General features: G+C 36.4%; 2 long non-coding RNA genes across 2 annotated transcripts; both read right to left on the bottom strand.

Annotated features, from left to right (window-relative positions):
* Positions 1-48,440: 48,440 nt before the first annotated feature.
* LOC128013974 (uncharacterized) lies at positions 48,441-109,035 on the bottom strand. Its single transcript, XR_008183470.1, has 3 exons — positions 108,965-109,035; positions 101,722-103,269; positions 48,441-48,936 (listed from the first exon to the last, which is right to left on the bottom strand). It is a non-coding gene; the product is annotated as an uncharacterized LOC128013974 (long non-coding RNA).
* Positions 58,402-65,665, bottom strand: LOC128013973 (uncharacterized). The gene is made up of 2 exons (XR_008183469.1): positions 64,629-65,665; positions 58,402-59,171 (listed from the first exon to the last, which is right to left on the bottom strand). It is a non-coding gene; the product is annotated as an uncharacterized LOC128013973 (long non-coding RNA).
* Positions 109,036-144,179: the final 35,144 nt, after the last annotated feature.

Raw genomic sequence — 144,179 nt, 5'->3', positions numbered from 1 at the left:
CCAAAGGCCTCTATTACACCAGAGAATTCGCTAACCATAGGTCTATCTGGACAGCAAACATGAATATTAAAGTCACCAAGTATAAGGAGACGATCATACAGTGACAAAAAATGAGAAAGAAAGTCAGAGAATTCAGTTATAAAGTCTTTGTCAGGCTTAGGGGGCCTATAGATCAGTACACAAACCAATGGTGACATAACAGATTCTACAAATACACATTGCAGTTCGAAAGTGGAAAAAGTCCCTGCAAACAGTGCCCGTAATTTAAAATTGTTCCTAAAAACAAGAGCCACACCGCCGCCTCTTCCGACGCACCTCGGCGTGCTAATAAATGAACAATTAGTTGGGCAAAGTTCACTAAAAGCAGACGACTGGCCAACTCCAGCGCTAATCCATGTCTCGGTTAAAAACAGAAAATCCAGATTGTGATGGGAAAAAAAGTCATTCAAAATAAAAGTCTTGTTAGACACTGACCTGCTATTGACCAGGGCCACTTTTGCATTTAAAAAGGCCACAGACTGGGGGCAGCGAGAGTATTCCAAAGAGCGGATGTTCAGCGAGTTCACCCCACCGCTGCGGACACGCAATCTAGGTTTAGCAGAGCTAACGGACATTAGGGGTTGATGATGCGGGGTAATGTGTACGTGACAAGAGTACCTCGAATCCCACGAACGTCGAGCCAGGTAGAGATCCTTCCGACCTAGGATGGCTTCAGAGAGCTGGCAAAGACCTGACTGTACAGGAGAACCACTCGCTCCTCTCCTGATCTTCACCCGGACGCCTCCACGTTTGCCTCGGCGCCTCCGACGCTTCCTCCGGTTAGAGATACAGCAAGGTAGCCGAATGACGCACTCAGCGATGGGGTAAATCAGCGGAGGGTGACATCCGTCATAAAGAACAGGGGTCACCAGTGCGTTTCTGAGATCCAGCAAAGTATTCCGATCATATGACCTTGTAGCAACAACGGGACAGTACCGACATAGCGTGAGTGACAACATAAACAAACATAGAAGTTGACGGAGCTGACGGCAAGCCGACCAACACACTGGCGCCATCTTGCTTCCAACTAGTGACAGGTGCTGCCATAAATGTTGGTAAGCATGTAAACTTCAGGTTTGTTGATATTACATCATCACAGTTCAATGACACATCCTTTTCTCTTTCAGATGCAAACATCAGGGAACAAACTCAGAGGAAATACAGGAATCATGGAGATCAAGGATCTGAACGGGTTTTCTGGAGACAGTAGAACAAGGACACAGAGGTTAGTGTTTCACAGATAGGTATGCGTTACGACTCTCAATGCAGTAGATGTTTTCCGTGGACAGTGAATCATGGTCTGTTACTGTTGGAGGCTTGACGATGAACTTCATAAAGATCTTCAACTTGTACCACAAACTTAGTAAGGCAATAAGAAGCACACTTTAAATCCCTTAGTTGCAGTTTTGGCAAGCAGGTGAATCTGTAGCCTTGATCCAAGGCGACTTACAAGTGTTACAGGGGAATACAAAGCAAGAGTACATTTACATTTACATTTAGCAGACGCTTTTTGTCCAAAGCGACTTACATTTGAGGACTACAGCAAGCGAGTCAATGTGAACAGGTAAAAACAACGCAAGAGGTGCTCAAAATACAAAGTTCAGGCATTGCTCAGAGTAGCATAAACCAGACAAGGGAGGAATAAAGGAAAGTGTTTTTTTTTTTTTTTAAGGAAAGTGCTTACGGAAGAGATGAGTTTTCAGTTGTCGTTTGAATGATGTCAGGGATTCTGCATTCCGGATGAGGGTGGGGAGGTCATTCCACCAGCTGGGAACAGTGAATGAGAATGATCTGGAGAGTGATTTTGAGGCTCTCTGAGATGGAACCACGAGTCGTCTCGCATTGGCCGATCGTAGGCTTCTGGTAGGGATGTAGACTCGTAGGAGCGAGTGAAAGTAGGAGGGAGCTGAGCCTGTGGTAGATCTGTAAGCCAGCATCAATACCTTGAATTTGATGCGAGCTGCAAGTGGTAGCCAGTGCAAAGAGATGAACAGAGGAGTGACGTGGGCCTTTTTGGGCTCGTTGAAGACAAGTCGGGCTGCAGCATTCTGGATCATTTGTAGAGGTTTAGTTGCACATGATGGAAGTCCAGCCAGAAGAGCGTTGCAGTAGTCAAGCCTTGAAATAACCAGAGCCTGGACGAGGAGTTGTGTTGCATTCTCAGTTAGGAAAGGTCTTATCTTCCTGATGTTGTGTAGTGCAAATCTGCATGATCGAGTGGTCTTTGTAATATGGTCTGTGAAGGTCAGCTGGTCATCAAATATTACTCCAAGATTTCTGACTGATCTGGATGGTGTGATTGCTGATGAATCTAGCTGGATAGTGAAGTCGTGCTGTAGAGACGGATTGGCAGGGAGGACGAGAAGCTCAGTCTTTGCCAGGTTGCGCTGCAGGTGATGATCCTTCATCCATGCCGAGATGTCAGCTAGGTGATCATCTGGCTGAAATGAGAGATAGAGCTGTGTGTCGTCAGCATTGCATTAGAAGGAGAAACCATGTGCCTGTATGATGGGTCCCAGTGATGTGGTGTAGATGGAGAAGAGGAGGGGTCCAAGAACTGAGCCCTGAGGAACCCCTCTGGTCAGTTGATGTGTTTTGGATACCTCGCCACTCCATGCTACCCTGAAGGACCTACCTGTGAGATAGGACTCAAACCAGTGGAGGGAGGTTCCTGTGATACCCAGAGATGAGAGGTTGGACAGAAGGATCTGATGATTCACAGTGTCAAAGGCGCCAGATAGATCCAGGAGAATGAGAACTGATGATTTGGAAGCAGCTTTTGCGATCCGCAGGGATTCTGTGACCGACAGTAATGCGGTCTCGGTTGAATGCCCTTTCTTGAAGCCAGATTGGTTGACATCCAGCAGGTTGTTCTGAGATAGGAAAGATGATAGTTGGTTGAAAGCAACTCGTTCCAGTGTTTTCGCAATGAATGATAGGAGAGAGACTGGTCTGTAGTTCTCTAAAAGTGACGTGTTTAATGTTGGTTTTTTAAGCAGTGGAGTTACTCGAGCCTGCTTGAATGCTGTAGGGAAAATGCCAGTAGTGAGGGATGAGTTGATGATGTGTGTGAGCGCTGGTAGAAGTGTGGGAGAGATAGCTTGTAGAAGATGTGAGGGGATGGGGTCAAGGGGACAGGTGGTAGGATGGCTGGAGAGGAGAAGTTTAGATACTTCTTCCTCGGTTAGTGGAGAGAAGGAGGAGAGCAGGTTTTGGGCTGTGGGAGAGGTTGGTCTGGGTTCCTGTGTGTGTGGAGCTGAGAACTGACTGCTGATAGTTGTTGTTTTGATGGTGAAGAAGTTAGCAAAGTCGTTGGCAGTTAAAGAGGAGGTGGGTGGTGGAGCAGGAGGACAGAGGAGAGAGTTGAATGTCTTGAAGAGTGTTCGTGTGTTGGAGGTGCTGTTGATCTTGTTGTGAACGTATGAAGATTTGGCGGCATGAACATAACCAGTAAAGGAGGAGAGCAGAGATTTATACATACTCAAGTCCTATTTATTTTAGAAAAGCCTGTCACTGTCACACCCCTAACTCTTCAAGATCTCAAGAGTTTAAATGAAAATCCAGAGCTTCCTACTCATATTTTCATCATTGTGGTGGCGTTCATGTGCGTTCAAGTAAATACGTTCTTTATGAGATGACTTGAATGCACCAATAGCTCTAGCTTATAGGGACAATCCATACAAACACTCTTTGCTAAAAGACATTACAGACTGTCACTGTGAGAAGTTCTTGTATCAACACTAAAGGCCTAACATACTGTTAAATAAAATTCTGTAGAGAAGGGTTAGAGTTAGGGTTAACCGTAACCCTTAATTTCTAACCCAGACCTGGTTTCACAGACAGGGTTTAGATTAAGCCAGGATTAGGCCTTAGTTCAATTTGGGCATTTAATTTGCTTTTAATGTGCTAAATGTGCCTTTACTGCTTTGCATCTTGAGACAAAACAGTGGCGCTGACATATTTTACGATATGTTGTCTGTATATGCCAATGTTAGCAAACAAGTGTTGTGTTGGACAAAGAATTAACCCTAAACCGACAGGTTGTGTAACAGTGCCACAGAGGGAGAAAAAGCAAGATGACATTATTAGGCATGTGTAAAGGAAAGGTCAATAATTTATTAAAGTGCAAAAGGGTCATTATGGGTCACATGAATGTAACTCTAATGTCACCATGATACCAATCCATTAGCTTTTCATACAGGTCTATACAGAATTGTATATGAATATGCAGTGTTTGCTCTGTTTAATAAATAATCTGTTTGCTCTGTTAAATTGCTGTTTAGCAGAGCAGTGATAAATATAGCTTGTTATATATGGTATATAAGTTACCAAAAGTTTAATTTATAATCATGCACTGCAGTAAAAACACAATTTAACCAAATGCTTAAATATAACAGCCATCCTACAAATACAACTAAAATATATTTGTTCCTATTTTTCACTTTTAAAACATAATCTTTTCCTGTAATTGCAATGCTACCACAGTATTGGCTGTCTCTCCGAGTTGTTTTGAGCATGATTGGTTATTCTGACTGTCATCAGGGAATCTGCCAATGACAGCCATCCGCGCCTTTTACAGTCATGTTTGATATATGTCTGTTGGAGTCGGTTGGAGTGAGTGGGTGTGTGCGCGCGCTGCTGCTGCGCGGGAGTCGGATTCTACGTTACTTCGGTTAGGGTTAGGGTTTAAAACATGGATTATTTTACATCGGACTGCTACATTTTTATTTTGAACGAGTTGTGGGATGTAAATGAAGAAAAAACAAGGTATGGACAACGAGTATCAGACGCAATCTGCAGAAGGTAAATAACTTTTTATTTTATATAAAAAACTGGGTATAATACATCAACATATTGTGTGTTAAATTGAGAATCAAAACGCGATTAGAGCATTATCGATGTTAGTACATATTTCAATGTATTAATGTTACTGTGTTGCTAGCATTGTCAGCTAACGTTAACTTAAATCTTAGCATGAGCTTTACAATGAGTGAACTAAGAAATGTGTCTTTTCATACTGAGAGGAACTCAAACCACACTCCTTAACTCTAGAAGAATATGGAAAATAGACTTTTGAATCTATTGTTGATCGTGGGATATAATTTAGGCCTAGTTACCGATTAGTCGTCAAAATATGTTTTGGAAAATTTCATATGCTTTTGCAAATGTCTCTGTTATTAAGTAAATAGCTAATATTGCTGAATCTGTGTGTGTATTTCCCTCATGATCCAGGAATTTTGGGATTACAAATTATCCAGCCACGATCAGATCACGTCACACTTCAGATGCGGTGAGTATTGTTGTTATAGTAAAATAACGTTACACGTGAAATAGAGTCAGAACATGTAAACTCTGCTCAAATGCACACTGGTATAAACCCTCTAGACAACATTTTACCATTCACAGGCATAAATGTCATTTAAAAATGAAAGTATTTTCAAACCTGTATGACTGACTTCTGTGAAACACAAGAATGTTTGGAATAAAACAACATAGGAACCCATTATGGACAAAAAACAAAGAAGGCATTTCTCAAGAATTAAGGTGCTAGATTAATTAAGGATCTAGTTAAAAAAATCGTTACGTTTTGGAATAACATGAGGGTGATTAAATAATGAGAGAAATATAAGTTTTGGATGAGCTGTTCTTTTAAGGAATTTTTATGTTCCCAGGGTCCTTTTGCTAACTTTAAAAAGTAATATATTTTGCTTTTACTACAAATTGTTCAGTTAACTACACCAAAATATATGATATACCGTTCAAAAGTTTTAGGTCAGTAGATTTTTTAATGTTTTTAAAAGAAGTATCTTCTGCTCACCAAGGCTGAATTTATTTGATTAAAAATACAAACAAAAACAGTAATATTGTGAAATATTATTCAAGTTTAAAACTGCTGTTTTCCATTTTTATATATTTTAAACTGTAATTTATTCCTGTGACCAAAGCTGAATTTGTAGCATCATTACTCCAGTCTTCAGCATCACATGATCCTTCAGAAATCATTCTAATATGATGATTTGATGATCAAGAAACATTCATTATTATTATCAATGTTGAAAACAGTTATTTACATTTTTATTTCATGATGATATGATGAATAGAAAGTTCAAAAGAACAGCATTTATCTGAAATCTAAAGCTTTTGTAACATTAAACACTACCGTTTAAAAGTTTGGGGTCAGTAAGAATTTTAATTTTATTTTTGGGGGAAAGAAATTAAATAAATCAATACTTTTATTCATCAAGGATGAGTTAAACTGATCAAAAGTTACAGTAAAGACATTTATAATGTTAGAAAATATTCTACTTGAAATAAATACTGTTCTTTTGAACTTTCTATTCATCAAATAATTTTGAAAAAAAAATTGTACACAACTGTTTTCAACATTGATAATAATCATAAATGTTTCTTGATCATCAAATCATCATATTAGAATGATTTATGAAGGATCATGTGACACTGAAGACTGGAGTAATGATGCTGAAAATACAGCTTTGATCACAGGAATAAATTACAGTTTAAAATATATTAAAATGGAAAAAAGCTGTTTTAAACTGGAATAATGTTTCACAATATTACTGTTTTTGTTTGTATTTTTAATCAAATAAATGCAGCCTTGGTGAGCAGAAGATACTTTTTTAAAAAACATTAAACAATCAACTGACCTAAAACTTGAACGGTAGTGTAGCTTGTGCTTGTCTTGGACAGATGAGCATTTTGGCCTGTAGTGTGTAGCTGCCTGTTTTTTTTTGTATTGTTTTTTTTTTTTTTTTTCAAGTAATTTTTACATTCCCTTTTCAACAGTAATAACTGCTTATGATAAAACTTTTTAACTTCTTTTTTATTTATTTGTATTTTTTAGATCAAGCATTGGAACAATGTTTCCAGAGCAGAACATGCACCAACAGAGAAACAAGTCCGTACTAGTAAGTATCAACTGTAGTATATAAAACAGTAGACAATTTTAAAGGCACAATGCACTAAAAAATTAAATTTATCTCTTTTTCTCCCTCATGCCATCCCAGATATATCGGACTTTCTTTCCAAAGAGATTTTTTTTTTAATTATCCATTATTGTAAGTCAATAATAATGCAAGTGACACAGCCAGCCAGCTGTGTTGTTCACACAAGAAGTTTTCTGCACTTATCATGTGAGCTTTACGATGCTCTTGGATTATTGTCAGGATGTAGGCCTATGTATGGACTTTTTCGACCTTCAGCATTTTGGTGTCTATTCACTAGCATTATTCGCCACACGAACACAAGAGATGGATAATTTTAAGTCTATATTATTTTTTCTAAAATTTGTGTTGATCTGAAGAAAGAAAATCATATACCTTTCGGACAGCATAAGGGAGAGTAAATGAGGGGAGAATCCCTTTACTCTGCCTTTAGCTACTATTTATAAAACTTGCATGTGATTTAATAAATGTAACATTAAACTAAACAGCGGGGTCAAACTCCGCTCCTGGGGCACTGGGCAAATTCCAAACTGTGTTTTTGCACCCTTGACTTAAGTGAAGGGAATGCCATTTGTAGGGGTGTTCCAACAAAAAGCAAACAATTGAAGGGTCACAAAGGGCCCTTCCACAAATGCGTTAGCAAAGGTTACATGATATGGTAAATTAACTGAAGTAATTTTATCTTATAGTAATTTTATTTTATATTTATTATGGTAATGTGACCTAGGATGGCAAGTCCCCGTGATTCATTTTAAAACAAAATCTGGTGGAAGAGTTCAATTTAACATGGAACAATTTGAGTTAGTTTTTTGGCTTAGCTATATTATACATTTTCATCGTACATTTCATTAAGTTTAAATAAGTTCCATAGGTAAAACATTTATTAATAGATATGTTAAATGTAACTACCTGCAGGGTTAGTTACATTTATTAATATTGTTCGTTTTATTATGTAATACAAATTGGCATTTTTAGGTGTTTACCTTGCAATGATACCTCTAGAAAAGAATGTCTATTGTTGTGAATCTACTTGTTCCTTCTTTTGGTGATGTGCATTTTTCTATCAGACAAAAGTTTTAGATACCAGACGAAACAGAAGACAAACAGACAATTTAAATAAAAATGTATTAAGCTTGTTTAAAGGAAACATAAATAATTGAAATCATCATCCTTTTTGAGAGAATCATAGTGTGTCCTTTTTTTCTTCCCAGGTGCACCAAGGGTCCAGCTGATTACTGGAAGTTTGCAGGATTGCCCTTTATTTGCTGCGTCTGTCACATCTGGTACACTTTTGTTGTATGTTTTCATTTTTATTAAGAGCTGTTTGAGAAGAATTGGTTTATAATGTTCATTTACATCTGAATACTACAAATTTAAATTATTTAATGTTTAGAATCAATAGTGGTGTGAAATATTGTAGTTGTATCAGTTTTGTGTTCAGTATGTTTAGAATATTTCACCTTAATCCTAAAGTTTGAGAATTTGATATACCACTTTAACTTAGGTGTCACGGAGGCTCCCAAGCTAGAAACTATCCCCTCGCTTCATTAGGCCCTTCAAGATCCTTCGGCAGATCACTCCGGTCTCGTTTCGTCTGGCTCTCCCAGCACATTATAAAATCTCACCCAGATCGTCCTGCTCCAAGACCCTGTTGTAGACCCCGTCGTCGTCCAGGTTCTCGCTTCCGGAGCCGCTCGCAGGGAGGGGGCTCTGTCACGGAGCACGGACCTGTCACTGAGCGCGCGCCTTCACCTCTCTCCGGTCTCACACGCTCCTTGTCACCTGAATTCTAGAACTGCAATTCCCATCATTCCCCTCTGCTATCATTAGTTCCCAGCCCTGTCTGGTTGTCTATTCAGTATCATTACATCCACCTGTTTATCATTATCCACCCTTTATTTGGACTGCCATGTTCTTTGTTCTTTGTGAAGTGTTGTTTTGCCACGCTGCATGTTGCTACGTGTTTCCTTGGTGTTTTATGTCAGTGATTCCTTGTTTCGTTACCTGCTTTAATCACACACCAACAACAGCTGGTCAAGTTAACAAATCTCACCGAGGAACTTGTGAAGTCCGTTCATGCCCTCACTCTACAGAGCGCGAATGCTAATTCAGCTCAAGCTCCCGCTGCACCTGCGCACATCACATCAAGCGTGAGTACAGCTTCAAGCAATCACAAATTATCTCTACCTGAGAAGTTTAATGGCTCACCGGCTGCCTGTAGAGGATTTCTGTTGCAGTGTGAATTATTCATCAGCCAGCAACCCCAGCTGTATCCCAATGACGCGTCCCGCGTTTCATTCATCTGCTCATTACTCACCGGGAGGGAGTTGGAGTGGGGGACGGCTCTCTGGTCTGGTGGTCATCACACCCTCCTATTACGTGTTTATGTCTCAATTCAGAGAGGTGTTTGAACATCCTGTGGGCGGCAAGTAACCAGGAGAACTGCTTCTCGCATTAAGTCAAGGAAATTCCACTGCGGCTGATTACACGCTTTCCTTCCGCACCCTGGCAGCACAGACAGGCTGGACAGAGGAACCTCTTAAACTGCTGTATCGAAGGGGCCTGAAAACTAATCTGCAAGGGGAACTGGCTTGTCGCGACGATGGGATGTCCCTCGGAGAACTAATGGAGCTGGCCATTCGTCTCGACAATCTCATTCGCTCTCGACGCACGCCTTTTTCATCCAGTCTGTTCGCTCATCCATCCTCCGGCACGGAGTACGAGCCCATGCAGGTCGGCTTCACACATCTCACTACGGAGGAACGCAGAATAAATTATGCCTGTACTGTGGCCAGGCCGGTCATCAGAGAGCTTCATGTCCTGTGAGATCCAGATCCAGTGATACTTCTGCGGTGAGTCCTTTGATTAATTCTCCCAGCTCTCTAACCCTCAAAGTTTCATTTTATTTTAATGGAGATAATTGTGAAACAAGAGCTTTAATTGACTCTGGTGCCGCTGGTAATTTTATCGATTTGGAGTTTGCCTTGTCTAAAAATATCTCTCTCATTCCTTATGAGTCTCATGTGGCAGTAGCCACTCTGGATGGACGCACCCTGGGGACAGGGGAGGTATACTACATCACGCAGCCTCTCACTCTCAACTTCAGATCTCGTCACATGGAGAGAATTCAGTTGTACACGATCAACTCACCCCTTCATCCAGTGATTCTTGGATGGCCATGGCTGGAGAGACACAACCCTCAAATTTCCTGGAGCGACGGGAGAATCACTAAATGGTCCCCTTTCTGTCACGACCACTGCTTGCCTGCTCTCCATGGTCCTGAATCTAGCCACAGTTCCCCTGAGATAGTGAATATGCAAGGAATTCCTGCTGTATATCATGATCTTGCCCAGGCATTCAGCGAGAGAGAGGCTTCACTTTTACCCCCGCACCGGCCCAGCGACTGCGCTATTGATCTTCTACCTGGAGCCGTTCCCCCGCACGGCCGTGTGTATCCACTTTCACAACCGGAGACTGAGGCTATGAAATTGTATATCGAGGAACAGCTTGCTAAGGGATTAATCACCTCCTCCACATCTCTGGCATCCGCGGGGTTTTTCTTCGTCAAAAAGAAGGACGGGAGTCTTCGGCCCTGCATCGATTTCCGTGGTCTCAATGAGGTAACTGTGAAGTATCATTATCCCCTGCCTTTAGTCCCTGCAGCCCTGGAGATGCTTCGCTCAGCTCGTTACTTCACCAAACTGGATTTGAGGAACGCCTATAACCTCATTCGCATACGGAGGGGTGAGGAGTGGAAGACGGCCTTTTCTATGACCACAGGCCACTATGAATATCGGGTTATGCCGTTCGGGCTGTCTAATAGTCCTTCTGTATTCCAGTCTTTCGTTAATGAGGTCTTCCGTGACATGCTGAATCAGAGTGTGATTGTTTATATTGATGATATTCTGATTTTTTCCAGAGACCCTCGACGATCATGTACGGGACGTGCGTGCAGTTCTTAAACGCCAAAACTCAGAAATGCGAGTTTCATCAGACTTGGATCACCTTCCTGGGATATGTCATCAGCGCTGAGGGGGTTCTCATGGATGACAGCAAGGTCAAAGTCGTGGTGGACTGGTCTCAACTGTCTTCTGTGAAAGGGATTACAGAGATTCCTGGGGTTTGCAAACTTTTATCGTAGATTTATTCATAATTTCAGTCTCATTGTGGCTCCTCTCACATCTCTTCTCCAGGGGTGGGGGGGAAGCGCTTCTGGTGGTCTCCTGAGTGCACTGCAGCGTTTAATCTGCTGAAAGAGAGATTCACTGCCGCACCCATCCTCCATCATCCAGACTCGGAGAGGGAGTTCGTCGTGGAAGTTGACGCCTCGAACACTGGAGTGGGTGCGATTCTGTCCCAACGTCACGGAAATCCTGCGAGAATGTTTCCCTGTGCCTTTTACTCCGCAAGCTAACCTCGGCGGAACGCAATTATGATGTGGGTGACCGGGAGCTTCTAGCCATGAAGGCTGCTCTGGAGGAGTGGAGGCACTGGCTGGAGGGGGCACGTCAACCTTTCACCGTCCTCACAGACCACCAAAACCTCGAATACATCAGGTCCGCCAAGCGTCTGAATGCTCGTCAGGCTCGCTTGTCACTATTTTTCTCTCGTTTCAACTTCAGGATCACGTACAGACCTGGGTCCAAGAACGGGAAGGCTGATGCCCTGTCTCGTCAGTTCGAGGATTCCAACGAAATCACCCAACCAGAATCCATCTTACCTCCCACTCTGATCGTGGCATCTGTGCAGTGGGATATCATCTTGGAGGTCACTCAGGCTCTACAAGCTCTTCCTGTACCGCCTGAGTGTCCTGTGGATCGCCTTTTCATGCCCCTCGAGCTCCGTGAGCGGGTACTTCAATGGGTTCACTGCACTCCCAGCGCCGGACATCCAGGTATCTCTGCTACGGTACAGTTAGTCTCCAACCGCTTCTGGTGGTCCACACTCCGGGCTGATGTTATCAAATTTATCCATCAATGTTCCACCTGTAACACAGTTAAATCTTCCCACCTTAAACCTGCCGGTCTCTTACAGCCACTTCCAGTTCCTCAACGCCCGTGGTCTCACATCGCTGTGGATTTCATAACGGATTTACCTCTGTCTCAGGGATCTACCACAGTTCTTTCAGTCATGGATCGCTTCTCCAAGTCCTGTCGGTTCATCCCCATTAAGGGTCTACCTACTGCCATGCAGACTGCGGAGGAGCTTCTCAATCATGGGTTTCGTCTTTTTGGCATCCCTGAGGACATTGTCTCTGACCGTGGCCCTCAGTTCACTTCCCGTGTTTGGAATGGACTCTGCTCCAAGCTCAATATCAACGTCAGCCTCACCTCCGGATACCACCCACTTTGGGGGACCTCATTCGCTTTCTGCGGACATACTGTCATGAGAACCAACAGGACTGGAGCCGATTGCTGGTTTGGGCTGAATACGTCCAAAATTCCCTGGTAAAGCCTGCCACAGGTCTAACACCTTTCCAATGTGTCCTAGGTTTCCAACTCCCTCTCTTCCCGTGGGCTGGAGAGCCGTCAGACCTCCCTGCGGTGGATACGTGGTTGCAACGCAGTGAGGCCACTTGGAATACCGCTCATGTCCATCTGCAACGTGCCATCCGCCGTTTTCGACTTCATGTGGATCAAAGGAGACGTGAGGGTCCTCAGTACAGGCCCGGACAGTGGGTGTGGCTTTCCTCCCGTGATCTACGTTTAAGGCTCCCAAGCTAGAAACTATCCCCTCGCTTCATTAGGCCCTTCAAGATCCTTCGGCAGATCACTCCGGTCTCGTTTCGTCTGGCTCTCCCAGCACATTATAAAATCTCACCCACCTTTCATATGTCTCTTTTCAGACCCGCTGCCGCTCCCAGGAGAGAGGAGGTCCAGGAGGGGGTCGGTTCCGTGCAGGCTCCCCCTATTGAGGCCGGAGGGGAGGAGGTGTACCGGGTACGAGACATCCTGGACTCCAGACGTTGCGGCGGGGTACTGCAATATCTGATTGACTGGGAGGGCTGCGGCCCTGAGGAACATTCCTGGGTCAGATCTCAGGATATCCTGGACCCTGCTGTTCTTACCACTTACCATCTCACTCACCCAGATCGTCCTGCTCCAAGACCCTGTTGTAGACCCCGTCGTCGTCCAGGTTCTCGCTTCTGGAGCCGCTCGCAGGGAGGGGGCTCTGTCACGGAGCACGCACCTGTCATTGAGCGTGCGCATTCACCTCTCTCCGGTCTCACACGCTCCTTGTCACCTGAATTCTAGAACTGCAATTCCCATCATTCCCCTCTGCTATCATTAGTTCCCATGCCCTGTCTGGTTGTCTATTCAGTATCATCACATCCACCTGTTTATCATTATCCACACTTTATCTGGACTGCCTTGTTCTTTGTTCTTTGTGAAGTGTTGTTTTGCCACGCTGCATGTTGCTACGTGTTTCCTTGGTGTTTTATGTCAGTGATTCCTTGTTTCGTTACCTGCTTCAATAAAGTTCTGCAGATGGATCCGCCTGCCTCTACTTCGTCTTTACAGAGGGCTGGGCGATATGGCTGAAAACTGTATAACGATATAATTGTTTCATATCGGTCGATATCGATAATTATTGATATTTTTCTATGACCTATTTAAAATAAGGACCAGGAGTCAGGAAATATATTAGACTACATAATTTTTTTTTATTTTAAACTTAACCTTCCTCTGATTATAATCCCCTCAGTTACAAAGGCAGAAATGTCAACACAACCGGCTACGGTTGTAAAGCAAATTTGTGGTATTACCAGTCGGGGACGACGGTCTTGCATAATTTGCAGACGACACAGCGCCGTCTCGCACACTGCCTCGTATTTAAAATTTGAACACATAATTCTCTATGAGTGTACACATCGGTGGCGCCATTCAGCGGCTGTCCATGGCACCGAGAAACTGCTCAGGACATTGTTCAGAGTCCTGCCGCGCCACAGAGCGCCATGTACATAGTGTCTCAAATCGTCTTTAATGTATACTGAAGTCACCCTGTGCTGCAATATACATTCAGTTTTACATTAATTTACAGAAATCAGTTGCTTGAATGAAAATTACTGATGTTATCGGATTTTCAGGTGATATTCTCAATTCATTCAGTTAACACTCCCTATGGTCACTGCCTACATTGCTAGGTTACCAGAGAGTGAGCGCCTTTGTTCATGCAACCAAACTTGCTTCGCAACCTCGGTTTCTTCCAACGGGGAAAAAAAATATATAGAACGTATTTTTTATTGATATCGATTACGTGTCTATCGCGATACATATCGTTATATATCGCCCAGCCCTACTTTAACTACTATAGTATATTTAAGATGTATATACTGTAATTTATCAACTGAATAATTCCATTTTATTTAGATTACATGTTTACATAATTGAAATACTAATAAATTATATGTAAACACATGCTGCAAATTAAAGTTTGAGATGATTGTAATTAGTTTTATTGTTTTTTTTACAGACTTATTTTGTCTTCCAAAATAAAACTTTTTTTTTTATTGTGAGCGCATCTTGACAATTTATTGAATGTGTTTTATCGTTATAATTTAGGAAATGCCTGTTAAATAACAATGTTTCTCAGTAGAAATTTTAGTGCCGTCACTTTATTGAAGGTGTTTGATTGTAATAATTCAGGAAATACCTATAAAATAAAAGCATTTCTCCATAGTACTATTAGTGCTGTCACTTTATTGAAGGTGTTTGATAATTATAATCTAGGAAAAATCCATAAAAGAACAGTTTTACACTGTAAAAAAAAAAAAAAACATTAAAAAGGGTCAAATGACTGGCAATATTTAACAGGAATTTACTGTAAATAGATTGAATAATGACATAAAGTAAAAGATTAAATCAATCAATATACTGGTATTAGGCTTTAAATTAGGGTATCTGAAGGTAATTATACAACATTTTCTGTGTGCTTTACATAGAAAAGTCTTTACTTTGACAAGGAGTTCTTGTAGATGGATTGGATTATCTTAAAAATATACTAAATAATACTGTATTAAAACAGAAGTTGTTTTAATTATGTAATTTCAAGGTGTTTCTGCAATAAAGTTTTTATACAGATTTATACATTTGTTTAACATTCAACATATATTTTTTTACAGCAGTTTCACTGTAAAAATACAGAAAACGTTTACGGTAAATATCCATTTTCAAAAAACAAGATTTTTTTTACTGTAATTTGACGGTAAGTGGTTGGCAACTTTGCTGCCAGACTTTTTACCGTTATTTTACGAAATTTTTTTTTACAGTGTACTTTTTTTGCTGTGAATATGCAGGTTGCATAATCTTCACTTAAAAAACCCCAAAAAGCTACCGGCTTAGTCGGGGGTTTTGAGGGTTGCTGTGATTTGGGGAAACGCTGTGTTTGTTTTGATAAGCAAAGCACAGTGATGCAGTGCAAGTGACTGCTATGATTATTGCTTCATCCGGCTTCAGCTTTTTTTTCTTTTTACTTTATATTAGATTTTTTATTTTTTCTTAAATATTTCCCAACATAAAACAAATGTCACCTTACAATAATTAATTTTGAGTTTCAGTGTTTTAAAATAAAATATCAAACAGAATGAAATTTCAATGTACCATTTGTAATTCAGTAATATGAGAGAATTGGTCAGGGGTCTGAATACTTTTGCAAGGCACTGTGTGTGTGTGTGTGTATATATATATATTGTTACGCCTGCCTGTTTGCCCCCTGCTGGCTCTGCTACACAGTGCAGACGTTAGTTGGGCAACAGGTGTATTCAATCCCCAATCAGTATTAGTATAAAGATCAGTGCACCTCCAAGTGAACTCTCTCTCTCATTTCTCCCATTCTTTTATTTAATACATATTTTGCTCATATATATATCATTTTTCTTATTGTTATTGTTAGTGTCAGATATTGTTTGTTTATTTAATAACCACACGCGCGTGTTGTTTTTCCCCTAGACGTCAGTTTATTTTGTTTGTTTAATTGTTTGACAATAAATTTGGTTTATTGTTAAAGCATTTGTTGTTGGCCTCTTTTATGTTGCGGTTTGGGAGCCAGCCGTAACATAAAAATGGGAGTCTCGTCCGGATTTTGAACATTTGTTTCTGAGGGACTCTTTTTTTTAGTCTCTTCAGGATTTCTTGTGAGAATTGGCTTTCACTCCGGTTAGACAGTGTGTTTCAGCTGGGTTGCGCGTGAGCGGCCCTTCCATCGGAACACTATTTGTTGTTTTGTTGATTTTGTTTTGCATTTTATTTTGGAGTTTTCGGAAGGAAATCCTGGGTGGGGGTACGCTTCTCGCGCAGCTGATCTCATTTGGAGAACGGTTGTTACGAGGTTCAGCGTTTCAAGTCGCCTCGAGCCCGGCAGTCCTTTGAAGACTAGCTAGGTTAGTTAGTTTCAACAGGCAGGCATATCGGAGATGTAAAAGCCAATGGAAATCCTGGTGAGTACATTTTTCTCCCTTGGTTTTGCTTAATTTGATTATAAAGAGAGCGTGTTTTCGCGTACGTGTGGTTATGTTCATTTTGCCATTTTATATAGGAAGTGGATGTTTGTGTAGACTAGTTAAATACAATTTGATTTGTTTACATGAAAATCTTGGGGACAATAGCAGCTGATGTGATTCGTAAATAAGTTTGAAACAGCTGTTGTGGCCTAGTGAGTAAGACCGATTGTTGTTTACTGTGAGTAAATTAGCACTGCATTGAGTGGTTATGCAGGGTTTTACACATTCCTATTACAAATGTGCATTGATTTGTCCTCTTTATAACACTGAAATGGTTGCAGTAACTTTAAGGTCTGTGTGATTAAGTTGAATGGTAGAAACAGGATTTTTTTTCTTGTTTAATTATTCACTTGATCTTTTATAGTGTTTCTAGTGTTATAGTGGATTGAGCTAGGTTGTTTTTCTGACACTTTTCGTTGGGAGGTTTTGTTAGAATTATTTGGGCTATTGTAGTCAATTTATTGACTAAATCTTCATTGTGTTAATCGTATGCTTGTTCAAAATGACGTCCACTGAGGAATTGAATGTAGAACTTTCTGATAAATTTCTAGATAGGTGCACCAAAGAACAACTTTTAGAAATCGCAGAGAGTCATGCACTCATTTTGAATAGTAATGATAAGAAACGCAAGGAGGATTTGTTGAGGGCTGTTAAAAGCCAGTTGATAGCCAAAGGAATTCTGGATGTAGGAGAATATCCACTTATGGAGAGAGATGGCATGTTCACAGAGAAACAAACACAGTTTGAAACTGAGAGACTATCGTTTGAAGGTACTCAAGCATTAAAAGATAGGGAATGGGAAAACCGGATTCAGTTAAAAAAATTAGAGCTTGAACAGGAGCGTGAACGTACACAATTGGAGCTGAAAAAGTTAGAGTATGCACGTGAGAGTGAACGTGAACATAGGCAGTATGAGATGAAGAAGTTAGAACTTGAATTGGAAGTTAGGAAAGCTGAAGCTTCTAAATCTGTTCAGTTTGTGCACTCTTCTTTTGATGTTGGTCGAAACATTAAGATGGTTCCTCCATTCTGTGAACGTGATGTTGACAAGTATTTTGCCCATTTTGAAAGAGTTGCTTCTTCTCTAAAATGGCCAGAAGAAGTCTGGACTTTGCTTCTGCAGTGTGTTCTGACGGGGAAAGCTCAAGAAGTGTTTTCTTCTCTTTCTGAAGAAAAGAGTGTAGATTTTCAACAAGTAAAAACAGCCATTTTGAGAGCGTATGAGTTAGTACCAGAGGCTTATCGCCAACGTTTTCGTAGCTATAAGAAACTTGAGAAACAAACGTATGTTGAATTCGCTCGCGAAAAAGATATTGCGTTTACCAGGTGGTGTCAGTCTCGGAAAGTGGAAACCTTGAACCAGTTGAGGGAGTTAATTCTTGTGGAAGAATTTAAAAACTGTGTACCAGTGTCTGTGTCTACTTATCTGAATGAACAGAAGGCCCTTACATTAGCTAATGCAGCTGTGTTGGCTGATGAATTTGTTCTTACTCACAGAGTTTCTTTTCCTGATAGAGTTTCAAGCGATCAGAGTAGAAAGTCATTTCAGAATCGGTGGACACCTCCAGTGAGTACATCAAACACTGTGTCAAGGGTGCCCCCTGTGAGTCAGAATTTTTCATCAGATAAGAAAGGTACGGTGATCTGTTTTTACTGTCACAAAGTTGGGCATAAAATCTCTGAATGTAACTCGTTAAAGAAATCTGCTAAGCCAGTTGGATTGGTTGGAATTGAACCACTGGAGAGTCATGCTTATCAACAGAACTCTGAGATTAGGAAGGGGATCTCAACACAGGTAGATGTAAGGGATAATTATACAGAGTATGCTCCATTTCTTACTAACGGCATTGTGTCTCTGCCAGGTCAAGAAGGAAAAGTTTCTGTGAGGATCCTGAGAGATACCGGAGCTTCTCAATCATTCTTATTAGAGGGAGTTCTTCCACTCTCAGGTCAGACTGCAACCGGGAGGGATGTATTGATTAGGGGAATAGAAATGACCTTTTTAAAAGTCCCCTTACATAAGGTACATCTTACATCTGATCTGGTAACTGGTGATGTTATCGTTGGAGTACGATCTTCCCTTCCTGTGCCTGGTGTTTCTTTTATCCTGGGAAATGATCTTGCTCAGGGAAATGTCTGGGGAACATCAAAACCTGTACCATCTACTGTTGTAGTCTCCTCGCCTGTGTCTGCAGATGTTCCTGATGAATGTGGTTGGAAATTTCCCCATGTGTTTCCTTCCTGTGCTGTCACCCGAGCCAGAGGAAAACAACTTAAAGCTGACCAGCTGGGTGAAGTTTCTTTACATCTTGACAGTGAGGTAACCATGGAGAAACCGTTACCTGTTCATTCTGAGGATGATGTAGATGGGGGTGCGTTTGTTCCATCAGATCAGGTTGATGATGGGACAGTCGAAGGTGAACCACTTGGTATGTCCTTGACAAAAGACATGATTTCAGATTCATCCGATTTATTTTCTGAGGAGTTTGTATCCCGGGAGAAGGGAGTATCAGAGGATCTTTTATCCTCTATTTTTCATGTCTCTCGAGAGAACTTGATTCAAGAACAGTTAGCTGATGTTACTCTTAAACCTTTGTTCTCAATGGTTTGTATCGAGAGAGATATTGAGACCCAGCTACCCTCTTGTTACTTTCTGAAAGATGGGATGTTGCTTAGACGGTGGGTCAGTGAATCTGAACCCATTACTAAAGTTTATGTGCAGGTAGTAGTCCCTCTTAAATTCAGGCAGTCTGTGGTCAGGTTAGCTCATGATAGAATGGCTGGACATATGGGAGTGAGGAAAACATACGATCGGTTGCAACGCAGGTTTTTTTGGCCTGGTTTAAAAAGAGACGTAGCAAAGTATGTTAGAACTTGTCATGTGTGTCAACTCACTGGTAAGCCAAACCAAAAAATCCCTGTGGCTCCTCTCCAATCTATTCCAGCGATCTCAAAACCATTTGAGTATTTACAAGTTGACTGCGTAGGTCCTCTACCAAGATCAAAGACCGGTCATTTGTATTTACTTACCGTTATGTGTCTGTCTACCCGGTATCCAGCTGCGTATCCTGTCAGGTCCATCACTACCAAATCTATTCTCAAAGCTTTAACTGCATTTATGTCAACATTTGGCATTCCTAGAGTTATCCAGTCTGACCAGGGCTCTAATTTTATGAGCCGTCAGTTTGCTAAAGCTTTGCGACAATTAAAAATCAGTCATAACATTTCCAGTGCCTATCACCCTCAGAGTCAAGGGGCCCTTGAAAGATTTCATCAGACCCTGAAGTCCTTGCTACGGTCATACTGTGTGGAGCTTGGGTCTGATTGGGAGGAGGGGCTGCCTTGGTTGCTTATGGGAGTTAGAGAGGTTACTCAGGAGAGCATTGGATTCAGTCCAAATGATTTGGTGTTTGGTCATGAAGTTCGTGGTCCAACTGCTGTTCTAGCTGACAACTGGATCCCTTCTGAACCCTCCAAAAATGTTTTGGATTTCGTGAGTGGTTTTCGATATCGGCTGCATGAGGCTCGAGCAATTGCTCAGAGAAAACTGGGGAAGTCACAGAGTAAGATGGAGAGGTTATTTAACAAACAAGCAGTGTCTCGTAAATTTCAGGTCGAAGACCAAGTATTAGCTTTGTTGCCACTTGCAAGTAACCCTTTTCAAGCCCGTTTTGCAGGTCCTTATCCAGTTCTTAAGTGCCTTTCTGGACAGAATTATCTCTTGAAAACCCCCGAACGACGCAAGGGAGTGCAGGTTTGCCATATAAATCTTTTAAAGCCTTACTTTCCTCCTGCATCTTCGGTGGGTTTAGTAACTACTGTGCCAGATGGTTCTTCACATTTGACTGGGGAGGGGACTTCCTCTTCAAAGAGTTCCTTTTTGAGTTGTGATGGAGATGACGGTGTTCACTTTCCTTCTCGAGGAGTTATTGAAGGACGATTGAATAATTCTGAGATGTATCTACAGTTAGCCCATCATTTACCACATCTATCGCAGTCTGAGAAGAAAGACATTCTTCAGTTGGTCGAGTCGTTTCCCAACTTGTTCTCTGATGTGCCTAGTTGTACTACAGTGATCGAACATGACATTGATGTGGGTTCTGCTTTACCGATTAAGCAGCATGCGTACAGAGTAAACCCCATAAAACGGGAATTGTTGAAGAAGGAGGTTAGTTACTTATTAGATCACAACTTGGCTGAACCCAGCTTTAGTGCTTGGAGTTCCCCTTGTCTCCTTGTTAATAAGCCTGATTGCTACCCTTTACCCCGCATAGATGATTGTGTGGATCGAGTGGGGTCTGCAAAGTTTGTGAGCAAATTTGACCTGTTAAAAGGGTACTGGCAGGTTCCACTGACTGCTAGGGCAAGAGAACTGTCTGCCTTCGTGACACCTGATGACTTCCTCCAATATCGTGTTATGCCGTTTGGGGTTCGAAATGCTCCAGCCACCTTCCAGCGCCTTGTAAACCGGGTGTTGTCTGGATTATCTGACTGTGAAGCTTATTTGGACGATGTGGTTCTGTACAGTTCATCTTGGTCGGATCACTTAGTCCAAATAAGAGAGTTATTTGTTCGTTTGACTGAGGCCTCTTTAACTTTAAATCTGGCAAAATGCGAATTTGGGAAAGCTACTGTCACCTATTTAGGTAAAATAGTAGGAAATGGACATGTCCGTCCCATTGAAGCTAAGATTGAGTCCATCTGTGCTTTTCCAGTGCCTTCAAATCGCAAAGAGTTGCGTAGGTTTCTGGGAATGGCCGGATATTATCGTGGGTTTTGCCCAAACTTTGCATCCATCGTAACACCTTTGACCGATCTTATAAGTACAAAAGTATCTTTTCATTGGACCACTGTTTCTCAACAGGCTTTTGATGGAGCCAAAGCACTGTTGGCTAGTGCTCCTGTCCTTCTTGCACCAGACTTTTCTCGACCTTTTTGTTTAGCTGTGGATGCCAGCGACACTGGAGCGGGAGCTGTTCTGTTACAGAAAAGTCAGGATGGAGTAGAACATCCAATCTGTTATTTCTCAAAAAAATTCAATGTCCACCAGCGAGTTTATTCTGTTGTGGAAAAGGAGGCGCTTGCTCTTGTTCTGGCTATCCAACACTTTGAGGTCTATCTGGGATCATCTGCTAGTCCGATTGTGGTTTATACCGACCATAATCCTTTGGTGTTTTTACACCGAATGAAAGATTGTAACCAGAGGATAATGCGGTGGAGTCTCTTCTTGCAACCATTTTCCCTTGACATTAAACACATCCGGGGCAGTGACAATGTCATTGCCGATGCCCTATCCCGAACATAAAGGTTGTATATTTTGTTGTCTCCTTATTTTTTTTTTTTTTTGTTTTTTTCCCCTCTACTTGTCTCTTTCTATCCTGTTTCCTAGGGCCCAGGAAGCAGGAATCCGGAACCAAGTGGAGTGGGATCATCGGTGGAAATTTTGATGTTTTTTTTTAGTATTCCTTAGAGGAATACTTTTGTGGGGGAGGTGTTACGCCTGCCTGTTTGCCCCCTGCTGGCTCTGCTACACAGTGCAGACGTTAGTTGGGCAACAGGTGTATTCAATCCCCAATCAGTATTAGTATAAAGATCAGTGCACCTCCAAGTGAACTCTCTCTCTCATTTCTCCCATTCTTTTATTTAATACATATTTTGCTCATATATATATCATTTTTCTTATTGTTATTGTTAGTGTCAGATATTGTTTGTTTATTTCATAACCACACGCGCGTGTTGTTTTTCCCCTAGACGTCAGTTTATTTTGTTTGTTTAATTGTTTGACAATAAATTTGGTTTATTGTTAAAGCATTTGTTGTTGGCCTCTTTTATGTTGCGGTTTGGGAGCCAGCCGTAACAATATATATATATATATATATATAATTTCCTTAGTAGCATTAAGACCCTGTACCGTTTGTTCTGGAGCTCAAATTTAAAGATTAAAAAATACAAATGTATACTGCTAAGACTGAAGCGACCGCTTAGAGCTTTTCAACTATTGCTCCATCAACTTGGATGACAAACTTTTACAAAGCACCCCGGGAAACAGTGCATTGTGTTTGTGGTAGCAGCTTCTTGAGCTTCTGGTACCGTGACGTCACTCGAAGCCTGGCATGAGAGACTTGAATGAGCTCTCCAGGCGCTGGGCATTTTCATATTTTTTAATCTTTAAATTTGAGCTCCAGAATGCAAACACACACAATAAAAACGGTACATGATCTTAACACCAATAATGAAATGGAGTGGTTAGTACTGATAATTATATTTTCATGAAATGGTAATCACAATCCCTTTAAGAAAATAATGCGATGAGAAGACAATTGGGTATGCCAACTTTAAAGCATAAATCAACTGGAAACACTAAAGAAGAAAAACAAACAAAACAATTCTTCCTTCTGGGTGGCACAAGGCACCTCCGCATTTATCTATTTGCTGGAGTGATCCAATGGGAGGGGAAGTCCTTCACTTGAACAAGGCTTTTGAATCAGTGACAGCTAGGAAGCTATCTGGAACAAAACCAACACAAACATTGTTAGGTTATCAACCATGACTTTAGTTTTCACAAGACAGATTCATCATCAATAAAGCCTGGATACCCCTACTCAGATCATGTCTGTCTTCTTTTGACAAAGCCAGTGTAAAAACAAACCTGTTTTGTTAAGTTCTGGCCCTCAACTGCGTAGCTTCTACATTTGTAAATAGAACAGTATAAAAAGGCTTAAGCATTCGATATGTGTGTCAGGCTGCTAATCTCCTGCTGCTTTTTTCATTTTTATTTTGTCATTTAGCAGATTGCAGAAATCGCACATCAACAGCAGCTGCTGCAGAGTCACTAAGAACATGACTAAATCACACCCAAAGGGCCAAGCACAAGGAAGAGAAACAAGTTGTGAAAGGTCAAACTTATAGTGAGTCAGGGACAGAGCTGTAGTTTGAAGCAGGACGGTCCTGGTTTCAAGGGCCTTTCCCCTAACATTCAACATTCAGCCTCCTTGGTCATAGCGTGTGTATTGTGCTATTCACACTTCAGCTTGAACAAGCAGGTTGCACACAACGCACAAACATAATTATACAGAAAGGAGCAACATTTACATGAAACCACCACTCCTTTAATTATTTAACTTTCATGCGGGTCACACAAGTTTTTCCAAAAAACAATCGCCTCCATAGAATGATTACATTGTCTTTCAATGACCTCTTATGTCTGCCATCTATGGAACTGGAACCTGTGTGGATTGTACAATTTGCCTTTCCTGACCCAGGTGTTGCGCTTGACATTTCTGAGGAGCTTGACATTGCTATCCATTGCTACCCTGGATATGTACTTTCACACTAGCAGGAAATTTGACCCAGGTTGCCAGTGTGAAGGCTCCTTTAATCACACCTCATTTCACCGATTGGATACGAAAGGGTCTGATTAAAACTGTTTGAAGTGTCTGCCCTGGTCGTATCAAAAGTCAACACACCGTATCATCAGCTTCAGGGGTTGATGTGGTCTGCTTCCGGTATAAAAACAAAGAAACAGTGCATCGCAACTTCAGAAACTGGGTCATTTTACAAAAGCAGTTTACAGATGACATCACCATAATTTCTTATTAAACACTTATTTGGTTTTACTGGGATTCAAAAGAAGGTGTAAATCAGAAAAAAGTCTGCAGTACATTGTCAAAATTAACTTGAATCTAGCATGAGGAGATAGAGGAGCCTTCTCTACAAAAGACAGCAGCTGAAACTGTTAATATGTCATTCAAAACGTTTAGAGCAGCTGCCATACACCCATGACCTGAACAAAAACCAGACTGCACATTCGATAATATATTGTTACTATCTCAAAAATATTTTTGGTCAAAAAATATTTCCATTACTTTAGTTACGTAGGGGTAACACAGAAATTGGCCTATAGCAACTGGGATCTGATAGGTCACCCCCTTTAAAAAGAGTCTGAACGACAGCAGATTCACAAACTTCTGGAATTTCGGCTGTTTGAATTAAAAGATTGTTTAAGTATGGCAATGGGGTTGAAATAATAGGTGCTGCTAACTTTAAGAATGCAAAGTTTTCTCAAAGCTGGATCCATTTAGGGGAATCTCGGAATGTGAGGACGTTTTCTGGAGTTTAACTGACGTTCGCTCCCGGATAGGGGATAAATACCACTGCTTTTCCCCAGCTTTTCTCCAGCTTCCAGCTTCATCAGTCTGTGTGGGGGGATCCCAACTACCTCGTCCCTACGCCCAGGTAGTCCTCCCTCCAGCCAAGCAGGTTAAGCCGAAGGAGACGACAACTTTACTCTGTATTTCATTATTCCAATAAACTTTATAGACCGGATTAAAATGTTTCCTGGGGAGGTCTTTCTCTTAGCCTCTCTTGAACTCTTTGTTTTTTTTGTACATGCTGCATATGTACCCCTCATATGTAAATCCTTAATACTTTTTTCATGTCACTTATTTCCATTGCATTTCAAACACATTTTTTTCTATTTTTCTAATTTCTACTACTCCAAAGCCGCATTACAATTTCCGATTTAGTTTTGCTGTTGTTTTCAGCTCTTGTTTTTTTGTGTGTACGACCCGTTCCCATGCTATTTTTCTGGTTCACCAATAATATATATATTTTTTTCTTTTCATGTAACTGTAGCTGTTGGATTACTCTGTCCAACGTACTCAGACAGCCTCGCTCACATTTCTGGTAGTTGTATTTTTCATACAAAGGGGAAAAAAAGGTTACGTCACGCTCATAGCAATAAAATAAATAAAAAATCTATTAGTTAAACAGTAAAAATAAATCGGATATTTGGCTTCATCATCGGAATCAACGAATTAGAGTTATAATTTCACTAGCACTTTCTTTAATGCAAACATGTAAATCAGTCCTCATCTGTTTCTTAATCTTCATCTTATGCTCTCTGCTGAGTTAAAGGCCACCGTTGAGATTAGTCAAAATAAAACACCTTGTACCTCAGCATGATTTCTGAACAAAGTGTGTCCATCTCATGCTATTCATTTATTTCAAATCCTCTGCAAAATATGAAAATATGTATTTCAAAATCACCTACATGAAGGTGCCTAAAAAGGCTGGTCTATCCCGCGTCCAGTCTTTAAGTCGTGTGTGTCTCACCCTATATATGCCGTGTGGAAACAGTGCTTTGTAACACTAGTTCCGATACGAAAATGGTTACGGTGCCAGGTCTTCTACAAAAGCAGTCTACGGTCTGTAAAATATCTACCGTAAAACATATTAAACAATATTAAAACGCCCACACCCTTAATTTACAATACTTGCCAGCAGACCCGGCGCATATTGGAGATCGGCGATTATATTGACTGTTAGACAAGAGGCATGCAAAACTTTATTAAATAACAAGCAGAAGCAGGAATTTGTATTTAAAAAAAAAAAAAAACAGAATTAGATCTACCATGATAATAATAATCATTTATTTGGGCTGCAATGATGGTAGCTTTGTCCCAGATTAATCCTGAGTGTTCCCTTCCCATTGCTTACAGTTATTAGTTTATTATGCTCAAGCTCCACATTTCCGTCACGGTGCAGTCACTCACTGTACAGCTGTCGGGAATATCCAGTATCAAGCGCGTTATATTATTACAATATTTGCCACTGGACCCGGCGCTTACTGGAGACTTTATTTGAAGTTTTAATCTATCTATCTATCTATCTATCTATCTATCTATCTATCTATCTAGACCAGTGGTCCCCAACCTGAGGCTCGCCGCCAGACCCTCCAATGCTGCCAGCGGCTTCTTCAGATATATATTTGATTTGTTTTCCCCAATCTAAAAAAAATCACGGTAATAATAATAATAATAATAATAATAATAATAGGTAATAATAAATCATACCACATAATTCTTTGTGAGCTACCTTCCTCCCCACCCATTACACAGTACCAGCAGTCTGAATGACAGGCAAGTTATGCAAGCCGGTGTCACAGGGAACTAATTCTAATTCAAATTGGAGGTTCCGTTCACCAGATGCTGGAATGCCTTTCTTGGAATGACTTTGACAATTACAATGTATTTTTTTAGTATAGTAAAATAGTATTGTTAGTATAATTGTGTGTGTACCAAACTGTATTTCAGTAGCATCTTTCCAGTCATAACTAGCTAACGTTACTGTATTAGTACAGCCTGTGTAATTTATGTTCGCTCCTTAAACTAAGATCCTGGTTAATTTTATACTTTCCCAATAGTTTTTTTTTTTTTCATAGGAAAATGTTTTATCAAATCTACATGTGGGAAAGTGTCTCAAACACACAGTAGTTTTAAAAAAATAGTGGTAAGCACGTATTATTTTGGTCTTATTTATTTTTAGCTTAATCGAAAATGTCTAATACTCTGTATGACTAGGTGAGAATAACTAACATGAGCCTGGGATCATTATATTTATACACAGTACGTGGTTCACGGTACACAAGTGTCAAAGCAACTCCCAGCTCATGCTGCTTTGTCACATTATACACCTGAAAAAACAGGTGTGTGTGTGAGAATGCTAAATATATATAGGAACTGTCACAAATGCAGTCTTGTATTTTAAACACAAATATTCAATGCTGTTTTAAATAGCAACTATACGATTTAACATCCAAACAGATTAAGTCGATGATCTATTTGAGGAGTTACATTTAACACTCAAATATGGAGGACCAGACAACAATTTTGGATTATAACTTGTGCAAAGGTTACAAGGCAATGACAAATGCTATGGAGGATAATTTGTGCCAAAATTAAAAATAAATAAGTAAAATTCGAAATAAATAATTAAATAAATAAAAAACTAAATAAATACAGTAAACTAAGAAGAACTATAAGAAATCCTGGTGCACAAACTTGTAATCTGAAATCCTAACAGCGTGAAGCAGCTCTCTAGAAAGTACACATGTCTGGATCAGAGATATATAGCTGTGGTCTGGAGGCTGTAACTGACGCCATTTTGGCTCACACAGAGTTCTTATCATGCACTAAGTAAGCGGGAATTTGGATCCAACATGGCACATACGGTCTTCAGTTTCATAACACTCAACAAATCAGCCAGACTCGAGAGGAAAAGAATCACTTCATGAGTTTTGATAGGCTGGTAACTCGACTCCTGTCTGCCATGCAGCTTGTTCACAGGGTGAATCAAAAGAACCGATTCAATGGGACTCTGATCCGATTCCCATCGTTCACCTGAGTGAGTCCTTCAAAAAGAACGATTCACATCGCTAGTGTGGAGAGGGCTCCCTTGGTAAAAATATATTGGGACTTTCCAACAGCCAATCTACTCGACACAAAATAAAGTCGTCATTTACCGACCCACATTTAACTTGAATTAAAAGCACCCTAATCTTTTCTAGGATAAGACTCATACAAGTCATATTGCACACATTTGTAACGTATGGAATATTCACAGCATTGAAACACTGCTGCCCTGACTGCACACCTCTCCGCACTACCACCAGGCAAAGTTAGTAGATCACCGACTCACTTATTGTCCCGCCCATCGAGCATGATTGACGATAGCTCAAAGATTGTGCCAAAATGAAAAGACGAAATAAATAAAGAAATAAAAAGCTAAATAAAAGACGGAATATATAAGTAAATAAATAAAAAACGAAATATGTAAAAAACTAAATAAATAGATAAATTATTAAATATATTTCAGTTTCTACTTTATGTATTTATTTTGTTTTATATTTATGTATTTATTGATATTTGTATGTATTTATTTCGTTTTGTATTTATTTATTTATGTATTTAATTATTTATTTCTAATTTTATTTATTTATTTGTTTTTTAATTTTGGCACAAATGATCCTCCATAGAATGCTGTATTAAAATGATTACAGAAACGTAACATGATACATATTCTACAGTACCATCTACCGTCAGGTATTTGTAACGCAGCTTGCCATAATCCGGAGCACAAACCCGGCTGTACAATGATTACGTAGTTCCGGAATTCAAAGTCGACTAACATCCGGTACCTGACTCGAATGCAAGGTCAACATGCGATAATGTCATGAATTAGTACACTGTTTAATATATCTAATTGCAAAGCGTTGTTTAATTGTAAACAATAGGAATGCATTCAGAATATAAATATCTACATCGGGACCTGTTATTTGCTTTAAATTTGACTCTAGTCCAATATATCCTTTAAACAAGTGGGCTTCTCTGGACAGATTGACTGTTTTGGAAATTATTTAAGGCGATCGGTTCGGTTTATCGATTGTATAACTAAAGGAATCTTTCACTTTGCCAGAAATGGAGATTTTTAAATGACGTTGATCACACAATGTGGCAGGTAGTGAGGAGAGAAATTAACTGGGATTAAAGTCGGGATGCATTACACCTGTGGAATACACTGGGATTAAAGTCAGGATGCATTACACCTGTGGAATACACTGGGATTAAAGTCGGGATGCATTACACCCGTGGAATACACTGGGATTAAAGTCAGGATGCATTACACCTGTGGAATACACTGGGATTAAAGTCGGGATGCATTACACCTGTGGAATACACTGGGATTAAAGTCAGGATGCATTACACCTGTGGAATACACTGGGATTAAAGTCGGGATGCATTACACCTGTGGAATACACTGGGATTAAAGTCAGGATGCATTACACCTGTGAAATACACTGGTTTTGAAACTTGTAATAAAGAAACAAGATTTTTTTTCTTTCTTGGTAATGGCTGTTCACACAACGACTTTCAGTCGTTCAAAACAACTCTCAAAGGGCTGAAGAGCAGAAAGTGATAAATGTACAGATTGCTGAGACTTACCCAGATAGCAATGAGTTGGCGGACCACCGGCGGGGCTGCGGAGGCAGTAGAAGTGTCAGAAAAGCGAAATCGCAAACACGTTTGCGGGCCAGTGGGTGGAGGGTCCGCGGGGCCATTGGGTGGTGGGCTTAAGGGACCAGTGGATTTTGCCACCCACTAGTCCTCATGTGTAAGGAAAAGTTCATTTCATGCCGTGTCATTTTTTTTTTTACCCCGAATGTCAGTAATATTTGTGAGAGACATGACAGCGAGGTCACTCTACTCCAAGATGTCAACCCCCCTTATGTGCATCACAACCGGCAAAACGACAAAGAATGCCAGAAGTAGGGATGGGACAGTATGAAAATTTCATACCACGATTATAGTGACCAAAATTATCGTGATTATCAATATTATCACGGTTTTGTTAAAACGAGATGAAAGTGTTCAAAAAGAACTGATGCTCACACTGAAAACATTTCAACAAGTTTTATATTTGAAAATCAACAAGCAACAAATAAAACAAGCAGCTCTATGCACTTTTTTAAGCAAGATTCTATTCTGTGGCATTCCCTTCCTTATAACAGAGACAATTTATATTGGAACTATTTTATTTAATTTATATTAAAAGGACTTTGCTTATAATGACCGTCGTCGTCAATAGCAACGCATTATAAACACAGCGCACATGTATCACGCGTTGCTCTCTCGTTTCATTCAAATACAACTTGCCGTCTTGAGTATCAATTTTTGATTGTATTGAAAATGAAATCAGAGTTATATCATTATAACACAGCGCACATTCATATCAACGGATGCGCGCTCTTGTGTCAAGCGGTGCGTTGCTCTCTCGTTTCATTCAAATACAGATTGGTGTCTTGCCTCCGTTTTTTATTGTATTTAAAATGATACACGTGTATTAAGTGTACAATGAATACATTATTATCCCTTAAATGTCACTCTTAATAGTCTTGTTTGAACTTGTTCGTTCGTCTTTGGCTTAAAACCACTGCTGCAAACTTTTCTTCGCGGAAGCTTCACGTTTGTGAAGTGAGTGAGATAATATTTCAACTCAAAACAACATTTTGTGCCCAATTATTTCCCAGACGTAGTTTTGGTATTGAGGTGAAAGTTAACTTGCCTTGCTATACAACAGTGGGTGATGGTCACACAAGACGGCAAGATTTGAAGTGCTTCCTCTGATTGCCATGACTTTTTTGTGCATGTTCTGCAGCCAGGATGATCATCCTTGATAAAGTTTCCCTCAGGATTTTTGTAAAAGCTAAAATATGACCACACCTCAGATTTGGTTGTCTCTAAAGGCTAAGCAATCTTCTGAGCACGGTCCGCCATTCCTTCTCAAATTAAAAAAACAACAACATAGCACGCCGCGCCTCAGCACCTGCATCAGACTGTTGCTGGACAGGATTTACAGTGAGTTATTAAAATCATGATAATCAAACACGGTTTTAATGATAATACAATTTTTGATGATAATACTAACCGTCAGTACATTTTATCATGGTTTATCGTAAAACCGGTAATCGTCCAATCCCTAGCCAGAAGAGACCTCTACTGTGTCACGATCGATGCTACCCAAATACCTTTTTGCGCAGGAACACATTTCACACATTTTTCGCTCATTTCATGCCTCTCTCTCATCTTCTTCTTCTTCTTCTTCTTAATGAAATCTGGAAAAACAACAACAAAAAACTCAACAAATTCTAAACAAAGGGCCAGATTAAATCAAAAGTTTGACCCACCCGCTAATAGCAACTCAGACTTTAATAGCGGTTGGTTTGATGAATGGTAGAAAGGTGACTTCTTACAAACTATCAAACTGCTATTAAGGACAGATTTATAATTTGTGATTAGCGGTCGGATTTAATTCCCTCCAAAGAGAGAATACTCCAGCGTTTATCAGCCCTGTTCCTGGCGCCCCACTGCGTCTGTTGGTTTTTACCAACGGAGTGCTTAGGTGCTTAACTGAACCTTAACCAAACTCTCAACAAATGTTTTGGTTACTGAAAACAACAAAAAAAAAACTCTAGTTAATCACTTTATTACTTCAATTACGGGTTTGTGTATTTGAGAGCTCAGTTGGAATGGACTGGGGCTCGAGGGCCAGGACTGAGGAGATTTTAGTATACTGATTACAAGGTTGTGAAGATCCAGCACTCACAAAAAATCCCTGAGCCGATGAGGAACAGCCCGCAAGGCACAAGGGCACAGACAGGCACCAACCACTGCAGGTACACTTCCCGCCTACACACTTCACCTGGGAAAAACACACACACAACATCCTAGACACATTTCTCTTACAGACGCCATAATTCCACCTACCATTCTCTCAGAATCCTATCCTTCACTATAGAATCTGCATTAACGCTTGAGAAAATAGGATATTTCTTCAATTTAAGCATGACATGCCTACAGCTTATTATACAGGCTTCAAATGCTCAATAAATTAGTTGTCTAGGAGACCGAGCGCTAATTCCACATCAATAACTTCCTTATCCTGAGAATGAAGCGTATTTAAGATTAAAATAAATTTCGCACAAGCATAAAAACCGATATACCGGTATTATTGGTCTTGGAATTGCTTTGATTTATGACTGTTCCTCTTATCTGCCATATGTATATCGATTAATACCTTCTTTCTTTTTCATTTGACTGTATAAGAAACAAAAAGAAAAAAAAACTTCTGTGTTATGCAATAGTTTTAGTTTTGCATAATTCCTGAAAAAGAAATTCACATTTCAATTGAAAGTCCCATTTACTTTTTCAAGAATCTTGGTGTGTTTGGCTCTTTAGAAATGTGAACTTGACCATAGTTACTGCGATATACTCGTGGACCAGTAGGGTGCAGTCTTCCCGCAAACCAATGCCCCAGTGCAGTACAGTGACAGAGGAACACTGTCCTGTAGGAGGCGTCTTCTGGATGAAATATTTAACAGAGGTCCTGACTCTCTGTGGTCATTAAAGATCCCATGTCACATTTCGGAAAGAGTAGGGGGGACTAACCCCGGTGTCCTGGCTAAAAACTAAGGGTGTGCAGTTTTGGAAATTTCAGTTCGGTTCGGTTATGGTTCGGTTTTACTTTTAAAAACTCGGTTGTCGGTTCAGTTTTCAGTTAAAAAAAAATCTGGTAGGAAAATATTTGTTATTTACATGTATATAGAAACATTCAGTGAGAAAACACTGGATACTATCAGTAGATCTGTAATGTAAAATGTATTATTATTTTGAGACATGTTTTATTATATTATTGGCATTTGATTTATTTTTTCCCTGAAGACATGCTTGCAGGTTGACAAAAACAACTATGGGTTATACACAGTATTCAACTTCAAACCACCTAACTTTGCACAGCTATATTATTATATAACTCATTATAGCACAGACTCTGTATTGGAATGTTTGAGACACACAGTGGGCTCTATACTCAAAGCTTTTAACACAAATTCGGCATTACCGACACTTTCAGAGAGGAATAAAATACAAAAGAAATATTTCAAAGATGCGGTGCACAGTACACCACACAGACAATGCAAAAAGCTACACAAAATGTTTCAGTAGCCTTTCATTGACCCATTTTGTGCAGAATTTCAACACTTTCGTTTTTAATCTGGGAAATTTTAATATAAGATGGGTAAATTGCTCCTGAAAGAAATGAACGCATAAACTATTGCATAACCTTTTTTAAATCGAATGTTGGCGCCTATCAGCTGTTTCACATTTGCTGACAGTGATCTGCTGTGATCAGAAGAGGAGAAGTTACAACCAGAAGGTTAATGGTGACTATTGCCATGATTGGCACTCACTTTATTGAAGCACAGCTTACAAATGCAGAAACATTTGTCAGCGCGGGTCAAATACTACAAAACGGCGGTCTTAGCCCTAGTTGAGGGAGGCACAACGCCTCCTCTTGCTTTTACAAAATCAAAAGTCCTTTGATAAAGTGTATCAAGTGTATTCCATGTTATCACTGTGAAGCTGCTTTGATACAATCTGTATTGTAAAAAGCGCTATATAAATAAAGGTGACTTGACTTGTAGCTTCCACGTCACTTTCTACAAAAATCTCCCTTTCTACATATTTCTAGCAACATTTAGACTAGTGTCCCCTCGGCTTTAGGTGCGCTGGTGAATTTTTGCGAATGACTTGTATGGAATAAAAAAAAAAAAAAAAACTGTTATAATTATAGGACAAGTTCGGTATTTTATACTTTAAGCCCTGTGTACAGATCGTATCTGATGAAATAGCACGGTTAAGATCAAAATTTGGACACATGCTCCTGTCCCGAGAATTTTAGGTTTATTAAAGGTCGCTAGTGGGCGTTCCCACTACTGGTTGCCTAGTAATGTTTGTGAGTGACAGTAGACAACAAATCCGTTTTCATGCTGCTACAAACAGATATTTTGGAAGGAAAGGTCTAAATATAAATTGAATCAGTACATATAATGCATAATATTAAACAGGCACGTGCACAGGTAGGGCTCAACCTGTGCAGAGTACATTCCCTTTTTGCCCTTACACTCCGAAGTGCCCTTTTTTTGGTGGTGTTTTTTTTTTATTTTATTTTTTTTATTTTTTTTAATCAATGCTATTGGTCACCCTTTACGCCTGTCTGTCTGTTTTACCAAATTAAAGTTCTTAAAACGAGCTTGTGTAAATCTTATTCGATCCTCAAGCTGTCAGTAAGCTGATAACTCCGCCCCCTCTATATTCATCGAATCAACTGAAGTTCCACAGCAGCCGCAAAGTAGACACCAGCTGAGCTGAACAGTTTTGCGAAGGGTAAATAAATATCTTGTTGTTTGAATAAGTACTACTAAACACTGTCTATAAAGGCTCATATTTTATTTATTTGATGTCTGACTGACTCACTGACTGAGACATGTGGGATGTCGCCTGAGAGAGAGGGCTAGCATTTGCCATCTAGTCATAGCCAATATATAGCCAACACTTAAATAGCCTGTGCATACAGTTGCATTTCATCTTTTATAAAATGCTAATTTGGCCAAATGCATTTTACCACAGGAAAAACCGAGCGCTCCGTCTATATAGCTAAAAAAACTAGTTTGTAACCTGTAGATGAAAATGTAATGTGATGCCGGCAGCGGCAGGCGCCGTCGCCGTTTTATTGACGGACAGAAAAAAAATCACATTTGCACACATTCGCTGGTCAAAAACTATATATTGATAAGTAATACAACAACATAATTTGTTTTTACCATCGGGAAATCATAATAGGTGCGCCCCCCGCTGTTTCGTACTGGAACTTACACAAAGCGACGAGCGATCCTTGTCACCTAACATATATTTCTAAGAAATTTCTTCTTTGATTCATGATTGCTGATAGACTTAATTTATTAACATTTAGGCTAATCATGTTATGATATACTCTCTGTATACTCTCTGTATAAAATGTTGTAAAACACGGTTTTACTACAGTAATGTAGTAGTAACTAAAAAAAAAAATTACAGAAGATCACTGAAATCTTTATATTTTTTCATGCAGAATGTAATTCATGATTCATTCCAAGGCTTCATTAATTTGATCCAAAATACAGCAAAATCAGTAATATTGTGTAATATTTTTACAATTTTAAATAACTGTTTTCTATTTGAATATATTTTAAAATGTAATTTATTTTTGTGATCAAAGCTGAATTTTCAGCATTACTCCAGTTCAGTACTCTTCAGTGTCACGTGATCCTTCAGAAATGCTTTTCACTGCAACTGTACTTTTCACACTATTTTTATTTATTTTTTCCTTGCTGGCTTATTTTAGGGAAAGTGTAGTGAATAAGAGACCTTCAAGAGACCAACATCCCTGGTCCACCACAGTATCAAATTTTTGCCAGATACATGGGTCACAGAAGGTTGCTGTTGTATTAGATTTAAAGAAGCCCTTAAAACCCTGTTTATCTATATCATCTAATTATCTAATATTATTATTATGGTTGTTATTAATCGTGAATAAATATAAAGCTTTTGAGACTATTATTTTGTGTTATTGAATTTGTCATGAAGATGTGACCATTTCTTCCTTTTATGCAGGCTTAATAAATAATCTTGATATAAAAGGGGGGGGGGTGCCCTTTTTCAGTTTCAGCACATGCCCCTCAAAAGGTCTGTGCACGGCCCTGATATTAAAGATGAACGAGAAACAGCGAGTGCTCTTTGCCATCGCGGCTATTTAACTGCAGAAAACGGGTAAATACCAGTATATCTGGGCTCACGAAACCATTCAGGCTCGGAGTCAGCACGCCAAATACCACTGTATGTAAACAGATATCATAAATTATCGGACAGTTTCTGGGTGCTAAAATGAGCTTCTCATTCAACTTGCCTCGGACAGAGTCAGCAGCACTGAAGAGTGACGGATCACGCGCGCTCCACTGTCTTCACTCCTATTGGTTGTCGCTCGCGAAAGTCGCTCTTCATTTGCATAAAGTTAAACAGATATCACTTTGTCGCGTCGCCAGACACGCCCCGTCCAGTCGCCAATGGCCGCGATTGCGCGTGTCGCCGGAAAACGCCAGCTATACCCATGGAAATGAATGGTAACGTGTGTAGTCGCTTGTAATGTGAATGCAGCTGAAGACAGCAATCTTCTTCTTCTTCTGTGAATATGCCCGTGGTTTGCTTGCAATTGGCAAAGGTGCATTATCGCCACCAACTGGGCTGGAGTGTCTATTATTCAAGCTCTCAACGGAAGAATCCCGGGTGTGACGCTTTTGGAAAAATAGCTCCACAGTTTTACAACTAATGGTAAAACACCTGCTGGAATGCATCTTTTTCAGCAATTTTTGAGTGAGCATACCAGTGAACACCCCTGACCACTCGGTGAGTTTCACGTCTTTGTAAACGAAAGTTTAATGTGTTTTAGGAAGGAATTTAGCAGTGCACCTATACAACCATTGTGGGGGTTGGGGGGGGGGGAAGCGAGATAAACCTAAAATTCCCGGGACAGGAGCATGTGTCCAAATTTTAATCTTAACCGTTCTATTTCATCAGATACGATCTGTAAACAGGGCTTTAGGTGTAAAATTCCGAACTTGTCCTTTAAGGCTCCAGTTCGGTGTCGTTTTCTTTTCTTTTTTTTTTTTTCTTTTTTTAATTCGGTTAACCGCATACCGCTACTAAAAACCAGACACTTACCACTGGACAAGTCATAAGACCTTTCCTTCACAGATACCGGGTTTGACACTCTGCATTTGTAGCTCCCACAGTCGGACCCCAGCAAACACAGAACGTTGTGAGGACGTCGCCAGTTAGTCGTCATTTGGTCAGCGCGACATTACTTTATGGCAACGTTGTGAGGACGTTGTGGTAAAGTTCCATTTTTTAAAATCTTGGCTAACTTTCCAGAAACGTTGAGGGCACGTACTCAAAAGACGTCGCTAGTTAGTCCCATTGGGACGTGGTCAGCTGGTCTTCAGATAACTTTTAATATTATTGCACTAGATGTATTATTATTATTAAGATACCATTTGAACAGCATATTCTTTGGGAAATATACAAAAAAATGAATCAAGCATGTTAAAATAATTATATATATATACAATTTACTTAGCAAATGGTGATAATGTTTGTTAATGAAAGAGAGTACGGGACAAAAGAGCATTTAAACCTTAAACTAGCAGGGCACGTCACTTTCTGAGTGAAGTGCGCGTGCCCGTCATTTTGTAACGGTCAACTTCCAGCGGACGGACACGGAGGAAAGGTAAGTCCTATGGGCTAGGTGCACAAGGTGGCGCCGGTGAGCTTCAGCGACGCAAGTGTATGCGTACTTATTTCCGGTCTTGCGACGCTCGCATTGACTGTAAGGGAAACTTACAAACGAAACTTGGCTAGATGTATATAATTAATGATTTTCAAATTTAACAGCCGATAGTGGTATATCAAAAACATGGGGAAACATCCTCCCTATATTTTGCGTACCTCTGTGTGGAAATTCATCAAGATACAACGCGGAGATTGCTTTATTATTCTGTTGATTATGCGGATCATCGTCAGTTCAGGTCCACAGGGATTTCTTTTTTCAAACACAAACCACTCAAATATGCAATACTTTTCATTTTCGAAGAGCTGGTTCTGTTCTGTTATGTAAGATACATGTTTCTGACTTTCAAACGACGCACAGAGATTTCTGATAAAGCATGTTTTATTAACTTTATTTGATTACTTAAATTATTACTACCTGTACAATTAAACGTAATATAATTATGGTATGTTTGCATTAAATAAAAGATCGCTGTTTGCATTCATGTGTGTTTTTATCTGTTAATTTGTTTTGTGAAAGATCTTCAGCATAAATCATTATCTGTCTATGAGTAGCCATGTATATTGTTATTGTTTTGCATTAATTATCAGATTAACAGATATTAAAATTAGTCACGTATTTTTTATTGTGTAAAATAATAAAATATGTTGTGAAAATAACGATGAAACAGACTGATGTGTGTGTACAATTGAGAAATGGATACTTCTGAAGATAAATCGCAGCCCATGTCTCACGAGGTAAATATTTAATATATAAAAAAAAATAATAATAATAATAATGCAAACATTTTCGAGAAATAAGTAATTTGTACATTTACATATTTGGTAAGATAAAATACATTATATAGCTGTGTATACACACCATGAGTTCAACTTTCATTTCGTGAACAGTAGAGAACATAAGTGTATTTAATTCATTCACCAGACCCAAACATACACAAGTTTCAAATCCACTGGCTAAGTTAACATTTGTAGTATAGTGATAATAGCAGTGTATATCTTATTTGCATATGAAGTGATATTATAAATCCTGTAAACATATAGAAGTTAATATTTGGACTTCTCCAGTTCTCTGCACTGACTTTAAGCACAACCGGAAATATCTACGCACACACTCGCAAGACCGGAAATCCAAGATGGCGGAGATATGCAACTAGCCCATAAATCTACTTTTATTCATAGATTTTAACTGATACAACGGTAAATGCCATCAAAGAGGAGTAGTGTTTTGTATTTTTGTAGGTTTTCTCTTTCAATTTAATAAATAAATGCTCTGTTTGGTTAATTAGCTCAAAAGCAGTCTCAGAGGTGGTCTAAGGTAACGTTAACTGTTAAAATCGAATATAACCTTACCTGTTTTAAATTATTTGAAATTTATCACTATAAACTATACAGTATTAACTTTCTAATTATTAAATTTTTAACCGTAGTAACGTTAATTAGTTTGTTTGAATACCTGCTGCTCGAGCTTGATGATGCTCATGCTAGCCATGCTGTGAACTTGAATATAAACCGATATAACGTTAAATATAAAGTTTAACGTTAATTAGACCGAGGCTGCCGAAATCATGTTCAGTGTAACGTTATGTGGGATTAATAATTTCCCCTTTTCTCCCTCAAGTGGCAGGCTTGTAAATTCTGTCATCTGTTCATTATTGGTGTTGATGGTGTTTTTCACATGCATGCTTTTTAATGCTAGTTTAATTCTCAAATTGATCTGATACTTTCGTTTCACAAAAAGTAAACAAATTGTTCACTTTCTTAGGGCCTGACAACCACCAGTTGAGTCCATGATTCAGTGAGTTCCTTATAAGGAAATATATTTGTTACCACCTAGTAATTTAAATGTATTATTTATTGTTTTAAAATGAACACATATATTTATCATCAGGGGAAGAGACAGTCTGGGCAGCAGCAACAAGACAACTGTTACAAGTAGAGATGGGTTTCAAGAACTGGTACTAATTTGGTTCCTGACTTGTTCAGTACTGAAAACATTTACATAAGGTACAGGATCAATAGTGCTGCTATCAGTATTCTTGTAACATTGATTCATTACCCTTTAGACACAACCACATATCCTCCAAATCATCTCTGCTTGGATGGCAGCAAGGATCCAGGATCAAGAGATCATTCATCATGGAGACTGTTCCACAGGAAGCAGTTTCTCCTGGGTGAAAAACTAAACCTGGTTGTTTCAGCATCACTCAGGCAAGACTAAATACTTTTAAATTGATTTCAGTTGGTTATGTGTTTCAGGTCATCCTGACCATTCTGCTGTCATGGATGTAAGGCCGTGCTGGAACTACATTTCTCGTGGTTGAAAGATTTGTGCAGCGGTATCCAGACATATAACGCCCCATCACACGGGGCGTCAACGCCTCTCGTTTACTTTTAAATGAAGTGACGTCAAGCATGGTGAAATTAATTCTAGAAATTAATTCTAAATAGAAGTTGAAGACTTCTCAAGCGCCAATGCAGCCGTCCTCCAGTCAGAACATCCTATGCAAATACCCAAGCGCAGACGCAAGCCAATCGAGTGCATGCAATACCAGAAAACTAATGTGATTGGCTGTCACTATGAGAAGAGACTGTAATTCTGATCCGATATCAGTGTCGTTTTTTGCAAAAAATGTTTTAAATCAATGTAGAATTTTCTATACTTCTGTGTAGGGATGTCAATTTTCAATCATTTCCATGATCGATCGTCGTTTAAATTAATGATCAAATAATCGATTAATCGTTAACCTTAATGCTGCAAAGTCTATTGCAGTAACACCCAGTCACTGGTATGACAGGATGTGCAAAAGTGTGTGTGTGTGTATATGTATGTGTGTATATATATATATATATATATATATATACATATACACACTGTAAAACTGTAAAATATATATTTTACAGCAAAGACCAAAAGTTTGGAAACACCTTCTCATTCAAAGAGTTTTCTTTATTTTCATGACTATGGAAATTGTAGAGTCACACTGAAGGCATCAAGGGCTATTTGAGCAAGAAGGAGAGTGATGGGGTGCTGCTCCAGATGACCTGGCCTCCACAGTCACCGGACCTGAACCCAATCCAGATGGTTTAGGGGTGAGCTGGACCGCAGACAGAAGGCAAAAGGGCCAACAAGTGCTAAGCATCTCTCGGGGAACTCCTTCAAGACTGTTGGAAGACCATTTCAGGTGACTACCTCTTGAAGCTCATCAAGAGAATGCCAAGAGTGTGCAAAGCAGTAATCAAAGCTAAAGAAGAACCTACAATATGACATATTTTCAGTTGTTTCACACTTTTTTGTTATGTATATAGTTCCATATATAATACCACATGTGTTAATTCATAGTTTTGATGCCTTCAGTGTGACTCTACAATTTTCATAGTCATGAAAATAAAGAAAACTCTTTGAATGAGAAGGTGTGCCAAAACTTTTGGTCTCAAACTTAAAGTCAAGGTGATGAGTAGTCTAAAGTTGGGCTCAGGTGGTTGTGCTGCGGGGTGTGTTTCCCATACATTTATTTATTTTTGGAGACTCGCCACAATTTTAAAACTGATCGATTTTCAAAAAGGCTTCGTTGAATAAACATGAGTAACGTTACGTACTGCACTTTAATAATTCCGAACATTTATATGTTTAAATATCAAAACGAGGCACAGGTGTTTTTATATCGCTGTATTTCTGAAGAAAGAAGTGCATGTTATATGCCTGATAAAGCAGCGTGTGAGCGTAGCTCTGCTTTGTTTACAGCTGTTACTGGGGAAACCTCTATTTCTCGCACTTTATGTCTATGCTTTAAAACATCTCCTGCTGGCAAAGGATGAATTTGCATTTTCATCAAGTCCGCCTGATCCACACAGAAAACATATTTTGTTTGTTATCAAAAAATATCTACTCCAGAGGGACTTGGCTGTTGTTATTGATTCTATTTGGAAGTCTACCGGTTAGGTTAGGTCCACAAAAGCGTTTGTTTATAAAAGTTTGTTTATGTTGTTGCCGTTGAAACCGTCTGTATATATATATATGTGTGTGTGTGTGTATAATGTATGTGTGTGTGTGTGTAAAATACATTTCTTTTAAATGTATAGCACAGTAATGAAGGCAGCAACATGTGGTAGATGGGACAGAACAAGAATCTTTCATTGTGCTAATGTATTATAATACGAAAGGGTATGGCTCCTATACAGCGTGCATCGCGTAAACACAACCAGTGCAGAATGATGCACTTGAAGCAACACAGAGTCACAGCGTGTAGCATTACTCACAGAAATGTTCAAAACACCAAAAGAAGAGATATTTTTGTGTATTATATGTGTGCAATATTTTGAGCCTTTTCTTTTAACAGTTTTAAATATCAGTTATTGTGCACTCTTGAAGAGAGTTTCATTGTTTTGACTGTAGTAACTAGGGCTGGGATGATATGCTAATCTGCCAATTCAATACTACCTGATACTTGTGTGCCGATTCAATATATATTTATAATTATATATATATAATTTAGCATTGTGATTATAGTTATATAACTATTGCAATTCGTGACTTATCCAAATTGTCTATAAAATGATGTTTGTTTCTGTAGATTTGAGGGAAAGATTAAAAACAAAGAGGTCTGGGAATGACTGAAGGGATCTGACAGCAGTGCGAGAAGGAAGTAATCACCAGAATGTAAGTTCTTTGAGAATGTGTGCATTATTAGGGCCCGAGCACCGATGGTGTGAGGACCCTCTTGGAATTGCTCCGTTTATTATTATTAGGGCCCGAGCACCGAGGTGCGAGGACCCTCTTGTATCTGCTTTGTTTATTATTAGGGCCCGAGCACCGATGGTGTGAGGACCCTATTGGAATTGCTCCGTTTATTAGGGCTCAAGCCCGAAGGGGCGAAGAGCCCTATTGTTCTTCTAAGGATTATTAGGGCTCAAGCCCAAAGGGGCGAAGAGCCCTATTGTTCTTCTAAGGATTATTAGGGCCCGAGCCAATGGGCACAGGGCCCTATTGTTCCCCTAAGGATTATTAGGGCTCAAGCCCGAAGGGGCGAAGAGCCCTATTGTTCCCCTAAGGATTATTCTTCTTATTAGGGCCCGAGCCAATGGGCGCAGGGCCCTATTGTTCCCCTAAGGATTATTCTTATTATTAGGGCTCAAGCCTGGAGGGCGAGAGCCCTATTGTTTTCCTTAGGATTATTAGGGCTCAAGCCTGGAGGGCGAGAGCCCTATTGTTTTCCTTAGGATTATTTGTTATTATTATTAGGGCCCGAGCCAATGGGCGCAGGGCCCTATTGTTCCCCTAAGGATTATTCTTCTTCTTATTATTTTTATTTTTTATGAACCTTCCGGGGGTTTTTGGGGGCCTTAACATACTCAAAAACTCTTGAAAATTGGCACACACATTGGAACCTGCGGCCATCAGGACGCCACAGAGGCTGGGACCCGGGTGTGGCACAGGGGCTCTACAGCGCCCCCTGGAACACAGTCAGACACCTTGAACCATAGCTCACACACACTTGCATGTATTTATATGAAACTCAGTACACTTATAGATCTCATTGAGCTGAACAACTTTTGTGCTCTATGTCATAGGCTCCGCCCAACAGGAAGTCAGCTATTCAGGGCTGTTTAAAAAAAGCATGCTCTGGAATTTGAAATACTCCTCTGAGGACTTTCAACCGTTTGCTTCGAAACTCGGTGAACATGATCTCAAGACATTGGGGATGAAAAATTGCGAGGGGATTTTTGATATCTCGAAGGGTTTGCCCGTGGCGTGGCGTTGAATTTAGGGCAAAAAATTAGAAACAGGAAATGCCTAATAACATCCACATACATTACCTGAGTTTGATCAAACTTCATCGGTTTGTTCGAAGTATGATACGATCGTATATATGTGACTATTAAGAGTCAACGTTATAGCGCCACCAACTGGCAGCAGGAAATTGAGTCATTTTCAAAATGCTTTGAATTCAGCATCTTATTTTTACTCGATTTGCTTCAAACTTCATCAGAATAATGACAAAACATGGCCGATGTAAACCTGTTGTGGGAATATTGATATCTTATATATTGTTGCCATGGCAACATGTCAAACGTGAATATTCTGTTATGGTGATTTTGAGGCAGATAACAACCTCAGATTTACATGAAACTCATAACACATATCAGTATTATTGATAGCTAGACAATGGAAAAAGCTTTTACAAGGGCGTGGAAGAGGCACTCTATAGCGCCACCTTTTGTCAAAAGTGGGGGGGTTAGTTTTAGCTACAGACACCAAACTTGGTACGTATATTGTTCTTATCAAGACGGACAACTTTCTAATTCACAGTTATCAGCTACGACCAACAGGAAGTCGGCTATTTTGATTTGAATATGGATTTTTGAAAAAAAATTGAGCTGTGATTTAATCCATACTCCTCAGAGGAAAAGTTCACTATACTCACCAAACTTTATCTACATGTTGCAAAAACATTGAGGAACTTAAATTGCAAACGGATTTTGGTCAGCTTGAACGGTTTTGTCGTGGTGATTTTTTGAAATGACAGTCAAAAAAGGAATCATTAACTGTCTTGTATTTTTAAATTGCAGCTTCCAAACACTTAAAAGCATTTTCTCATACAGAGATCAAATCATTCTGAGGAAATATGCATAGTTTCATGACTTTACGACACTGTATGATTAAAAGAAAATTAAAAAACTGTCAGACATCTCATCTCACTCTGTCCCTCTGTTTGAGGAATGTATGTGTGCTGACTGAGTGTGTGTGTGTGTGAGTGGGGGATGGGCATGAGCTGAGTGGCAGACAGACAGGGAGAGAGAGAGGGACTTAAACATCTCTTTAATCACCAGAAAAAAAAAATATTATTTTAAATTGTTTTTTTGTTGTTGTTGTTGTTGTTGCTAATTGTGCTGTTTTCATTACAGCTTAAGAAATCTCTTAGGCCTTATCCTTTTCTGACAGTTTCAGTGATTAAAATTTTTTTCTAAAAATACTTATTTGTGCTGCAAATAATAATTTTGGTCCCACTTTATATTAGGTGGCCTTAACTACTATGTACTTACATAAAAAAAATAAGTACAATGTACTTATTGTGTTCATATTGTATTTTAAAACACTTTTGCTGCTATTGAGGTGGGATAGGGGTAAGGTTAGGGAGAGGGTTGGAGGTATGGGTAAGTTTAAGGGTGGGTTAAGGTGTAAAGTATGGGTCAACAGTGTATTTATAAATGCAATTACAGAAATTAAATACAGATGTAATTACATGTAGTTTTTTTTTTTAACATAAGTACAATGTAAAAACATGTACACAATAAGTACATTGTACTAAATTATTATTTAAAATGTAAGTACATAGTAGTTAAGGCCACTTAATATAAAGTGGGTCCATAATTTCAAACTCATTTGATACTGACCTCTGACACCCTGTGATTGACATTAATCTGAATTTATATAATCTCATGGATGTAACAGTAAAACTGTTCAGCTCACAGATGACGACCAAGCTGTGATGCAAGCAGAAATATTTCACAAATGCTTATAGGTCAATAAATTTATAACAAAACACTTTTAATTACTTAAGGATTTGGTAACAAATTAAAATAATGTCTCATTTTTTAACATTGGTAAATGCATTGGTAGATACCTACAAAATACCTACCACAAAGTCTCTTGGTAGGAAATCCGAATCCCAACAGGAAGTCGGTTATTTAGAATTTTCTCTGCAAAATTGGTGTTGTTTTTGCCATTTTCTGGGGATGTACTTTAACAAACTCCTCCTGGAGATTTATTCAGATCACCACCAAACTTGGTCAGTTAAATCTAAAGGCCTTTGCGATGTTAAATTGCGAAGATCTTGAGGTTTCGTTAAAGGGCGTGTCCATGGCGACCTGACAGATTTCGATGTTTCGCCATGAAAAAGGAAGTTGCTGTAACTCAGACATACAATGTCCAATCTGCCCCAAACTTCACATGTTAGATAAGACTTCTGCCCTTAACAGAGCTACATGCCCATATTCAGTTATAGTCATAGCGCCACCTGCTGGCAACAGGAAGTGACATATTTTAGGCTGCGACAAACTACTCCTAGAAATCTTTTGACATTAATGTATTTTTTGTGGTCAGTCTAATCTTAAGGCCTGAGCAATGTTAAATTGTGGAGATCTTGAGTTTTTGTTAAAGGGCGTGTCCATGGCGCCATGACAAAATTTGACGTCTCGCCACAGCAAGAGAAGTTGTTGTAACTGAGGCATAAAATGTTCAATCTTCCCCAAACTTCACATGTTCGATAAGAGTCCTGCCCTGAACACATCTGAAGGCCAATATTCCATTATAATGATAGCGCCACCTGCTGGCAACAGGAAGATTGGCACATATATGGAATAAACATTGATATATTCTACTTATATTTATGAGTTTAAACGCATATTTCTCACCGTTCACCTATTTACTAAAGCCACTCGCTGCCGGTGAGCCCGGGTGCGAGGGCCCGTTCATCGCTGCTTGCAGCTTTAATTAGGGCTCAAGCCTGGAGGGCGAGAGCCCTATTGTTTTCCTTAGGATTATTTTTTTTTTCTTTTTTTTAGGGCTCAAGCCCAAAGGGCGAGAGGCCTATTGTTTTCCTTAGGATTATTTTTTATTATTATTATTATTATTATTATTTATTTTTTTTTTTTTTTCCAACGTCTCGGGGGCTTTTGGGGCCCTTAACATGCTTAAAAAGTCTTGAAAATTGGCACACAGATTGGAACCTGCGGCCATTAGGGCCGGGCAGAGACTGATACACGGGCGTGGCACAGGGGCTCTACAGCGCCCCCTGGAATATGGAGGGCCATATATCATACATTCTTGCTCGTAGACGTATGAAACTCGGTACACATATAAATCTCATCAATCCAAACAACTTTTGTATTGCATATCATAGGCTCCGCCCAACAGGAAGTTGGCTATTTAGGGTTTAGTATTCAAATTTTTCGTCAAAGTTGTGGGGGCTTTTGGGGTCCTTAACATACTCAAAAACTCTTGAAAATTTGCGCACACTTTGGAATCTGTGGCCTTTAGGAGCCTTCAGAGGCTGGGACCCGGGCGTGGCACAGGGGCTCTACGGCGCCCCCTGGAACACAGTCAGAAATGTTGATGTATAGCTCACACATACTTGCACATATTCATATGAAACTCAGTACACATATAGATCTCATCGTGCCGAACAACTTTCGTATTGCATGTCATAGGCTCCACCCAACAGGAAGTCAGCTATTTAGAGTTATGTAAAAAGCGCATGCTCTGGAATTTGAAATACTTGTCATAGGTTTTTTTCTCGATTGCCGCCAAACTTGGTCAACATGATCTCAAGACACTGGGGATGAAAAATTGCCAGGGGATTTTTGATATCTCGAACGGTTTGCTCGTGGCGAGGCGTTGAAATTATGGCGAGAAATGAGAAACAGGAAGTGTCTAATACCGTCCACATACATTTCCTGATTTTAATCAAACTTCATCAGATTATTCGTTGTATGATGTCGATCGCATATATGTGACTATTAGGAGTCAAAGTTATAGCGCCACCAACTGGCAGAAGGAAGTGTGTCATTTTCAAAATGATTTGAATTCAGCATCTTATTATTACTCGATTTGCTTCAAACTTCATCAGAATAATGTTAAAACACAGCCGATATAAATCTGCAAGGGGGATATTGATATCTAAAAAATTGTTGGCGTGGCAACATGTCAAACTGGAATACTTCTCAGGTGATTTTGAGGCAAATAACATACTTAGAATTTCACAAAACTCTGAACACACATCAGTATTTCTAATAGGAACTTAAATTGTGAATGGATTTTGGATAGCTTGAATGGTTTTGCCGTGGTGATTTTTTTAAATGACCTTACAAAGGGAATCATTATTGTATTTTTAAATTGCAGCTTCCAAACACGTCAAAGAATTTTTTCATACAGATGAAAAAGTCATTCTGAGGAAATATGCATAGTTTAACGACTTTACAACACTGTATGGATAACAGAAAATTAAAAAACTGTCAGACATCTCATCTCACTCTGTCCCTCTGTTTGAGTATATGTGCTTCAGACTTCCATTGTCTGAGAGAAATTGCGCCCCTACAGGTTCAATTCCCGAACTTTTACTTTCACTTTTAAATCGGTTAAAAATACAAATAAATACTTAGATTTAATTCACACTGACAAGCTAAACCAACATATCTGATTATTACCGGTTCAGGGCTCATGGATAAATTATTTCTGGCCAGAGATACGTGAGAAATAGGAGAGATGAATCACCGCTGTGATCACGAGCGTCTGGAGTAAAGAGCTCAGAAAAAACGAATTTATTCCTGTTTTAAAGCTTTTAAAAATAAATTATTACAGCGATATCACACAATCAACCAATTAGAACACACCAAGAGCTAAATTCAGATGTTTTTGAACTGTTTGTGTGAAAATGAAATATTTGTGGCTGCCTATCTGAAATCACGCCTCCGATCAGCGCGTACAGTGTCGAGCTCAAAACAAACGAATTTATTCTTGTTTAAGAGCTTTTTTAAATAAAATATTACCACAAATGCACACAATAAACCCATTGTAACACTACAAGAGCTAAATGCAGGTGTTTGTGACCTGTTTAAGTGTGCAAGACTATTTGAAAGCGCGACTGGCAGAATAACATATATCTCTTGAGCTGCAGGTTTCTGTCTTTCGTCGTACGAACGAACACATCACGGACAAGATTATTTCAAAATACATAATAGCTTGGCGAATATAAACGAAAACAGCCACGTGAACATAAACTGGATCTACTGGATTTGAATATTAAAGTGACCACATTTACCACTTGCTTCTGTCTTCAATTTTAATCTATATAAAAAAGGAAACTCATTCGACTTGGCTGCTTTTTTAATGTGTGCGTATTTATTTATTTACCTTTTTATACATTTTGTATAATTTCATAGTTTGTGTATTACAATTATAAAAACAAAAATAAATTTAGCCACTCACATAGAAATAGCTTAGGCCTTAACCTTTTTCTGTCAGTTTTAGGGATTTTTAAAAATCCTAAAAAAAACTTATTTGTGCTGCAAATAATAATTTCAAACTCATTTGATACTGACCTATGACATCCTGTGACATTATATTTATTTGAATTTACATAATCTCATAGATGTAACAGTAAATCTGTTCAGCTCACAGATCAATACTAAGCTGTAATGCAAGCAGAACTTTCACAAATGCTTATGAGTCATTTAAGGATTTGATAACACTGTAAAATAATGTCTAATTTGTTAACATTAGCAAATGCATTGATAACACTTTATAATAACTGCACTCATTTGTAAATAGTCAGTTCATGCTTCATAAAGCCTTGTCCCAATATTAATAGACAGTAGTAAGCAGTTTATAAATACAGCTATAAATAGCTTGTCCTTGGTTTATAAGCACATTTATTAAAAAGGAGAGTAAAGGGTCAGTTATCTTCCTATGAAAAATAAAAGATAAAAATAAACAAACAACAACACAGATTGATACAGAACTCAGAAATTTTATTGTGGATTTATGATAAAATCAGCCTGTAAATGAATTCATACTCCTCCTCATACTACTCCATACTCCTTTTTCAACATGATGCCAATATACTGAGATGTTAAATTGCGAATGGGTTTAGGATAGCTTAAATGGTGTTGCCATAGAGATTTATTAAAGTAACATAAAAAATACAATAGTTATTTTACTATATCTTTAAAATTTTTCATTCTAACTCTTCATAATTTTTTATATAAGTAGAAGTCCTCATTTGAAGGAAGCACAGTAAGTTTCATAGCTTTATCATTTTCAAGAGCCAGCATAAAATTAAAACTATCATAACTTATAAATCAAGCTTGCAATTCTTAGTACCTATAATGGCCACCAGAGGGAGCTATAGGATTACTTTTAAATAATTATTGGAGAAACGAGTATGATTTAAATAATTTATAGAAATCTTTCAAATAAAATAATATGTATTTTAGGAATTTTACTGATAAAATGACCCTCACTTAATTAGAATAACAAGCTGAAGTATTGTGAACTGTATATTAAGAATAATTCTTAATAGGCTTTATGGACAGATACGTTTTAAGTGACTCTTGAAGGTTCAGCACCACATCCTCTTTTACCACTGTTTAAAGAATGAATCTTACAGAACAGGTGTGAATGAATTTTGGATAGCTTGAATGGTTTTGTCGTGGTGATTTTTTGAAATAATAGTAAAAAAGGAACCAGTAAAAAAAAGTGCAGCTTCTAAACACTTCAAAAAAATGTACACATAGAAGACAAGTCATTCTGAGGAAATATGCATAGTTTCATGACTATACAACATTATATGGATGACAGAAAATTAAAAAACATACATCTGATGTCACTCTGTCCCTCTGTCACTGTGTGTGTGTGTTTGTGTGTGTTTTAAGTGAATTAGGTGTGAAACTATCAGTGAGCATTTAGTCTCCAGCGCCAACATTTTACAGAACTGCCACTTTCCTGGAGTCTCAGAATTACAATGTGTCAGGTTCTGAGAGATCTAAGATTCCAAAAAATTATTTAATTAGAATACCATGAAGTATTGTGAAATACTATATATTAAGACTTTATATATAGGCTTAATGAACAGATTAGAGTGACTCGTGAAGGACCAGCACCACCTCCTCTTGTCTGATGGTTTGAGGAATATATCTTCCAGAATCTGGGATTAAGATTTAGGAGCTCATTTTTATTCCACCTCCTTTCCTGAAAGTCTGTCTTGCAGAATTGACTAAAAATTAATCTTCACATTAATTCCTAATTCTTTTGCAATTCTTTTGTCAGTTCTTCTTGACCTGTTTTTCTCTTCCAGCTTTCCTGGACTATTGTATAGCACTCATAAATGATTAAATAAAAAATAATGGTAGTTATTAAGATTGATATGGTTTGGAATTGGTAAAATGTGCTTGGGAAAAAATCACAATAAAACAATGTTTTAATGTTTAAGTTTGGAATATTAACTGACATGAATGAATGCTATATAAATATTGTTCATGTTAACATAATGTTTATAAATGAAATCTTATTGTAAAGTGTTACTAAAGTTATATATATATATATATATATATATTGTTCTGTGAATGTGATTTTAAAGTCTAGATGATTCGGATTAACCCTTTAACTGCCATATCAAGTTCAAGTTCAAGTTCAAGTTCAATTTATTTGTATAGCGCATTTACAACAGCCTCCTGGCTGACCAAAATGCTTTAACATAAGAGCAAGAATATTACACATACATAAAAATAGACCAGACAAAAAATTTAAAACCACCCATTTCAAAATGTAGCATAACACAGTAGTCAGTACACTAAGGAAAATAAAAAAGTTTTTAGCAAAGATTTAAAAATAGACAAGGAAGGGGCCAGTCTGATCTCTAAAGGCAGGGTATTCCAGAGTCGTGGCCCAGCCACTGCAAATGCACGCTCCCCTCTACGCTCCCCTCTATCCTTTAAAACCTCACTGCCAGAGGGATATTGTGAATGCATGTGCCCGCTGGGCACAGTTTACCTGATGCCACCGGGGTGGTGATGGCATTGGTGGCTTGAGCCCGCCATCGCTGCTTGCAGCTATATTTAGGGCTCAAGCCTGTAGGGCGAGAGCCCTATTGTTTTCCTTAGGATTATTTGTTATTAGGACTCAAGCCTGGAGGGCGAGAGCCCTATTGTTTTCCTTAGGATTATTTTTTATTATTATTATTATTTTTTTCCAACGTTACGGGGGCTTTTGGGGTCCTTAACATGCTCGAAAACTCTTGAAAATTGGCACACACCTTGGAACCTGCGGCCATTAGGGCTGGGCAGAGACAGATATACGGGCGTGGCACAGGGGCTCTACAGCGCCCCCTGGAATACTGAGGGCCATATATCATACATACTTGCACGTAGACACACGAAACTCGGTACACATGTAGATCTCATCAAACCAAACAACTTTCGTACTGCATGTCATAGGCTCCGCCCAACAGGAAGTTGGTTATTTAGGGTTTAGTATTCATATTTTTCGTCAAAGTTGTGGGGGCTTTTGGGGTCCTTAACATACTCAAAAACTCTTGAAAATTTGCGCACACTTTGGAATCTGTGGCCTTTAGGAGCCTGCAGAGGCTGGGACCCGGGCGTGGCACAAGGGCTCTACGGCGCCCCCTGGATCACAGTCAGAAATGTTGATGTATAGCTCACACATACTCACACATATGCATATGAAACTCAGTACACATATAGATCTCATCGTGCCGAACAACTTTCGTATTGCATGTCATAGGCTCCGCCCAACAGGAAGTCAGCTATTTAGAGTTATGTAAAAAGCGCATGCTCTGGAATTTGAAATACTTGTCATAGGTTTTTTTGCAGATTGCCACCAAATTCGGTCAACATGATCTCAAGACATTGGGGATGAAAAATTGCCAGGGGATTTTTGATATCTCTAACGGTTTGCTCGTGGCGAGGTGTTGAAATTATGGCGAGAAATGAGAAACAGGAAGTGTCTAATACCATCCACATACATTTCCTGATTTTAATCAAACTTCATCAGATTATTCTTTGTATGATGTCGATCGCATATATGTGACTATTAGGAGTCAAAGTTATAGCGCCACCAACTGGCAGCAGGAAGTGTGTCATTTTCAAAATGCTTTGAATTCAGCATCTTATTATTACTCAATTTGCTTCAAACTTCATCAGAATAATGTTAAAACACAGCCTATATAAATCTGCTGGGGGGATATTGATATCTAAAAATATTGTTGCCGTGGCAACATGTTAAACTGGAATACTTCTCAGGTGATTTTGAGGCATATAACATGCTTAGAATTTCATCAAACTCAGAACACATATCAGTATTTATGATAACTAGACACTGGCAAAAGTTCATAAGAGGGCGTGGAAGAGGCACTCTATAGCGCCACCTTTTGTCAAAAGTGGGGGGGTTAGTTTTAGCTACAGACACCAAACTCGGTACAAAAATTGTTCTCATCAAGACGGACAACTTTCTAATTCACAGTCATCAGCTACGATCAACAGGAAGTCAGCTATTTTGATTTGAATGTGGATTTTTTTTTTACATTTAGCTGTGAATTAATGCATACTGCTCAGAGGAGAGTAACACTATACACACCAAATTTTGTCTACATGATGCCAAAACATTTTAAACAACTTAAATTGACAATAGATTTTGGATAGCTTGAACGGTTTTGTCTCTGTGATTTTTTTTAAATGACAATAAAGATGGAATTATTAATTTTCCTGCATTTTTTAATTCCAAACACTTCAAAACCTTTTTTCATACAGACAAAAAGTCATTCTGAGTAAATATGGATAGTTTCACGACTTTACAACACTGTATGGGTAACAGAAAATTAAAAAACTGTCAGACATCTCATCTCACTTCTGTCCCTCTGTTTGAGTGTATGTGCTTAGACTTCCATTGTCTGAGAGAAATTGCGCCCCTACAGGTGCAATTAACGGAGTTTTAGTTTCTCTTTTAAATCGGTTAAAATACAAATAAATACTTAGATTTAATTCACACTGACAAGCTAAACCAACATATATGATTATTACCGGGTCAGGGCTCATTAATAATTGATGTGTGGTCAGTGATACGTGAGAAACAGGAGAGATTAATCACCGCTCTGAGCAGGAGCGTGTGGAATGACGAGCTCAAAAAAAACGAGTTTATTCTTGTTTCATAGCTATTAAGAATAAAGTATTGCAGCGATATCACACAATTCACAAATTAGAACACACCAAGAGCTAAATTAAGATGTTTTTGAACTGTTTGTGTGAAAATTAAATATTTGTGGCTGCCTATCTGAAATCACCGCTCCGATCAGCGCGCACAGTGCCACAAGTTCAAAACTAACAAATTTATTCTTGTTTAAGAGCTTTTTAAAATAAAATATTGCCATAAATGCACACAATACACACATTATAACACAACAAGAGCTAAATACAGGTGTTTGTGACCCGTTTAAGTGTGCAAGACTATTTGAAAGCGCGACTGGCACAATAACATTGATCTCTCGAGCTGCAGGATTCTGCCTTTCGTCGTACGAACGAACACATCACGGACAAGATTATTTCAAAATACATAATAGCTTGGCGAATATAAACGAAAACAGCCACGTGAACATAAATTGTTGAGAAATAAATCTGAAGTGGATCTACTGGATTTGAATATTAAGTGACCGCATATACCAGCTGCTTCTGTCTTCAATTTTAATCTATATATATAAAAAAGGAGACTCATTTGTCTTGGCTGCTTTTTTAATGTAGCGTATTTATTTATTTACTTTTTTATACATTTTGTATAATTTCATAGTTTATGTATTACAATTATAAAAACAAAAATAAATTTAGCCACTCACATAGAAATATCTTAGGCCTTATCCTTTTCTGACAGTTTTAGGGATTTTAAAAAATCCTAAAAAACCTTATTTGTGCTGCAAATAATAATTTCAAACTCATTTGATACTGACCTATGACATCCTCTGACATGCTATTTATTTGAATTTACATAATGTCATGGATGTAACAGTAAATCTGTTCAGCTCACAGATGAAGACTAAGCTGTAATGCAAGCAGAACACTTATAAATCATTTAAGGATTTGATAACACTGTAAAATAATGTCTTATTTGCTAACATTAGTAAATGCATTGGTAACACTTTATAATAACTGCACTCATTAGTAAATAGTCAGTTCGTGCTTTATAAAGTCTTGTCCCAACATTAATAGTCATTAGTAAGCAGCTTATAAATACAGCTATAAATAACTTTTTCTTGGTTTATAAGGACATATTTTAAAAAGGAGAGTAAAGGGTCTGTTATCTTCCTAAGAAAAATAAAAATAAACAAACACAACACAGATTGATACAGAAATATTTATTTCAATATGCAATAAAAGGAAACTGTACACTTGAATTATATATATATATATATATATATATATATATATATATATATATATATATATATATATATATGTGTGTGTGTGTTGGTATGTGGGAAGCACAGTTTTTGAGTGCACTGTAGACTTGCTCTCCAGGTGGATTCTGGTTGTATGCAGTCCATAAGGTATGGCTTTGTGTGTACATGTGAACAAGGAGAGGACACAAGACGTTTGAGATCATTTTTAATGGAGTTCAAGTAATAAAGAAAGACATTTGTTATGCATCTACATCCGTCTGCATGGACTCTGTACGTGTTTTAAACTTGCTAACCCCTATTATCAACGGCATTGGAAAGCCAATACACACACACAGACACATGTATATATATATATCAGGGCTCCAGACTAACTTTTTACACTAGGAGCACAGTGGCCCCCAACTGAAAATTTTAGGGGCACAACCAGAAAATTTAGGGGCGCACACCGTAAATCAACATGCTAACCAAATCTACTAATTTCCACTGTATTACTAATAAATACTTTAATAATAGATGCAGAAATTACAATGTGCCGTTTCAAATTCAGTGTCACATTTTATTCTGCACTTTTGAAGATGCAACAAGGTAAACTGACAGCACCATCGCTGTCATGACAGTACAAATAGTAAACAAAATTCCATACACTCAGAATAAAAAATGTGCATAGTAAAAAAGTTTGTGTGCATGCTTTATCGTTGTTGTATGTTTCGTTAAGTTTTAAGCCATTCTTCCTTTGAAGGTCGAGCTGGCTTTTGTATTTGGTGAACAGTAGTTCTAATAATTATAGTACCTCAGCCATCTGAATTCTTACAGCCAGTCTTCTCGAAAATGGTGAGTGTGGACCAGGGCCGGCCCTGACCAATTTGCAAGATTTTACCTGGCGCCTCATGCATATATATATATATATATATATATATATATATACACACACACACACACACACACACACACACACATTACAGCAGAACTGTTTCCAACACTCATAATAAATCATCATATTAGAATGATTTCTAAAGGATCATGTGATAGACTGGATGTCACATGTGACACTGAAGAATGGAGTAATGATGCTGAAAATTCAGCTTTGCATCACAGAAATAAATGATAATTTAAAGTATAATAAATTGAAAACAAATTATTTTAAGTTGTAATAATATAACACAATATTACATTTTTTCTGTATTTTTGATCAAATAAATGCAGGCTTGATGAGCAGAAGAAACTTCTTTCAAAAACATTAAAAATAGTAATGTTTCCAAACTTTTGGCCTGTACTGTATCCCCCCAAAACTGCACAACTGTAGAGTAAAAAAAAAACAAAAAACAAAACAAAAAGTGATAATAAAAAATGCGTCTTAAAACTGATTTTACAAAATCACAGTCTGGGGACTCAGATCTCAGAACAACTGCTAACATTAAGTTTAAGGTAAAAATAACTGCCATGAAATTATAGTATCTTCTTACTCCTATGCAATAAATTGCTATTTCACTACATCTCTTTACCTCTGTCTTTATCCTCTTCTCTTCTTTTTGGCACTGTATCTATCGCAGACTATGCTCATTTATAATGTGTCATGTAAATTCGGCCTTCCGTCACAATCAGGAAACTTTCACCGTGTCTAGAACTGGCGCGAGCTGCCAGGCCCGTTTCTACGAGCTGTGTGTTAACAAAAGCAGTGCTGTATACATTGGATGCGGCGTCGGGCACGCTACACAACAAATTACCAACAACTGATCGTGCGCGCACTCTGTTTCTGACACACTTCAAGCACTCGATGGGCGGGGGAAGATTGAAGAGCCGGATTTTTTTTTTTTTTTTTTGCTTTATTTGGAAGTGTTTTGAATTAATGGTTTTTAAATAGTAGCCTATTATAAAAAAAAAATATGTAAAAAAAAAAAAAAAAAAAAAAAAAATCACTCGTTCACTCATTCTGGCGCCCTTAGCATTTGCCTATACCACGGGCCGGCCCTGGTGCGGACTTTTTTAGCCACACCAACCTCTGACTCTGAATCATCATCTGACGGTGACACTAGGCTCTGGCACTGGTACACTAGCCGCAGGTCGGAAGAACGAATCAATAGTTCGCTTGCTCATAGCTCAGACGCACGCACATATCAGGTTGTGATGATATTTGTCTCGGTTTCCTTCCCACAGATGTTTACGCCCGCTCAATTATCTCTAGGCCCCTCCCCCTCCACACATTTTAGCCACTTACAGTGGCCATTCCCTATTCTTCTCACACGCATTTGCCGCCTCACAGACAGGCATCACTCAATGAGACGCGAGTGTGTGCAAGTGTGTGTGTGTGTTTGCGTGCGTGCGTGTGCAAATCTACTGTAAAATTCAGTCGCACACTCTCAAAATTTGGTCGCAAAATGCGACCATTTGGTCGCAGTCTGGAGCCCTGTATATACTTGATAAAAAAAAAAATAAAAAAATAAAAAAAAATATATATATACTTGATAAATATATATATATATATATATATATATATATATATATATATATATATATATATATATATATATATATATATTTTTTTTTTTTTTTAATCAAGTGTACAGCTGTACAGTTTCTTTTTATCCATCTTTAAAAAATATTTCTGTGTTCTGTATCCCTCTGTGTTGTGTTTGACTTTTTAGTTTGGTAGATGAATGTTCCTTTAAATCTCATTTGTGAATGGTTTAAATGTATAAATAGTCTTTGCTTTAGATGAGCTCACAAAGGACTGTCACCATTAGGACTCCCTATGCATAGGGCCCGGGATCTTGTGCAGCGCCCCTGCTGACAACTAGAATAATGTTATAATACTTAAAGTATGAAAATACAATGATTGAACTTTATAGCTTAAGAACAAAACATTTATAGCTGTATTTATGAACTGTTTAATAATGCCTATTAAAGGAGTGCTATTATTATTTTTCAAATTTAGTTATACTGTAATGTTGTTGTTTCAGCATAAAAAAAAGTTCTGCAAAGTTACTAAGCTGAAAGTCCAATTCAAAAGGAGATATTTTATTTAACAAAAAACACTTTTTAAAAACTATAATGAACAAATTGTTTGGACTACAACAAATATTGTCCGGGATTTGTGATTTCACAAATATGGACGAATGGGATGAGAATTGGTTGAGCTGCACTATAGAAAGCAACGAGTGTGATACATATGTAGTTGACCATGAAGCCTGGAAGAGAAAAACAAAACTCCTTATATTCAGGTGTGAAGAATTATTAGGCATTTTTTCCTTTACTGATAAAATAAGCCCAAAAAAAGGTTTAACTCAGATTGAAAAATGTGTTTCTAAAGTTATATATATTGTTCTGTGAATGTGATTTCAAAGTCTAGATGATTCGGATTAACCCTTTAACTGCCGTATCCCTTAAAACCTGACTGCCAGAGTGCTATTGTGAATGCATGTGCCCGCTTGGCACAGTTTACCTGATGCCACAGGGGTGGTGTTGCACTGATGGCTTGAGCCCGCCATCGCTGCTTGCAGCTATATTTATTATTAGGGCTCAAGCCTGGAGGGCGAGAGCCCTATTGTTTTCCTTAGGATTATTTGTTATTATTATTATTTATTATTATTATTTTTCTTCAAGGTTTCGGGGGCTTTTGGGGCCCTTAACATGCTTAAAAAGTCTTGAAAATTGGCACACACATTGGAACCTGCGGCCATTAGGGCCGGGCAGAGACTGATACACGGGCGTGGCACAGGGGCTCTACAGCGCCCCCTGGAATATGGAGGGCCATATATCATACATACTTGCATGTAGACGTACGAAACTCGGTACACATATAGAACTCATCAATACAAACAACTTTCGTATTGCATATCATAGGCTCCGCCCAACAGGAAGTTGGCTATTTGGGGTTTATTATTCATATTTGTCGTCAAAGTTGTGGGGGCTTTTGGGGTCCTTAACATACTCAAAAACTCTTGAAAATTTGCACACACTTTGCAATCTGTGGCCTTTAGAAGCCTGCAGAGGCTGGGGCCCGGGCGTGGCACAGGGGCTCTACGGCGCCCCCTGGATCACAGTCAGAAATGTTGATGTATAGCTCACACATACTTGTACATATTCATATGAAACTCAGTACACATATAGATCTCATCGTGCCGAACAACTTTCGTATTGCTTGTCATAGGCTCCACCCAACAGGAAGTCAGCTATTTAGAGTTATGTAAAAAGCGCATGCTCTGGAATTTGAAATACTTGTCATAGGTTTTTTTGCCGATTGCCACCAAACTTGGTCAACGTGATCTCAAGACATTGGGGATGAAAAATTGCCAGGGGATTTTTGATATCTCAAACGGTTTGCTCGTGGCGAGGCGCTGAAATTATGGCGAGAAATGAGAAACAGGAAGTGTCTAATACCATCCACATACATTTCCTGATTTTAATCAAACTTCATCAGATTATTCATTGTATGAGGTCGATCGCATATATGTGACTATTAGGAGTCAAAGTTATAGCGCCACCAACTGGCAGCAGGAAGTGTGTCATTTTCAAAATGCTTTGATTTCAGCAACTTATTTTTACTCGATTAGCTTCAAACTTCATCAGAATAATGTTAAAACACAGCCGATATAAATCTGTTGGGGGGATATTGATATCTAAAAATATTGTTGCCGTGGCAACATGTCAAACTGGACTACTTCTCAGGTGATTTTGAGGCATATAACATGCTTAGAATTTCATCAAACTCAGAACACATATCAGTATTTATGATAACTAGACACTGGCAAAAGTTCATAAGAGGGCGTGGAAGAGGCACTCTATAGCGCCACCTTTTGTCAAAAGTGGGGGGGTTAGTTTTAGCTACAGACACCAAACTCGGTACAAAAATTTTTCTTATCAAGACGGACAACTTTCTAATTCACAGTCATCAGCTACGACCAACAGGAAGTCGGCTATTTTGATTTGAATGTGGATTGTTTTTTACATTTAGCTGTGAATTAATGCATACTGCTCAGAGGAGAGTAACACTATACACACCAAACTTGGTGTACATGTTGAAAAAACATTGAGGAACTTAAATTGTGAATGGGTTTTGGATAGCTTGGATGGTTTTGTTGTGGTGATTTTTTTTAAATGACAATAAAGATGGAATTATTAATTTTCCTGCATTTTTAAATTCCAAACACTTCAAAACCTTTTTTCATACAGAAAAAAAGTCATTCTGAGTAAATATGCATAGTTTCATGACTTTACAACACTGTATGGATAACAGAAAATTAAAAAACTGTCAGGCATCTCATATCACTCTGTCCCTCTGTTTGAGTGTGTGTGCTTAGACTTCCATTGTCTGAGAGAAAATGCGCCCCTACAGGTGCAGTTACCGGAATAAAAAAGGGAGGAGACTGTCTTTTGGTTTCACTTTTAAATCGGTTAAAATACAAATAAATACTTGGATTTAATTCACACTGACAAGCTAAACCAACATATATGATTATTATCAGCTCAGGGCTCATCAATAATGGATGTGTGGTCAGTGATATGTGAGAAACACGAGAGATGAATCACCGCTCTGAGCAGGAGCGTGTGGAATGACGAGCTCAGAAAAAAACGAGTTTATTCTTGTTTTATAGCTATTAAAAATAAATTATTGCAGCGATATCACACAATACACCAATTAGAACACACCAAGAACTAAATTAAGATGTTTTTGAACTGTTTGTGTGAAAATGAAATATTTGCAGCTGCCTATCTGAAATCACTGCCTCCGATCAGCGCGCACAGTGTCACAAGTTCAAAACAAACGAATTTATTCTTGTTTAAGAGCTTTTTAAAATAAATTATTGCCATAAATGCACACAATACATCCATTATAACATAACACGAGCTAAATATAGGTGTTTGTGACCCGTTTAAGTGTGCAAGACTATTTGAAAGCGCGACTGGCAGAATAACATTTCTCTCTCGAGCTGCAGGATTCTGCCTTTCGTCGTAAGAACGAACACATCACGGACAAGATTATTTCAAAATACACAATAGCTTGGCTAATATAAACGAAAACAGCCACGTGAACATAAACTGTTGAGAAATAAATCTGAAGTGGATCTACTGGATTTTAATATTAAGTGACCGCATATACCAGCTGCTTCTGTCTTCAATTTTAATCTATATAAAAAATTTAACTCATTCATCTTGGCTGCTTTTTTAATGTGTGTACGTATTTATTTATTATTTTGCTCTAACAAGACTTAATCTATATTTAATTAAATCAATTACATTTTATTTTAAATTTGATTTGTCCATTTCTGCATCTAAACGCCTAAAAACCTAAAACATGCTCTATTGTACTATTGTTAGCAATTTCTTTATCGTCCAATTTATCTGGTGTACACGCTTTTATTTTCATAATAAACTTGTTTGTTAGATTATACACAGTTATAGTGGTCTATAATAAATATTGACAGGTTTTATTCAAGCTGTTTAGAATGATTGCCGTAGGCTAATTTTTTAAAATGCAAATCCAAAAATAAATGAATAAATAAATAAAAAATAAAAAAACATTGGAAAAGAATAACTGTTGTACTTTTTTATACATTTTGTATAATTTCATAGTTTATGTATTATAGTTATAAGAACAAATACATTTAGCCACTCACATAGAAATCTTAGGCCTTATCCTTTTCTGACAGTTTTAGGGATTTTTACAAATCCTAAAAAACCTTATTTGTGCTGCAAATAATAATTTCAAACAAATTTGATACTGACCTCTGACATCCTGTGACATGATATTTATTTGATTTTACATAATCTCATGGATGTAACTGTAAATCAGTTCAGCTCACAGATCAAGACTAAGCTGTAATGCAAGCAAAACTTTCACAAATGCTTGTAGGTCAATAAAATCATTACAAAACACTTACAAATCATTTAAGGGATTTGATAACACTGTAAAATAATGTCTAATTTGTTAAAATTAGCAAATGCATTGAAAACACTTTATAATAACTGCACTCATTAGTAAATAGTCAGTTCATGCTTTATAAAGCCTTGTCCCAATATTAATAGTCAGTAGTAAGCAGTTTATAAATACAGCTATAAATAGCTTGTTCTTGGTTTATAAGCACATTTATTAAAAAGGAGAGTAAAGGGTCAGTTATCTTCCTATGAAAAATAAATAAAATAAAAATAAACAAACAACACAGATTGATACAGAACTCAGAAATTTTATTGTGGATTTATGATAAACTCAGCCTGTAAATGAATTCATACTCCTCCAAGAAGACACAAGTAGTTCACACCAAACTGTTTTAAAATGAAGCCATACACTGAAGATGTTAAATTTCGAATGGGTTTAGGATACCTTAAATGGTGTGGCCATAGCGATTTATTAAAGTAACATAAAAAAATACAATAGTTATTTTACTATATCTTTAAAATTTTTAATTCCAACTCTTCATAATTTTTTATATACGTAGAAGTCATCATTTGAAGGAAGCACAGTAAGTTTCATAGCTTTATCATTTTCAAGAGCCAGCATAAAATGAAAACTATCATAACTTATAAATCAAGCTTGCAATTCTTAGTACCATTAATGGCCACCAGATGGAGCTATATGATTACTTTTAAATAATTATTTTAGAAACAAGTATGATTTAAATCATTTAGAGAAATCTTTCAAATAAAAATATGTATTTTATGTATTTTACTGATAAAATGACCCTCACTTAATTAGAATAACAAGCTGAAGTATTGTGAACTGTAAATTAAGAAATAATTCTTTACAGGCTTTATGGACAGATACGTTTTGAGTGACTCTTGAAGGTTCAGCACCACATCCTCTTTTACCACTGTTTAAAGAATTAATCTTACAGAACAGGTCGGATGAATTTTGGATAGCTTGAATGGTTTTGTCGTGGTGATTTTTTGAAATAACAGCAAAAAAGTAACCAGTAAATGTCTTTTATTTTTTTAAGTGCAGCTTCTAAACACTTCAAAAAAAAAAAAAATGTACACATAGAAGACCAGTCATTCTGAGGCATATTTCCTCAGAATGACAGGTCTCATGACAATAGTTTCATGACTATACAACACTATATGGATGATAGAAAATTAAAAAACTATCATACATCTGATGTCACTCAGTCCCACTGTCACTGTGGGTAATGTGTGTGTGTGTGTGTATGTGTGTGTGTTAAGTGAATTAGGTGTGAAACTATCAGGGAGCATTTAGTCTCCAGCGCCAACATTTTACAGAACTGCCACTTTCCTGGAGTCTCCAGAATTACTCGGTGTCAGGCTCTCAGAGACTTAAGATTCCAAAAAATGATTTAATTCGAATACCATGAAGTATTGTGAAATACTATATATTAAGGCTTTATATATAGGCTTTATGAACAGATTAGAGTGACTCGTGAAGGACCAGCACCACCTCCTCTTGTCCGATAGTTTGAGGAATATATCTTCCAGAATCCAGGATTAAGATTTAGGAGCTCATTTTTATTCCACCTCCTTTCCTGAAAGTCTGTCTTGCAGAATTGACTAAAAATTAATCTTCACATTAATTCCTAATTATTTTGCAATTCTTTTTGTCAGTTCTTCTTGACCTGTTTTTCTCTTCCAGCTTTCCTGGACTATTGTATAGCACTCATAAATGGTTAAATAAAAAATAATGGTAGTTATTAAGATTGATATGGTTTTGGAATTGGTAAAATGTGCTTGGAAAAAAATCACAATAAAACAATGTTTTAATGTTTAAGTTTGGAATATTAACTGACATGAATGAATGCTATATAAATATTGTTCATGTTAACATAATGTTTATAAATGGAATCTTATTGTAAAGTGTTACTAAAGTTATATATATATATATATATATATATATTGTTCTGTGAATGTGATTTTAAAGTCTAGATGATTCGGATTAACCCTTTAACTGCCATATCCTTTAAAACCTCACTGCCAGAGGGATATTGTGGATGCATGTGCCCGCTGGGCACAGTTTACCTGATGCCACCGGGGTGGCGATGGCATTGGTGGCTTGAGCCCGCCATCGCTGCTTGCAGCTATATTTATTATTTATTCTTCTAATTTTTTTCCAAGGTTTCGGGGGCTTTTGGGGTCCTTAACATGCTTAAAAAGTCTTGAAAATTGGCACACACATTGGAACCTGCGGCCATTAGGGCCGGGCAGAGACTGATACACGGGCGTGGCACAGGGGCTCTACAGCGCCCCCTGGAATACTGAGGGCCATATATCATACATACTTGCACGTAGACACACGAAACTCGGTACACATGTAGATCTCATCAAACCAAACAACTTTCGTACTGCATGTCATAGGCTCCGCCCAACAGGAAGTTGGCTATTTACAGTTTAGTATTCATATTTTTCGTCAAAGTTGTGGGGGCTTTTGGGGTCCTTAATATACTCAAAAACTCTTGAAAATTTGCGCACACTTTGGAATCTGTGGCCTTTAGGAGCCTGCAAAAGCTGGGACCCGGGCGTGGCACAGGGGCTCTACGGCGCCCCCTGGATCACAGTCAGAAATGTTGATGTATACCTCACACATACTTGCCAATATTCATATGAAACTCAGTACACATATAGATCTCATCGTGCCGAACAACTTTCGTATTGAATATCATAGGCTCCGCCCAACAGGAAGTCAGCTATTTAGAGTTATGTAAAAAGCGCATGCTCTGGAATTTGAAATACTTGTCATAGGTTTTTTACTCGATTGCCGCCAAACTCGGTCAACATGATCTCAAGACATTGGGGATGAAAAATTGCCAGGGGATTTTTGATATCTCGAACTGTTTGCTCGTGGCGAGGCTTTGAAATTATGGCGAGAAATGAGAAACAGGAAGTGTCTAATACTATCCACATACATTTCCTAATTTTAATCAAACTTCATCAGATTATTCATTGTATGATGTCGATCGCATATATGTGACTATTAGGAGTCAAAGTTATAGCGCCACCAACTGGCAGCAGGAAGTGTGTCATTTTCAAAATGCTTTGAATTCAGCATCTTATTTTTACTCGATTTGCTTCAAACTTCATCAGAATAATGTTAAAACACAGCCAATATAAATCTGCAAGGGGGATATTGATATCTAAAAATATTGTTGCCGTGGCAACATGTCAAACTGGAATACTTCTCAGGTGATTTTGAGGCATATAACATGCTTAGAATTTCATCAAACTCAGAACACATATCAGTATTAGTGACAGCTAGACACTGGCACAATTTCATAAGAGGGCGTGGAAGAGGCACTCTATAGCGCCACCTTTTGTCAAAAGTGGGGGGGTTAGTTTTAGCTACAGACACCAAACTCAGTACAAAAATTGTTCTTATCAAGACGGACAACTTTCTAATTCACAGTCATCAGCTACGACCAACAGGAAGCCGGCTATTTTGATTTGAATGTGGATTGTTTTTTACATTTAGCTGTGAATTAATGCATACTGCTCAGAGGAGAGTAACACTATACACACCAAACTTTGTCTACATGTTGAAAAAACATTGAGGAACTTAAATTGTGAATGGGTTTTGGATAGCTTGGATGGTTTTGTCGTGGTGATTTTTTTAAATGACAGTAAAGATGGAATTATTAATTTTCCTGCATTTTTATAATTCCAAACACTTCAAAACCTTTTTTCATACAGAAAAAAAGTTATTCTGAGTAAATATGCATAGTTTCATGACTTTACAACACTGTATGGATAACAGAAAATTAAAAAACTGTCAGACATCTCATATCACTCTGTCCCTCTGTTTGAGTGTGTGTGCTTAGACTTCCATTGTCTGAGAGAAATAGCGCCCCTACAGGTGCAGTTACCGGACTAAAAAAGGGAGGAGACTGTCTTTTGGTTTCGATTTTAAATCGGTTAAAATACAAATAAATACTTGGATTTAATTCACACTGACAAGCTAAACCAACATATATGATTATTATCAGGTCAGGGCTCATTAATAATTGATGTGTGGTCAGTGATACGTGAGAAACACCAGAGAGATCACCGCTCTGAGCAGGAGCGTGTGGAATGATGAGCTCAGAAAAAAACGAGTTTATTCTTGTTTTATAGCTATTTAAAATAAAGTATTGCAGCGATATCACACAATTCACCAATTAGAGCACACCAAGAGCTAAATTAAGATGTTTTTGAACTGTTTGTGTGAAAATGAAATATTCGCGGCTGCCTATCTGAAATCACTGCCTCCGATCAGCGCGCACAGTGTCACAAGTTCAAAACTAACGAATTTATTCTTGTTTAAGAGCTTTTTAAAATAAATTATTGCCATAAATGCACACAATACATCCATTATAACACAACACGAGCTAAATGCAGGTGTTTGTGACCCGTTTAAGTGTGCAAGACTATTTGAAAGCGCGACTGGCAAAATAACATATATCTCTCGAGCTGCAGGATTCTGCCTTTCGTCGTAAGAACGAACACAGCACGGACAAGATTATTTCAAAATACATAATAGCTTGGCGAATATAAACGAAAACAGCCACGTGAACATAAACTGTTGAGTATTAAATCTGAAGTGGATCTACTGGATTTTAATATTAAGTGACCGCATATACCAGCTGCTTCTGTCTTCAATTTTAATCTATATAAAAAATTAAACTCATTCATCTTGGCTGCTTTTTTAATGTGTGTACGTAATTATTTATTATTTTGCTCTAACAAGACTTAATCTATATTTAATTAAATCAATAACATTTGATTTTACATTAGATTTTTCCATTTCTGCATCTAAACGCCTAAAAACCTAAAACATGCTCTATTATACTACCCAGATAGCAAATGACATGTGGCCCAGTTCTGGCCCACATCTCCCATATTCTTCTGGCCCACATACCGCGCGGAATGACGGCGATGACTCAACCTGAGTCTGGCTGACATATGTCAGCCACAACTGAACCAGATCTGGGCCACATCTCAGAAATGGTGTGGGTGACATCTGGGCCAGATCTGGCCCAGTTTTGTCTGACAGAAGTCAGCCACAACTGTGTCAGATCCATGCCGCATCTCACAAATGGCATGGGCGACACCTGGCCCAGATGTCAACCACGCCATTTCTGAGATGTGGCCCAGATCCGTCCCAGTTGTGGCTGACATCTGGGTTAGATATGGCCCATATTTACCCTTTCTAGACACAAAAGAATATGTAATTCATCCAGAATAAAGAAAACACTCATGTAGTCTCAACTGCTTTATTAAAATATTAAAATTTGACAAATAAATATACATACATGAATACAACTGCATGTATAGATATAAAACAAATACATTTACATTATTACAAAATACAGATAAATATTTATAAATATAGTTAAATACACATTAACATTACATTTACATTTAGCAGGCACTTTTTTCCAAATCAACTTACAAATGAGGACAATGGAAGCAATCAAAATCAACAAAAGAGCAATGATATACAGGTGCTGGTCATATAATTAGAATACCATCAAAAAGTTGATTTATTTCACTAATTCCATTCAAAAAGTGAAACTTGTATATTATATTCATTCATTACACACAGACTGATATATTTCAAACGTTTATTTCTTTTAATTTTGACGTTTATAACTGACAGCTAAGGAAAATCCCAAATTCAGACGCGGCAGAGAGGAGTGAGTATGAGAAACATTCAGATACACAGGCTGATTCAGTCTTCTGAATTGGGAGGAGCGAACATGCATTATAAACTTCTTTCAAATTAGAATCTGTTGGGGAGATAAAATGTGCAAGATAACGTATATGTACTAATAAAAACATCAAACAAAAAAAAAAGTATCTTTTACTCTCCAGTACTGAAAGCAGAACTGATAAGGGAGCCCTTGATACTGTGACACAGCTCTTTCAAATGAACATTACCTTTTTTGCAGTGGCGGTAGTTTGTATGTCCATCTATAGTTGCCATCATCTAAGGTCTTTTGAGTACTGGTATCATCTGAAGTCCTCACAAGTCCTGCAAGTCCTGTGCCTAATAACCCTGGGATGGACATTTGCAGAAACAGGAAGGCAAAGGGAGAAAGATTAGCACAGCTGCTGTTCATATCATTTCAGGCAATGTGCACTTTTTACTATTTCATCAATGGAGTACGTTGAGTACTATTTTTAATCTAGTAGTTTTTGGGGAACAGACACAGTCTATATAGAATGGACTGCATATGCCAGAGTAACATTTAATACATTTTAATAAAATTTAACTGGGAGGAACATCATAACTGTAATTTACACAACCATTCAAGAGTTTGGGGTCTGTAAGATATTTTATGCCTTTATAAAAAATCTCTTATGCTCACCACGGCTCCATTTATTGAATCAAATTACAGTAAAATAGTAACACTGTGACTATTACAATTCAAAACAACTCTTTTCTATGTGAATATTATGTTAAAATGTCATTTATTCCTTTGATCAAAGCTGAATTTTCAGCATCATTACTCCAGTCTTCAGTGACACAGCTTCAGAAATCATTCTAATATGATGATTTACTGCTCAAGAAACATTTCTGATTATGATCAATGTTAAAATACAGACGTGCTGAAATTGTTTTTTGTTGGATTCGTTGTTACATAGACTCCAAACATTTGAATGTTAGTGTTACATGCATCAAATTGTTCAAAATCATCTGTTTCAACTAGTGTTCCTGTAGCTCAACTGGTAGAGCACTGTGTTAGCAAGCAAGCAAGCGCAAGGTTGGGGGTTTGATTCCCCGGGAACACATGATATGTAAAAATTGATAGCCTGTATGCACTGTAAGTTGCGTCTGCTAAATGCATAAATAAATGCAGGTCTTTTGAACTTTGTATTCATCTGTGAATCCTGAAAAATAAAATGCATCACGGTTTCCACAAAAAAAAAAAAATGAAGCAGCACAACTGTTTCAACGCTGATAATAAGTTTCTTGAGCAGCAAATCAGCATTTCTGAGGGATCCATGTGACACTGAAGACTGGAGAAATGATGCTGAAAATACAGCTGCACATCACAGGAATAAATTAGTTTATAATGTATTCACATAGAAAACAGCTATTTTAAATTGTAATAATATATCACAATATTACTCTTTTTACATATTTTAATCAAATAATTACTACAGAGGTGAGCAGAAGATAATTATTACAAATTGTATCAACTTCAAGCTTTTGAACACTAGTGTAGTGTACATTTGAGGTTTGACTTACTGTACTAGTCTTGTGGTCAATAGCATCTTGCAGATGTTGTCTTACAGTAGGTTCACTCCGACTCTGCTGGATGCAGCAGGCCATCAGCACTGAAGAATCTAGCAATTTCTTTATCGTCCAATTTATCTGGTGTACACGCTTTTATTTTCATAATAAACTCCTTTGTTAGATTATACAGTTATAGTGGTCTATAATAAATATTGACAGGTTTTATTCAAGCTGTTTAGAATGATTGCCGTAGGCAAATTTTTAAAAATGTAAATCCCAAAAAAAAAAAAAAAAATGTAAATAAATAAAAAACATTGGAAAAGAATAACTTGTACTTTTTTATACATTTTGTATAGTTTCATAGTTTATGCATTATAGTTATAAAAACAAACAAATTTAGCCACTCACATAGAAATCTTAGGCCTTATCCTTTTCTGACAGTTTTAGGGATTTTTAAAAATCCTAAAAAACCTTATTTGTGCTGCAAATAATAATTTCAAACTAATTTGATACTGACCTCTGACATCCTGTGACATGATATTTATTTGAATTTACATAATCTCATGGATGTAACAGTAAATCTGTTCAGCTCACAGATCAAGACTAAGCTGTAATGCAAGCAAAACTTTCACAAATGCTTGTAGGTCAATAAAATCATTACAAAACACTTACAAATCATTTAAGGGATTTGATAACACTGTAAAATAATGTCTAATTTGTTAACATTAGCAAATGCATTGATAACACTTTATAATAACTGCACTCATTAGTAAATAGTCAGTTCATGCTTCATAAAGCCTTGTCCCAATATTAATAGTCAGTAGTAAGCAGTTTATAAATACAGCTATAAAAAGCTCATTTATTAAAAAGGAGAGTAAAGGGTCAGTTATCTTCCTATGAAAAATAAAAAAAATAAAAATAAACAAACAACAACACTGATTGATACAGAACTCAGAAATGTTATTGTGGATTTATGATAAACTCAGCCTGTAAATGAATTCATTCTCCTCCAAGAAGACACAAGTAGTTCACACCAAACTTTTTTAACATGAAGCCATATATTGAAGATGTTAAATTGCGAATGGGTTTAGGATACCTTAAATGGTGTGGCCATAGAGATTTATTAAAGTAACATAAAAAAATACCATAGTTATTTTACTATATCCTTAAAATTTTTAATTCCAACTCTTCATAATTTTTTATATACCTAGAAGTCATCATTTGAAGGAAGCATAGTAAGTTTCATAGCTTTATCATTTTCAAGAGACAGCATAAAATTAAAACTATCATAACATATAAATCAAGCTTGCAATTCTTAGTACCAATAATGGCCACCAGATGGAGCTATAGGATCACTTTTAAATAATTATTGTAGAAACAAGTATGATTTAAATCATTTATAGAAATCTTTCAAAGAAAAATAATATGAATTTTATGTATTTTACTGATAAAATGACCCTCACTTTATTAGAATAACAAGCTGAAGTATTGTGAACTGTATTTTAAGAATAATTCTTTATAGGCTTTATGGACAGATAAGTTTTGAGTGACTCTTGAAGGATCAGCACCACATCCTCTTTTACCACTGTTTAAAGAATGTATCTTACAGAACAGGTGCGAATGAATTTTGAATAGCTTGAATGGTTTTGTCGTGGTGATTTTTTGAAATAACAGCAAAAAAGTAACCAGTAAATGTCTTTCATTTTTTTAAGTGCAGCTTCTAAACACTTCAAAAAAAAAAAAAATGTACACATAGAAGACCAGTCATTCTGAGGCATATTTCCTCAGAATGACAGGTCTCATGACAATAGTTTCATGACTATACAACACTATATGGATGATAGAAAATTAAAAAACTATCATACATCTGATGTCACTCAGTCCCACTGTCACTGTGGGTAATGTGTGTGTGTGTGTGTATGTGTGTGTGTTAAGTGAATTAGGTGTGAAACTATCAGGGAGCATTTAGTCTCCAGCGCCAACATTTTACAGAACTGCCACTTTCCTGGAGTCTCCAGAATTACTCGGTGTCAGGCTCTCAGAGACTTAAGATTCCAAAAAATGATTTAATTCGAATACCATGAAGTATTGTGAAATACTATATATTAAGGCTTTATATATAGGCTTTATGAACAGATTAGAGTGACTCGTGAAGGACCAGCACCACCTCCTCTTGTCCGATAGTTTGAGGAATATATCTTCCAGAATCCAGGATTAAGATTTAGGAGCTCATTTTTATTCCACCTCCTTTCCTGAAAGTCTGTCTTGCAGAATTGACTAAAAATTAATCTTCACATTAATTCCTAATTATTTTGCAATTCTTTTTGTCAGTTCTTCTTGACCTGTTTTTCTCTTCCAGCTTTCCTGGACTATTGTATAGCACTCATAAATGGTTAAATAAAAAATAATGGTAGTTATTAAGATTGATATGGTTTTGGAATTGGTAAAATGTGCTTGGAAAAAAATCACAATAAAACAATGTTTTAATGTTTAAGTTTGGAATATTAACTGACATGAATGAATGCTATATAAATATTGTTCATGTTAACATAATGTTTATAAATGGAATCTTATTGTAAAGTGTTACTAAAGTTATATATATATATATATATATATATTGTTCTGTGAATGTGATTTTAAAGTCTAGATGATTCGGATTAACCCTTTAACTGCCATATCCTTTAAAACCTCACTGCCAGAGGGATATTGTGGATGCATGTGCCCGCTGGGCACAGTTTACCTGATGCCACCGGGGTGGCGATGGCATTGGTGGCTTGAGCCCGCCATCGCTGCTTGCAGCTATATTTAGGGCTCAAGCCTGGAGGGCGAGAGCCCTATTGTTTTCCTTAGGATTATTTTTTATTATTATTATTATTATTATTTTTTTCTAACGTTACGGGGGCTTTTGGGGTCCTTAACATGCTCGAAAACTCTTGAAAATTGGCACACAGATTGGAACCTGCGGCCATTAGGGTCGGGCAGAGACTGATACACGGGCGTGGCACAGGGGCTCTACAGCGCCCCCTGGAATACTGAGGGCCATATATCATACATACTTGCACGTAGACACATGAAACTCGGTACACATATAGATCTCATTAAACCAAACAACTTTCGTACTGCATGTCATAGGCTCCGCCCAACAGGAAGTTGGCTATTTAGGGTTTATTATTCATATTTTTGGTCAAAGTTGTGGGGGCTTTTGGGGTCCCTAACATACTCAAAAACTCTTGAAAATTTGCACACACTTTGGAATCTGTGCCCTTTAGGAGCCTGCAGAGGCTGGGACCCGGGCGTGGCACAGGGGCTCTACGGCGCCCCCTGGAACACAGTCATAAATGTTGATGCATAGCTCACACATACTTGCACATATTCATATGAAACTCAGTACACATATAGATCTCATTATGCCGAACAATTTTCGTATTGCATGTCATTGGGCTCCGCCCAACAGGAAGTCAGCTATTTAGAGTTATGTAAAAAGCGCATGCTCTGGAATTTGATATACTTGTCATAGGTTTTTTACTCGTTTACCACCAAACTCGGTCAACATGATCTCAAGACATTGGGGATGAAAAATTGCCAGGGGATTTTTGATATCTCGAACGGTTTGCTCGTGGCGAGACGTTGAAATTATGGCGAGAATTGAGAAACAGGAAGTGTCTAATACCATCCACATACATTTCCTGATTTCAATCAAACTTCATCAGATTATTCATTGTATGATGTCGATCACATATATGTGACTATTAGGAGTCAAAGTTATAGCGCCACCAACTGGCAGCAGGAAGTGTGTCATTTTCAAAATGCTTTGAATTCAGCATCTTATTTTTACTCGATTTGCTTCAAACTTCATCAGAATAATGTTAAAACACAGCCGATATGAATCTGCTGGGGGAAATTGGATATCTAAAAATATTGTTGCCGTGGCAACATGTCAAACTGGAATACTTCTCAGGTGATTTTGAGGCAAATAACATGCTTAGAATTTCATCAAACTCAGAACACATATCAGTATTAGTGACAGCTAGACACTGGCAAAAGTTCATAAGAGGGCGTGGAAGAGGCACTCTATAGCGCCACCTTTTGTCAAAACTGGGGGGGTTAGTTTTAGCTACAGACACCAAACTCAGTACAAAAATTGTTCTTATCAAGACGGACAACTTTCTAATTCACAGTCATCAGCTACGACCAACAGGAAGTCGGCTATTTTGATTTGAATGTGGATTGTTTTTTACATTTAGCTGTGAATTAATGCATACTGCTCAGAGGAGAGTAACACTATACACACCAAACTTGGTGTACATGTTGAAAAAACAATGAGGAACTTAAATTGTGAATGGGTTTTGGATAGCTTGGATGGTTTTGTCGTGGTGATTTTTTTAAATGACAATAAAGATTGAATTATTAATTTTCCTGCATTTTAAAATTCCAAACACTTCAAAACCTTTTTTCATACAGAAAAAAAAAGTTATTCTGAGTAAATATGCATAGTTTCATGACTTTACAACACTGTATGGATAACAGAAAATTAAAAAACTGTCAGACATCTCATATCACTCTGTCCCTCTGTTTGAGTGTGTGTGCTTAGACTTCCATTGTCTGAGAGAAATAGCGCCCCTACAGGTGCAGTTACCGGATTAAAAAAGGGAGGAGACTGTCTTTTGGTTTCACTTTTAAATCGGTTAAAATACAAATAAATACTTGGATTTAATTCACACTGACAAGCTAAACCAACATATATGATTATTACCAGGTCAGGGCTCATTAATAATTGATGTGTGGTCAGTGATACGTGAGAAACACGAGAGATGAATCACCGCTCTGAGCAAGAGCGTGTGGAATGATGAGCTCAGAAAAAACGAGTTTATTCTTGTTTTATAGCTATTAAAAATAAAGTATTGCAGCGATATCACACAATTCACCAATTAGAGCACACCAAGAGCTAAATTAAGATGTTTTTGAACTGTTTGTGTGAAAATGAAATATTCATGGCTGCCTATCTGAAATCACTGCCTCCGATCAGCGCGCACAGTGTCACAAGTTCAAAACTAACGAATTTATTCTTCTTTAAGAGCTTTTTAAAATAATTTATTGCCATAAATGCACACAATACATCCATTATAACACAACACGAGCTAAATGCAGGTGTTTGTGACCCGTTTAAGTGTGCAAGACTATTTGAAAGCGTGACTGGCAGATTAACATATATCTCTCGAGCTGCAGGATTCTGCCTTTCGTCGTAAGAACGAACACATCACGGACAAGATTATTTCAAAATACATAATAGCTTGGCGAATATAAACGAAAACAGCCACGTGAACATAAACTGTTGAGTATTAAATCTGAAGTGGATCTACTGGATTTTAATATTAAGTGACCGCATATACCAGCTGCTTCTGTCTTCAATTTTAATCTATATAAAAAATTAAACTCATTCATCTTGGCTGCTTTTTTAATGTGTGTACGTATTTATTTATTATTTTGCTCTAACAAGACTTAATCTATATTTAATTAAATCAATTACATTTGATTTTACATTTGATTTTTCCATTTCTGCATCTAAACGCCTAAAAACCTAAAACATGCTCTATTATACTATTGTTAGCGATTTCTTTATCGTCCAATTCATCTGGTGTACACGCTTTTATTTTCATAATAAACTCGTTTGTTAGATTATACACAGTTATAGTGGTCTATAATAAATATTGACAGGTTTTACTCAAGCTGTTTAGAATGATTGCCGTAGGCAAATTTTTAAAAATGTAAATCCCCAAAAAAAAAAAAAAAAATTGTAAATAAATAAAAAACATTGGAAAAGAATAACTTGTACTTTTTTATACATTTTGTATAGTTTCATAGTTTATGCATTATAGTTATAAAAACAAACAAATTTAGCCACTCACATAGAAATCTTAGGCCTTATCCTTTTCTGACAGTTTTAGGGATTTTTAAAAATCCTAAAAAACCTTATTTGTGCTGCAAATAATAATTTCAAACTAATTTGATACTGACCTCTGACATCCTGTGACATGATATTTATTTGAATTTACATAATCTCATGGATGTAACAGTAAATCTGTTCAGCTCACAGATCAAGACTAAGCTGTAATGCAAGCAGAACTTTCACAAATGCTTGTAGGTCAATAAAATCATTACAAAACACTTACAAATCATTTAAGGGATTTGATAACACTGTAAAATAATGTCTAATTTGTTAACATTAGCAAATGCATTGATAACACTTTATAATAACTGCACTCATTAGTAAATAGTCAGTTCATGCTTCATAAAGCCTTGTCCCAATATTAATAGTCAGTAGTAAGCAGTTTATAAATACAGCTATAAATAGCTTGTTCTTGGTTTATAAGCACATTTATTAAAAAGGAGAGTAAAGGGTCAGTTATCTTCCTATGAAAAATAAAAAAAAATAAAAAAAAACAAACAACAACACTGATTGATACAGAACTCAGAAATGTTATTGTGGATTTATGATAAACTCAGCCTGTAAATGAATTCATTCTCCTCCAAGAAGACACAAGTAGTTCACACCAAACTGTTTTAACATGAAGCCATATACTGAAGATGTTAAATTGCGAATGGGTTTAGGATACCTTAAATGGTGTGGCCATAGAGATTTATTAAAGTAACATAAAAAAATACCATAGTTATTTTACTATATCCTTAAAATTTTTAATTCCAACTCTTCATAATTTTTTATATACCTAGAAGTCATCATTTGAAGGAAGCACAGTAAGTTTCATAGCTTTATCATTTTCAAGAGCCAGCATAAAATTAAAACTATCATAACATATAAATCAAGCTTGCAATTCTTAGTACCAATAATGGCCACCAGATGGAGCTATAGGATCACTTTTAAATAATTATTGTAGAAACAAGTATGATTTAAATCATTTATAGAAATCTTTCAAAGAAAAATAATATGAATTTTATGTATTTTACTGATAAAATGACCCTCACTTTATTAGAATAACAAGCTGAAGTATTGTGAACCGTATTTTAAGAATAATTCTTTATAGGCTTTATGGACAGATAAGTTTTGAGTGACTCTTGAAGGTTCAGCACCACATCCTCTTTTACCACTGTTTAAAGAATGTATCTTACAGAACAGGTGCGAATGAATTTTGAATAGCTTGAATGGTTTTGTCGTGGTGATTTTTTGAAATAACAGTAAAAAAGTAACCAGTAAATGTCTTTCATTTTTTTAAGTGCAGCTTCTAAACACTTCAAAAAAATGTACACATAGAAGACAAGTCATTCTGAGGAAATATGCATAGTTTCATGACTATACAACACTATATGGATGATAGAAAATTAAAAAACTATCATACATCTGATGTCACTCTGTCCCTCTGTCACAGTGGGTAGTGTGTGTGTGTGTGTGTGTGTGTGTGTGTGTGTGTGTGTGCGTGTGTGTTTGTGTGTGTGTTAAGTGAATTAGGTGTGAAACTATCAGGGAGCTTTTAGTCTCCAGTGCCAACATTTTACAGAACTGCCACTTTCCTGGAGTCTCAGAATTACAATGTGTCAGGTTCTGAGAGATCTAAGATTCCAAAAAAATGATTTAATTAGAATACCATGAAGTATTGTGAAATACTATATATTAAGACTTTATATATATGCTTTATGAACAGATTAGAGTGACTCGTGAAGGACCAGCACCACCTACTCTTGTCCGATGGTTTGAGGAATATATCTTCCAGAAACCGGGATTAAGATTTAGGAGCTCATTTTTATTCCACCTCCTTTCCTGAAAGTCTGTCTTGCAGATTTGACTAAAAATTAATCTTCACATTAATTCCTAATTATTTTGCAATTATTTTTGTCAGTTCTTCTTGACCTGTTTTTTTTTTTCTTCTTCTTCTTTTCTGACCTCATGACCCAGTCAGCATTTTTGTACAATGGTCAAGTCTTAACTTATCCATTTCTGTATTACATTTGTGTTTGATATTTCTCATGGGTATTTCATAATTTTCGACTTTGAGTTAAAACAGTTTGAGTTAAAACTCTTTTTTAGCGCATTTCATCTGTAAAAGAAAACATGCCTAATGATTCTGCACACATGAATATAAGGAGTTTTTCTCTTCCAGCTTTCCTGGACTATTGTATAGCACTTATAAATGATTAAATAAAAAATAATGGTAGTTATTAAGATTGATATGGTTTGGAATTGGTAAAATTTGCTTGGAAAAAAATCACAATAAAACAATGTTTTAATGTTTAAGTTTGGAATATTAACTGACGTGAATTCATGCTATATAAATATTGTTCATGTTAACATAATGTTTATAAATGAAATCTTATTGTAAAGTGTTACTAAATATATATATATATGTTTGGGGAATATATATGTATATTGTTCTGTGAATGTGATTTTAAAGTCTAGATGATTCGGATTAACCCTTTAACCGCCATATCCTTTAAAACCTCACTGCCAGAGGGATATTGTGAATGCATGTGGCCGCTGGGCACAGTTTACCTGATGCCACCGGGGTGGCGATGGCATTGGTGGCTTGAGCCCGCCATCGCTGCTTGCAGCTATATTTAGGGCCCGAGCCAATGGGCGCAGGGCCCTATTGTTCCCCTAAGGATTATTCTTCTTATTATTATTTTTATTTTTTATGAACCTTCCGGGGGGTTTTGGGGGCCTTAACATACTCAAAAACTCTTGAAAATTGGCACACACATTGGAATCTGCGGCCATCAGGACGCCACAGAGGCTGGGACCCGGGCGTGGCACAGGGGCTCTACAGCGCCCCCTGGAACACAGTCAGAAACCTTGAACCATAGCTCACACACACTTGCATGTATTTATATGAAACTCAGTACACTTATAGATCTCATTGAGCTGAACAACTTTTGCGCTCTATGTCATAGGCTCCGCCCAACAGGAAGTCAGTTATTCAGGGCTGTTTAAAAAAAGCATGCTCTGGAATTTGAAATACTCCTCTGAGGCCTTTCAACCGTTTGCTTCAAAACTCGGTGAACATGATCTCAAGACATTGGGGATGAAAAATTGCGAGGGGATTTTTGATATCTCGAACGGTTTGCCCGTGGCGTGGCGTTGAATTTAGGGCAAAAAATTAGAAACAGGAAATGCCTAATAACATCCACATGCATTACCTGAGTTTGATCAAACTTCATCGGTTTGTTTGAAGTATGATACCGATCGTATATATGTGACTATTAAGAGTCAACGTTATAGCGCCACCAACTGGCAGCAGGAAATTGAGTCATTTTCAAAATGCTTTGAATTCAGCATCTTATTTTTACTTGATTTGCTTCAAACTTCATCAGAATAATGACAAAACATGGCCGATGTAAACCTGTTGTGGGAATATTGATATCTTATATATTGTTGCCATGGCAACGTGTCAAACTTGAATATTCTGTTATGGTGATTTTGAGGCAGATAACAACCTCAGATTTACATGAAACTCAAAACACATATCAGTATTATTGACAGCTAGACAATGGAAAAAGCTTTTACAAGGGCGTGGAAGAGGCACTCTATAGCGCCACCTTTTGTCAAAAGTGGGGGGAGTTAGTTTTAGCTACAGACACCAAACTCGGTACGTATATTGTTCTTATCAAGACGGACAACTTTCTAATTCACAGTTATCAGCTACGACCAACAGGAAGTCGGCTATTTTGATTTGAATATGGATTTTTGGAAAAAAAAATTAGCTGTGATTTAATCCATACTCCTCAGAGGAAAAGTTCACTATACTCACCAAACTTTATCTACATATTGCAAAAACATTGAGGAACTTAAATTGCAAACGGATTTTGGTTAGCTTGAACGGTTTTGTCGTGGTGATTTTTTGAAATGACAGTCAAAAAAGGAATCATTAACTGTCTTGTATTTTTAAATTGCAGCTTCCAAACACTTAAAAGCATTTTCTCATACAGAGATCAAATCATTCTGAGGAAATATGCATAGTTTCATGACTTTACGACACTGTATGATTAAAAGAAAATTAAAAAACTGTCAGACATCTCATCTCACTCTGTCCCTCTGTTTGAGGAATGTATGTGTGCTGACTGAGTGTGTGTGTGAGTGTGAGTGGGGGATGGGCATGAGCTGAGTGGCAGACAGACAGGGAGAGAGAGAGGGACTTAAACATCTCTTTAATCACCAGAAAAAAATATATTATTTTAAATTGTTTTTTTGTTGTTGTTGCTAATTGTGCTGTTTTCATTACAGCTTAAGAAATCTCTTAGGCCTTATCCTTTTCTGACAGTTTCAGTGATTAAAAAAAAATTCTAAAAATACTTATTTGTGCTGCAAATAATAATTTCGGTCCCACTTTATATTTGGTGGCCTTAACTACTATGTACTTACATAAAAAAATAAGAACAATGTACTTATTGTGTTCATATTGTATTGTAAAAAAACTTTTGCTGCTATTGAGGTGGGATAGGGGTAAGGTTAGGGAGAGGGTTGGAGGTATGGGTAAGTTTAAGGGTGGGTTAAGGTGTAAAGTATGGGTCAACAGTGTATTTATAAATGCAATTACAGAAATTAAATACAGATGTAATTACATGTAGTTTTTTAAAAAAAAAAATATAAGTACAATGTAAAAACATGTATGTACACAATAAGTACATTGTACTAAATTATTAATTAAAATGTAAGTACATAGTAGTTAAGGCCACTTAATATAAAGTGGGTCCATAATTTCAAACTCATTTGATACTGACCTCTGACACCCTGTGATTGACATTAATCTGAATTTATATAATCTCATGGATGTAACAGTAAAACTGTTCAGCTCACAGATGACGACCAAGCTGTGATGCAAGCAGAACTATTTCACAAATGCTTATAGGTCAATAAATTTATAACAAAACACTTTTAATTACTTAAGGATTTGGTAACAAATTAAAATAATGTCTCATTTTTAACATTAGTAAATGCATTGGTAGATACCTACCACAAAGTCTCTTGGTAGGAAATCCGAATCCCAACAGGAAGTCGGTCATTTAGAATTTTCTCTGCAAAATTGGCGTTGTTTTTGCCATTTTCTGGGGATGTACTTTAACAAACTCCTCCTGGAGATTTATTCAGATCACCACCAAACTTGGTCAGTTAAATCTAAAGGCCTTTGCGATGTTAAATCGCGAAGATCTTGAGGTTTTGTTAAAGGGCGTGTCCGTGGCGACCTGACAGATTTCGAATTTTCGCCATGAAAAAGGAAGTTGCTGTAACTCAGACATACAATGTCCAATCTGCCCCAAACTTCACATGTTAGATAAGACTTCTGCCCTTAACAGAGCTACATGCCCATATTCAGTTATAGTCATAGCGCCACCTGCTGGCAACAGGAAGTGACATGTTTTACGCTGCGACAAACTACTCCTAGAAATCTTTTGACATTAATGTATTTTTTGTGGTCAGTCTAATCTTAAGGCCTGAGCAATGTTAAATTGTGGAGATCTTGAGTTTTTGTTAAAGGGCGTGTCCATGGCGCCATGACAAAATTTGACGTCTCGCCACAGCAAGAGAAGTTGTTGTAACTGAGGCATAAAATGTTCAATCTTCCCCAAACTTCACATGTTCGATAAGAGTCCTGCCCTGAACACATCTGAAGGCCAATATTCCATTATAATTATAGCGCCACCTGCTGGCAACAGGAAGATTGGCACATATATGGAATAAACATTGATATATTCTACTTATATTTATGAGTTTAAACGCATATTTCTCACCGTTCACCTATTTACTAAAGTCACTCGCTGCCGGTGAGCCCGGGTGCGAGGGCCCGTTCATCGCTGCTTGCAGCTTTAATTAGGGCTCAAGCCCGAAGGGGCGAAGAGCCCTATTGTTCTTCTAAGGATTATTCTTCTTCTTATTATTATTTTTTTTATTTTTTATTAAACCTTCCGGGGGTTTTTGGAGGCCTTAACATGCTCAAAAACTCTTGAAAATTGGCACACACATTGGAATCTGCGGCCATCAGGACGCCACAGAGACTGGGACCCGGGCGTGGCACAGGGGCTCTACAGCGCCCCCTGGAACACAGTCAGAAATCTTGAACCATAGCTCACACACACTTTCATGTATTTATATGAAACTCAGTACACTTATAGATCTCATTGAGCCGAACAACTTTCGCACTCTATGTCATAGGCTCCGCCCAACAGGAAGTAAGCTATTTAGGGCTGTTTATAAAAAGCATGCTCTGGAATTTGATATACTTGTCATAGGTCTTTTACTTGATTGCCACCAAACTCGGTCAACATGATCTCAAGACATTGGGGATGGAAAATTGCGAGGGGATTTTTGATATCTCGAACGGTTTGCCCGTGGCGAGGCGTTGAAATTATGGCGAGAAATGAGAAACAGGAAATGTCTAATAACATCCACATACATTTCCTGAATTTGATCAAACTTCATTGGTTTGTTCGTTGTATGATACCGATCGCATATATGTGACTATTAAGAGTCAACATTATAGCGCCACCAACTGGCAGCAGGAAGTGTGTCATTTTCCAAATGCTTTGAATTCAGCATCTTATTTTTACTCTATTTACTTAAAACTTCATCAGAATAATGACAGAACATGGCCGATGTAAATCTGTTGTGGGGATATTGATATCTGATATAGTGTTGCCATGGCAACGTGTCAAACTTGAATGTTCTGTTATGGTGAGTTTGAGGCAGACAACAAGCTCAGATTTACATGAAACTCAAAACACATATCAGTATTAGTGATAGCTAGACAATGGCAAAAGCTTTTAAAAGGGCGTGAAGGAGGCACTCTATAGCGCCACCTTTTGTCAAAAGTGGGGGGGTTAGTTTTAGCTACAGACACCAAACTTGGTACATAAATTGTTCTTTTCAAGACGGACAACTTTCTAATTCACAGTCATCAGCTACGACCAACAGGAAGTCGGCTATTTTGATTTGAATATTTAAATTGAGCTCTGATTTAATGCATACTCCTCACAGGAAATGTTCACTATACTCACCAAACTTTGTCTACATGTTGAAAAAACATTGAGGAACTTAAATTGCGAACGGATTTTGGTTAGCTTGAACGGTTTTGTCGTGGTGATTTTTTGAAATGACAGTAAAAAGGATCATTAATTGTCTTGTATTTTTAAATTGCAGCTTCCAAACACTTAAAAAAAAAAAATCATACAGAGATCAAATCATTCTGAGGACATATGCATAGTTTCATGACTTTACAACACTGTATGACTAAAAGAAAAAAAAAAACTGTCAGACATCTCAACTCACTCTGTCCCTCTGTTTGAGGAATGTATGTGTGCTGACTGAGTGTGTGTGTGTGTGTGTGTGTGTCTGTGAGTGGGGGATGGGCATGAGCTGAGTGGCAGACACAATGAGAGAGAGAGAGAGAGAGAGAGAGAGAGAGACTTAATCATCTCTTTAAACACCAGAAAAAAAAAAGTATTTTAAATTGTTATTTTTTGTTGCTTTTGCTAACATTGCTGTTTTCATTACAGCTTAAGAAATCTCTTAGGCCTTATCCTTTTCTGACAGTTTCAGGAATTAAAAACAAAATTCTAAAAATACTTATTTGTGCTGCAAATAATAATTTCAATCTCATTTGATACTGACCTATTCCATCCTGTGACATGACATTTATCTTAATTTACATAATCTCATGGATGTAACAGTAAAACTGTTCAGTTCACAGATCAAGACTAAGCTGTAATGCAAGCAGAACTTTAACAAATGCTTATAAGTCATTAAAGGATTTTATTACACTGTAAAATAATGTCTAATTTGTTGCACTGGTAACACTTTATAATAACTGCACTCATTAGTAAATAGTCAGTTCATGCTTTATAAAGTCTTGTCCCAACTTAAATAGTCATTAATAAGCAGCTTATAAATACAGCTATAAATAGCTTGATCTTGGTTTATAAGCACATTTATTAAAAAGGAGAGTAAAGGGTCAGTTATCTTCCTATGAAAAATAAAAAAATGAAAATAAACAAACAACAACACAGATTGATACAGAACTCAGAAATTTTATTGTGGATTTATGATCAAATCAGCCTGTAAATGAATCATACTCCTCCAAGAAGACACAAGTAGTTCACACCAAACTTTTTCAACATGATGCCAATATACTGAAGATGTTAAATTGCGAATGGGTTTAGGATACCTTAAATGGTGTGGCCATACCGATTTATTAAAGTAACATAAAAAAATACAATAGTTATTTTACTATATCTTTAACATTCTTCATTCCAACTCTTCATAATTTTGTATATACGTAGAAGTCATCATTTGAAAGAAGCACAGCAAGTTTCATAGCTTTATCATTTTCAAGAGCCAGCTTAAAATTAAAACTATCATAACATATAAATCAAGCTTGCAATTCTTAGTACCAATAATGGCCACCAGATGGCGCTATATGATTACTTTTAAATAATTATTGTAGAAACAAGTATGATTTAAATCATTTATAGAAATCTTTCAAAGAAAAATAATATGTATTTTACTGATAAAATGACCCTCACTTAATTAGAATAATATGCTGAAGTATTGTGAAATACTGTGTATTAAGAATAATTCTTTATAGGCTTTATGGACAGATAAGTTTGGAGTGACTCTTGAAGGATCAGCACCACATCCTCTTTTACCACTGTTTAAAGAATTTATCTTACAGAACAGGTGCGAATTAATTTTGGATAGCTTGAATGGTTTTGTCATGGTGATTTTTTGAAATAACAGTAAAAAATGAACCAGTAAATGTCTTTTATTTTTTTAAGTGCAAGTTCTAAACAATTCAACAAAATGTACACATAGAAGACAAGTCATGCTGAGGAAATATGCATAGTTTCATGACTATACAACACTATATGGATGATAGAAAATTAAAAAACTACCATACATCTGATGTCACTCTGTCCCTCTGGGTAATGTGTATGTGTGTGTGTGTGTTTGTGTGTTAAGTGTGTGTGTGTGTGCTGAGTTTGTGTGAATGTGTGGGAGAGGGGATGGGCTTGGTGTCAGAGAGAGAGAGAGAGGGAGGGAGACTTAATCATCTCTTTAATCACCAGCAGAAAAAAAAGCAATTTTGTGTTGTTGTTGTTTTTTCATCATTACAGCTTAAAAAATATCTTAGGCCTCAACATCAACTGTTGCTAGCCTACTCCCAAAATTAATAGTCATTAGTAAGCATTTTATAAATACAGCTATAATTAAATTGTTCATGGTTTATATGCACATTTATTTTGAGGAGATTAAAGGCTGTAATCTTCCTAAAAAAAAATTAAAAAAAAATAAAAATAAAAAAAATAAACAAACACAGAACTCAGAAACATTTATTTCAAGATGCAATAAAAGAAAACTGTACACTATATATATATATATATATATATATATATATATATATATATATATATATATATATATATATATATATATATTTATATATATACAATTGCATAAGTTTATATTTAATTTTTTTTATCAAGTGTACAGCTAATAATAATAATAATAATAATAATAATAATGCATTTTATTTAAGGCGCCTTTCAAACCACTCAAGGTCACCGTACAACAAGTCACAACAGTAACAATATTAAAACAAAAAATAACAGCAAATAACAATGTCAGTAAAAAACCACAATAATATTAGAATAGCACAACATATTGTGGAATACTATATTAAGACTTTATATATAGGCTTTATGAACAGATAGGTTTTGAGAGATTCTTGAAGTACTAGCATCACCTCCACTTGTACGACGGTTTGAGGAATATATTTTCCAGATAGTACCGCCGCTCCCTATATGCAGAATACGCAGTCTTCGTAGGGCACCAACTCCCAGAGGGGGCACCATCCCAGTAGCTCAAAAAAAATAAAACATGCGCCATTCTCCCATCCGCTCTCGCGACCGCTCTGACATTTGCGGATGAATGTTCGTAATTGATGGATGGACATCTATGCCCGGGTAAAAGACATCAGCAATCCGGCACAGAGAAAAGAAAAATAAAGTAAAAAACAAAACAAAAACAGGCGTAACCGGATTAACCCTTTAACTGCCATATCCCTTAAAATTTGATTGCCAGAGGGTTACTGTAAATGCTTATGCCCGCTGGGCACAGTTTTCCCGATGCCACCGGGGTGGTGTTGCACTGACGGCTTGAGCCCGCCATCGCTGCTTGCAGCTATATTTATTATTTATTCTTCTAATTTTTTTCCAAGGTTTCGGGGGCTTTTGGGGTCCTTAACATGCTTAAAAAGTCTTGAAAATTGGCACACACATTGGAACCTGCGGCCATTAGGGCCGGGCAGAGACTGATACACGGGCGTGGCACAGGGGCTCTACAGCGCCCCCTGGAATACTGAGGGCCATATATCATACATACTTGCACGTAGACACACGAAACTCGGTACACATGTAGATCTCATCAAACCAAACAACTTTCGTACTGCATGTCATAGGCTCCGCCCAACAGGAAGTTGGCTATTTACAGTTTAGTATTCATATTTTTCGTCAAAGTTGTGGGGGCTTTTGGGGTCCTTAATATACTCAAAAACTCTTGAAAATTTGCGCACACTTTGGAATCTGTGGCCTTTAGGAGCCTGCAAAAGCTGGGACCCGGGCGTGGCACAGGGGCTCTACGGCGCCCCCTGGATCACAGTCAGAAATGTTGATGTATACCTCACACATACTTGCCAATATTCATATGAAACTCAGTACACATATAGATCTCATCGTGCCGAACAACTTTCGTATTGAATATCATAGGCTCCGCCCAACAGGAAGTCAGCTATTTAGAGTTATGTAAAAAGCGCATGCTCTGGAATTTGAAATACTTGTCATAGGTTTTTTACTCGATTGCCGCCAAACTCGGTCAACATGATCTCAAGACATTGGGGATGAAAAATTGCCAGGGGATTTTTGATATCTCGAACTGTTTGCTCGTGGCGAGGCTTTGAAATTATGGCGAGAAATGAGAAACAGGAAGTGTCTAATACTATCCACATACATTTCCTAATTTTAATCAAACTTCATCAGATTATTCATTGTATGATGTCGATCGCATATATGTGACTATTAGGAGTCAAAGTTATAGCGCCACCAACTGGCAGCAGGAAGTGTGTCATTTTCAAAATGCTTTGAATTCAGCATCTTATTTTTACTCGATTTGCTTCAAACTTCATCAGAATAATGTTAAAACACAGCCAATATAAATCTGCAAGGGGGATATTGATATCTAAAAATATTGTTGCCGTGGCAACATGTCAAACTGGAATACTTCTCAGGTGATTTTGAGGCATATAACATGCTTAGAATTTCATCAAACTCAGAACACATATCAGTATTAGTGACAGCTAGACACTGGCACAATTTCATAAGAGGGCGTGGAAGAGGCACTCTATAGCGCCACCTTTTGTCAAAAGTGGGGGGGTTAGTTTTAGCTACAGACACCAAACTCAGTACAAAAATTGTTCTTATCAAGACGGACAACTTTCTAATTCACAGTCATCAGCTACGACCAACAGGAAGCCGGCTATTTTGATTTGAATGTGGATTGTTTTTTACATTTAGCTGTGAATTAATGCATACTGCTCAGAGGAGAGTAACACTATACACACCAAACTTTGTCTACATGTTGAAAAAACATTGAGGAACTTAAATTGTGAATGGGTTTTGGATAGCTTGGATGGTTTTGTCGTGGTGATTTTTTTAAATGACAGTAAAGATGGAATTATTAATTTTCCTGCATTTTTATAATTCCAAACACTTCAAAACCTTTTTTCATACAGAAAAAAAGTTATTCTGAGTAAATATGCATAGTTTCATGACTTTACAACACTGTATGGATAACAGAAAATTAAAAAACTGTCAGACATCTCATATCACTCTGTCCCTCTGTTTGAGTGTGTGTGCTTAGACTTCCATTGTCTGAGAGAAATAGCGCCCCTACAGGTGCAGTTACCGGACTAAAAAAGGGAGGAGACTGTCTTTTGGTTTCGATTTTAAATCGGTTAAAATACAAATAAATACTTGGATTTAATTCACACTGACAAGCTAAACCAACATATATGATTATTATCAGGTCAGGGCTCATTAATAATTGATGTGTGGTCAGTGATACGTGAGAAACACCAGAGAGATCACCGCTCTGAGCAGGAGCGTGTGGAATGATGAGCTCAGAAAAAAACGAGTTTATTCTTGTTTTATAGCTATTTAAAATAAAGTATTGCAGCGATATCACACAATTCACCAATTAGAGCACACCAAGAGCTAAATTAAGATGTTTTTGAACTGTTTGTGTGAAAATGAAATATTCGCGGCTGCCTATCTGAAATCACTGCCTCCGATCAGCGCGCACAGTGTCACAAGTTCAAAACTAACGAATTTATTCTTGTTTAAGAGCTTTTTAAAATAAATTATTGCCATAAATGCACACAATACATCCATTATAACACAACACGAGCTAAATGCAGGTGTTTGTGACCCGTTTAAGTGTGCAAGACTATTTGAAAGCGCGACTGGCAAAATAACATATATCTCTCGAGCTGCAGGATTCTGCCTTTCGTCGTAAGAACGAACACAGCACGGACAAGATTATTTCAAAATACATAATAGCTTGGCGAATATAAACGAAAACAGCCACGTGAACATAAACTGTTGAGTATTAAATCTGAAGTGGATCTACTGGATTTTAATATTAAGTGACCGCATATACCAGCTGCTTCTGTCTTCAATTTTAATCTATATAAAAAATTAAACTCATTCATCTTGGCTGCTTTTTTAATGTGTGTACGTAATTATTTATTATTTTGCTCTAACAAGACTTAATCTATATTTAATTAAATCAATAACATTTGATTTTACATTAGATTTTTCCATTTCTGCATCTAAACGCCTAAAAACCTAAAACATGCTCTATTATACTACCCAGATAGCAAATGACATGTGGCCCAGTTCTGGCCCACATCTCCCATATTCTTCTGGCCCACATACCGCGCGGAATGACGGCGATGACTCAACCTGAGTCTGGCTGACATATGTCAGCCACAACTGAACCAGATCTGGGCCACATCTCAGAAATGGTGTGGGTGACATCTGGGCCAGATCTGGCCCAGTTTTGTCTGACAGAAGTCAGCCACAACTGTGTCAGATCCATGCCGCATCTCACAAATGGCATGGGCGACACCTGGCCCAGATGTCAACCACGCCATTTCTGAGATGTGGCCCAGATCCGTCCCAGTTGTGGCTGACATCTGGGTTAGATATGGCCCATATTTACCCTTTCTAGACACAAAAGAATATGTAATTCATCCAGAATAAAGAAAACACTCATGTAGTCTCAACTGCTTTATTAAAATATTAAAATTTGACAAATAAATATACATACATGAATACAACTGCATGTATAGATATAAAACAAATACATTTACATTATTACAAAATACAGATAAATATTTATAAATATAGTTAAATACACATTAACATTACATTTACATTTAGCAGGCACTTTTTTCCAAATCAACTTACAAATGAGGACAATGGAAGCAATCAAAATCAACAAAAGAGCAATGATATACAGGTGCTGGTCATATAATTAGAATACCATCAAAAAGTTGATTTATTTCACTAATTCCATTCAAAAAGTGAAACTTGTATATTATATTCATTCATTACACACAGGCTGATATATTTCAAACGTTTATTTCTTTTAATTTTGACGTTTATAACTGACAGCTAAGGAAAATCCCAAATTCAGACGCGGCAGAGAGGAGTGAGTATGAGAAACATTCAGATACACAGGCTGATTCAGTCTTCTGAATTGGGAGGAGCGAACATGCATTATAAACTTCTTTCAAATTAGAATCTGTTGGGGAGATAAAATGTGCAAGATAACGTATATGTACTAATAAAAACATCAAACAAAAAAAAAAGTATCTTTTACTCTCCAGTACTGAAAGCAGAACTGATAAGGGAGCCCTTGATACTGTGACACAGCTCTTTCAAATGAACATTACCTTTTTTGCAGTGGCGGTAGTTTGTATGTCCATCTATAGTTGCCATCATCTAAGGTCTTTTGAGTACTGGTATCATCTGAAGTCCTCACAAGTCCTGCAAGTCCTGTGCCTAATAACCCTGGGATGGACATTTGCAGAAACAGGAAGGCAAAGGGAGAAAGATTAGCACAGCTGCTGTTCATATCATTTCAGGCAATGTGCACTTTTTACTATTTCATCAATGGAGTACGTTGAGTACTATTTTTAATCTAGTAGTTTTTGGGGAACAGACACAGTCTATATAGAATGGACTGCATATGCCAGAGTAACATTTAATACATTTTAATAAAATTTAACTGGGAGGAACATCATAACTGTAATTTACACAACCATTCAAGAGTTTGGGGTCTGTAAGATATTTTATGCCTTTATAAAAAATCTCTTATGCTCACCACGGCTCCATTTATTGAATCAAATTACAGTAAAATAGTAACACTGTGACTATTACAATTCAAAACAACTCTTTTCTATGTGAATATTATGTTAAAATGTCATTTATTCCTTTGATCAAAGCTGAATTTTCAGCATCATTACTCCAGTCTTCAGTGACACAGCTTCAGAAATCATTCTAATATGATGATTTACTGCTCAAGAAACATTTCTGATTATGATCAATGTTAAAATACAGACGTGCTGAAATTGTTTTTTGTTGGATTCGTTGTTACATAGACTCCAAACATTTGAATGTTAGTGTTACATGCATCAAATTGTTCAAAATCATCTGTTTCAACTAGTGTTCCTGTAGCTCAACTGGTAGAGCACTGTGTTAGCAAGCAAGCAAGTGCAAGGTTGGGGGTTTGATTCCCCGGGAACACATGATATGTAAAAATTGATAGCCTGTATGCACTGTAAGTTGCGTCTGCTAAATGCATAAATAAATGCAGGTCTTTTGAACTTTGTATTCATCTGTGAATCCTGAAAAATAAAATGCATCACGGTTTCCACAAAAAAAAAAAAATGAAGCAGCACAACTGTTTCAACGCTGATAATAAGTTTCTTGAGCAGCAAATCAGCATTTCTGAGGGATCCATGTGACACTGAAGACTGGAGAAATGATGCTGAAAATACAGCTGCACATCACAGGAATAAATTAGTTTATAATGTATTCACATAGAAAACAGCTATTTTAAATTGTAATAATATATCACAATATTACTCTTTTTACATATTTTAATCAAATAATTACTACAGAGGTGAGCAGAAGATAATTATTACAAATTGTATCAACTTCAAGCTTTTGAACACTAGTGTAGTGTACATTTGAGGTTTGACTTACTGTACTAGTCTTGTGGTCAATAGCATCTTGCAGATGTTGTCTTACAGTAGGTTCACTCCGACTCTGCTGGATGCAGCAGGCCATCAGCACTGAAGAATCTAGCAATTTCTTTATCGTCCAATTTATCTGGTGTACACGCTTTTATTTTCATAATAAACTCCTTTGTTAGATTATACAGTTATAGTGGTCTATAATAAATATTGACAGGTTTTATTCAAGCTGTTTAGAATGATTGCCGTAGGCAAATTTTTAAAAATGTAAATCCCAAAAAAAAAAAAAAAAATGTAAATAAATAAAAAACATTGGAAAAGAATAACTTGTACTTTTTTATACATTTTGTATAGTTTCATAGTTTATGCATTATAGTTATAAAAACAAACAAATTTAGCCACTCACGTAGAAATCTTAGGCCTTATCCTTTTCTGACAGTTTTAGGGATTTTTAAAAATCCTAAAAAACCTTATTTGTGCTGCAAATAATAATTTCAAACTAATTTGATACTGACCTCTGACATCCTGTGACATGATATTTATTTGAATTTACATAATCTCATGGATGTAACAGTAAATCTGTTCAGCTCACAGATCAAGACTAAGCTGTAATGCAAGCAAAACTTTCACAAATGCTTGTAGGTCAATAAAATCATTACAAAACACTTACAAATCATTTAAGGGATTTGATAACACTGTAAAATAATGTCTAATTTGTTAACATTAGCAAATGCATTGATAACACTTTATAATAACTGCACTCATTAGTAAATAGTCAGTTCATGCTTCATAAAGCCTTGTCCCAATATTAATAGTCAGTAGTAAGCAGTTTATAAATACAGCTATAAAAAGCTCATTTATTAAAAAGGAGAGTAAAGGGTCAGTTATCTTCCTATGAAAAATAAAAAAAATAAAAATAAACAAACAACAACACTGATTGATACAGAACTCAGAAATGTTATTGTGGATTTATGATAAACTCAGCCTGTAAATGAATTCATTCTCCTCCAAGAAGACACAAGTAGTTCACACCAAACTTTTTTAACATGAAGCCATATATTGAAGATGTTAAATTGCGAATGGGTTTAGGATACCTTAAATGGTGTGGCCATAGAGATTTATTAAAGTAACATAAAAAAATACCATAGTTATTTTACTATATCCTTAAAATTTTTAATTCCAACTCTTCATAATTTTTTATATACCTAGAAGTCATCATTTGAAGGAAGCATAGTAAGTTTCATAGCTTTATCATTTTCAAGAGACAGCATAAAATTAAAACTATCATAACATATAAATCAAGCTTGCAATTCTTAGTACCAATAATGGCCACCAGATGGAGCTATAGGATCACTTTTAAATAATTATTGTAGAAACAAGTATGATTTAAATCATTTATAGAAATCTTTCAAAGAAAAATAATATGAATTTTATGTATTTTACTGATAAAATGACCCTCACTTTATTAGAATAACAAGCTGAAGTATTGTGAACTGTATTTTAAGAATAATTCTTTATAGGCTTTATGGACAGATAAGTTTTGAGTGACTCTTGAAGGATCAGCACCACATCCTCTTTTACCACTGTTTAAAGAATGTATCTTACAGAACAGGTGCGAATGAATTTTGAATAGCTTGAATGGTTTTGTCGTGGTGATTTTTTGAAATAACAGTAAAAAAGTAACCAGTAAATGTCTTTCATTTTTTTAAGTGCAGCTTCTAAACACTTCAAAAAAATGTACACATAGAAGACAAGTCATTCTGAGGAAATATGCATAGTTTCATGACTATACAACACTATATGGATGATAGAAAATTAAAAAACTATCATACATCTGATGTCAATCTGTTCCTCTGTCACTGTGGGTAATGTGTGTGTGTGTGTGTGTGTGTGTGTGTGTGTGTGTGTGTGTGTGTGTGTGTGTGTGTGTGTGTTTGTGTGTGTGTGTGTGTGTGTGTGTGTGTGTGTGTGTGTGTGTGTGTGTGTGTGTTAAGTGAATTAGGTGTGAAACTATCAGGGAGCATTTAGTCTCCAGTGCCAACATTTTACAGAGCTGCCACTTTCCTGGAGTCTCAGAATTACAATGTGTCAGGTTCTGAGAAATCAAAGATTCCAAAAAAATGATTTAATTAGAATACCATGAAGTATTGTGAAATACTATATATTAAGACTTTATATATATGCTTTATGAACAGATTAGAGTGACTCGTGAAGGACCAGCACCACCTCCTCTTGTCTGATGGTTTGAGGAATATATCTTCCAGAATCCGGGATTAAGATTTAGGAGCTCATTTTTATTCCACCTCCTTTCCTGAAAGTCTGTCTTGCAGAATTGACTAAAAATTAATCTTCACATTAATTCCTAATTATTTTGCAATTCTTTTTGTCAGTTCTTCTTGACCTGTTTTTTTTTTTTTTCTTCTTCTTTTCTGACCTCATGACCCAGTCAGCATTTTTGTACAATGGTCAAGTCTTAACTTATCCATTTCTGTATTACATTTGTGTTTGATATTTCTCTTGGGTATTTCATAATTTTCGACTTTGAGTTAAAACAGTTTGAGTTAAAACTCTTTTTTAGCGCATTTCATCTGTAAAAGAAAACATGCCTAATGATTCTGCACACATGAATATAAGGAGTTTTTCTCTTCCAGCTTTCCTGGACTATTGTATAGCACTTATAAATGATTAAATAAAAAATAATGGTAGTTATTAAGATTGATATGGTTTGGAATTGGTAAAATTTGCTTGGAAAAAAATCACAATAAAACAATGTTTTAATGTTTAAGTTTGGAATATTAACTGACATAAATTAATGCTATATAAATATTGTTCATGTTAACATAATGTTTATAAATGAAATCTTATTGTAAAGTGTTACTAAATATATATATATGTTTGGGGAATATATATGTATATTGTTCTGTGAATGTGATTTTAAAGTCTAGATGATTCGGATTAACCCTTTAACCGCCATATCCTTTAAAACCTCACTGCCAGAGGGATATTGTGAATGCATGTGCCCGCTGGACACAGTTTACCTGATGCCACCGGGGTGGTGATGGCATTGGTGGCTTGAGCCCGCCATCGCTGCTTGCAGCTATATTTATTATTATTATTATTATTTTTTTCTAACGTTACGGGGGCTTTTGGGGTCCTTAACATGCTCGAAAACTCTTGAAAATTGGCACACAGATTGGAACCTGCGGCCATTAGGGTCGGGCAGAGACTGATACACGGGCGTGGCACAGGGGCTCTACAGCGCCCCCTGGAATACTGAGGGCCATATATCATACATACTTGCACGTAGACACATGAAACTCGGTACACATGTAGATCTCATTAAACCAAACAACTTTCGTACTGCATGTCATAGGCTCCGCCCAACAGGAAGTTGGCTATTTAGGGTTTATTATTCATATTTTTGGTCAAAGTTGTGGGGGCTTTTGGGGTCCCTAACATACTCAAAAACTCTTGAAAATTTGCGCACACTTTGGAATCTGTGCCCTTTAGGAGCCTGCAGAGGTTGGGACCCGGGCGTGGCACAGGGGCTCTATGGCGCCCCCTGGAACACAGTCATAAATGTTGATGTATAGCTCACACATACTTGCACATATTCATATGAAACTCAGTACACATATAGATCTCATTGTGCCGAACAATTTTCGTATTGCATGTCATTGGGCTCCGCCCAACAGGAAGTCAGCTATTTAGAGTTATGTAAAAAGCGCATGCTCTGGAATTTGATATACTTGTCATAGGTTTTTTACTCGTTTACCACCAAACTCGGTCAACATGATCTCAAGACATTGGGGATGAAAAATTGCCAGGGGATTTTTGATATCTCGAACGGTTTGCTCGTGGCGAGGCGTTGAAATTATGGCGAGAATTGAGAAACAGGAAGTGTCTAATACCATCCACATACATTTCCTGATTTCAATCAAACTTCATCAGATTATTCATTGTATGATGTCGATCACATATATGTGACTATTAGGAGTCAAAGTTATAGCACCACCAACTGGCAGCAGGAAGTGTGTCATTTTCAAAATGCTTTGAATTCAGCATCTTATTTTTACTCGATTTGCTTCAAACTTCATCAGAATAATGTTAAAACACAGCCGATATGAATCTGCTGGGGGAAATTGGATAGCTAAAAATATTGTTGCCGTGGCAACATGTCAAACTGGAATACTTCTCAGGTGATTTTGAGGCATATAACATGCTTAGAATTTCATCAAACTCAGAACACATATCAGTATTTATGATAACTAGACACTGGCAAAAGTTCATAAGAGGGCATGGAAGAGGCACTCTATAGCGCCACCTTTTGTCAAAAGTGGGGGGGTTAGTTTTAGCTACAGACACCAAACTCGGTAAAAAAATTGTTCTTATCAAGACGGACAACTTTCTAATTCACAGTCATCAGCTACGATCAACAGGAAGTCAGCTATTTTGATTTGAATGTGGATTTTTTTTTACATTTAGTTGTGAATTAATGCATACTGCTCAGAGGAGAGTAACACTATACACACCAAACTTTGTCTACATGATGCCAAAACATTTTAAACAACTTAAATTGCCAATGGATTTTGGATAGCTTGAACGGTTTTGTCGTGGTGATTTTTTTTAATGACAGTAAAACTGGAATTATTAATTTTCCTGCATTTTTAAATTCCAAACACTTCAAAACCTTTTTTCATACAGACAAAAAGTCATTCTGAGTAAATATGGATAGTTTCACGACTTTACAACACTGTATGGATAATAGAAAATGAAAAAACTGTCAGACATCTCATATCACTCTGTCCCTCTGTTAGAGTATATGTGCTTCAGACTTCCATTGTCTGAGAGAAATTGCGCCCCTACAGTTACGTGAGAAACACGAGAGATGAATCACCGCTCTGAGCATGAGCATCTGGAATGATGAGCTCAGAAAAAACGAGTTTATTCTTGTTTTATAGCTATTAAAAATAAAGTATTGCAGCGATATCACACAATTCACCAATTAGAACACACCAAGAGCTAAATTAAGATGTTTTTGAACTGTTTGTGTGAAAATGAAATATTTGAGGCTGCCTATATGAAATCACGCCTCCGATCAGCGCGTACAGTGTCGAGCTCAAAACAAACGAATTTATTCTTGTTTAAGAGCTTTTTTAAATAAAATATTACCACAAATGCACACAATAAACCCATTGTAACACAACAAGAGCTAAATGCAGGTGTTTGTGACCCGTTTAAGTGTGCAAGACTATTTGAAAGCGCGACTGGCAGAATAACATATATCTCTCGAGCTGCAGGATTCTGGCTTTCGTCGTACAAACGAACACATCACGGACAAGATTATTTCAAAATAGCTTGGCGAATATAAACGAAAACAGCCACGTGAACGTAAACCGTTGAGAAATATATCTGAAGTGGATCTACTGGATTTGAATATTAAGTGACCGCATATACCAGCTGCTTCTGTCTTCAATTTTAATCTATATAAAAAATGTAATTCATTCATCTTGGCTGCGTTTTTAATGTGTGTACGTATTTATTTATTTATTATTTTGCTCTAACAAGAATTAATCTATATTTAATTAAATCAATTACATTTTATTTTACATTTGATTTGTCCATTTCTGCATCTAAACGCCTAAAAACATAAAACATGCTCTATTATACTATTGTTAGCAATTTCTTTATCGTCCAATTTATCTGGTGTACACACTTTTATTTTCATAATAAACTTGTTTGTTAGATTATACACAGTTACAGTGGTCTATAATAAGCCACTTTTCTGACCTCATGACCCAGTCAGCATTTTTGTACAATGGACAAGTCTTAACTTATCCATTTCTGTATTGCATTTGTGTTTGATATTTCTCATGGGTATTTCATAATTTTCGACTTTACAGTTTGAGTTAAAACTCTTTTTTAGCGCATTCCATCTGCAAAAGAAAACATGCCTAATAATTCTACACACATGAATATAAAGTGTTTTTCTCTTCCAGCTTTCCTGGACTATTGTATAGCACTTATAAATGATTAAATAAAAATAATGGTAGTTATTAAGATTGATATGGTTTGGAATTGGTAAAATGTTCTTGGAAAAAAATCACAATAAAACAATGTTTTAATGTTTAAGTTTGGAATATTAACTGACATGAATGAATGCTATATAAATATTGTTCATGTTAACATAATGTTTATAAATGAAATCTTATTGTAAAGTGTTACTAAAGTTATAAATATATATATATATTATATATATATATATATATATATATATATTGTTCTGTGAATGTAATTTTAAAGTTTAGATGATTCGGATTAACCCTTTAACTGCCATATCCTTTAAAACCTCACTGACAGACGGATATTATGAATGCATGTGCCCGCTGGGCACAGTTTACCTGATGCCACCGGGGTGGCGATGGCATTGGTGGCTTGAGCCCGCCATCGCTGCTTGCAGCTATATTTAGGGCTCAAGCCCGAAGGGGCGAAGAGCCCTATTGTTCTTCTAAGGATTATTAGGGCTCAAGCCCGAAGGGGCGAAGAGCCCTATTGTTCCCCTAAGGATTATTCTTATTATTCTTATTATTATTTTTTTTATTTTTTTTTAAACCTTCCGGGCATTTTTGGGGGCCTTAACATGCTCAAAAACTCTTGAAAATTGGCACACTCATTGGAATCTGCGGCCATCAGGACGCCACAGAGACTGGGACCCGGGCGTGGCACAGGGGCTCTACAGCGCCCCCTGGAACACAGTCAGACACCTTAAACCATAGCTCACACACACTTGCATGTATTTATATGAAACTCAGTACACTTATAGATCTCATTGAGCTGAACAACTTTCGCGCTCTATGTCATAGGCTCCGCCCAACAGGAAGTCAGCTATTCAGGGCTGTTTAAAAAAAGCATGCTCTGGAATTTGAAATACTCCTCTGAGGTTTTCAACTCGTTCGCCACGAAACTCGGTGAACATGATCTCAAGACATTGGGGATGAAAAATTGCGAGGGGATTTTTGATATCTCGAACGGTTTGCTCGTGGCGAGGCTTTGAAATTATGGCGAGAAATAAGAAACAGGAAATGTCTAATAACATCCACATACATTTCCTGAATTTGATCAAACTTCATTGGTTTGTTCGTTGTATGATACTGATCGTATATATGTGACTATTAAGAGTCAACATTATAGCGCCACCAACTGGCAGCAGGAAGTGTGTCATTTTCCAAATGCTTTGAATTCAGCATCTTATTTTTACTCTATTTACTTAAAACTTCATCAGAATAATGACAAAACACGGCCGATGTAAATCTGTTGTGGGGATATTGATATCTGATATAGTGTTGCCATGGCAACGTGTCAAACTTGAATGTTCTGTTTTGGTGAGTTTGAGGCAGACAACAAGCTCAGATTTACATGAAACTCAAAACACATATCAGTATTAGTGATAGCTAGACAATGGCAAAAGCTTTTAAAAGGGCGTGAAGGAGGCACTCTATAGCGCCACCTTTTGTCAAAAGTGGGGGGGTTAGTTTTAGCTACAGACACCAAACTTGGTACATAAATTGTTCTTCTCAAGACGGACAACTTTCTAATTCGCAGTCATAAGCTACGACCAACAGGAAGTTGGCTATTTTGACTTGAATATGGATTTTTGGGAATTTTCTTTTGTGAATTAATGCATACTCCTCCCAGGGGAAGTACACTATACACACCAAACTTTGTCTACATTAAGAAAAACCATTGAGGAACTTAAATTGCGAACGGATTTTGGTTAGCTTGAACGGTTTTGTCGTGGTGAATTTTTGAAATGACAGTAAAAAGGGAAACATTAATTGTCTTGTATGTTTAAATTGCAGCTTCCAAACACTTCAAAGCATTTTTTCATACAAAGATCAAATCATTCTGAGGAAATATGCATAGTTTCACGACTTTACAACACTGTATGGATAAAAGAAAATTAAAAAACTGTCAGACTTCTCAACTGACATGATCTCACTCTGGCCACCCTGTCTGTGTGAGGGAAGGGAGGGGGAGAGGGAGGGGGAGTGTGAGGGGGTTGGTGACTGTGACAGTGTGTGTGGACTGTAGGGAGGGGCTGTCTGGCAGAGAGAGAGAGAGAGAGACCTAATCATCCCTTTAATAATCAGGAAAAAAAAATCTATATTTTAAATTGTTATTGTTTTTGTTGTTGCTAATGGTGGTGTTTTTTCCTTTCATTACAGGTTAAGAAATCTCTTAGGCCTTATCCTTTTCTGACAGTTTTAGGGATTTAAAAACATCCTAAGAACCCTAATTTGTGCTGCAAATAATAATTTCAAACTCATTTGATACTGACCTATGACAACCTGTGACGTGACATGACATTTATTAATCTCATGGATGTAACAGTAAAACTCTTCAACTGACAGATAAAGCTGCAATGCAAGCAAAACTATTTCACAAATGCTTATAGGTCATTAAAATCATTACAAAACACTAATACATTATTTAAGGATTTGGTAACACTGTAAAATAATGTCTAATTTGTTAACATTAGTATATGCAATGGTAACACTTTATAATAATTGCACTCATTAGCTAAGCATTAGTAAATAGTTCATGATTATAAAGCCTTTTCCCTTAATAATAGTCATTATTAAGCAGTAATACATCCATAAATAAATTGTTCTTGGTTTAAAAGCACATATATTACAAAGGAGATTAAAGTCTCAGTTGTCTTATAAAATAAATAAATAAACACAACCCAGTTTGATTCAGAATTCAGAAATATTTATTTCAAGATGCAATAAAAGAAAACTGTACACTTGAATAGCTTTTATGCGATTCTTGAAGGATTAGCATCACCTCCTCTTGTAAGATGGTTTGAGGAATATATCTTCGAGATTGTACCGCTGCTCCCTATATGCATAGTATGCAGTCTTCTTAGGGCACCAACTCCCAGAGGGGGCACCATCCCAGTTGCTCAAAAAAAAAAAAAAAAAAACATGCGCCATTCTCCCATCCGCGCTCGCGACCGCTCACACCTCATGTTTGCGGCTGAATGTTCGTAATTGATGGATGGACATCTATGCCTGGGTATAGGACATCAGCAATCCGGAACAGAGAAAAGAAAACTAAAGAAAATAAAACAGGCATAAAGTTGTCTTGACATTGGAGTTTCTAGAGTCTCAAATTTAGGGCCGGTCTCTAAAGTTACATGTGCTATTGTTAAATAATTTTCTAACGTCAGTAGCATTTGAAGAGAATGACTTACAGTCATAAAAACAACTGTAATTGTTCATCTAGGTGACAGCTATAATACACAATTAAATTGAATGTTTGATATTTATTACAACAAACTGTAAGTCATATGTAAATTATGCTACTTTTTCACATGGGCTCAAATGCAAATTTGAAGCTCAATAGCATTTGAGAAGAAAGACTTGCAGTCATAAAACAATTGTAATGTGTTCATATAGGTGTCAGCTACAATGCACACCTTATACATTTTTTATTAATATTAAAATAAAGTGTTACTAAAGTTATATATATTGGTCTGTGTATGTGATTTCAAAGTCTAGATTGGTCGGATTAACCCTTTAACTGCCGCATCCCTTAAAACTTGATTGTCAGAGGGTTACTGTAAATGCTTATGCCCGCTGGGCACAGTTATCCTGATGCCACCGGGGTGGCGTTGCACTGATGGCTTGAGCCCGACATCGCTGCTTGCAGCTATATTTCTTATTATTTTTTTTATTTTTTATTAAACCTTCCGGGGGTTTTTAGGGGCCTTAACATGCTCAAAAACTCTTGAAAATTGGCACACACATTGGAATCTGCGGCCATCAGGACGCCGCAGAGGCTGGGACCCGGGCGTGGCACAGGGACTCTACAGCGCCCCCTGGAACACCTTCAGAAATCTTGAACCATAGCTCACACAGACTTGCATGTATTTATATGAAACTCAGTACACTTATAGATCTCATTGAGCCGAACAACTTTCACACTTTATGTCATAGGCTCCGCCCAACAGGAAGTCAGCTATTCAGGGCTCTTTAAAAAAAGCATGCTCTGGAATTTGAAATACTCCTCTGAGGTTTTCAACCCGTTCGCCACGAAACTCGGTGAACATGATCTCAAGACATTGGGGATGAAAAATTGCGAGGGGATTTTTGATATCTCAAACGGTTTGCCCGTGGTGAGGCGTTGAAATTATGGCGAGAAATGAGAAACAGGAAATGTCTAATAACGTCCACATACATTTCCTGAATTTGATCAAACTTCATTGGTTTGTTCGTTGTATGATACCGATCGTATATATGTGACTATTAAGAGTCAACGTTATAGCGCCACCAACTGGCAGCAGGAAGTGTGTCATTTTCAAAATGTTTTGAATTCAGCATCTTATTTTTACTCTATTTACTTAAAACTTCATCAGAATAATGACAAAACACGTCCGATGTAAATCTGTTGTGGGGATATTGATATCTAATATGGCATTGCCATGGCAACGTGTCAAACTTGAATGTTCTGTTATGATGAGTTTGAGGCAGACAACAAGCTCAGATTTACATGAAACTCAAAACACATATCAGTATTAGTGATAGCTAGACAATGGCAAAAGCTTTTAAAAGGGCGTGAAGGAGGCACTCTATAGCGCCACCTTTTGTCAAAAGTGGGGGGGTTAGTTTAAGCTACAGACACCAAACTTGGTACATAAATTGTTCTTTTCAAGACGGACAACTTTCTAATTCACAGTCATCAGCTACGACCAACAGGAAGTCGGCTATTTTGATTTGAATATTTAAATTGAGCTCTGATTTAATGCATACTCCTCACAGGAAATGTTCACTATACTCACCAAACTTTGTCTACATGTTGAAAAAACATTGAGGAACTTAAATTGCGAACGGATTTTGGTTAGCTTGAACGGTTTTGTCGTGGTGATTTTTTGAAATGACAGTAAAAAGGGAATCATTAATTGTCTTGTATTTTTAAATTGCAGCTTCCAAACACTTAAAAAAAAATTCATACAGAGATCAAATCATTCTGAGGACATATGCATAGTTTCATGACTTTACAACACTGTATGATTAAAAGAAAATTAAAAAACTGTCAGACATCTCAACTCACTCTGTCCCTCTGTTTGAGAGCAATGTATGTGTGCTGACTGAGTGCATGTGTGTGTGTGAGTGTGTGTGTGTGAGTGGGGGATGGGCATGAGCTGAGTGGCAGACACAATGAGAGAGAGAAAGAGAGAGAGAGAGACTTAATCATCTCTTTAATCACCAGAAAAAAAATGTATTTTAAATTGTTATTTTTTGTTGCTGTTGCTAACATTGCTGTTTTCATTACAGCTTAAGAAATCTCTTAGGCCTTATCCTTTTCTGACAGTTTCAGGAATTAAAAACAAAATTCTAAAAATACTTATTTGTGCTGCAAATAATAATTTCAACTCATTTGATACTGACCTATTCCATCCTGTGACATGACATGTATCTACATTTTTAAAATCTCATGGATGTAACAGTAAAACTGTTCAGTTCACAGATCAAGACTAAGCTTCTTTCACAAATGCTTATAAGTCATTAAAGGATTTAATAACACTGTAAAATAATGTCTAATTTGTTAACATTAGTAAATGCATTGGTAACACTTTATAATAACTGCACTCATTAGTAAATAGTCAGTTTATGATTTATAAAGCCTTGTCCCAATATTAATAATTAGTAGTAAGCAGTTTATAAATACAGCTATAAATAGCTTGTTCTTGGTTTATAAGCACATTTATTAAAAAGGAGAGTAAAGGGTCAGTTATCTTCCTATGAAAAATAAAAAAAAATAAAAATAAACAAACAACAACACAGATTGATACAGAACTCAGATATGTTATTGTGGATTTATGATAAAATCAGCATGTAAAAATGAATTCATATTTCTATGAGAAGACATAAGTAGTTCACACCAAACTTTTTCAACATGATGCTAATATACTGAAGATGTTAAATTTCGAATGGGTTTAGGATACCTTAAATGGTGTGGCCATAGCGATTTATTAAAGTAACATAAAAAAATACAATAGTTATTTTACGATATCTTTAAAATTTTTAATTCCAACTCTTCATAATTTTTTATATACGTAGAAGTCATCATTTGAAGGAAGCACAGTAAGTTTCATAGCTTTATCATTTTCAAGAGCCAGCATGAAATTAAAACTATCATAACTTATAAATCAAGCTTGCAATTCTTAGTACCAATAATGGCCACCAGATGGAGCTATAGGATAACTTTTAAATAATTATTGTAGAAACAAGTATGATTTAAATCATTTATAGAAATCTTTCAAAGAAAAATAATATGAATTTTATGTATTTACTGATAAAATGACCCTCACTTAATTAGAATAACAAGCTGAAGTATTGTGAACTGTATATTAAGAAATAATTCTTTATAGGCTTTATGGACAGATACGTTTTGAGTGACTCTTGAGGGTTCAGCCCCACATCCTCTTTTACCACTGTTTAAAGAATGTATCTTACAGAACAGGTGCGGATGAATTTTGGATAGCTTGAATGGTTTTGTCGTGGTGATTTATTGAAATAACAGTAAAAAAGTAACCAGTAAATGTCTTTTATTTTTTTAAAGTGCAGCTTCTAAACACTTCAAAAAAATGTACACATAGAAGACAAGTCATTCTGAGGAAATATGCATAGTTTCATGACTATACAACACTATATGGATGATAGAAAATTAAAAAACTATCATACATCTGATGTCACTCTGTCCCTCTGTCACTGTGGGTAATGTGTGTGTGTGTGTGTGTGTGTGTGTGTGTGTGTGTGTGTGTATGTGTGTGGGTGTTAAGTGAATTAGGTGTGAAACTATCAGGGAGCATTTAGTCTCCAGTGCCAACATTTTACAGAACTGCCACTTTCCTGGAGTCTCCAGAATTACTCTGTGTCAGGTTCTGAGAGATCTAAGATTCAAAAAAATTATTTGATTAGAATACCATGAAGTATTGTGAAATACTATATATTAAGACTTTATATATAGGCTTTATGAACAGATTAGAGTGACTCGTGAAGGACCAGCACCACCTCCTCTTGTCCGATGGTTTGAGGAATATATCTTCCAGAATTCGGGATTAAGATTTAGGAGCTCATTTTTATTCCACCTCCTTTCCTGAAAGTCTGTCTTGCAGAATTGACTAAAAATTAATCTTCACATTAATTCCTAATTATTTTGCAATTCTTTTTGTCAGTTCTTCTTGACCTGTTTTTTCTTCTTCTTTTCTGACCTCATGACCCAGTCAGCATTTTTTGTACAATGGCCAAGTCTTAACTTATCCATTTCTGTATTGCATTTGTGTTTGATATTTCTCATGGGCTTTACAGTTTGAGTTAAAACTCTTTTTTAGCGCATTTCATCTGTAAAAGAAAACATGCCCAATAATTCTGCACACATGAATATAAGGAGTTTTTCTCTTCCAGCTTTCCTGGACTATTGTATAGCACTCATAAATGATTAAATAAAAAATAATGGTAGTTATTAAGATTAATATGGTTTGGAATTGGTAAAATGTGCTTGGAAAAAAATCACAATAAAACAATGTTTTAATGTTTAAGTTTGGAATATTAACTGACATGAATGAATGCTATATAAATATTGTTCATGTTAACATAATGTTTAGAAATGAAATATTATTGTAAAGTGTCACTAAAGTTATATATATTGTTCTGTGAATGTGATTTTAAAGTCTTGATGATTCTGATTAACCCTTTAACTGCCTTATCCTTTAAAACCTCACTGCCAGAGAGAGAGAGAGAGAGAGAGAGAGAGAGAGACCTAATCATCCCTTTAATAATCAGGAAAAAAAAAATCTGTATTTTAAATTGTTATTGTTTTTGTTGTTGCTAATGGTGGTGTTTTTTCCTTTCATTACAGGTTAAGAAATCTCTTAGGCCTTATCCTTTTCTGACAGTTTTAGGGATTTAAAAACATCCTAAGAATCCTTATTTGTGCTTCAAATAATAATTTCAAACTCATTTGATACTGACCTATGACAACCTGTGACGTGACATGACATTTATTAATCTCATGGATGTAACAGTAAAACTCTTCAACTGACAGATAAAGCTGCAATGCAAGCAAAACTATTTCACAAATGCTTATAGGTCATTAAAATCATTACAAAACACTAATAATTTATTTAAGGATTTGGTAACACTGTAAAATAATGTCTAATTTGTTAACATTAGTAAATGCATTGGTAACACTTTATAATAACTGCACTCATTAGCTAAGCATTAGTAAATAGTTCATGATTATAAAGCCTTTTCCCTTAATAATAGTCATTATTAAGCAGTAATACATCTATAAATAAATTGTTCTTGGTTTAAAAGCACATATATTACAAAATAGATTAAAGTCTCAGTTGTCTTATAAAATAAATGAATAAACACAACCCAGTTTGATTCAGAATTCAGAAATATTTATTTCAAGATGCAATAAAAGGAAACTGTACACTTAAATAGGTTTTGAGCGATTCATGAAGGACTAGCATCACCTTCTCTTGTACGATGGTTTGAGGAATATATCTTCCAGATAGTACTGCTGCTCCCTATATGCAGAGTATGCAGTCTTCGTAGGGCACCAACTCCCAGAGGGGGCACCATCCCAGTTGCTCAAAAAAAAAAAAAAATATGCGCCATTCTCCCATCTGTGCTCGCGACCGCTCACACCTCATGTTTGCGGCTGAATGTTCGTAATTGATGGATGGACATCTATGCCTGGGTATAGGACATCAGCAATCCGGCACAGAGAAAAGAAATATAAAGAAAAAAAACAGGCATAAAGTTGTCTTGACATTGGACATTCGAGAGTCTCAAATTTAGGGCCGGTCTCTAAAGTTACATGTGATATTGTTATACACTTTTCTAACGTCAGTAGCATTTGAAGAGAATGACTTACAGTCATAAAAACAACTGTAATTTTTCATCTAGGTGACAGCTATAATGCACAATTAATTTGAATGTTTCATATTTATTACAACAAACTGTAAGTCATATGTAAATTATGCTACTTTTTCACATGGGCTCAAATGCAAATTTGAAGCTCAATAGCATTTGAGAAGATAGACTTGCAGTCATAAAACAATTATAATGTGTTCATATAGGTGTCAGCTACAATGCACACCTTATACATTTTTTATAAATATAAAAATAAAGTGTTACTAAAGTTATATATATATTGTTCTGTGTATGTGATTTCAAAGTCTAGATTGGTCGGATTAACACTTTAACTGCCGCATCCCTTAAAACTTGATTGTCAGAGGGTTACTGTAAATTCTTATGCCCGCTGGGCACAGTTTTCCCGATGCCACCGGGGTGGCGTTGCACTGATGGCTTGAGCCCGACATCGCTGCTTGCAGCTATATTTAGGGCTCAAGCCCGAAGGGGCGAAGAGCCCTATTGTTCTTCTAAGGATTATTCTTATTATTTTTTTTATTTTTTATTTAACCTTCCGGGGGTTTTTAGGGGCCTTAACATGCTCAAAAACTCTTGAAAATTGGCACACACATTGGAATCTGCGGCCATCAGGACGCCGCAGAGGCTGGGACCCGGGCGTGGCACAGGGACTCTACAGCGCCCCCTGGAACACCTTCAGAAATCTTGAACCATAGCTCACACAGACTTGCATGTATTTATATGAAACTCGGTACACTTATAGATCTCATTGAGCCGAACAACTTTCACACTTTATGTCATAGGCTCCGCCCAACAGGAAGTCAGCTATTCAGGGCTGTTTAAAAAAAGCATGCTCTGGAATTTGAAATACTCCTCTGAGGTTTTCAACCCGTTCGCCACGAAACTCACTGAACATGATCTCAAGACATTGGGGACGAAAAATTGCGAGGGGATTTTTGATATCTTGAACGGTTTGCCCGTAGCGAGGCGTGGAAATTATGGCGAGAAATGAGAAACAGGAAATGTCTAATAACATCCACATACATTTCCTGAATTTTATCAAACTTCATTGGTTTGTTTGTTGTATGATACCGATCGTATATATGTGACTATTAAGAGTCAACGTTATAGCGCCACCAACTGGCAGCAGGAAGTGAGTCATTTTCAAAATGTTTTGAATTCAGCATCTTATTTTTACTCGATTTACTTAAAACTTCATCAGAATAATGACAAAACACGGCCGATGTAAATCTGTTGTGGGGATATTGATATCTGATATGGCGTTGCCATGGCAACGTGTCAAACTTGAATGTTCTGTTATGATGAGTTTGAGGCAGACACCAACCTCAGATTTACATGAAACTAAAAACACATATCAGTATTAGTGATAGCTAGACAATGGGAAAAGCTTTTAAAAGGGCGTGAAGGAGGCATGCTATAGCGCCACCTTTTGTCAAAAGTGGGGGGTTTAGTTTTAGCTACAGACACCAAACTTGGTACATAAATTGTTCTTATCAAGACGGACAACTTTCTAATTCACAGTCATCAGCTACGACCAACAGGAAGTCGGCTATTTTGATTTGAATATTTAAATTGAGCTCTGATTTAATGCATTCTCCTCAGAGGAAATGTTCACTATACTCACCAAACTTTGTCTACATGTTGAAAAAACATTGAGGAACTTAAATTGCGAACGGATGTTGGTTAGCTTGAACCGTTTTGTCGTGGTGATTTTTTGAAATGACAGTAAAAAGGGAATCATTAATTGTCTTGTATTTTTAAATTGCAGCTTCCAAACACTTAAAAAAAAATTCATACAGAGATCAAATCATTCTGAGGACATATGCATAGTTTCATGACCTTACAACACTGTATGATTAAAAGAAAATAAAAAAAAACTGTCAGTCATCTCAACTCACTCTGTCCCTCTGTTTGAGCAATGTATGTGTGCTGACTGAGTGCATGTGTGTGTGTGAGTGTGTGTGTGTGAGTGGGGGATGGGCATGAGCTGAGTGGCAGACACAATGAGAGAGAGAGACTTAATCATCTCTTTAATCACCAGAAAAAAAAAGTATTTTAAATTTTTATTTTTTGTTGCTGTTGCTAACATTGCTGTTTTCATTACAGCTTAAGAAATCTCTTAGGCCTTATCCTTTTCTGACAGTTTCAGGAATTAAAAACAAAATTCTAAAAATACTTATTTGTGCTGCAAATAATAATTTCAACTCATTTGATACTGACCTATTCCATCCTGTGACATGACATGTATCTACATTTTTAAAATCTCATGGATGTAACAGTAAAACTGTTCAGTTCACAGATCAAGACTAAGCTTCTTTCACAAATGCTTATAAGTCATTAAAGGATTTAATAACACTGTAAAATAATGTCTAATTTGTTAACATTTGTAAATGCATTGGTAACACTTCATAATAACTGCACTCATTAGTAAATAGTCAGTTTATGCTTTATAAAGCCTTGTCCCAATATTAATAGTCAGTAGTAAGCAGTTTATAAATACAGCTATAAATAGCTTGTTCTTGGTTTATAAGCACATTTATTAAAAAGGAGAGTAATCTTTTCAGTTATCTTCCTATGAAAAATAAAAAAAATAAAAATAAACAAACAACAACACAGATTGATACAGAACTCAGAAATTTTATTGTGGATTTATGATAAAATCAGCATGTAAAAATGAATTCATACTCCTCCGAGAAGACATAAGTAGTTCACACCAAACTTTTTCAACATGATGCTAATATACTGAAGATGTTAAATTGCGAATGGGTTTAGGATACCTTAAATGGTGTGGCCATAGCGATTTATTAAAGTAACATAAAAAAATACAATAGTTATTTTACGATATCTTTAAAATTTTTCATTTCAACTCTTCATAATTTTTTATATATGTAGAAGTCATCATTTGAAGGAAGCACAGTAAGTTTCATAGCTTTATCATTTTCAAGAGCCAGCATAAAATTAAAACTATCATAACTTATAAATCAAGCTTGCAATTCTTAGTACCAATAATGGCCACCAGATGGAGCTATAGGATTACTTTTAAATAATTATTGTAGAAACGAGTATAATTTAAATCATTTATAGAAATCTTTCAAAGAAAAATAATATGAATTTTATGTATTTACTGATAAAATGACCCTCACTTAATTAGAATAACAAGCTGAAGTATTGTGAACTGTATATTAAGAAATAATTCTTTATAGGCTTTATGGACAGATAAGTTTTGAGTGACTCTTGAAGGTTCAGCCCCACATCCTCTTTTACCACTGTTTAAAGAATTTATCTTACAGAACAGGTGCGAATGAATTTTGGATAGCTTGAATGGTTTTGTCGTGGTGATTTATTGAAATAACAGTAAAAAAGTAACCAGTAAATGTCTTTTTATTTTTTTAAAGTGCAGCTTCTAAACACTTCAAAAAAATGTACACATAGAAGACAAGTCATTCTGAGGAAATATGCATAGTTTCATGACTATACAACACTATATGGATGATAGAAAATTAAAAAACTATCAAACATCTGATGTAACTCTGTCCCTCTGTCACTGTGGGTAATGTGTGTGTGTGTGTGTGTAAGTGAATTAGGTGTGAAACTATCAGGGAGCATTTAGTCTCCAGCGCCAACATTTTACAGAACTGCCACTTTCCTGGAGTCTCCAGAATTACTCTGTGTCAGGTTCTGAGAGATCTAAGATTCAAAAAAATGATTTAATTAGAATATCATGAAGTATTGTGAAATACTATATATTAAGACTTTATATATAGGCTTTATGAACAGATTAGAGTGACTCGTGAAGGACCAGCACCACCTCCTCTTGTCCGATGGTTTGAGGAATATATCTTCCAGAATCCGGGATTAAGATTTAGGACCTCTTTTTTATTCCACCTCCTTTCCTGAAAGTCTGTCTTGCAGAATTGACTAAAAATTAATCTTCACATTAATTCCTAATTATTTTGCAATTCTTTTTGTCAGTTCTTCTTGACCTGTTTTTTTCTTCTTCTTTTCTGACCTCATGACCCAGTCAGCATTTTTTGTACAATGGCCAAGTCTTAACTTATCAATTTCTGTATTGCATTTGTGTTTGATATTTCTCACAGGCTTTACAGAGTTAAAACTCTTTTTTAGCGCATTTCATCTGTAAAAGAAAACATGCCCAATAATTCTGCACACATGAATATAAGGAGTTTTTCTCTTCCAGCTTTCCTGGACTATTGTATAGCACTCATAAATGATTAAATAAAAAATAATGGTAGTTATTAAGATTGATATGGTTTGGAATTGGTAAAATGTGCTTGGAAAAAAATCACAATAAAACAATGTTTTAATGTTTAAGTTTGGAATATTAACTGACATGAATGAATGCTATATAAATATTGTTCATGTTAACATAATGTTTAGAAATGAAATATTATTGTAAAGTGTCACTAAAGTTATATATATTGTTCTGTGAATGTGATTTTAAAGTCTTGATGATTCGGATTAACCCTTTAACTGCCATATCCTTTAAAACCTCACTGCCAGAGGGATATTGTGAATGCATGTGCCCGCTGGGCACAGTTTACCTGATGCCACCGGGGTGGCTTGAGCCCGCCATCGCTGCTTGCAGCTATATTTCTTCTTCTTATTATTTTTTTTATTTTTTATTAAACCTTCCGGGGGTTTTTGGGGGCCTTAACATGCTCAAAAACTCTTGAAAATTGGCACACACATTGGAATCTGCGGCCATCAGGACGCTGCAGAGGCTGGGACCCGGGCGTGGCACAGGGGCTCTACAGCGCCCCCTGGAACACCGTCAGAAATCTTGAACCATAGCTCACACACACTTGCATGTATTTATATGAAACTCGGTACACTTATAGATCTCATTGAGCCGAACAACTTTCACACTTTATGTCATAGGCTCCGCCCAACAGGAAGTCAGCTATTCAGGGCTGTTTAAAAAAAGCATGCTCTGGAATTTGAAATACTCCTCTGAGGTTTTCAACCCGTTCGCCACGAAACTCTGTGAACATGATCTCAAGACATTGGGGATGAAAAATTGCGAGGGGATTTTTGATATCTCGAACGGTTTGCCCGTGGCGAGGCGTGGAAATTATGGCTAGAAATGAGAAACAGGAAATGTCTAATAACATCCACATACATTTCCTGAATTTGATCAAACTTCATTGGTTTGTTCGTTGTATGATATCGATCGTATATATGTGACTATTAAGAGTCAACATTATAGCGCCACCAACTGGCAGCAGGAAATGTGTCATTTTCCAAATGCTTTGAATTCAGCATCTTATTTTTACTCTATTTACTTAAAACTTCATCAGAATAATGACAAAACATGGACGATGTAAATCTGTTGTGGGGATATTGATATCTGATATAGTGTTGCCATGGCAACGTGTCAAACTTGAATGTTCTGTTATGGTGAGTTTGAGGCAGACAACAAGCTCAGATTTACATGAAACTCAAAACACATATCAGTATTAGTGATAGCTAGACAATGACAAAAGCTTTTAAAAGGGCGTGAAGGAGGCACTCTATAGCGCCACCTTTTGTCAAAAGTGGGGGGGTTAGTTTTAGCTACAGACACCAAACTTGGTACATAAATTGTTCTTTTCAAGACGGACAACTTTCTAATTCACAGTCATCAGCTACGACCAACAGGAAGTCGGCTATTTTGATTTGAATATTTAAATTGAGCTCTGATTTAATGCATACTCCTCACAGGAAATGTTCACTATACTCGCCAAACTTTGTCTACATGTTGAAAAAACATTGAGGAACTTAAATTGCGAACGGATTTTGGTTAGCTTGAACGGTTTTGTCGTGGTGATTTTTTGAAATGACAGTAAAAAGGGAATCATTAATTGTCTTGTATTTTTAAATTGCAGCTTCCAAACACTTAAAAAAAAAATTCATACAGAGATCAAATCATTCTGAGGACATATGCATAGTTTCATGACTTTACAACACTGTATGATTAAAAGAAAATTAAAAAACTGTCAGACATCTCAAATCACTCTGTCCCTCTGTTTGAGGAATGTCTGTGTGCTGGCTGACTGAGTGTGTGTGTGTGTCTGTGTGTCTGTGAGTGGGGGATGGGCATGAGCTGAGTGGCAGACACAATGAGAGAGAGAAAGAGAGAGAGAGAGAAAGAGAGACAGAGAGAGACTTAATCATCTCTTTAATCACCAGGAAAAAAAAAAGTATTTTAAATTATTTTTTGTTGCTGTTGCTAACATTGCTGTTTTAATTACAGCTTAAGAAATCTCTTAGGCCTTATCCTTTTCTGACAGTTTCAGGAATTAAAAACAAAATTCTAAAAAATACTTATTTTTGCTGCAAATAATAATTTCAAACTCATTTGATACTGACCTATTCTATCCTGTGACATGACATTTATCTTAATTTACATAATCTCATGGATGTAACAGTAAAACTGTTCAGCTCACAGATGAAGACTAAGCTGTAATGCAAGCAGAACTTTCACAAATGCTTATAAGTCATTAAAGGATTTTATAACACTGTAAAATAATGTCTAATTTGTTAACATTAGTAAATGCAATGGTAACACTTTATAATAACTGCACTCATTAGTAAATAGTCAGTAAATTGTGGATTTATGATCAAATCAGCCTGTAAATGAATCATACTCCTCCAAGAAGACACAAGTAGTTCACACCAAACTTTTTCAACATGATGCCAATATACTGAAGATGTTAAATTGCGAATGGGCTTAAGATACCTTAAATGGTGTGGCCATACCGATTTATTAAAGTAACATAAAAAAATACAATAGTTATTTTACTATATCTTTAACATTCTTCATTCCAACTCTTCATAATTTCTTATATAGGTAGAAGTCATCATTTGAAGGAAGCACAGTAAGTTTCATAGCTTTATCATTTTCAAGAGCCAGCTTAAAATTAAAACTATCATAACATATAAATCAAGCTTGCAATTCTTAGTACCAATAATGGCCACCAGATGGAGCTATAGGATTACTTTTAAATAATTATTGTAGAAACGAGTATAATTTAAATCATTTATAGAAATCTTTCAAAGAAAAATAATATGAATTTTATGTATTTACTGATAAAATGACCCTCACTTAATTAGAATAATATGCTGAAGTATTGTGAAATACTGTGTATTAAGAATAATTCTTTATAGGCTTTATGGACAGATAAGTTTGGAGTGACTCTTGAAGGATCAGCACCACATCCTCTTTTACCACTGTTTAAAGAATTTATCTTACAGAACAGGTGCGAATGAATTTTGGATGGTGATTTTTTGAACAGTAAAAAAGGAACCAGTAAATGTCTTTTATTGTTTTAAAGTGCAGCTTCTAAACACTTCAAAAAAATGTACACATAGAAGACAAGTCATGCTGAGGAAATATGCATAGTTTCATGACTATACAACACTATATGGATGAGAGAAAATTAAAAAACTACCATACATCTGATGTCACTCTGTCCCTCTGTCACTGTGGGTAATGTGTGTGTGTGTTTGTGTGTTAAGTGTTTGTGTGTTAAGTGTGTGTGTGTTAAGTGTGTGTGCTGAGTTTGTGTGAATGTGTGGGAGAGGGGATGGGCTTGGTGTCAGAGAGAGAGAGAGAGAGAGAGAGAGAGAGAGAGAGAGAGAGGGAGGGAGACTTAATCATCTCTTTAATCACCAGCAGAAAAAAATAAGCAATTTTGTGTTGTTGTTGTTGTTGTTGTTGTTGTTGTTTTTTCATCATTACAGCTTAAGAAATATCTTAGGCCTCAACATCAACTGTTGCTGCTTTATATAGCCTTCTCCCAAAATTAATAGTCATTAGTAAGCATTTTATAAATACAGCTATAATTAAATTGTTCATGGTTTATATGCACATTTATTTTGAGGAGATTAAAGGCTGTAATCTTCCTAAAAATGTAATAATAAAAAAAATAAACAAACACAGAACTCAGAAACATTTATTTCAAGATGCAATAAAAGAAAACTGTACACTATATATATATATATATATATATATATATATATATATATATATATATATATATATATATTTATATATACAATTGCATAAGTTGATATTAATTTTTTTTATCAAGTGTACAGCTAATAATAATAATAATAATAATAATAATAATGCATTTTATTTAAGGCGCCTTTCAAACCACTCAAGGTCATCGTACAACAAGTAACAACAGTAACAATATTAAAACAAAAAATAACAGCAAATAACAATGTCAATAAAAAAACGCAATAATATTAGAATAGCACAACATATTGTGGAATACTATATTAAGACTTTATATATAGGCTTTATGAACAGATAGGTTTTGAGAGATTCTTGAAGTACTAGCATCACCTCCTCTTGTACGACGGCTTGAGGAATATATCTTCCAGATAGTACCGCCGCTCCCTATATGCAGAATACGCAGTCTTCGTAGGGCACCAACTCCCAGAGGGGGCACCATCCCAGTAGCTCAAAAAAAATAAAACATGCGCCATTCTCCCATCCGCGCTCGCGACCACTCGGACATTTGCGGATGAATGTTCGTAATTGATGGATGGACATCTATGCCCGGGTAAAAGACATCAGCAATCCGGCACAGAGAAAAGAAAAATAAAGTAAAAAACAAAACAAAAACAGGCATAAATTTGGCTTGACATTGGACATTTGAGAGTCTCAAATTTAGGGACCGTCTCTAAAGTTACATGTGATATTGTTATACACTTTTCTAACGTCAGTAGCATTTGAAGAGAATGACTTACAGTCATAAAAACAACTGTAATTGTTCATCTATGTGACAGCTATAATGCACAATTAAATTGAATGTTTGATGTTTATTAAAACAAACTGTAAGTCATATGTAAATTATGCTACTTTTTCACATGGACTCAAAAGCAAATTTGAAGCTCAATAGCATTTGAGGAGAAAGACTTGCAGTCATAAAACAATTTTAATGTGTTAATTTAGGTGTCAGCTACAATGCACACCTTATACATTTATATATATATTAAAATAAAGTGTTACTAAAATTATATATATTGTTCTGTGTATGTGATTTCAAAGTCTAGACGGGTCGGATTAACCCTTTAACTGCCATATCCCTTAAAATTCGATTGCCAGAGGGTTACTGTAAATGCTTATGCCCGCTGGGCACAGTTTTCCCGATGCCACCGGGGTGGCGTTGCACTGACGGCTTGAGCCCGCCATCGCTGCTTGCAGCTATATTTAGGGCTCAAGCCTGGAGGGCGAGAGCCCTATTGTTTTCCTTAGGATTATTTGTTATTATTATTATTATTATTATTATTATTTATTATTATTATTTTTCTTCAAGGTTTCGGGGGCTTTTGGGGCCCTTAACATGCTTAAAAAGTCTTGAAAATTGGCACACACATTGGAACCTGCGGCCATTAGGGCCGGGCAGAGACTGATACACGGGCGTGGCACAGGGGCTCTACAGCGCCCCCTGGAATGCTGAGGGCCATATATCATACATACTTGCACGTAGACGCACAAAACTCGGTACACATATAGAACTCATCAATACAAACAACTTTCGAATTGCATATCATAGGCTCCGCCCAACAGGAAGTTGGCTATTTGGGGTTTATTATTCATATTTGTCGTCAAAGTTGTGGGGGCTTTTGGGGTCCTTAACATACTCAAAAACTCTTGAAAGTTTGCGCACACTTTGGAATCTGTGGCCTTAAGGAGCCTGCAGAGGCTGGGACCTGGGCGTGGCACAGGGGCTCTACAGCGCCCCCTGGAACACAGTCATAAATGTTGATGTATAGCTCACACATACTTGCACATATTAATATGAAACTCAGTACACATTTAGATCTCATCGTGCCGAACAACTTGCGTATTGCATGTTATAGGCTCCGCCCAACAGGAAGTCAGCTATTTAGAGTTATGTAAAAAGCATATGCTCTGGAATTTGAAATACTTGTCATAGGTTTTTTACTCGATTGCCGCCAAACTCGGTCAACATGATCTCAAGACAATGGGGATGAAAAATTGCCAGGGGATTTTTGATATCTCAAACGGTTTGCTCGTGGCGAGGCGTTGAAATTATGGCGAGAAATGAGAAACAGGAAGTGTCTAATACCATCCACATACATTTCCTGATTTTAATCAAACTTCATCAGATTATTCATTGTATGATGTCGATCGCATATATGTGACTATTAGGAGTCAAAGTTATAGCGCCACCAACTGGCAGCAGGAAGTGTGTCATTTTCAAAATGCTTTGTATTCAGCATCTTATTTTTACTCGATTTGCTTCAAACTTCATCAGAATAATGTTAAAACACAGCCGATATAAATCTGCTGGGGGGATATTGATATCTAAAAATATTGTTGCCGTGGCAACATGTCAAACTTGAATACTTCTCAGGTGATTTTAAGGCATATAACATACTTAGAATTTCATGAAATTCAGAACACATATCAGTATTTATGATAACTAGACACTGGCAAAAGTTCATAAGAGGGCGTGGAAGAGGCACTCTATAGCGCCACCTTTTGTCAAAAGTGGGGGGGTTAGTTTTAGCTACAGACACCAAACTCGGTACAAAAATTGTTCTTATCAAGACGGACAACTTTCTAATTCACAGTCATCAGCTACGATCAACAGGAAGTCAGCTATTTTGATTTGAATGTGGATTTTTTTTTACATTTAGCTGTGAATTAATGCATACTGCTCAGAGGAGAGTAACACTATACACACCAAACTTTGTCTACATGATGCCAAAACATTTTAAACAACTTAAATTGCCAAAGGATTTTGGATAGCTTGAACGGTTTTGTCGTGGTGATTTTTTTAAATGACAGTAAAAATGGAATTATTAATTGTCCTGCATTTTTAAATTCCAAACACTTCAAAACCTTTTTTCATACAAAAAAAAAGTCATTCTGAGTAAATATGGATTGTTTCACGACTTTACAACACTGTATGGATAACAGAAAATTAAAAAACTGTCAGACATCTCATCTCACTCTGTCCCTCTGTTTGAGTATTATGTGCTGAGACTTACATTGTCTGAGAGAAAATGCGCCCCTACAGGTTCAATTCCTTAAAGGGAAATTCGACTGAAAGGGAGGAGACTCTCTTTTAGTTTCATTTTTAAATTGGTTAAAATACAAAATAATACTTGGATTTAATTCACACTGACAAGCTAAACCAACATATATGATTATTACCGGGTCAGGGCTCATTAATAATTGATGTGTGGTCAGTGATACGTGAGAAACACGAGAGATGAATCACGCTCTGAGCATGAGCGTGTGGAATGACGAGCTCAGAAAAACGAGTTTATTTTTGTTTTATAGCTTTAACAAATAAAATATTAAAGCGATATCACACAATTCACCAATTAGAACACACCAAGAGCTAAATTCAGATGTTTTTGAACTGTTTGTGTGAAAATGAAATATTCGCGGCTGCCTATCTGAAATCACCGCCTCCGATCAGCGCTTACAGTGTCACAAGTTCAAAACAAACGAATTTATTCTTGTTTAAGAGCTTTTTTAAATAAAATATTACCACAAATGCACACAATAAACCCACTGTAACACAACAAGAGGTAAATGCAGGTGTTTGTGACCAGTTTAAGTGTGCAAGACTATTTGAAAGCGCGACTGGCAGAATAACATATCTCTCGAGCTGCAGGTTTCTGCCTTTCGTCGTACGAACGAACACATCACGGACAAGATTATTTCAAAATACATAATAGCTTGGCGAATATAAACGAAAACAGCCACGTGAACATAAACTGGATCTACTGGATTTGAATATTAAAGTGACCACATTTTCCACTTGCTTCTGTCTTCAATTTTAATCTATATAAAAAAGGAAACTCATTCGACTTGGCTGCTTTTTTAATGTGTGCGTATTTATTTATTTACCTTTTTATACATTTTGTAGAATTTCATAGTTTGTGTCTTACAATTATAAAAACAAAAATAAATTTAGCCACTCACATAGAAATAGCTTAGGCCTTATCCTTTTTCTGACAGTTTTAGGGATTTTTAAAAATCCTAAAAAAAAAAATTTGTGCTGCAAATAATAATTTCAAACTCATTTGATACTGACCTATGACATCCTGTGACATTATATTTATTTGAATTTACATAATCTCATAGATGTAACAGTAAATCTGTTCAGCTCACAGATCAATACTAAGCTGTAATGCAAGCAGAACTTTCACAAATGCTTATGAGTCATTTAAGGATTTGATAACACTGTAAAATAATGTCTAATTTGTTAACATTAGCAAATTCATTGATAACACTTTATAATAACTGCACTCATTAGTAAATAGTCAGTTCATGCTTTATAAAGCCTTGTCCCAATATTAATAGTCAGTAGTAAGCAGTTTATAAATACAGCTATAAATAGCTTGTCCTTGGTTTATAAGCACATTTATTAAAAAGGAGAGTAAAGGGTCAGTTATCTTCCTATGAAAAATAAAAGATAAAAATAAACAAACAACAACAACACAGATTGATACAGAACTCAGAAATTTTATTGTGGATTTATGATAAAATCAGCCTGTAAATGAATTCATACTCCTCCTCATACTACTCCATACTCCTTTTTCAACATGATGCCAATATACTGAGATGTTAAATTGTGAATGGGTTTAGGATAGCTTAAATGGTGTTGCCATAGAGATTTATTAAAGTAACATAAAAAATACAATAGTTATTTTACTATATCTTTAAAATTTTTCATTCTAACTCTTCATAATTTTTTATATAAGTAGAAGTCCTCATTTGAAGGAAGCACAGTAAGTTTCATAGCTTTATCATTTTCAAGAGCCAGCATAAAATTAAAACTATCACAACTTATAAATCAAGCTTGCAATTCTTAGTACCTATAATGGCCACCAGAGGGAGCTATAGGATTACTTTTAAATAATTATTGGAGAAACGAGTATGATTTAAATAATTTATAGAAATCTTTCAAATAAAATAATATGTATTTTAGGAATTTTACTGATAAAATGACCCTCACTTAATTAGAATAACAAGCTGAAGTATTGTGAACTGTATATTAAGAATAATTCTTAATAGGCTTTATGGACAGATACGTTTTAAGTGACTCTTGAAGGTTCAGCACCACATCCTCTTTTACCACTGTTTAAAGAATTAATCTTACAGAACAGGTGTGAATGAATTTTGGATAGCTTGAATGGTTTTGTCGTGGTGATTTTTTAAAATAATAGTAAAAAAGGAACCAGTAAAAAAAAGTGCAGCTTCTAAACACTTCAAAAAAATGTACACATAGAAGACAAGTCATTCTGAGGAAATATGCATAGTTTCATGACTATACAACATTATATGGATGACAGAAAATTAAAAAACATACATCTGATGTCACTCTGTCCCTCTGTCACTGTGTGTGTGTGTTTGTGTGTGTTTTAAGTGAATTAGGTGTGAAACTATCAGTGATCATTTAGTCTCCAGCGCCAACATTTTACAGAACTGCCACTTTCCTGGAGTCTCAGAATTACAATGTGTCAGGTTCTGAGAGATCTAAGATTCCAAAAAAATATTTAATTAGAATACCATGAAGTATTGTGAAATACTATATATTAAGACTTTATATATAGGCTTAATGAACAGATTAGACTGACTCGTGAAGGACCAGCACCACCTTCTCTTGTTTGATGGTTTGAGGAATATATCTTCCAGAATACGGGATTAAGATTTAGGAGCTCATTTTTATTCCACCTCCTTTCCTGAAAGTCTGTCTTGCAGAATTGACTAAAAATTAATCTTCACATTAATTCCTAATTCTTTTGCAATTCTTTTGTCAGTTCTTCTTGACCTGTTTTTCTCTTCCAGCTTTCCTGGACTATTGTATAGCACTCATAAATGATTAAATAAAAAATAATGGTAGTTATTAAGATTGATATGGTTTGGAATTGGTAAAATGTGCTTGGAAAAAAATCACAATAAAACAATGTTTTAATGTTTAAGTTTGGAATATTAACTGACATGAATGAATGCTATATAAATATTGTTCATGTTAACATAATGTTTATAAATGAAATCTTATTGTAAAGTGTTACTAAAGTTATATATATATATATATATTGTTCTGTGAATGTGATTTTAAAGTCTAGATGATTCGGATTAACCCTTTAACTGCCATATCAAGTTCAAGTTCAAGTTCAAGTTCAATTTATTTGTATAGCGCATTTACAACAGCCTCCTGGCTGACCAAAGTGCTTTAACATAAGAGCAAGAATATTACACATACATAAAAATAGACCAGACAAAAAATTTAAAACCACCCATTTCAAAATGTAGCATAACACAGTAGTCAGTACACTAAGGAAAATAAAAAAGTTTTTAGCAAAGATTTAAAAATAGACAAGGAAGGGGCCAGTCTGATCTCTAAAGGCAGGGTATTCCAGAGTCGTGGCCCAGCCACTGCAAATGCACGCTCCCCTCTATCCTTTAAAACCTCACTGCCAGAGGGATATTGTGAATGCATGTGCCCGCTGGGCACAGTTTACCTGATGCCACCGGGGTGGTGATGGCATTGGTGGCTTGAGCCCGCCATCGCTGCTTGCAGCTATATTTTTTCTTTATTCTTCTAATTTTTTTCTAAGGTTTCGGGGGCTTTTGGGGTCCTTAACATGCTCAAAAACTCTTGAAAATTGGCACACACCTTGGAAACTGCGGCCATTAGGGCCGGGCAGAGTCTGATACACGGGCGTGGCACAGGGGCTCTACAGCGCCCCCTGTAGTACCGAGGGCCATATATCATGCATACTTGCATGTTTAGATATGAAACTTGGTACATATATATAACTCATCAAACCAAACAACTTTCACACTGCATGTCATAAGCTCCGCCCAACAGGAAGTTGGCTATTTAGAGTTTTATGAAAAACACATGCTCTGGAATTTGATATACTCCTCTGAGGAACTCCACCCGTTCACCACAAAACTCGGTGAACACGATCTCAAGACATTGGGGATGCTAAATTGCGAAGAGATTTTTGATATCTCGAATGGTTTGCCCGTGGCGAGGCGTTGAAATTATGGCGAGAAATGAGAAACAGGAAATGTATAATAACATCCACATACATTTGCTGAATTTGATCAAACTTAATTGGTTTGTTCGTTGTATGATACCGATCGTATATATGTGACTATTAGGAGTCAAAGTTATAGCGCCACCAACTGGCAGCAGGAAGTGAATCATTTTCAGAACGCTTTGAATTCAGCATCTTATTTTTACTTGATTTGCTTCAAACTTCATCAGAATAATGACAAAACACGGCCGATGTAAATCTGTTGTGGGGATATTGATATCTAATATAGTGTTGCCATGGCAACGTGTCAAACTTGAATGTTCTGTTCTGGTGATTTTTAGGCAGATAACTAGCTCAGATTTACATGAAACTCGAAACAGATATCAGTATTAAAGATAGCTAGACAATGGCAAAAGCTTTTAAAAGGGCGTGGAAGAGGCACTCTATAGCGCCACCTTTTGTCAAAAGTGGGGGGGTTAGTTTTAGCTACAGACACCAAACTTGGTACATAAATTGTTCTTATCAAGACGGACAACTTTCTAATTCGCAGTCATAAGCTACGACCAACAGGAAGTTGGTTATTTTGACTTGAATATGGATTTTTGGGAATTTTCTTTTGTGAATTAATGCATACTCCTCACAGGAAATGTTCACTATACTCACCAAACTTTGTCTACATTAAGAAAAAACATTGAGGAACTTAAATTGCGAATGAATTTTGGATAGCTTGAACAGTTTTGTCGTGGTGATTTTTTGAAATAACAGTAAAAAGTGAAACATTAATCGTCTTGTATTTTTAAATTGCAGCTTCCAAACCTTTAAAAACATTTTTCATTTAGAAAACCAGTGATTCTGAGGAAATATGCATAGTTTCATGACTTTACAGCACTGTATGATTAAAAGAAAATTAAAAAACTGTCAGACATCTGATCTCACTCTGTCACTCTGTGTGAGGAATGTATGTGTGCTGACTGTGTGTGTGTGTGTGTGAGTGTGAGTGTGAGTGGGGGAGAGGTGTGAGGTGTGAGGTGAGTGGCAGACAAGACAGGGAGAGAGAGAGGGACTTAAACATCTCTTTAATCACCAGAAAAAAATATTATTTTAAATTGTTATTTTTTTGTTGTTGTTGCTAATTGTGCTGTTTTCATTACAGCTTAAGAAATATCTTAGGCCTTATCCTTTTCTGACAGTTTCAGGGATTAAAAAAATTCTAAAAATACTTATTTTAGCTGCAAATAATAATTTCTAATTAATTTGATACTGACCTCTGACACCCTGTGACATGACATTTATTTGAATTTACATAATCTCATGGATGTAACAGTAAAACTGTTCAGCTCACCGATGAAGACTAAGCAAGCAGAACTGTTTCACAAATGCTTAAAGGTTAATGAAATCATAACAAAACACTTTTAAATTATTTAAGGATTTGGTAACACTTTAAAATAATGTCTCAATTGTTAACATTAGTAAATGCATTGTTAACACTTCATAATAGCTGCACTCCTAGCTAAGCATTAGTAAATAGCCAGTTCATTCTTTATATATCCTTCTCCCAAAATTAATATTTTAGTAAGCATTTTATAAATACAGCTATAATTAAATTGTTCATAGTTTATATGCACATTTATTTTGAGGAGATTAAAGGCTGTTATCTTCCAAAATAAAAAATAAATAAAAAAAATAAAAATAAACAAACACAGAACTAAAAAGGGAATCATTAATTGGCTTGTATTTTTAAATTGCTGCTTCCAAACATTTCAAAGCATTTTTTCATACAGATATCAAATCATTCTGAGGAAATATGCATAGTTTCACGACTTTACAACACTGAATGGACAACAGAAAATTTAAAAACTGTCAGACTTCTTAACTAACATGATCTCACTCTGGCCACTCTGTCTGTGTGAGGGAAGGGAGGGGGAGAGGGAGGGGGAGTGTGAGGGGGTTGGTGACTGACTGCATTTTTGGTGACTGACAGTGTGTGTGAATTGTAGGGAGGGGAGGTGCTATCTGGCAGAGAGAGACAGAGAGAGAGAGAGAGAGAGACCTAATCATCTCTTTAATCATCAGGGGGGAAAAAATCTGTATTTTAAATGTTTATTGTTTTTGTTGTTGCTAATGGTGGTGTTTTTTTTTCCCTTTCATTACAGCTTAAGAAATATCTTAGGCCTTATCCTTTTCTGACAGTTTTAGGGATTTAAAAACATCCTAAGAATCCTTATTTGTGCTGCAAATAATAATTTCAAACTCATTTGATACTGACCTATGACATCCTGTGACATGACATGACATTTATCTGAATTTAAGAGTTATGAATCTACATCCGTCTGCATGGACTCTTGTTTGTAGGTGTTCTAAACTTGCTTACTCCTATTATCAATGGCAACGGCATTGGAAAGCCAGTACATTATATATATATATATATATATATATATATATATATATATATATATATATATATATATATATATAATTTGTTTATATTTCATTTTTGTAAATAACTTAATTTATAAATGATAAAAAGATCCTTAAAAAAGTATGAAAATTACAACAAATATTTTCCAGGACTTGTGATATCACAAATACGGACGAATGGGATGTAAATTGGTTGAGCTGCACTAGAAAAGGCAATGAGTGTTATATAGACGTAGTTGACAATGAAGACTGGAAAAGAAAAAAACTCTGTATATTCAGGTGTGAAGAATTATTAGCCATTTTTCCTTTACTGATAAAATGAGCCAAAAACAAAGGTTTAACTCATACTGAAAATCCAAAATTATTAGATCCCCATGAGAAATATTCAAAATAAGTACAGTACAGTAATTGCAGAGTTAAGACGTGACCACTGGACAGCAAAATGCTTACTGGGTCACAGGGGTCAGAAAAAAACAAGTGGAGAAGAACAGAAACACATTAACTGGAAAATAATTAAGAATTAAAGTGAAGAATTATGTGTGAAACTATCAGGGAGCATTTAGTCTACAGTCCCACCATTTTTCAGAGCTGCAACTTTCCTGGAGTCTCCAGAATTACAAAGTGTCAGGTTCTGAGAGACTTAAAAGATCCCAAAAATGACTTAATTAGAATAGCATGAAATATTGTGAAATACTATATATTGAGCCTTTATATATAGGCTTATGAACAGATGGGTTCTGAGTGACTCTTGTACGACGCTTTGGGGAATATATCTTCCAGAATCTAGCATTAGATTTAGGAGCTTATTTTTATTCCATTTCCTATCCTGAAAAGTCTGTCTTGCAGAATTGACTAAAATTAATATTCACATTAATTCTTAATTCTTTTGCAATTCTTTTTGTCATTTTTTTTCACCTATTTTTTTTTCTTCTTCTGCCCCCGTGACCCAGTCACCATTTTTTTTAAATGTCTTAACCTAATTATTGTTAATTATCTTAAAATAATTATTGTTCATGTTAAAATAGTTAATGTTTATGAATTAAATATTATTGTAATGTGTAACTAAAGTTATATAGATTGTTCTGTGAATGTGATTTCAAAGTCTAGATCAGGGATCCTCAAATCTGGACCTCGAGATCCACTTTCCTGCAGAGTTTAGCGCTAACCCTAATCAACACACCTGAGCATGTTAATCAGTGTCAATCAATGTCTTTGAGATCATTCGAAAATGGCAGACAGGTGACTTTATCAGGGTTGGAGCTAAACTCTGCAGTGCATTGGACCTCCAGGGTAAGATTTGAGGAAGGGGGGTCTAGATGATTCGGATTAACCCTTTAACTGCCGTATCCTTTAAAACCTGACTGCCAGAGGGCTATTGTGAATGCATGTGCCCGCTGGGCACAATTTACCTGATGCCACAGAGGTGGCGTTGCACTGATGGCTTGAGCCCGCCATCGCTGCTTGCAGCTATATTTATTATTATTATTATTATTATTATTTATTATTATTATTTTTCTTCAAGGTTTCGGGGGCTTTTGGGGCCCTTAACATGCTTAAAAAGTCTTGAAAATTGGCACACACATTGGAACCTGCGGCCATTAGGGCCGGGCAGAGACTGATACACGGGCGTGGCACAGGGGCTCTACAGCGCCCCCTGGAATATGGAGGGCCATATATCATACATACTTGCACGTAGACGTACGAAACTCGGTACACATATAGAACTCATCAATACAAACAACTTTCGTATTGCATATCATAGGCTCCGCCCAACAGGAAGTTGGCTATTTGGGGTTTATTATTCATATTTGTCGTCAAAGTTGTGGGGGCTTTTGGAGTCCTTAACATACTCAAAAACTCTTGAAAGTTTGCGCACAATTTGGAATCTGTGGCCTTTAGGAGCCTGCAGAGGCTGGGACACGGGACAGGGGCTCTACAGCGCCCCCTGGAACACAGTCATAAATGTTGATGTATAGCTCACACATACTTGCACGTATTAATATGAAACTCAGTACACATATAGATCTCATCGTGCCGAACAACTTGCGTATTGCATGTCATAGGCTCCGCCCAACAGGAAGTCAGCTATTTAGAGTTATGTAAAAAGCGCATGCTCTGGAATTTGAAATACTTGTCATAGGTTTTTTACTTGATTGCCGCCAAACTCGGTCAACATGATCTCAAGACACTGGGGATGAAAAATTGCCAGGGGATTTTTGATATCTCAAACGGTTTGCTCGTGGCGAGGCGTTGAAATTATGGCGAGAAATGAGAAACAGGAAGTGTCTAATACCATCCACATACATTTCCTGATTTTAATCAAACTTCATCAGATTATTCTTTGTATGATGTCGATCGCATATATGTGACTATTAGGAGTCAAAGTTATAGCGCCACCAACTGGCAGCAGGAAGTGTGTCATTTTCAAAATGCTTTGTATTCAGCATCTTATTTTTACTCGATTTGCTTCAAACTTCATCAGCTTAAGAAATCAGGGCGTGGAAGAGGCACTCTATAGCGCCACCTTTTGTCAAAAGTGGGGGGGTTAGTTTTAGCTACAGATACCAAACTCGGTACAAAAATTGTTCTTATCAAGACGGACAACTTTCTAATTCACAGTCATCAGCTACGATCAACAGGAAGTCAGCTATTTTGATTTGAATGTGGATTTTTTTTTACATTTAGCTGTGAATTAATGCATACTGCTCAGAGGAGAGTAACACTATACACACCAAACTTTGTCTACATGATGCCAAAACATTTTAAACAACTTAAATTGCCAAAGGATTTTGGATAGCTTGAACGGTTTTGTTGTGGAGATTTTTTTAAATGACAGTAAAAATGGAATTATTAATTGTCCTGCATTTTTAAATTCCAAACACTTCAAAACCTTTTTTCATACAGAAAAAAAGTCATTCTGAGTAAATATGGATAGTTTCACGACTTTACAACACTGTATGGATAACAGAAAATTAAAAAACTGTCAGACATCTCATCTCACTCTGTCCCTCTGTTTGAGTATTATGTGCTTAGACTTACATTGTCTGAGAGAAAATGCGCCCCTACAGGTGCAATTCCTGAAAGGGAAATTCGACTGAAAGGGAGGAGACTCTCTTTTAGTTTCATTTTTAAATCGGTTAAAATACAAATAAATACTTAGATTTAATTCACACTGACAAGCTAAACCAACATATATGATTATTACCAGGTCAGGGCTCATTAATAATTGATGTGTGGTCAGTGATACGTGAGAAACACGAGAGATGAATCACCTCTGAGCAGGAGCGTGTGGAATGACGAGCTCAGAAAAAACGAGTTTATTCTTGTTTTATAGCTTTTAAAATTAAAATATTAAAGCGATATTACACAATTCACCAATTAGAACACACCAGGAGCTACATTCAGATGTTTTTGAACTGTTTGTGTGAAAATGAAATATTCGCGGCTGCCTATCTGAAATCACCGCCTCCGATCAGCGCGTACAGTGTCACAAGTTCAAAACAAACGAATTTATTCTTGTTTAAGAGCTTTTTAAAATAAATTATTGCCATAAATGCACACAATACATCCATTATAACACAACACGAGCTAAATGCAGGTGTTTGTGACCCGTTTAAGTGTGCAAGACTATTTGAAAGCGCGACTGGCAGAATAACATGTATCTCTCGAGCTGCAGGATTCTGCCTTTCGTCGTAAGAATGAACACATCACGGACAAGATTATTTCAAAATACATAATAGCTTGGCGAATATAAACGAAAACAGCCACGTAGACATAAACTGTTGAGAAATAAATCTGAAGTGGATCTACTGGATTTGAATATTAAGTGACCGCATATACCAGCTGCTTCTGTCTTCAATTTTAATCTATATATATATATAAAAAGGAGACTCATTTGTCTTGGCTGCTTTTTCAATGTAGCGTATTTATTTATTTACTTTTTTATACATTTTGTATAATTTCATAGTTTATGTATTACAATTATAAAAACAAAAATAAATTTAGCCACTCACATAGAAATATCTTAGGCCTTATCCTTTTCTGACAGTTTTAGGGATTTTTAAAAATCCTAAAAAACCTTATTTGTGCTGCAAATAATAATTTCAAACTCAAAAAGTAAATTTTCAGTTCATGCTTTATAAAGCCTTGTCCCAATATTAATAGTCAGTAGTAAGCAGTTTATAAATACAGCTATAAAAAGCTTGTTCTTGGTTTATAAGCACATTTATTAAAAAGGAGAGTAAAGGGTCAGTTATCTTACTATGAAAAATAAAAAAATAAAAATAAACAAACAACAACACAGATTGATACAGGACTCAGAAATTTTATTGTGGATTTATGATAAAATTAGCCTGTAAATGAATTCATACTCCTCCAAGAAGACACAAGTAGTTCACACCAAACTTTTTTGACATGAAGCTAATATACTGAAGATGTTAAATTGTGAATGGGTTTAGGATACCTTAAATGGTGTGGCCATAGCGATTTATTAAAGTAACATAAAAAAAATACAATAGTTATTTTACTATATCTTTAAAAATTTTCATTCCAACTCTTCATAATTTTTTATATACCTAGAAGTCATCATTTGAAGGAAGCACAGTAAGTTTAATAGCTTTATCATTTTCAAGAGCCAGCATAAAATTAAAACTATCATAAGTTATAAATCAAGCTTGCAATTCTTAGTACCAATAATGGCCACCAGATGGAGCTATAGGATTACTTTTAAATAATTATTGTAGAAACAAGTATGATTTAAACCATTTATAGAAATCTTTCAAAGAAAAATAATATATATTTTATGTATTTTACTGATAAAATGACCCTCACTTAATTAGAATAACAAGCTGAAGTATTGTGAACTGTATATTAAGAATAATTCTTTATAGGCTTTATGGACAGATACGTTTTGAGTGACTCTTGAAGGTTCAGCACAACATCCTCTTTTACCACTGTTTAAAGAATTTATCTTACAGAACAGGTGCGAATGAATTTTGGATAGCTTGAATGGTTTTGTCGTGGTGATTTTTTGAAATAACAGTAAAAAAGGAACCAGTAAATGTCTTTTACTTTTTTAGAGTGCAGCTTCTAAACACTTCAAAAAAATGTACACATAGAAGACAAGTCATTCTGAGGAAATATGCATAGTTTCATGACTATACAACATTATATGGATGATAGAAAAGTAAAAAACTATCATACATCTGATGTCACTCTGTCCCTCTGTCACTGTGGTTAATGTGTGTGTGTGTGTGTGTGTGTGTGTGTGTGTGTGTGTGTTTGTGTGTGTGTGTTACGTGAATTAGGTGTGAAACTATCAGGGAGCATTTAGTCTCCAGCGCCAACATTTTACAGAACTGCCACTTTCCTGGAGTCTCCAGAATTACTCTGTGTCAGGTTCTGAGAGATCTAAGATTCAAAAAAATTATTTAATTAGAATACCATGAAGTATTGTGAAATACTATATATTAAGACTTTATATATAGGCTTAATGAACAGATTAGAGTGACTCGTGAAGGACCAGCACCACCTCCTCTTGTCCGATGGTTTGAGGAATATATCTTCCAGAATCCAGGATTAAGATTTAGGAGCTCATTTTTATTCCACCTTCTTTCCTGAAAGTCTGTCTTGCAGAATTGACTAAAAATTAATCTTCACATTAATTCCTAATTATTTTGCAATTCTTTTGTCAGTTCTTCTTGACCTGTTTTTCTCTTCCAGCTTTCCTGGACTATTGTATAGCACTCATAAATGATTAAATAAAAAATAATGGTAGTTATTAAGATTGATATGGTTTGGAATTGGTAAAATGTGCTTGGAAAAAAATCACAATAAAACAATGTTTTAATTTTTAAGTTTGGAATATTAACTGACATGAATGAATGCTATATAAATATTGTTCATGTTAACATAATGTTTATAAATGAAATCTTATTGTAAAGTGTTATTAAAGTTATATATATATATATTGTTCTGTGAATGTGATTTTAAAGTCTAGATGATTCGGATTAACCCTTTAACTGCCATATCCTTTAAAACCTCACTGCCAGAGGGATATTGTGAATGCATGTGCCCGCTGGGCACAGTTTACCTGATGCCACAGGGGTGGCGATGGCATTGGTGGCTTGAGCCCGCCATCGCTGCTTGCAGCTATATTTTATTAGGGCTCAAGCCCAAAGGGCGAGAGGCCTATTGTTTTCCTTAGGATTATTTTTTATTATTATTATTATTATTATTATTATTTTTTATTTTTTTTTCCAACGTCTCGGGGGCTTTTGGGGCCCTTAACATGCTTAAAAAGTCTTGAATATTGGCACACAGATTGGAACCTGCGGCCATTAGGGCCGGGCAGAGACTGATACACGGGCGTGGCACAGGGGCTCTACAGCGCCCCCTGGAATATGGAGGGCCATATATCATACATTCTTGCTCGCAGACGTATGAAACTCGGTACACATATAAATCTCATCAATCCAAACAACTTTTGTATTGCATATCATAGGCTCCGCCCAACAGGAAGTTGGCTATTTAGGGTTTAGTATTCAAATTTTTCGTCAAAGTTGTGGGGGCTTTTGGGGTCCTTAACATACTCAAAAACTCTTGAAAATTTGCGCACACTTTGGAATCTGTGGCCTTTAGGAGCCTGCAGAGGCTGGGACCCGTGCGTGGCACAGGGGCTCTACGGCGCCCCCTGGAACACAGTCAAAAATTTTGATGTATAGCTCACACATACTTGCACATATTCATATGAAACTCAGTACACATATAGATCTCATCGTGCCGAACAACTTTCGTATTGCATGTCATAGGCTCCACCCAACAGGAAGTCAGCTATTTAGAGTTATGTAAAAAGCGCATGCTCTGGAATTTGAAATACTTGTCATAGGATTTTTTCTCGATTGCCGCCAAACTCGGTCAACATGATCTCAAGACACTGGGGATGAAAAATTGCCAGGGGATTTTTGATATCTCGAAAGGTTTGCTCGTGGCGAGGCGTTGAAATTATGGCGAGAAATGAGAAACAGGAAGTGTCTAATACCGTCCACATACATTTCCTGATTTTAATCAAACTTCATCAGATTATTCGTTGTATGATGTCGATCGCATATATGTGACTATTAGGAGTCAAAGTTATAGCGCCACCAACTGGCAGAAGGAAGTGTGTCATTTTCAAAATGATTTGAATTCAGCATCTTATTATTACTCGATTTGCTTCAAACTTCATCAGAATAATGTTAAAACACAGCCGATATAAATCTGCAAGGGGGATATTGATATCTAAAAAATTGTTGGCGTGGCAACATGTCAAACTGGAATACTTCTCAGGTGATTTTGAGGCAAATAACATACTTAGAATTTCACAAAACTCTGAACACACATCAGTATTTCTGATAGGAACTTAAATTGTGAATGGATTTTGGATAGCTTGAATGGTTTTGCCGTGGTGATTTTTTTAAATGACCTTACAAAGGGAATCATTATTGTATTTTTAAATTGCAGCTTCCAAACACGTCAAAGAATTTTTTCATACAGATGAAAAAGTCATTCTGAGGAAATATGCATAGTTTCACGACTTTACAACACTGTATGGATAACAGAAAATTAAAAAACTGTCAGACATCTCATCTCACTCTGTCCCTCTGTTTGAGTATATGTGCTTCAGACTTCCATTGTCTGAGAGAAATAGCGCCCCTACAGGTTCAATTCCCGAACTTTTAATTTCACTTTTAAATCGGTTAAAAATACAAATAAATACTTAGATTTAATTCACACTGACAAGCTAAACCAACATATCTGATTATTACCGGTTCAGGGCTCATGGATAAATTATTTCTGGCCAGAGATACGTGAGAAATAGGAGAGATGAATCACCGCTGTGATCACGAGCGTCTGGAGTAAAGAGCTCAGAGAAAACGAATTTATTCCTGTTTTAAAGCTTTTAAAAATAAATTATTACAGCGATATCACACAATCAACCAATTAGAACACACCAAGAGCTAAATTCAGATGTTTTTGAACTGTTTGTGTGAAAATGAAATATTTGCAGCTGCCTATCTGAAATCACCGCCTCCGATCAGCGCGTACAGTGTCCAGCTCAAAACAAACGAATTTATTCTTGTTTAAGAGCTTTTTTAAATAAAATATTACCACAAATGCACACAATAAACCCATTGTAACACAACAAGAGCTAAATGCAGGTGTTTGTGACCTGTTTAAGTGTGCAAGACTATTTGAAAGCGCGACTGGCAGAATAACATGTATCTCTCGAGCTGCAGGATTCTGGCTTTCGTCGTACGAACGAACACATAACGGACAAGATTATTTCAAAACACATAATAGCTTGGCGACTATAAACGAAAACAGCCACGTGAACATAAACTGTTGAGAAATAAATCTGAAGTGGATCTACTGGATTTTAATATTAAGTGACCGCATATACCAGCTGCTTCTGTCTTCAATTTTAATCTATAAAAAAAATTAAACTCATTCATCTTGGCTGCTTTTTTAATGTGTGTACGTATTTATTTATTATTTTGCTCTAACAAGACTTAATCTATATTTAATTAAATCAATTACATTTCATTTTACATTTGATTTTTCCATTTCTGCATCTAAACGCCTAAAAACCTAAAACATGCTCTAGTATACTATTGTTAGCAATTTCTTTATAGTCCAATTTATCTGGTGTACACACTTTTATTTTCATAATAAACTTGTTTGTTAGATTATACACAGTTACAGTGGTCTATAATAAATATTAACAGGTTTTATTCAAGCTGTTTAGAATGATTGCAGTAGGCTAATTTTTTAAAATGTAAATCCAAATAAAAAAATAAAATAAAAAAATAAATAAAAAATAAATAAATAAAAAAACATTGGAAAAGAATAACTTGTACTTTTTTATACATTTTGTATAGTTTCATAGTTTATGCATTATAATTATAAAAACAAATAAATTTAGCCACTCACATAGAAATCTTAGGCCTTATCCTTTTCTGACAGTTTTAGGGATTTTTAAAAATCCTAAAAAACCTTATTTGTGCTGCAAATAATAATTTCAAACTAATTTGATACTGACCTCTGACATCCTGTGACATGATATTTATTTGAATTTACATAATCTCATGGATGTAACAGTAAATCTGTTCAGCTCACAGATCAAGACTAAGCTGTAATGCAAGCAGAACTTTCACAAATGCTTGTAGGTCAATAAAATCATTACAAAACACTTACAAATCATTTAAGGGATTTGATAACACTGTAAAATAATGTCTAATTTGTTAACATTAGCAAATGCATTGATAACACTTTATAATAACTTTACTATATCTTTAAAATTTTTCATTCCAACTCTTCATAATTTTTTATATACGTAGAAGTCATCATTTGAAGGAAGCACAGTAAGTTTCATAGCTTTATCATTTTCAAGAGCCAGCATAAAATTAAAACTATCATAACATATAAATCAAGCTTGCAATTCTTAGTACCAATAATGACCACCAGATGGAGCTATAGGATTACTTTTAAATAATTATTGTAGAAACAAGTATGATTTAAATCATTTATAGAAATCTTTCAAAGAAAAATAATATGAATTTTATGTATTTTACTGATAAAATGACCCTCACTTAATTAGAATAACAAGCTGAAGTATTGTGAACTGTATATTAAGAATAATTCTTTATAGGCTTTATGGACAGATAAGTTTTGAGTGACTCTTGAGGGTTCAGCCCCACATCCTCTTTTACCACTGTTTAAAGCATTTATCTTACAGAACAGGTGCAAATTAGTTTTGGATAGCTTGAATGGTTTTGTCGTGGTGATTTTTTGAAATAACAGTAAAGAAGTAACCAGTAAATGTCTTTTATTTTTTTAAGATCAGCTTCTAAACACTTCAAAAAAATGTACACATAGAAGACAAGTCATTCTGAGGAAATATGCATAGTTTCATGACTATACAACACTATATGGATGATAGAAAATTAAAAAACTACCATACATCTGATGTCACTCTGTCCCTCTGTCACTGTGTGTGTGTGTTTGTGTGTGTTTTAAGTGAATTAGGTGTGAAACTATCAGTGAGCATTTAGTCTCCAGCGCCAACATTTTACAGAACTGCCACTTTCCTGGAGTCTCCAGAATTATTCTGTGTCAGGTTATGAGAGATCTAAGATTCCAAAAAATTATTTAATTAGAATACCATGAAGTATTGTGAAATACTATATATTAAGACTTTATATATAGGCTTTATGAACAGATTAGAGTGACTCGTGAAGGACCAGCACCACCTCCTCTTGTCCGATGGTTTGAGGAATATATCTTCCAGAATCCAGGATTAAGATTTAGGAGCTCATTTTTATTCCACCTCCTTTCCTGAAAGTCTGTCTTGCAGAATTGACTAAAAATTAATCTTCACATTAATTCCTAATTATTTTGCAATTCTTTTTGTCAGTTCTTCTTGACCTGTTTTTTTCTTCTTCTTTTCTGACCTCATGACCCAGTCAGCATTTTTTGTACAATGGTCAAGTCTTAACTTATCCATTTCTGTATTGCATTTGTGTTTGATATTTCTCATGGGTTTTTTATAATTTTCGACTTTGAGTTAAAACTCTTTTTTAGCACATTTCATCTGTAAAAGAAAACATGCCTAATAATTCTGCACATGAATATAAGGAGTTTTTCTCTTCAAGCTTTCCTGGACTATTGTATAGCACTCATAAATGATTAAATAAAAATTAATGGTAGTTATTAAGATTGATATGGTTTGGAATTGGTAAAATGTGCTTGGAAAAAAATCACAATAAAACAATGTTTTAATGTTTAAGTTTGGAATATTAACTGACATGAATGAATGCTATATAAATATTGTTCATGTTAACATAATGTTTATGAATGAAATCTTATTGTAAAGTGTTACTCAAGTTATATATATATATTGTTCTGTGAATGTGATTTTAAAGTCTAGATGATTCGGATTAACCCTTTAACTGCCATATCCTTTAAAACCTCACTGCCAGAGGGATAATGTGAATGCATGTGCCCGCTGGGCACAGTTTACCTGATGCCACCGGGGTGGCGATGGCATTGGTGGCTTGAGCCCGCCATCGCTGCTTGCAGCTATATTTATTATTATTTTTTTTTTTTTTCAACGTCTCGGGGGCTTTTGGGGCCCTTAACGTGCTTAAAAAGTCTTGAAAATTGGCACACAGATTGGAACCTGCGGCCATTAGGGCCGGGCAGAGACTGATACACGGGCGTGGCACAGGGGCTCTACAGCGCTCCCTGGAATATGGAGGGCCATATATCATACATTCTTGCTCGTAGACGTATGAAACTCGGTACACATATAAATCTCATCAATCCAAACAACTTTTGTATTGCATATCATAGGCTCCGCCCAACAGGAAGTTGGCTATTTAGGGTTTAGTATTCAAATTTTTCGTCAAAGTTGTGGGGGCTTTTGGGGTCCTTAACATACTCAAAAACTCTTGAAAATTCGCGCACACTTTGGAATCTGTGGCCTTTAGGAGCCTGCAGAGGCTGGGACCCGGGCGTGGCACAGGGGCTCTACGGCGCCCCCTGGAACACAGTCAGAAATGTTGATGTATAGCTCACACATACTTGCACATATTCATATGAAACTCAGTACACATATAGATCTCATCGTGCCGAACAACTTTCGTATTGCATGTCATAGGCTCCACCCAACAGGAAGTCAGCTATTTAGAGTTATGTAAAAAGCGCATGCTCTGGAATTTGAAATACTTGTCATAGGATTTTTTCTCGATTGCCGCCAATCTCGGTCAACATGATCTCAAGACACTGGGGATGAAAAATTGCCAGGGGATTTTTGATATCTCGAATGGTTTGCTCGTGGCGAGGCGTTGAAATTATGGCGAGAAATGAGAAACAGGAAGTGTCTAATATCGTCCACATACATTTCCTGATTTTAATCAAACTTCATCAGATTATTCGTTGTATAATGTCGATCGCATATATGTGACTATTAGGAGTCAAAGTTATAGCGCCACCAACTGGCAGAAGGAAGTGTGTCATTTTCAAAATGATTTGAATTCAGCATCTTATTTTTACACGATTTGCTTCAAACTTCATCAGAATAATGTTAAAACACAGCCGATATAAATCTGCAAGGGGGATATTGATATCTAAAAAATTGTTGGCGTGGCAACATGTCAAACTGGAATACTTCTCAGGTGATTTTGAGGCAAATAACATACTTAGAATTTCACAAAACTCTGAACACACATCAGTATTTCTGATAGGAACTTAAATTGTGAATGGATTTTGGATAGCTTGAATGGTTTTGCCGTGGTGATTTTTTTAAATGACCTTACAAAGGGAATCATTATTGTATTTTTAAATTGCAGCTTCCAAACACGTCAAATAATTTTTTCATACAGATGAAAAAGTCATTCTGAGGAAATATGCATAGTTTCACGACTTTACAACACTGTATGGATAACAGAAAATTAAAAAACTGTCAGACATCTCATCTCACGCTGTCCCTCTGTTTGAGTATATGTGCTTCAGACTTCCATTGTCTGAGAGAAATAGCGCCCCTACAGGTTCAATTCCCGAACTTTTACTTTCACTTTTAAATCGGTTAAAAATACAAACAAATACTTAGATTTAATTCACACTGACAAGCTAAACCAACATATCTGATTATTACCGGTTCAGGGCTCATCGATAAATTATTTCTGGCCAGAGATATGTGAGAAATAGGAGAGATTAATCACCGATGTGATCACGAGCGTCTGGAGTAAAGAGCTCAGAGAAAACGAATTTATTCCTGTTTTAAAGCTTTTAAAAATAAATTATTACAGCGATATCACACAATCAACCAATTAGAACACACCAAGAGCTAAATTAAGATGTTTTTGAACTGTTTGTGTGAAAATGAAATATTTGTGGCTGCCTATCTGAAATCACCGCCTCCGATCAGCGCGTACAGTGTCCAGCTCAAAACAAACGAATTTATTCTTGTTTAAGAGCTTTTTTAAATAAAATATTACCACAAATGCACACAATAAACCCATTGTAACACAACAAGAGCTAAATGCAGGTGTTTGTGACCTGTTTAAGTGTGCAAGACTATTTGAAAGCGCGACTGGCAGAATAACATATATCTCTCGAGCTGCAGGATTCTGCCTTTCGTCGTACGAACGAACACATCACGGACAAGATTATTTCAAAATACATAATAGCTTGGCGAATATAAACGAAAACAGCCACGTAAACATAAACTGGATCTACTGGATTTGAATATTAAAGTGACCACATTTACCACTAGTTTCTGTCTTCAATTTTAATCTATATAAAAAAGGAAACTCATTCGACTTGGCTGCTTTTTTAATGTGTGCGTATTTATTTATTTATCTTTTTATACATTTTGTATAATTTCATAGTTTGTGTATTACAATTATAAAAACAAAAATAAAATTAGCCACTCACATAGAAATAGCTTAGGCCTTAACCTTTTTCTGACAGTTTTAGGGATTTTTAAAAATCCTAAAAAAAACTTATTTGTGCTTCAAATAATAATTTCAAACTCATTTGATACTGACCTATGACATCCTGTGACATTATATTTATTTTAATTTACATAATCTCATGGATGTAACAGTAAATCTGTTCAGCTCACAGATCAATACTAAGCTGTAATGCAAGCAGAACTTTCACAAATGCTTATGAGTCATTTAAGGATTTGATAACACTGTAAAATAATGTCTAATTTGTTAACATTAGCAAATTCATTGATAACACTTTATAATAACTGCACTCATTATTAAATAGTCAGTTCATGCTTTATAAAGCCTTGTCCCAATATCAATAGTCAGTAGTAAGCAGTTTATAAATACAGCTATAAATAGCTTGTCCTTGGTTTAGAAGCACATTTATTAAAAATGAGAGTAAGTTATCTTCCTATGAAAAATAAAAGATAAAATAAACAAACAACAACACAGATTGATACAGAACTCAGAAATTTTATTTTGGATTTATGATAAAGCCTGCAAATGAATTCATACTCCTACTCATACTACTCCATACTCCTTTTTCAACATTATGCCTATATACTGAGATGTTAAATTGTGAATGGGTTTAGGATAGCTTAAATGGTGTTGCCATAGAAATTTATTAAAGTAACATAAAAAAATACAATAGTTATTTTACTATATCTTTACAATTTTTCATTCTAAATCTTCATAATTTTTTATATAAGTAGAAGTCCTCATTTGAAGGAAGCACAGTAAGTTTCATAGCTTTATCACTTTCAAGAGCCAGCATAAAATTTAAACTATCATAACTTATAAATCAAGCTTGCAATTCTTAGTACCTATAATGGCCACCAGAGGGAGCTATAGGATTACTTTTAAATAATTATTGTAGAAACGAGTATGATTTAAATCATTTATAGAAATCTTTCAAAAAAAATGAATTGTATATATTTTACTGATAAAATGACCCTCACTTAATTAGAATAACAAGCTGAAGTATTTTGAACTGTATATTAAGAATAATTCTTTATAGGCTTTATGGACAGATAACGTTTTGAGTGACTCTTGAAGGTTCAGCACCACATCCTCTTTTACCACTGTTTAAAGAATTAATCTTACAGAATAGGTGTGAATGAATTTTGGATAGCTTGAATGGTTTTGCCGTGATGATTTTTTGAAATAATAGTAAAAAAGGAACCAGTAAATGTCTTTTTATTTTTTTAAAGTGCAGCTTCTAAACACTTTAAAAAAAAAAATGTACACATAGAAGACCAGTCATTCTGAGGCATATTTCCTCAGAATGACTGGTCTCATGACCATAGTTTCATGACTATACAACACTGTATGGATGATAGAAAATTAAAAAAACTATCATACATCTGATGTCACTCAGTCCCACTGTCACTGTGGGTAATGTGTGTGTGTGTGTGTGTGTTAAGTGAATTAGGTGTGAAACTATCAGGGTGCATTTAGTCTCCAGCGCCAACATTTTACAGAACTGCCACTTTCCTGGAGTCTCCAGAATTACTCGGTGTCAGGCTCTGAGAGACTTAAGATTCCAAAAAATGATTTAATTAGAATACCATGAAGTATTGTGAAATACTATATATTAAGTCTTTATATATAGGCTTTATGAACAGATTAGAGTGACTCGTGAAGGACCAGCACCACCTCCTCTTGTTCGATGGTTTGAGGAATATATCTTCCAGAATCCAGGATTAAGATTTAGGAGCTCATTTTTATTCCACCTCCTTTCCTGAAAAGTCTGTCTTGCAGAATTGACTAAAAATTAATCTTCACATTAATTACTAATTATTTTGCAATTCTTTTTGTCAGTTCTTCTTGACCTGCTTTTTTCTTCTTCTTTTCTGACCTCATGACCCAGTCAGTATTTTTTGTACAATGGTCAAGTCTTAACTTATCCATTTCTGTATTGCATTTGTGTTTGATATTTCTCATGGGTATTTCATAATTTTCGACCTTACAGTTTGAGTTAAAAGTCTATTTTAGCGCATTTCATCTGTAAAAGAAAACATGCCTAATAATTCTGCACACATGAATATAAGGAGTTTTTCTCTTCCAGCTTTCCTGGACTATTGTATAGCACTCATAAATGATTAAATAAAAAATAATGGTAGTTATTAAGATTTATATGGTTAGGAATTGGTAAAATGTGCTTGGAAAAAAATCACAATAAAACAATGTTTTAATGTTTAAGTTTGGAATATTAACTGACGTGAATGAATGCTATATAAATATTGTTCATGTTAACATAATGTTTATGAATGGAATCTTATTGTAAAGTGTTACTAAAGTTATACATATATATTGTTCTGTGAATGTGATTTTAAAGTCTAGATGATTCGGATTAACCCTTTAACTGCCATATCCTTTAAAACCTCACTGCCAGAGGGATATTGTGAATGCATGTGCCCGCTGGGCACAGTTTACCTGATGCCACCGGGGTGGCGATGGCACTGGTGGCTTGAGCCCGCCATCGCTGCTTGCAGCTATATTTATTATTTATTCTTCTAATTTTTTTCCAAGGTTTCGGGGGCTTTTGGGGTCCTTAACATGCTTAAAAAGTCTTGAAAATTGGCACACACATTGGAACCTGCTACCATTAGGGCCGGGCAGAGAATGATACACGGGCGTGGCACAGGGGCTCTACAGCGCCCCCTGGAATACTGAGGGCCATATATCATACATACTTGCACGTAGACGTACGAAACTCGGTACACATGTAGATCTCATCAAAACAAACAACTTTCTTACTGCATGTCATAGGCTCCGCCCAACAGGAAGTTGGCTATTTACAGTTTAGTATTCATATTTTTCGTCAAAGTTGTGGGGGCTTTTGGGGTCCTTAACATACTCAAAAACTCTTGAAAATTTGCGCACACTTTGGAATCTGTGGCCTTTAGGAGCCTGCAAAAGCTGGGACCCGGGCGTGGCACAGGGGCTCTACTGCGCCCCCTGGATCACAGTCAGAAATTTTGATGTATAGCTCACACATACTTGCCAATATTCATATGAAACTCAGTACACATATAGATCTCATCGTGCCGAACAACTTTCGTATTGAATATCATAGGCTCCGCCCAACAGGAAGTCAGCTATTTAGAGTTATGTAAAAAGTGCATGCTCTGGAATTTGAAATACTTGTCATAGGTTTTTTACTCGATTGCCGCCAAACTCGGTCAACATGATCTCAAGACATTGGGGATGAAAAATTGCCAGGAGATTTTTGATATCTCGAACGGTTTGCTCATGGCGAGGCTTTGAAATTATGGCGAGAAATGAGAAACAGGAAGTGTCTAATACTATCCACACACATTTCCTAATTTTAATCAAACTTCATCAGATTATTCATTGTATGATGTCGATCGCATATATGTGACTATTAGGAGTCAAAGTTATAGCGCCACCAACTGGCAGCAGGAAGTGTGTCATTTTCAAAATGCTTTGAATTCAGCATCTTATTTTTACTCGATTTGCTTCAAACTTCATCAGAATAATGTTAAAACACAGCCGATATAAATCTGCAAGGGGGATATTGATATCTAAAAATATTGTTGCCGTGGCAACATGTCAAACTGGAATACTTCTTAGGTGATTTTTAGGCATATAACATACTTAGAATTTCATCAAACTCAGAACACATATCAGTATTAGTGACAGCTAGACACTGGCACAATTTCATAAGAGGGCGTGGAAGAGGCACTCTATAGCGCCACCTTTTGTCAAAAGTGGGGGGGTTAGTTTTAGCTACAGACACCAAACTCAGTACAAAAATTGTTCTTATCAAGACGGACAACTTTCTAATTCACAGTCATCAGCTACGACCAACAGGAAGTTGGCTATTTTGATTTGAATGTGGATTGTTTTTTACATTTAGCTGTGAATTAATGCATACTGCTCAGAGGAGAGTAACACTATACACACCAAACTTTGTCTACATGTTGAAAAAACAATTTGGAACTTAAATTGTCAATGGGTTTTGGATAGCTTGGATGGTTATGTCGTGGTGATTTTTTTAAATGACAGTAAAGATGGAATTATTAATTTTCCTGCATTTTTAAATTCCAAACACTTCAAAACCTTTTTTCATACAGAAAAAAAGTTATTCTGAGTAAATATGCATAGTTTCATGACTTTACAACACTGTATGGATAACAGAAAATTAAAAAACTGTCAGACATCTCATCTCACTCTGTCAATCTGTTTGAGTGAGTGTGCTTAGACTTCCATTGTCTGAGAGAAATAGCGCCCCTACAGGTGCAGTTACCGGACTAAAAAAGGGAGGAGACTCTCTTTTGGTTTCACTTTTAAATCGGTTAAAATACAAATAAATACTTGGATTTAATTCACACTGACAAGCTAAACCAACATATATGATTATTATCAGGTCAGGGCTCATTAATAATTGATGTGTGGTCAGTGATACGTGAGAAACACGAGAGATGAATCACCGCTCTGAGCACCAGCGTGTGGAATGGCGAGCTCAGAAAAAACGAGTTTATTCTTGTTTTATAGCTATTAAAAATAAAGTATTGCAGCGATATCACACAATTCACCAATTAGAGCACACCAAGAGCTAAATTAAGATGTTTTTGATCTGTTTGTGTGAAAATGAAATATTTGCGGCTGCCTATATGAAATCACTGCCTCCGATCAGCGCGCACAGTGTCACAAGTTCAAAACTAACGAATTTATTCTTGTTTAAGAGCTTTTTAAAATAAATTATTGCCATAAATGCACACAATACATCCATTATAACACAACACGAGCTAAATGCAGGTGTTTGTGACCCGTTTAAGTGTGCAAGACTGTTTGAAAGCGCGACTGGCAGAATAACATATATCTCTCGAGCTGCAGGATTCTGCCTTTCGTCGTAAGAACGAACACATCACGGACAAGATTATTTCAAAATACATAATAGCTTGGCGAATATAAACGAAAACAGCCACGTGAACATAAACTGTTGAGAAATAAATCTGAAGTGGATCTACTGGATTTTAATATTAAGTGACCGCATATACCAGCTGCTTCTGTCTTCAATTTTAATCTATATAAAAAATTAAACTCATTCATCTTGGCTGCTTTTTTAATGTGTGTACGTATTTATTTATTATTTTGCTCTAACAAGACTTAATCTATATTTAATTAAATCAATTACATTTCATTTTACATTTGATTTTTCCGTTTCTGCATCTAAACGCCTAAAAACCTAAAACATGCCTTATTATACTATTGTTAGCAATTTCTTTATCGTTCAATTTATCTGGTGTACACGCTTTTATTTTCATAATAAACTTGTTTGTTAGATTATACACAGTTACAGTGGTCTTTAATAAATATTAACTGGTTTTATTCAAGCTGTTTAGAATGATTGCCGTAGGCTAATTTTTTAAAATGTAAATCCAAAAAAAAAAAAAAAAAAAAAAAAAAAAAAATTAAATAAATAAAAAACATTGGAAAAGAATAACTTGTACTTTTTTATACATTTTGTATAGTTTCATAGTTTATGCATTATAGTTATAAAAACAAACAAATTTAGCCACTCACATAGAAATCTTGGGCCTTATCCTTTTCTGACAGTTTTAGGGATTTTTAAAAATCCTAAAAAACCTTATTTGTGCTGCAAATAATAATTTCAAACTAATTTGATACTGACCTCTGACATCCTGTGACATGATATTTATTTGAATTTACATAATCTAATGGATGTAACAGTAAATCTGTTCAGCTCACAGATCAAGACTAAGCTGTAATGCAAGCAGAACTTTCACAAATGCTTGTAGGTCAATAAAATCATTACAAAACACTTACAAATCATTTAAGGGATTTGATAACACTGTAAAATAATATTTAATTTGTTAACATTAGCAAATGCATTGATAACACTTTATAATAACTTCACTCATTTGTAAATAGTCAGTTCATGCTTCATAAAGCCTTGTCCCAATATTAATAGTCAGTAGTAGTTTATAAATACAGCTATAAATAGCTTGTTCTTGGTTTATAAGCACATTTATTAAAAAGGAGAGTAAAGGGTCAGTTATCTTCCTATGAAAAATAAAAAAAATGAAAATAAACAAACAACAACAGATTGATACAGAACTCAGAAATGTTATTGTGGATTTATGATAAACTCAGCCTGTAAATGAATTCATTCTCCTCCAAGAAGACACAAGTAGTTCACACCAAACTTTTTTAACATGAAGCCAATATACTGAAGATATTAAATTGCGAATGGGTTTAGGATACCTTAAATGGTGTGGCCATAGCGATTTATTAAAATAACATAAAAAATACAATAGTTATTTTACTATATCTTTAAAATTTTTAATTCCAACTCTTCATAATTTTTTATATACGTAGAAGTCATCATTTGAAGGAAGCACAGTAAGTTTCATAGCTTTATCATTTTCAAGAGCCAGCATAAAATTAAAACTATCATAACATATAAATCAAGCTTGCAATTCTTAGTACCAATAATGGCCACCAGATGGAGCTATAGGATCACTTTTAAATAATTATTGTAGAAACAAGTATGATTTAAATCATTTATAGAAATCTTTCAAAGAAAAATAATATGAATTTTATGTATTTTACTGATAAAATGACCCTCACTTAATTAGAATAACAAGCTGAAGTATTGTGAACTGTATATTAAGAATAATTCTTTATAGGCTTTATGGACAGATACGTTTTGAGTGACTCTTGAAGGATCAGCACCACATCCTCTTTTACCACTGTTTAAAGAATGTATCTTACAGAACAGGTGCGGATGAATTTTGAATGGCTTGAATGGTTTTGTCGTGGTGATTTTTTGAAATAACAGTAAAAAAGTAACCAGTAAATGTCTTTTATTTTTTTAAGTGCAGCTTCTAAACACTTCAAAAAAATGTACACATAGAAGACAAGTCATTCTGAGGAAATATGCATAGTTTCATGACTATACAACACTATATGGATGATAGAAAATTAAAAAACTATCATACATCTGATGTCACTCAGTCCCACTGTCACTGTGGGTAATGTGTGTGTGTGTGTGTGTGTGTGTGTGTGTGTGTGTGTGTGTGTGTTAAGTGAATTAGGTGTGAAACTATCAGGGAGCATTTAGTCTCCAGCGCCAACATTTTACAGAACTGCCACTTTCCTGGAGTCTCCAGAATTAGTCGGTGTCGGACTCTGAGAGACTTAAGATTCCAAAAAATGATTTAATTAGAATACCATGAAGTATTGTGAAATACTATATAGTAATGCTTTATATATAGGCTTTATGAACAGATTAGAGTGACTCGTGAAGGACCAGCACCACCTCCTCTTGTTCGATGGTTTGAGGAATATATCTTCCAGAATCCAGGATTAAGATTTAGGAGCTCATTTTTATTCCACCTCCTTTCCTGAAAGTCTGTCTTGCAGAATTGACTAAAAATTAATCTTCACATTATTTCCTAATTATTTTGCAATTCTTTTTGTCAGTTCTTCTTGACCTGTTTTTCTCTTCCAGCTTTCCTGGACTATTGTATAGCACTCATAAATGATTAAATAAAAAATAATGGTAGTTATTAAGATTGATATGGTTTGGAATTGGTAAAATGTGCTTGGAAAAAAATCACAATAAAACAATGTTTTAATGTTTAAGTTAGGAATATTAACTGACATGAATGAATGCTATATAAATATTGTTCATGTTAACATAATGTTTATGAATGGAATCTTATTGTAAAGTGTTACTAAAGTTATATATATATATATATATATATATATATATATATATATATATATATATATATTGTTCTGTGAATGTGATTTTAAAGTCTAGATGATTCGGATTAACCCTTTAACTGCCGTATCCTTTAAAACCTCACTGCCAGAGGGATATTGTGAATGCATGTGCCCGCTGGGCACAGTTTACCTGATGCCACGGGGGGGTTATGGCATTGGTGGCTTGAGCCCGCCATCGCTGCTTGCAGCTATATTTATTATTATTATTCTTCTTCTTCTTCTTCTCCCGAATGAATCACATTTTTGAGGGCTTTAACATGCTCAAAAAGTCATGAAACTTTGCACACGCGTCAAACCTGGTGAAAATTTTCGTCTGATATAGGATTCAGAAGAGGGTGTGGCAAAATGGCTCGACAGCGCCACCTATACTAAGAAAATCAACAGCCTTCCAGCTATGTTTCACGTACATGCACGAAAATTGGCACACATATGTAACACACCAATACCTACAAAAAAGACTCTTGGACCAAAATTCTAAACCCAACAGGAAGTCGGTTATTTTTAATATTATTAGCAAATTTTGTGTAATTTTGGTCATTTCCATATGTTGTATTTTAACGAACTCCTCCTAGAGATTTCTTCAAATCAACACCAAATTTGGTATGCCTAATCTAAAGTCCTTTGCGATGTTAAATTGCGAAGATCCTGACTTTTCGTTGAAGGGCGTGTCCGTGGCGGCCTGGCGAATTTCGATGATTCGCCACGAAAAATGAAGTTGCTATAACTCACACATACAATGACCAATCTGCCCCAAACTTCACATGTTTGATGAAACTCCGAACCTGAACAGATTGACATGCCCATATTCAGTTATAGTCATAGCGCCACCTATTGGCAACAGGAAGTGACATATTTTACACTGCGACGAACTACTCCTAGAAATTTCATGACATCAATGTCTTTTTTGTGGTCAGTCTAATCTAAAGGCCTGTGCGATGT

The sequence above is a fragment of the Carassius gibelio genome, chromosome B25 (assembly GCF_023724105.1).
Source record: "Carassius gibelio isolate Cgi1373 ecotype wild population from Czech Republic chromosome B25, carGib1.2-hapl.c, whole genome shotgun sequence".
In the NCBI taxonomy this organism is placed as follows: domain Eukaryota; kingdom Metazoa; phylum Chordata; class Actinopteri; order Cypriniformes; family Cyprinidae; genus Carassius; species Carassius gibelio.
Note: the sequence above shows the minus strand (reverse complement) of the source record. Positions and strands in the feature narration are given on the sequence as shown.